The 135,426-nt window shown below is 47.5% G+C and overlaps 7 protein-coding genes and 1 long non-coding RNA gene across 15 annotated transcripts; 4 read left to right on the top strand and 4 right to left on the bottom strand.

Annotated features, from left to right (window-relative positions):
• Nucleotides 1-9,173: 9,173 nt before the first annotated feature.
• LOC127383390 (olfactory receptor 10AC1-like) lies at nt 9,174-10,187 on the bottom strand. The gene has a single exon (XM_051616302.1). The coding sequence runs from the start codon at nt 10,185-10,187 to the stop codon at nt 9,174-9,176; it is 1,014 nt and encodes a 337-aa protein (XP_051472262.1).
• A 10,862-nt stretch (nt 10,188-21,049) lies between these two features.
• LOC127396124 (uncharacterized) lies at nt 21,050-90,505 on the top strand. 3 transcript variants are annotated; one of them, XR_007891919.1, is made up of 2 exons: nt 21,050-21,071; nt 90,180-90,505. It is a non-coding gene; the product is annotated as an uncharacterized LOC127396124 (long non-coding RNA). The 3 variants fall into 3 exon arrangements; XR_007891918.1 differs by lacking the exon at nt 21,050-21,071 and adding an exon at nt 25,697-25,722; XR_007891916.1 differs by lacking the exon at nt 21,050-21,071 and adding an exon at nt 76,050-76,065.
• PEX5 (peroxisomal biogenesis factor 5) lies at nt 63,267-75,303 on the bottom strand. Of its 3 annotated transcripts, XM_051643417.1 has the most exons (16): nt 75,075-75,303; nt 74,381-74,580; nt 73,879-73,914; nt 73,591-73,723; nt 72,797-72,931; nt 71,555-71,660; nt 70,107-70,197; nt 69,654-69,770; nt 69,180-69,272; nt 68,878-68,997; nt 68,210-68,353; nt 65,766-65,836; nt 65,384-65,599; nt 65,086-65,251; nt 64,745-64,902; nt 63,267-64,373 (listed from the first exon to the last, which is right to left on the bottom strand). In XM_051643417.1, the coding sequence occupies exons 2-16, from the start codon at nt 74,528-74,530 to the stop codon at nt 64,172-64,174; spliced, it is 1,938 nt and encodes a 645-aa protein (XP_051499377.1). In that variant the 5' UTR covers nt 74,531-74,580; nt 75,075-75,303; the 3' UTR covers nt 63,267-64,171. The 3 variants fall into 3 exon arrangements, with proteins under 3 accessions (XP_051499377.1, XP_051499393.1, XP_051499385.1); XM_051643433.1 differs by lacking the exon at nt 69,654-69,770 and having other exon boundaries at nt 75,075-75,301; XM_051643425.1 differs by lacking the exon at nt 75,075-75,303 and having other exon boundaries at nt 74,381-74,720.
• LOC127396047 (solute carrier family 25 member 36-like) lies at nt 80,480-90,505 on the top strand. 2 transcript variants are annotated; one of them, XM_051643616.1, is made up of 7 exons: nt 80,480-80,594; nt 86,198-86,374; nt 86,833-86,910; nt 87,226-87,326; nt 87,954-88,020; nt 88,204-88,487; nt 88,593-90,505. In XM_051643616.1, the coding sequence occupies exons 1-7, from the start codon at nt 80,554-80,556 to the stop codon at nt 88,790-88,792; spliced, it is 948 nt and encodes a 315-aa protein (XP_051499576.1). In that variant the 5' UTR covers nt 80,480-80,553; the 3' UTR covers nt 88,793-90,505. The 2 variants fall into 2 exon arrangements, with proteins under 2 accessions (XP_051499576.1, XP_051499567.1); XM_051643607.1 differs by lacking the exon at nt 80,480-80,594 and adding an exon at nt 80,950-81,200.
• On the bottom strand, nt 90,474-106,746 carry CLSTN3 (calsyntenin 3). 2 transcript variants are annotated; one of them, XM_051643241.1, is made up of 18 exons: nt 106,638-106,746; nt 103,115-103,237; nt 102,183-102,378; nt 101,497-101,705; nt 101,044-101,193; nt 100,239-100,424; nt 98,968-99,237; nt 98,584-98,696; nt 98,342-98,504; nt 97,089-97,145; nt 96,165-96,322; nt 95,834-95,982; nt 95,180-95,406; nt 93,940-94,110; nt 93,201-93,346; nt 92,936-93,071; nt 91,261-91,478; nt 90,474-91,178 (listed from the first exon to the last, which is right to left on the bottom strand). In XM_051643241.1, exons 1-18 carry the CDS (start codon nt 106,720-106,722, stop codon nt 91,002-91,004), a joined length of 2,934 nt encoding a protein of 977 aa, XP_051499201.1. In that variant the 5' UTR covers nt 106,723-106,746; the 3' UTR covers nt 90,474-91,001. The 2 variants fall into 2 exon arrangements, with proteins under 2 accessions (XP_051499201.1, XP_051499212.1); XM_051643252.1 differs by lacking the exon at nt 106,638-106,746 and adding an exon at nt 105,891-105,921.
• A 670-nt stretch (nt 106,747-107,416) lies between these two features.
• Nucleotides 107,417-109,200, top strand: RBP5 (retinol binding protein 5). The gene is made up of 4 exons (XM_051643718.1): nt 107,417-107,660; nt 107,924-108,102; nt 108,575-108,676; nt 109,056-109,200. The coding sequence occupies exons 1-4, from the start codon at nt 107,588-107,590 to the stop codon at nt 109,107-109,109; spliced, it is 408 nt and encodes a 135-aa protein (XP_051499678.1). The 5' UTR covers nt 107,417-107,587; the 3' UTR covers nt 109,110-109,200.
• A 5,394-nt stretch (nt 109,201-114,594) lies between these two features.
• On the top strand, nt 114,595-122,596 carry C1R (complement C1r). The gene is made up of 11 exons (XM_051643375.1): nt 114,595-114,729; nt 115,898-116,126; nt 116,365-116,557; nt 116,719-116,862; nt 117,010-117,206; nt 117,688-117,835; nt 117,921-118,042; nt 118,770-118,848; nt 119,238-119,378; nt 120,667-120,741; nt 121,258-122,596. The coding sequence occupies exons 1-11, from the start codon at nt 114,722-114,724 to the stop codon at nt 122,058-122,060; spliced, it is 2,139 nt and encodes a 712-aa protein (XP_051499335.1). The 5' UTR covers nt 114,595-114,721; the 3' UTR covers nt 122,061-122,596.
• A 1,488-nt stretch (nt 122,597-124,084) lies between these two features.
• Nucleotides 124,085-134,947, bottom strand: C1S (complement C1s). 2 transcript variants are annotated; one of them, XM_051643406.1, is made up of 12 exons: nt 134,811-134,947; nt 134,276-134,340; nt 133,865-134,092; nt 132,207-132,384; nt 131,807-131,932; nt 130,911-131,110; nt 129,909-130,062; nt 129,566-129,681; nt 128,251-128,329; nt 127,879-128,016; nt 127,291-127,365; nt 124,085-125,267 (listed from the first exon to the last, which is right to left on the bottom strand). In XM_051643406.1, the coding sequence occupies exons 3-12, from the start codon at nt 133,952-133,954 to the stop codon at nt 124,474-124,476; spliced, it is 1,950 nt and encodes a 649-aa protein (XP_051499366.1). In that variant the 5' UTR covers nt 133,955-134,092; nt 134,276-134,340; nt 134,811-134,947; the 3' UTR covers nt 124,085-124,473. The 2 variants fall into 2 exon arrangements, with proteins under 2 accessions (XP_051499366.1, XP_051499358.1); XM_051643398.1 differs by lacking the exon at nt 133,865-134,092 and adding an exon at nt 133,660-133,864.
• Between the last annotated feature and the right edge of the window lie 479 nt (nt 134,948-135,426).

Here is a 135,426-nt window from a genome sequence, read left to right as displayed (position 1 = left end):
TCGTCTGTTCAATGAAGTTACAAGTGATAGGACAAGAGATAACGTCCTCAAGCTGCTTCATTGGATTGGATGTTAGGAGGAATTTCTTCAGTGAAAGGGTAATCAGGCATTGGAACAGGCTGCCCAAAGTGGAGTCACCATCCCTGGAGGTATTTAAGAGTCATGTAGACCTAGTACTTAGGGATATGGTTTAGTTAAGGACTTGTCAGTGTTAGGTTGACAGCTGGACTGTCAAGACCATTAGTGTCTTTTCCAACCAAGGTAATTCTGTGTGATTCTGATAACCTTCCTAAGGCAAAATGCAGTGTTAGAGCCTTATGTTCAGTTCTTCAGGGCTTCCCCACTCTGCATCTGTAGAATCTCAGAAGTGCCAAAGCTTTGAGTGAAGAACCTAGGGAAGCTCTGTTTCTGTTTCATTAGTGGGCAGATGCTCAGGACACTTGATGTAAGCTACTTGGAATAGGTGGGAACAGATTTCCTAGGGCTTTTTGGAGAAGATGGCCTAAGGAAGAACCTACTTTCTTTTTCTCCCTCTTGTTAGTGTTGGCTGTTGGTGGTCAGAAATCAGGGTGTTCCAGGTGATGGTGTTCAGAAATCACATGTACTGCTTTGTTTGCAGATGGGAGTTCACCTACTGTAGCTCCCAGTTAGAATGTCTACGATGGTAGTCAAACCAAACACAGCCTGATGTTACAGCCAGATCAAGATCTGCCACAAATCTATAAACAAGTGGAAATGTTTAAAAGTAGGAACAATATATGACTGGAATTTCACTGATATGTGTAAAAGCATCGCTTTGCCATGTGTCCTCTGCACTGAAATGCAGATCCAAAGAGAAAAAAAGGGAATTTACACAGATCTACCCTGTACAGTGGAGTACTACACATGAATTATTCATACAACTCTGCTGAGTATTTAAGTTACAAGATCCTTTTTCTTGTGCATCACAAGGTTGGATTTTTTTCTTTGTAAACTGTTGGGCAAAGCTAATTCCCTGAGTGTCTAGTAAATATATATATATATATATGAAATTACTTAAGTTAAAAAAAAAGTATCTTTACAATCATATCCTATGATTTATGCCTCTACGAGCTTTTCACGCTTTCCAGTGAACTTCCTATCTCTGACATGCTTTTTGATGGTAAGAAGATAACTGCATCTTTTAAACTCACTGTCAGCATGTTTTTGCGTTGAATCTTATCCTGTATTTCTAGTTCCTCTGAGTATTTCTGAATCACAGGATATTTTTCTTTCATTTCCCAGTATCCTGTTGCATGTGTTCCTATGATTAGGTATCCAGCCAGAAAACAGCACTACACAACACACCTGGGCTTTACACTTACAGAAATGTCGGCTTGTGGTGAGGGAACTGAGGAGGAATGGTATGTACCAGGTCTTGTGTTGTACTTTTGGGACAGTCAAATGGCACTCCCAAGCCTGAGTTGGGATGTGCTTCTTTTGTACTACAGTTCAGAGAGTTTCTTTCATATGGTTCTTACAGATTGTTTACTGTGTTGGCTGCTCCTCACATTCCACTATTGTACTGTTAAATGTTGTTCTAGATGATGAATGAAAGTGAACCTAAAAACACTCTCTAGAGTTCTTCACTTGATGTGACTTCCCAAACTGTCAAAGCATCCCTACATCTGTCAGCCTTTAGTGTTGACAACTTGCATCTGTGCATCTTGAGCTGGCTTTCAATGAGGGGTTACAGTAACACAGAGATATAGGGCTCCCAGAGATGCCAGTCACATTCTGCAACAAGCCCCACTCCAGTGTAAAGCAGAAAATTGCCCATGTTCTGTGGCCTCTGTTTTGTTCCCGTCATCCACTAGTTCTACAACTCTAAGAAAAATCTGTTACAGCTTTGTAGAACTTCGGGGATGTTCTGTTTCTATGTTTCGTTCCCTTTAGAGAATTTGTGCCCTCTTTGTCTCTTATTCACACCTCCATGACCACAGTTTAGTATTCTGGTATTTTCTTTTTTATCTTGCAAAGTTTTCTGCCTCTACTCCCTCAGTAATTATCTTAGAATATTTCAAACAGCTGACTTCAGACAGCCTTTCTGCAGCAAACAGACTCCTACCATCTAGTGGCTTAAGCTGTTAAATTAGTTTTACACATGGACTTCCTTTCATTCAGAAACTCAGACTTTATTTTAAACAGATATTTTAAACCCCTAAAAAGGAGTTCAAGTGAGCCTTCTTGACCACAAAGTGGTCACTCCTAGGTAAGAATGTGCAGACTTGACTGCACTTGACAGCATCACAGTGAGAGGGACTAAACATGGACTAGTAGTTGAGTGTCCCTGCATAAAACTCCACTTACTTGTTCATCAGCAACACATTCATTTTATGTTTTTTTTTTTAATCTGCTGGTGCCCTGGATGGACACCTAATTAACCCCGGAAGTGTATTTCCACTTGGCTTACATGCAGGCTTTTTGGCTCTTGTCTCTTAAAAAGCCATCCTGCACATGGTCTGCCATGCTCTTGCAAGGCTTGCAAAACCAGAGTAAATGAAATTATTGTACCATCCTGAAAAAGAGGAGGGCCCTTATTTTCCTCAGAAATCACCTGAGAAAATTATCTTGCCTTTATATCCTAGTTCCACTCCCTATGATGGTTCAGCAGATGTGGAGCCCGAGAGGTCCCAGCTGCCTCAAGGTGCTGTGGCAGGAGCAGAGAGCAGCCCACCCCACCCATCAGGACCACCAAGTAGTTTAAGGCTGATGTGATCAGTTTTGTCTGGTGATGGCTGGGATTATGTTTCTTTCCAAGTTAACCCTTTGGGTCCACAGTGAAGCCATGAGAAACTGAGAGACCTATTGCAAAAAGGAAAAAAAAAAAAAAAAAAAAAAAATCTAAGCAAAAGAAGGCTTCATTTATGTTAAAATGCTACATGTTGGATAGACAAGTGGAAAGCAATGCAAACCCAGCCATAATATAATCTGATTACTATTGCCATTCATAAAATTGCCCTGAGTGGCACAAGTCTGAATCACAAGAGGAAGTTACTTTCTAATGGATATTATAGCACATCATACATCCAAAAAGTGCAGTTCTACACTTACCACTCCTCTTGGAGAGCACAGGCTTCTGGGCACATTTGAAGATATTTATTTATCTACGTGGCATTAATTTTTCACGTTTTTATTGCTTATATTACTAACATTGGGGGGGATGGGAGGAAAGAAGGAAAAAAAAAAAGCAGAATTCAGTTTCTTCTTGAGCATTACTAACACAACAGCACATGCACAATAAACATAAAATTTGACCCAGACAAATTTGATTTCTAGTAGAGACACTCATGATTCCTTCAACTAAGTTGTAGAAAAATAGGATTATGACATTTTTAGCCATTGAATCACATCTGAAAATATAGCAGTAGGAGTCTCTGCATGACAAGTATATGTCTCTCTGTAATTTGTAATTTCTTCATATTTTCTAGCTAACCTTTCCCACTCTTTAATTGTGCTCAAGTGTGAAAATATCTCACCAACACTGAAAAAATGTGTTATCGTTAATAACATGCAGTTAGCAGCCATATCACTACTCACTTTGGTAGTGTATTTTAGATTTCTTTTTTCTAGACAGTTCGCTGAATGTGTGAGTTAATAAATATTTTAGTTTCTGGGGGATTTAACAGAAATTTTAAAGGTTTTATATATAGTTTTAAAATCTGCAATTATTTTTATGCTACTCTTCTTGACAAATTAGAGTTGCCTCCACAATCTAAACTCAGTTTGCCCTTATTTCTTGCTGTCGTAGCTTAATCTTGCTGTTGCAGTGTTGCTGTCCTGTGCAGAAATTAAATAGGTGCCACTAATCACTGCATTACTAACCTGTGTTCACTGTGAGTGGTTTCAATGTTGACATCAAGAGAAGATAGCTCGTCTTGCAGGTGGGAAGAATCATAGAATCACAGAATGGTTTGGTTGGAAGGGACCTTAAAGATCATCTAGTTCCAACCCCCCTGCATGGGCAGGGACACCTCCCACTAGACCAGGTTGCTCAGAGCCCCATCCAACCTGGCCTTGAACACTGCCAGGGATGGGGCACCGACAGCGTCTCTGGGCAACCTGTGCCAGTATCTCACCACCCTCACACTGAAGAATTTCATCCTAATGTCTAACCTAAATCTCCCCGCTTCCAGTTTTAATCCATTTCCCCTTGTCCTCTCACTACAAGCCCTTGTAAAAAGCCCCTCCCCAGCTTTCCTGTAGCCCCTTCAGCTACTGGGAGGCTGCTATGAGGTCTCACTGAAGCCTTCTCTTCTCCAGGCTGAACAGCCCCAGCTCTCAGCCTGTCTTCATAGCAGAGGTGCTGAAGCTCTCTGAGAATATTTGTGGCCCTCCTCTGGACTCACTCCAGGAGCTCCATGTCCTTCTTATATTGGGGGCACACTGATTGGGGTAACCTCTTCCCAGCTCACTGTCAACTTTATGCCTAGTTCAGGTTCCCCATTGATTTTTGAAACCTGAACTCTTAATTAAATCCAAACATGAAAAGTGAAATGAATGCTCAGAGCAACTGTAGACCAAACACACAATAAGATTCGACACAGACTTTAGGACACCTGATTTTCAGCAGTGCCTAAGCTAGAGGCCACATGTTGCTGAGCCATCTGGTCTTCCCTCAGCTTTACATGCCTATTTGTAGAACCAGATGTTCTTATATCTTGATGTACCATTTTGTAAGGCCAGACTATATCAAATCTCTGCACTTATGCAGGTACAGCCAAGGGCACACACTGTGTGGCTACTGACCTTCCCTTTCTCGATTTTTCCTGTGCTTGTCTAGAAGATAACTGAGCACAGCAGGATGTTTAGAGCCAAGAGCTTTAGGTTAGGAATACAATGCTGGAATTATTCATAGCTCCTTCAGTCAGCTTTTTGAAGTGGAGATGATGACAGAGCAAAGTGAAACTGACTCTGAAACCAACGAGCTGACATGGAGCTTTACCTCATTCCTCAACTCCACTTTGGTCTCCTGGTTATTTCTTGCCCTGTGTTCCTGGGACTTAGTGCCTGCATAACAGCCCAGCTGGAAAATAAAAAGCTTTTAGAGTCAAGAAATGTATTATTCTGGTGTGGTAGGGCAAAATATTTTAGCATATTTACTCCCTATTAGCTCATTTCTAGGGATGTGGACTTTATTTTTTTTTTTTTTGTATCATATAGGATCCTATCAGATTTTACACGCTGGTAAGAAATTTAATATATTGGTACAAACCAATCTCAGGAAGGACTTGTCTCCCTTCTTCTGTAAATCTTCTATCTATAAATGTCTTAAAGTGAAACTCATAGTGTTGTAGTTTTTATCATGGTAAAGTCAATATAGCTATTGTCTTTGCCATGTTGAATAATAAACATATGCAAAACAGGGGCCTTTTCTCTATAGAGCAAATGACCATCTTTGACAGCTTTTCACCCTCATGATATAAGAGTCTACTTTCCAGGTTTAATCCCTTTACTATTTTTTTTTTCCATTTAGACTCTTAGAAAAGTAAGGAAATATTTTTTTATGCAAGTGCATTTAAGTATTTTAGGATATTGGGTTTTCATGGGAAATATTTTTAGGAAATGTCTTACCTGGACTGCCAGCAAAACATGACAACATGTAAAAAAAAAAAAAAAAAAAAAAAAAGGAAAAAAAGGAAAAGAGCTGAAAGAGTTTTCACTGGCTTCTCTACACTGAGAAGGAGATTTCAGTGGTACCCTACCAGTGTCAGTGGTATTGGCAGGTGGCACTCAATATACCATTCTGAAGTACCTCCTTGAGTGAAGGTACATCTTTGAATGGTGTGTACCATTGAAGGTACTTGAGCACCCTGAATGTTACTCAACATCTCTGACAGCATCCTACAAACCTGCTTCATTTATGAGCACATGAGCAACACTGATGAGTTCTTATAGGCCTTACAGGTTGAGCTCTGGTGCTCAACCACTGATGAGATCTATGTTCTCATCCACTGCCTTGCTCAGGACAGACTTTACAAAATTAATTGCAAGGATGGCTACTCTGTTTTTATGGCTGTGCAAAGCATGAAGACATTATTAGAGGTGGCTTACTGGTTTCATTGGAAGCATCATGACATCTGTGTTTGCCAGATTTCAGACCTCTACAAATTTGGGGATTCTCTTTCCAAGAAAGGACAGGACCATTTGTGGTGGAATGCAGGTCCCCAACCTTATTCATACCCTAGGGTATCTTGAGATCTTACCCAAGCCAGACAGTTATGATGCCCATGGATGCCCTACCCATCTTTGATGGGTATGATTAGTTATGATGCCCTACCCATCTTTGGCAGGAGGTCGAATATGCAGTTGTCTAACCCTGCACTGCCTGACTGGATCCTGCTGTTCCCTGTGAAGCTCTGAAAAAGACTTAACAATTGTCAGGCATGAAGGGTGTTGCTGTCTTACTCCACTTGAGCACTCCTCAGCTCTTAACATGCAGTGTACTGGGTCAACAGGAATGAAACAGCCACTTGTAAAGTGGGGTAAAGGTGAGTGGAAAAGGGACCTCAGGCAGCTCCTGGTAATTGAAAGATACTATTGTTGCTGGTCTAACATAATAAGCTTCCTTGTTTCCACTCTCATCCCTGAGTCCTCTCTACAGCTCTAGCAGTAAATCCCTACACTCAACATAGCTGGGCACAGGAGGGGAGCCACGGGTGCTCTGAATGTGTGTGGGAATAATGGTGGGGATAGGATGGGGGATAGTCTTAGTTGCTGGGTTATCTTCTTCACTATGTTCATCTGCAAAAAACACTGGGTGGAGACATCATCTTTGCAGAAAGCCTTCATTGCTTGTTGTGCTTCCCACATGTATCTCGGAACTAAAGAGCTAGGAGTCTAGCCTGGCTGCTGTTTCCGTCATGTTATCCCTCCTGGAGACATCATCCAACTCCATGCAGTGAGGACAGGTCTGCTGAAGTGCCCTCTCAATCAGCAGTTGTTCAGGAGGAACATCTGCACTTGAGGACACAGCCTTGCCATCCTCTCACAGCTAGCAGTAGATGAGAGTTGTATCTCTGCTATCCCGTGCCTGCAACTGCCAGAAACACATGAGCTCCTCTACCAAGGTTTTGATCAGTATTATAAACCTCAGTGTCTTACTGTCCCTTAGTTTTATTGCCAGGTGTTTGAGCATATCAGTACCTCTATAAACCCCTGCAACAGAATCCTACTAACCTCAGAAGGGACCTCTGGAGTTCTCTACTCCAGCCCGCTGCTTGCAGCAGGATTAACTTCAAAGCTTGATTTGACTTGACAGGATTTGGAATTGATGCTTCAGTTTTGTCCTGTGCTCATTACAGTTATTTAGTATCTTTAAATCCTTTAATAGTATTTTATTCAAAGTATTTATCTAAAGTACTTCTTTATTAGCAAGTAATGTGCTTTTACTGAGCACCCCCCCCCCCCATTCTCCTTTTTGTAAGACCTGGCAGGTAATTAAAATGTTCACTACAACTTTGATCATCTTAAATAATGCAGGTAAACCTTTGCTCACAGCAGTAATTAGTTATTCATTGACATGAAAGCCAATATTCTGTGTTAATGCTTTAGCCTGGCTAGACTGTCAACTTGAAGACAGCTTTTAATGTGAGTTTTTAATTCCACGTTTCTCTTTTGTCAGATGGCTCCAAGTTAATTTCCTTAGTTACAGTGCCAATTTTTTTACATTAGTCAAATCCACCTACCATAATTTTTAATGATTGTAGCCCAGAGAAAGCAAATATCACTCTGCTCTCTCATCCTGCCAAGGGAGAGAGCTGAGGGCATCTGGAGTGCTGAGTTTCTTTTGGATTAGACAGAAAAACAGAAGCAAGCCTTTTAATTTTTTCTCAACAATTTGATATGTAAAATGTGGGTTCTGAATCATAAGGACTTCTCGGAGGGTTTAAAGAGCCATGGGGGAGTAACATCTTCAATAAAATAATGAAGTTGGTTTTTTTTCCCCCTTTTCCCTCTTGTCTGAATCATCCTGTTCCACCTACATGTAGGAAACACATAAACCTACACTGCTTTTCACCTTTCAGACTCTTATGTCTGCTGCAGTCCAGCCCATGCTGTAGATCTCACTGATCTTGCTGAAGAAGTTACAACTACAGCAGTGGTGCTATAAATCTTATCATGATAGATTTTAACACACCTTAGCCATCCTTATTTATATGATAATCTTTCCTGATAAAAGTCACATGATAAGACCAGTATCTTAGCCTTTATGTCGCCATAGGAACAACCTAAAGTATCTCCTTATAAAGGAACAATTGCATAGAAGTCATACTCTTGTTAGATCGACGGCACTTCCATTTTCATTATCTAGAATAATTCAAAGTCAGCAGAGTTTGCACTAATGATCTTTCCACTTGTGATGGGATGCTGGAGTGCAGCCTTCTGCTAAATTTGGAGAAGACCACAACTTAATTTTCACTTCTTTCCAGGCATGGGCTTTCTTCTTCTAACCTTCCAATAACCCTCTTTAGATTTTTTTGTGCTGATAAACATAGCAGTCTAAAATTTTTATTGATTTTGCAGGTTCCAGTTTCTACTTTCAACTTGATAGAAAAATCATTAAACCAATACAGCAGCTTTAAATCATTTTGTTTGGACCTTTGAATTGTGCTGAGATGACCACAAATGTAAGCACGAGTATGTATGTGATCACAGAAGTGAGATCATAAACTGGTCAAAGCTCTTCTTCCTCACAAGTCATTAAAGCATTTCCCTTTAGGCAAACTGTGATGTTAGAGACCTTTGTTGTTTGGGGTTTTTGTTGTGTTTTTTTTTAGCAGAGGTGTCTTCTGGTGGTGGTGTTTCTTTGGCTTTTGGTGGTGTCTTTTGGTTTGTCAGTGGTGAAGCACTGGAACAGGTTATCCAGGGAGGTGGAGGAGGCCTCATCCCTGGAGAAATTCAGGGTCAGGCTTGATGAGGCTCTGGGCAACCTGATCTAGTTAAAAAGGTCCCTGCTCACTACAGGGTGGACTGGACTAAAAGATGACTTTTACGTGAGCCTTCCAACCCCACGCATTCGATGATTCTGTGATTTTGTCATAAATGTATTAATGTATCTTGCATTCTGCCTGGATATTTGCCCTAGTGAAGTCCACAGACAATCTGGTCCTAGCAAGGTTATGAGGCTGTTTTCCAAAAAGCACAGGTTTGTTCTAGTAAAATTTACCACACACACATATCACAGGCCTAATAGTGTCCCAGCTCAGCAGAGCTACTTTCTTCCTCCTCAACATTTTCCTGAGGACCCCTCTGATTTCCTTGTTCCTCAGGCTATAAATGAGGGGATACAGTAATGGCGTAATGTTGGTGTAGACCAGTGACATCATCTTGTCTCGAGCTGGTGAGTAACTGGACTTAGGACGGATGTAGATGAAGGTGGCACATCCATAGTGTAGCAGGGTGATGGTCATTTGTGAAATGCAGGTTGAAAAGGCCTTGTCTTTTCCTACAGAGGAGGTGGTATCGAACAAAGCAGCAGCAATGCACACGTACGAGGTCAGGATCAGGAGGAAGGGGAGCAGCAGGAGGAGCACACAGGCAGCCAGCAAGGCCAGCTCGGGGGTGTAACTCTGTGTACAGGCCAGGTGGAGCACAGCAGGGATGTCGCAGAAGAAGTGGTTGATACGACGCGACTGACAGAAAGGTAGGCGGAAAATGGCCACTGTCAACCCAAGGGAAACAGCAAAGCCTCCCAGGCAGCAGGCCACAGCCAGCCGGAGGCAAAGCTCCTCACTCATCACAACCACGTAGTGAAGGGGCTGACAGATGGCGACATAGCGGTCATACGACATTGCCGCCAGGAGGAAGCATTCGGCCCCGCCGAGTGCCACAAAGAGGTGCATCTGCACAGCACAGCCTGTGAAAGAAATGGTGCTGCCATCCACCAGCATCAGGGTAAGGAGTGCCTTCGGGACAATGACTAAGGTGTAGCAGAGCTCGATGACAGAGAGCTGACAGAGGAAGAGAATCATAGGAGGACGGGAAGGCTCCATGACCACTGCCATGAAGATCATCACATTCCCTGCCAATGTGACCAAATGGATAAGGAGGAAGATAAGGAAGAACAGGGCGCGCAGACAGAGCAGCTCAGGGAAGCCGAGCAGGACAAATTCCATGGTTGCATCAGTGCTGTTATTGTACCTCTCCATGCAGCCTTCGCATGGCATCTACAGAGAGAGAAACAGAAGGGAGACAGCTGAATTTGATCCGATGCCTGGCAGTCAGTTCCATATAGGAAAAAATGTTGCAGTACTGTAGGACGAGTAAGTAAAGCTCACTGTGTCGGGAGGAACTGCATGTAAAACAAAACTAATTTCACTAAGACACATTCAACACACACTCATATCCATGACCAAGGTTCCATACTCCCAACAACCAAGGCTCTTGTGCCCAAATGATCTGCCCAGGATTCTGTGCCATGACATTGATATCAAAGAATATCAGCTTCCTCCCTACTGATCTGGGTGTTCCAAGAAGCTGCAGATGGATGTGTTGGGATCTGGATGTTCAACAACACCTAGGTCTGGAAGACATTCTGCTATTGCTGCTTCCGGTACTTCAACTCCCAGGCTCCATTTGTTCTCTATTCATATAAATACTGCAGTTCTCTGCATCTGTGCCAGAGATGTACCTGGACACCCAAAGAGTGATCTAGAAGTTCTGCTCTATAATCTGACTCCAATTAATGGGAATATGACATGTTCACTGTCTGGTTTCTCCCTTCCCCACAATGGATCTGCCTCAAAGATCATATGGAAATAGGTTTCAAATGGAAGGGCGGTCAATGGTTTGACATGAAGATTCCAAAATTAGAGCTGACATTTTGGCTGCTTTAATCTTTATGCCTGGCTCAGTCCTATGGCATCGGAGTTAACATAATCAAACTTCCAAATTCAAAACCAAAGATATCCATGGCAACATACTCTGTATAACAATATTTTGAAGAAAACACAAAGCTAAGATCTTGGACTTAAGAGAGAATAATACCTTGCTTGTCACAGGAAGAATGGAAATTCCTAGGAAAGTGGAGGAATGCAAAATTCTTTATGTTGTAAAGATCTAGAAAAGGTAAGGATGTAGAGAGCCTATAATAATAAATTATAGTTACTGGTCATGGGTGAACAGTGCTCATTGCTCTTGTGTTTGTTATGTAATGTACTATTTACTACAAGGAGCAATTCCAACTCTTTCTACACTTTACTATAAACCAGGAATGAATGTGGAGATTCCTTGAAGGCTTTGGCTTACATCAAAAAGCCAGCAATATTTAAGTCTGAAGTAAGTCGGAAAATTACATTAGATATTCCAATGCCATCAAGAGAGAACAGAAGGAATGGGAAATTGATGGGAAAATTATTAGCAGAGACGGGGATTTACCTGGAAAGAAGACACCTCAAAAAAGCAGCAAGAAGAAATAATCAATAAAGTTGAGGAGGTGAATCTGATGAACCTACACACCTTTGACACTATTTTTGCCACTGAGTTTGCTAGAACTTGCTTCCCCAAGGTTTTTTTGTGATGCAGTGTCTCAGCAGTATTCAAACTATCTGGGGACTCGGGTGAATAATGAAAACATCAACAATTATATTACCTCAGGTGCAAAAATAGGAATAAATTCTCCGTGTTTCAGAGCAGAAGTCAGTAAAATTGCTAAGTTAGGAGGAAACTTTTCTGTAAGCTCCAAAACAAAAAATGGATAGCCAGCAAAGACCAAAATGGAGCTCTTTAGAGAATGTAGAGGGAGCAGTGATCCTGAAAAAGCAGGTAATTCAACAAGGACTGCTGCTAAACAAAGTGACCAGTGGCTGTAAAGCCATGGCTACCTCCTACACCTACCTTTTGCTGCTGCAGAACCTCCCCAACAGCTATTCTAAACAGGCTGGCTAGAAAGCTTTCTTGACGCTGTATGCAAGTACTAGGTCTTCAAATAAAACTGGAGTGATGGTCTGTTTTCTTGAAATCTTGAGATTCACATGATCTCAAGATTGTGGACTCAGTCACTGGGGACCAAGTACTGAGACTTTAAGGGGATTCTGCTAATCACAAGTGGGGAAGAAACCAGGATTTCCCTTCCTTTCATTTGGAGCTGATCATTTCAGTGACAACGTAGTGTCTCTGGGTTAGGAGATAAGGAAGCAGAGATTTCTTCCTCTTGATGATGTGTGTGGTTCAGTCTGGGCTGAGATTCTGTTTCTTGCCTAGTCTGGGGTCCCTCTGGTCATGAATGTCCATAGAGCCAATGTTTTCCTTCAGCATTTCATAATCATCCTCTCTGCTCTTCTGCAGGACCCAGCTCCTTATATCCAGCAGGAGGTCTTCCCTCTTCCCCACTGCTTCTGCCCTCCTTGCATGAATGACAGGCAGTCCAATTCCTCTCAAGAAAAGGGCGTTTGCAGTTTTTCTGTAAATCAAGCAACAAGATGTAATTGCACCTTCAGAGAAAGGTGGTGTTGTAACACCCTCCTAGAGAGCTTTTCACTCCTTTACTGAAGCAGTTGAAAGGAGCTGATTATTCACTGGGCTGGTTTATACCCAAAATGATAAAAATTTAATTAATGGAATGCATTGCTGCTGCTCTTAAATAAACCCAAATCTTTGGGTCTTTAGGTTAGTTTAAACCAAAGGCAAAGCAAAACAGATTACAAAAACTTCAAACACATCTCTTGAATAGTTGAGTGGAGTTTTCACCAGTTCAGAGAATCCATTATTCCTTACTGACTCAGATGAAGCCACTGTGTACAGATGAATCACAGCAGTGGACAGGACTGAGATTATTCAGGCCCGGTTTTTTTATTACTGTTGTTACATTTATTCTTGGCCACCTACACTGAAATCATTAAAGAGATCTCTATAAGTAGAAAAGAGAGACAAAGTCAAGATTTTTCTCTGCTAAAATGGAACTGCTTTCCATCAACCCAGCTTGTAAACATGGCACCTTAAGATTTTTCCCAGGCCATGGTTTAGAGGAAGTCTACCTTTCAAAATATTCTTCTATAATATTTTATCTATATAGCACAGTCGTTTGGGGACAAAACTACATCAGTACAATAGTTTGGGGACTAATTGTGTTGGTAGCAGCTTTGCAGAAAAGAACCTGGGCTTCCAGTGAACTGGAAGATGAACATGAGCCTGGAAGAGGCAACAAAGACCAACCAAATACTGGGCTGCAACAGCAAGAATGTGGCCAGCAGGTGAAGTGATTGTTCCCCTTTATCTGGCACACATGAAACCACTTCTGGGACACTGTGTCCACTATTGCAGTCCCCCATATGAGAGCTGACCTCAAGTTCAAGGAGAGGCCAAGGGAGGTAAGTTTGTTCAGCCTGGCAAAGAGGAGGCCACAGGGGGATCTAACTGATTACTTTAGCTAGTTATTGGGGGGCTACTAAGACAACAGAGAAAGAGTTCTCTTAGAGGGGCACAGTGAACCAGTCACGTTTGCATCAAAAAGATTCTGATTGGCCATAAAGAAAAATGCTCTTCTTCTCACAGGGTGATTCAACACTGGAACAGGTGTCCTGAGAGGCTGGGAGGTCTTCCTCCTTGGAGATGTCCACATCTTGCCCATACAGGGCCACAAGCATCCTGATGTACCTCTGGAGCTGTGCTAGAAGCAGGGTGTTGGACTAGAGACCTCTATAGGTCCCCTCCCCTCTAATTCTTTCTAAGTCTGTGAGTCTGTTCATCTTTGGTCAAACGTCCAGTATGGAGAGGAGCAGAACTGGGTGTACCTGAGAAACTTAATTGTCACAAACTGAAATACTTGTGGCATTTTGGCTCCTCCAATGCCACCAACCAGGATCCTGTAGTGCCACAATTTTGAAATGAGACAGAACTTAAATGCCAAAGTTGCATTTAAGTGTTTTTACTCTTTTTTAAGCCTGTCACGTAACTTCTTGGAATTAAAGCTATGGTAGTGGAGTCTATCCTCTTTAGTCTCTCAATTTACTTTGAACTTTGAACTTTTAAAACCTTTTTTTATTTCAACTTTTTTTTCCCTACACTTTTTTTTTTTTTTTGTCTAAGATGCTGCTAACAATTCAGGGCACAGAATGTCCTCACGGCATTTACAAAACTCAATTCTGAATCTAGCTGGAATTTCTAGGTGCTGTTGTATAATAACAAATAAAACAACAACCCTGAAGACTCTCTCTGTGCCATGCTGCCTCTGCTGCTGTACCAACAGTACAACTGAGGGTCTGATTATTTTATAATTCCATCTAGCAAACTGGGTGGATTATAAGAGGAAGCAAATCTTTACAGTGGAGAGTATATTTTAATCAAATGCTTTGCAAAGTAAGATTGTTCTCTCTAGCAAATAGGTGAGAATTTCAGAACACAAACTGATAAGCTCATGCATAGTTTATCTTTGTGTTATAAAATAAAATTATGGGGTTTAGGTTTCTTCCTTTAATTTATGTTTATTCTCTTCTGTAACCCCAACCCTAGGAGAAAATCTGCTACCTCAGTAACAATGCAAAAAATAATTACAATGAACTATTTTGATAAGTCTGTTCCACCTTTCTCATCCTTAGATGGTCATTATTCTGTGATTCTATGATTTTCTGCTGCTGGGCTGGAGGTGAACCTGGGTAAGTCAGCACGTATCCAGTAACCAATACCACACAGTCAGCAGAAATATGCACTAATTTTTTTTTTTTTTTTTACCATAGTGCCCAGCCTTACACTGAAATAAGTAAGGCAAAATTATTGTTTCATTTTGTGTGTGTGTAGATAAGCTGTCATTTATTTACGTGCAACTTACCCCTGCCCACAAAGTTTCAACACACGCCTACACGTTACCTCTAAAACACAGCTCACTGGAGAGGGGAGTGTTAGCTGGAGTGAGGTATGAATCCCAGTGCCAGAACACACAGCAATAAGACAAACAACAAGCAAGAGAGGCTGAGAATATGCATGTCAAAGCAACTCCATGCTTCCTCCTCTAGCCCACACGTTTCGGGTTCCCAGAATGTTCATTGCAGCAGCTTGCAGCCAAATTCATCAGAGATGAATAAAAGCTGTATGTTCGCATCAGCGTTTGCATGTCTTGAGCCTGAAGTTTGCTGGAGAGATGAACCTTCTGCCTTGCTGCAGAGTTCAATCCTGCTCTCCTCCCACACACACTCTCTGTGTGCTTTTTTTTTTTTTTTGGTACATGCCTGCAAGGCTTTGGGGCTGACTTGTCTTAGCCCAGATTTGTATAAAGAATTTTTTTGAATCTAGCTACAGTTAATGAATCACATCATATCGGTTTCTATCAGCAATTGCAACATACTTCAGAGGATGTTTGCCCTGGCCTTTTGAAAAAGGACCAGCATTGGGCTTGCCTGTCCACACCTGTGAACTGCCAGTCTTCTCCAAAGAGAGCAAGATAAATAAGAAAGTTGCCCAGGAAGAACTACTGGGAACCTCAGTCTAATCTAGAGCAATCTGGACAAGAATGGAAATGTCTGAGACACATACCAGAAAGCCTGGAGCAGAGGGATGGCCAGTCCCAGTGACAGCCGAGGAAGTGGCACTCTCAGCCCAGAGAGCCCTGAGGCTCTGACATGATTGAGAGACAAAGAATTTTTCATCAGGCAAAAATAATGTTCGAGCAACATGAATAATATCATAGAGTCATAGAACAGTTTGAGTTGGAAGGGACCTTAAACATCATCTAGATCCAGCCCCCCTGCATGGGCAGGGACACCTCCCACTAGACCAGGTTGCTCAGAGCCCCATCCAACCTGCCCTTGAACACAAGTAACTAGCCAGGGATAAAAAAGGATGAAGAGGATAAGAAAGACAGCAGGTCTTCTTTGCATCTCAATACTCTGGGGGTATCATACTGTTGTAGAAAGCAAATATTTTTGCTTTAACAGCTTCATTGATATTCTGCTGCAGGTATGTTCACAATCATAGAATCATAGAATGGTTAAGGCTGGAAAGGACCTTAAACATCATCAGGTTCCAACCTCCCTGCCATGAGCAGGGACACCTGCCACTAGACCAGGCTGCACAAGCCTCATCCAACCTGGCCTTGAACACCTCCAGTAGGGGGCATCAACAACCTCCCTGGGCAACCTCTTCCAGCACCTTACTACCCTCAGGGTGAAGATTTTATTCCTGATGTCTAACATAAATCTCCCCTCTTTCAGTTTAAAACCATCACCCCTTGTCCTATCACTATCTTCTCTGGTGAAAAGCCCCTCCCCAGCTTTCCTGTAGCCCCTTCAGATACTGGAAGGCCACTATAAGGTCCCCCCAGAGCCTTCTCTTCTCCAAGCTCAATAGCCCCAACTCCCTCAGCCTGTCCTCATAGCAGAACTGCTCCAGCCCTTTGATCAGCTTCATGGCCCTTCTCCGTACCCTCTCCAACAGCTCCATGTCATTCCTGTGCTGAGGGCTCCAGAGCTGTACACAGTATTCCAGTAAGACTGATCATGATATAGCCAAGCCATGGACTGGGAACTGCAGCATCTTGAAAGAGACTTTTTAACAGGTACAGGATCTCTATTCTCTAGTCAATAGGAGTCAAGAAGTGTTACCTTCTACAGAGGTAAGACACAGACACAATTCTGCACAGCCTTTAGGAGAAGCAGTATTTCCTTATTGCTGTAATGTTCCCAAAAGGGAACTGAAACTGGCTGAGGTGCTAACAGCAGGATGATGGGCATCAAATTGCCTTGGTGAGAAAAAGCACCACCCTGCTCTTGTTGAGTTGCTGTTGTTTGGCTTGATAAACACTGGCTGGGAGCACACTCTGGGAAAGAAGCTGAACCATAAACCAACAAAAACAGAGTTTTGTAAAAAGGAGTCCACTTGGCAGCTGACTTCTCCTCATGGTTTTTTAAAGGTGGGATGTTTCTTTCACCTCATTGTACTGACTCATGCTCTAACCCAGCCAAAGGCATTGTCTTGCACCTCTGCTAAGAAAATACTTGCATGTATCAGTTAATACTATCATAAACAAGCAAGCTTTTCCTAGTCAGGAAAAAAATGAAGTTACTGAAAGAAACTTGGTTTAGAACTAGAGAAAGGACAAATCTAAAATGGGAAATTGTGAAAGAGAGGATGAAAGGTTTACACTGAAAACAGCAAGTGAAAATGAAAGAGACAAAATTAAAAAATAAGCTACAGGTAGTGGAAAGGATTAACCTGGACTCTGGTAGTTAATGACAAGAAGAAGGTGAAGGTAACATGGAAGGCTGACATTCTGGTGACAGATCTAACTTTTCTTATCAGATTGAGAACTTGCTTCATTATTATTCTGGGAATTCAGCTTTTGTGAGCATCTAGTTGCTCCTGTGAAGTAATCAAAACAGATTACCAAAATCCTTCACAGCCTTTAGGAGCATCACCCTTCAGTAATTCTGAAAAACTTGAGGTGCCCATCAGCCCTTTCCAACTCTTCATCTCACCATGTGATAGCCTGCCACATTAGGTCTCACATTGTGACCACTCTGCCCCATCTACATCAGTCAAGTTCTCAATAAGATAACCCCAGAAGCTTAAAATAGTAGAACTCGATGACACCAACATGGCCTCATATTGCTGTAGGGCAAGAGAAGAAGCATGACAGAGTCACATATCAGTAACTAAAGCCACACAAGAGTGAAAAAATGCCAGTGGAGTAACGAGGACCTTAGAAATACCGGGGTAGGGGAGAGAAAGCTGGACAACTGGGGGACCAAGAAGTGAGACAGTCCATCCCAGCCATGTGAAAGGAGTACATACATGACACCAGGTGATGTGAATGAGGGCTGTGATCCCCTTCACTTCTTCCCTGGAAGCCTTTCCCAGTTGTTCACAATGAGCTGCTGACCAGAGGAGATATATGGAGAGTACAACCCTTAATGTTATTGGAAGTTAGTTCCGGATTCATTTGGACAACTTTGTGGATGTCTCTGTGGATCTAATTAAAAGTTTGGGTTTTTAACTGCCAGCTTATAACCTGTAGCCAGAGGGGCTTCTCTGAAAAGAATGGAGTAGCTTCACATCACATAGACCTCAGTGCTCAGCAGTGCTCAGGGCCTCTTGGGACTGGGATCACAGTATCCTGGGGCCTTGCTGAGAAACACTGGTGCTGACATCAGAAAATTATGTATTAATTGCCCCCTTTTGTTCCCTGTGCACTGGTAAATGAGGCATTGTCCCACCTGAGCTCTTCCTTAGGGTGGCAGTGGCTGAGACACTCCACCTGGGGACATAATTTATTTTTTTTTGCTTAATTTGATCTGATGCAACTGCAGCTCCTGGGAGGGGTGGCAGAAAAGCTGATGAAGTTTTTCACAGGAGACACTGTCCCTAGCTAATGCAGCACACAGTCTCTCCCCAGTGTACCAAAGATGCCCTTCTCCTTCCATCTCGTGTTTGGCCACCTAGGTTAATGTTTTACAGCTGTGTCACTCAGGAACCCAAGGCTCATTTTCAGGGTAGCAAGGCAAGTAACTATTAGAACAACATGTTTTTCCAAAGAAACTTATTGCAAAAAGTAAACTCTGACAACCAGCATCCCAGTCTGAATGAACAGATGAACTGGAGCTTTTCTAGACAGAGCTATGTTTCAAGCAAGTTGGGTGGAGAGGACGAAAGAAAACATCAATCTGTCACTAATTGTGGACAGAACCTGTTTTAGAAAACATATACAGTTGATTGTTGCACTGGATAGCAAGGGCACAGATGTTCAATCAACCAACCATCGTGCTCTTGACTTCAGCATTCTTTAGCATAATTTCTACTTGTTTTCTCACACAACCATCTATGCATTATCTGCTTCTTATTATGCTGTCTCTTATTTCCACAGCAACCCCATATACTTACCTAGCGTAAGAGTAAAAACTAAAACATCTTAGTGAGAATTCAGCAAATTATCCTCAGTACAAAGCCAAGCAGTGCAGCACCAGTGCAGAATAAAGGGTGAGATGATACTAGTGGTACCATCCAGCAGCAAAATTATACTAGTGTAGGTGCCCATGAACACAAGTTTACAGGAGATATTTTCAGATAAGTGGGTGCAAAAGAGACATAATAGCTTTTCTGCATGAGGACCTGTTAGAGATAAGGGGAGAAATATCAGCTTGCAGGCAGCCTTGTCTACAGATGTGTCAGAAATTTAATTTCTTCATTGTGCTCCATGGGTGACCAAAGTCCTTATCTGAAAGGAGACATCACATAGCACAACAAATTCATAAGCTGCATGGAGGAACAGGGGGAGGAAGGGGACAATAATAGTCCTGTTTTCCTTCTGCAAAGCAGGCAAGCTAGATGAGACATCTTCACTGCCTGTTTCCATTTAGTTTTATTTTTGGGACCCCCCTAGCACAACTAAAGAACGGGCAGGTAAAGTGACACTGAAGCTTCACTGCAAACATAGGACAAGAAGTTCAGCCCCATATAACCTTCTGGGAGTCACAGTGAAGATTTGACAATAACAGAGGACTAGAGCTTGGCCAGGCTTTCTGGAACCTTGTGCGGCCCCTTGCATTACAGCACTGACAAACGCCCTTTGGCTGTTAAAGTCCTGAGCTCAGTCCTGTAGGCACAAGAAGCTGTGCTCATGTTTATATACTTGCTGACGAATACAGCAGAGCTTGGCCTTGGACAGGCAATCTAAAGCCTGATATCTCTTGTTCCCCTAATAGTTTCCAAGACTCGTTTTAATGGATTCAGAAATAAAATGCTTGCTAGAGCCCATGACAGCTGAGAAGCATATCTGTGTCTGTTCCTCTATATTCAAACACTTTCTTCCTATTCAGTTTTAGCAACTTTCTTTTATTAGCAAAACCTCATTTTCCATAATTAGGGAATATAAGCTGAAGACCTTCCAACAGCCTGAGCAACAGAGCCAGGGGCTGCTTCGGGAACAGCCACCTCCCCTGGCACCGAGGTCTTCCACAGCTGCATAATCAGAGTCCACTGGCCACAACATCCAAGTCCACTGGCCACAACATCCAAGTCCACTGGCCAGGTTCACCCCTCCTGGTGCCTTCAGGGAATGTTCCACCATGTTCCTCCACAAGTGCAGGGGGACAGCTGCCATCTCGCCATGGGCTGCAGGGAAACTTCTGCTTGGGCACCTTCTTCCCCTTCTTCATCACCAACCACCAGCACAGCTCTGCCTCTCCAGCTCAGCTCTTCCTTTCAACTACTTGCTCTGCTCAGGTCTTATATCAGGTTTGATTTTTTTCTCTTTGTATGTTAATCTCAGAGGTGCATCTCTTGTCCCTCTAATGGCTCCTTGGCTGGGTTTGGAGCAGGGGCAGCTTCTCAGCTTCTTCCTGGAGCCACCCCTGGGGTCCCACTACCAAAAACCCAACCAAACCAAACCAGCACAGATTTACTGCCATTGACCTTTACTGTTGTTTTCTTAGGGCTGTCATAATCCTCGGCTATTCGGAACTGCAAGGTGAGGGGAAGAGAGGGACAGGACAGGAAGGAGGAAAATAAAGATCAGTACATTAAGACCATGTTGGAAAACAGCTTGTTAGAATACATTTTTTGCATGAAGAGTGAAAGAGTTGAAGGAGCAGTGAGGCAGTGAAGCCTAGACCTTTTTTGCAGAAAGCACCATGTAAAGGTGATGGTCAACGAGAAGCCCAACATGAGCCAGCCATGTGCACTTGCAGCCCAGAAAGCCAAACGTGTCCTGGGCTGCATCAAAAGAAGCATGGCCAGCAGGGCCAGGGAGGTGGTTCTACCCCTCTACTCTGCTCAGGTGAGACCCCACCTGGAGCACAGTGTCCAGTTCTGGAGCCCCCAACATAAGAAGGACATGGAGCTCCTGGAGGAGGGCCACAAAGATGATCCGAGGGCTGGAGCAGCTCTGCTGTGAAGACAGGCTGAGAGAGTTGGGGCTGTTCAGCCTGGAGAAGAGAAGGCTCCACAGAGATCTTATAGTGGCCTTCCAGTGCCTGAAGGGGCTACAGGAAAGCTGGGGAGGGACTTTTACAAGGGCTTGTAGTGAGAGGACAAAGGAGAAATGGATTCAAATTGGAAGAGGGGACATTTAGGTTAGACATTAGCAAGAAATTGTTCAGTGTGAGGGTGGTGAGACACTGGCACAGGTTGACCAGGAAAATTGTGGAAAACCCATCCCTGGAAGTGTTCAAAGGCAGGTTGGATGGGGCTCTGAGCAACCTGGTCTAGTGGGAGGTGTCCCTGCCCTTGCAGAGGGCTGGATCTAGATGATCTTTAAGGTCCCTTCCAACCCCAACCATTCTATGATTCTATGGAATGCAATGCCTTCCTTTGAACTGGTGGTCTCATTACACAGCAGTCTTTCTCGGAAAAAAACATGAAATCTACTGTCTTTTGTGGTCAAGGGCAAGAGACTGGAAAGCAGGGACTGTTGGCTACTGCACTGCTAATGGCCTGAGCTGAGCTGTCTGTAACCCCCTTGTGTAATGAAACCAAATTCAGCTTCCATTGTTATCTCCCCTTCCATTTTGCTTCCCACACAGGTGGATGGAGAACCTACTGCAGCTGAGTCCATGCATAACAAACCTCTTGGACTTCTGGGAGGCACTGATAGCAAAGCTTTTTTTATAATTTTTCTTTCAAGTTTTCTTTTTTTCCCCCAGAAGCTCATCAATAACCCTATTTCTCTCATTCACTGCTTTCAGTTCACAGTCATTAGGTCTTGAGAATAACGGAGCAGTCAGTTCAAAAGGGCTGCAGATATGAAAGTTCATCAATGGGATAAAGGAAAGCTGGGGAACAAATTTTTTCTTTCATCAACAGTGCGTTCCTGGAGACTGTTTTCTCTCTCTGCTGAGGATGTGGACAAATGAAGATCATCCTACAACAGCAGAGTCTCAAGAGGTGAATAGTGAACTGGAAAAGATTATCCTAATTGACACTCTAACAGATACAACCATACCCACCAGCTTCACGCACTTGAAGACAACCTTAGTTACAATGAGGATGGGTACCCATGGCTTTGAAGGATTTGAAGTTACAGAAATCTGTTAAACACCAGCCAGAAATGCCAGAGATGACACTCTGCATGTTATTAAAAACTTACTGTATTAAACCTGGGCTTTGATGGATAGTGCAGACTATTGGTGCCTGAAATTTAGCATAGGAATAATGTTGTGTAAGTTAAGTCACAGAGACAGGAGTCATGGCATGTGGTTCTCAACACTTCTGGACACTAAAATCAGAAGATCTAGTCCATTGAAATTTAGTAATGCATATAATTGTATCTACCAAACTTCTTCTTTTTTTTCCCCAAGATGCAAACTAAAGCTTTAACTTTTACCCAAGATGGAGCAACAATATACATACTTTCTCAAATCACTACTTTCCCTATCTAATTTTGGAAGATCTGTGACTATTCCCAGAAGCCCTTTGCTTTCCCAGTGAATAGCCTTCCTACGAATTTTTTAATTCAGGAGGCATTGTTTATATTAGACTTAACACTACCTATTTTTTGTCAGAAGTTGAGGACTGTGGAGCAATGGAAATGCTGCATGGTAGGTAGAACAGAAGATGCAAATTATGGCTCTACTTGTCAGTTAGCTATTCATGTCATGGAAAGTAAAAAGGACAGAAGGCCACCCTGAAAACAAACAGTGAAGTCACTGGCAATAGAGATTTGCAAACGACTTGCAACATCAGGCTCTAGACAAAACAAGAGCAATAAAACTGAAAGGAGACCAAGCCTGAGCACTGCTGCTTATCCCATGGGCTATTTCTTTAAAGCAGAAAACCTGTAGAAAAACAGTATTTTTGAAAACTCTCTTGCAGGGGAAGGAGCATAGTATGAATAGTGTGCTGGCACCCAGGAAGATAAATAGACCAGCGTCTTTTTTCTGCTACACGGGGGAAGGAAAACCCAAAATCTGAAAATTGAGAAGTAGAAATCTTTCCCTGCAGTCAATTGAGTCTGTGAGGCTTGATGTGTTGGCAGCATTAGGCAGGCATTCACAACTCTACCCATAAAAAATCTCCAGTTATGCTGAAATTTCCTGAGATTCACCTCAGTCCAGGGATGTCCGTGAAAGAGTACCTCCCTCGAAAGTGTAAACACAAGGTTTTTCTCTCCAGTGAAACATGAAGTCAAGCTGAGAATTACAACAATAGACCTGGTGAGTAACTCAGCCATCACTGTAGAAAACAAGTAGGGGTTTCTGGATGTCACAGCTTTACTGTGTTGTAATTGGCATTGCGTTTAGATGTCAGACTTGGCTGTCTGTCCTTGGTTTATGTGAGACCTAGCAGTGGGTTGGTGAAGGCAGTGCCTTGTCTGTGGCAGCCTGTGCAGTTGGCCATGTCAGAGTCCTTTGGGTGTGTGTGCATGTCACTGGGTTGCATGCCCAACGTCACTGCTGGCTGAACCTGCAGTCGGGGAAGCAGGAGCCATGCTTCAGCCATCCACCAGGCTTCAAAGAGACCCTGGCTGGTCTCCAGTTGCTAGTTTCCACTGGGACATAGAGCTATTGACTATCATTCTTTGGAAGTGATCATCCAGCCAGTGCCTTATCCATCTGACATTCTGTCCTTCAAACCTATATGTCTGCGATTTAGTGGCAAGAATGTTGTGTTAAAGGCCTTGTAGTAGTCTAGGTAGATGACAGCCATAGCTCTTCCTTTGACCGCTGATGTAGTAACTCCATCATAGAAGGCCACTTGATTAGTCAGGCACAATGAGTCCCTGGTGAAGCCATGATGGCTCTCTCTATTCACCTCCCCATAGTCCATATGTTTTGACATGTCTTCCAAGAGAATTTGCTCCACAACTTTACTGGACAGGCTGGTGAGGCTGACTAGCTGGTACTTCCCACGGTCCTTTTTACCCTTTTTAAAAACAGGAGTGATATTTCCCTTTTCCATTCACTGGGCACTTTGCCTGACTGCCATGACTTCTCAAATATCACAGAGAGTGGCTTGGCAACAACATCAGCCAGTTCCCTCAGGATCCTGGGATGCATCTCATTAAGTTCCATGGGCCTATGTATGTTCAGGTTCCTCAGGTGGTCTTTACCCTGATCTTCTTGTAAAATAGGAGGAACTTAATTCCCCCAGTCTTTCTTGAGTTTCAGTGGCTTGAGAGATGTAGGAAGAGAGAGCTGAGGCAGAAGAATTGTTGACTACCTCAGCCTCCTCCATGTCAGCTGTCATCAGTTCTCCTGCCTTATTTATCAGGGATGGGAGGTTAGGTTTTCTTTCATCTTCCTTTTCTGGCCTACACACTTGTAAAAGCCCTTCTTCTTATTGTTGTCAAATTCAGCTCCAGCTGTGCCTTGGCTTTCCTTATCCCAACACCTTGTGTTTGGAGCATAGTTACATCAGTTAGGAACCTGAAAAAACTCCCTCTAGCCCTGCTGTGCAGTTACACATCACACTGGAAAGGACTTTGGTCTCCCTGAGTGGCTAAGGGATATATTTTTGCTACACTCCTCTTAGCATACCCTGTATCTCTCCTTGGGGGAGAGAAAAAGCTACATCTGCCTAGTGTCTAGTAGTGCAGAGGAGTCCTTAAACAATGCGGTGTTGTGATGTGGCGAATCCTCACACAAAGTCAGTGTTCACACGTGGGCTTCCACTGTCTGCACTAACAATAATTTTAGTACATGTCACCCAACAACGTGCCCTTCTGGTGTTTGCACAAGTCTTGATCCACTCATCACCATAATTGCCCTGACACAAGCTGTGATTTGGGAGGTTTGGACTGGGCATGAAGAAAATATTTTTCACTAGGAGGCAGTGCAGCACTGTGCTGGGTACCAGGTAATGGACTTCACCAATATTTTCAACACTTGGCTAGATAGAGTGACCCGATGTGGTGTTGGGGATGGTCAAGCAGAGTCTCTAAACAATGTTCCACTGATTTGATAACTGGAAATACATGAAAAACTGATAAATAAAAAAGTAATTCTTATTTGTGCTTGCAGCTCCTGCTTCTCACGGAGAGGGTATCTTAATGTGCTTCCTTTTCCAGCTGCTGCTGCCAACTGGGAGCTGTTTCCATCACCAATCCTTTATATTCCTGTCATAGTCATTCACTGTCAGGTGATAACTTTATCCAGTGTTACAGTGAGGTCAGACCAGGTCCCCTTTGCTGAACATCAGTCCTTGTCTTCTTGTTAATCATAATGACAGTGTAATAGAGAAAATTCTGGGCAAGCAGATATTCAGGGTATAGTCACCATGATCGTATGATACTGGCCACTGTAGTCTGCAATTAATAGGCCTTCTAAGGATTATGTCAGCGATACAAGTAAGGATATTCCTGAAATATCTGGTTCACATTTTAACTTCTTTAACAAGTCTATGAGAGAGCAGTAAAAAGGAGATTCTTGTATTAGATCTTTTTCTTTAAAATCCTCTTGCCACTGCCAGGCTGCTGGCCCCAGAGCCAAAGGCCCAAGGCTGTTGTGTGTGGTGGCAACCAGTTCCTCAGGGCACACTGGTCCCACTTTCATTGCCCGCCTTTTTCCAGTCGGGACCCTCACAGCAAAGTCCCACCCTGCTGATCCCATTTTCAAAAGGAAAGCCAGGTATTGTTCCCAACAGAGACTCTGCAAATACAAGAAAGCTGGGCAGGGACTTTTTACTAGGGCTTGTAGCAAGAGGAGAAGGGGTAATGGATTAAAGCTTGAAGAGGGTAGATATATACTAGATGGAATTTAAATATTTTTATTAATTTAAAAAGAAATAATTAATTTAAATGAGGGAATTCTTCAGTGTGAGGGTGGTGAGACACTGGCACAGGTTGCCCAGGGAAGCTGTGGAAGCCCCATCCCTGGCAGTGTTCAAGGGCAAGTTGGATGGGGCTCTGAGCAACCTGATCTAGCGGGAGGTGTCCCTGCACCTGCAGGGGGTTGGAACTAGATGATCCTTAAGGTCCCTTCCAACCCGGACCCTTCTGTGACTATGGTTTTGGTGGAGCTCCTGCAGCTCCCTCCTGTCTCTCTCCGGAGGATGGCAGCTGAGGTCACAGAACCCCCACAGCTGCCACTGCCCGCCCTGGGCCAGACCCCACCGAGTTCCCTGCCATTCCCAGGCAAGTTTTCCAAGGCGAGGGCTCTCACTCGGTGCCTCCTGAGGACCCCGACCTCTTGGGGAGGGAGGGCTGCGCTTTCTGGGGCTGGGAGAGTCACACTCTTTTCCCACTTTTCTCAGGAAAACCTGGGATTTCAAGCACTGGGGAAAGACGGAGGTACCACAGCGCTGGGTCACCTGTTGAAAACAGAATCTGTTTGTTTTGGCAAGCAATGGAAAGTGTGTTAGGTAGGTATGGCTGGCCTGGCTCACAGCAGAGACTCCGCTAATCTGTGAGCTAAGTAACTAACCTTCAGTGCTGAAAAATGGTGAACGTACCTTGTACAAGCCATAGACTATTTTTCTTACAGTTCTCTCTTTCAAGGTGAGATATATCTAGGGTTAAAATGAAACTACTATGTGTATAAATATATGAACATATGCAAGCATATGTATCTATAGGTATATTCATACATGTAGACAGTACCATCGTAGATCATAATAAAAAGCAACAGTATTGTCTTAAAAACAGAAAGGAATGTCACAAAGTAAAAACCAGAAATGGAGACTAAATAGAGACTTGCTAGTATAGTGTACAAATAGATTAGAAGTCAAGTTTTTAAAGCAGAAGGATGGGAAAACAAACACCTTTGCAGATACTTCAATTTGCAGAAACGACCAAATACTGTAAATAGTGCTTTATACTGTTTTGAAATTAAATATTTTAATGCCACACAAATGACAAGCAACAATATTATTGTGCTAAGCATGACCCCAAACATTTCCCTCATTTATTCTGAAGTTAATACTTAATATAATATTCCTTTTTAATATTTGTCCTTTATCAACTGCTTCCACTTTTGTCCATGGAATATAAAAGCAGAGTTTATCCTTCCCCAGCATATTTTCTGTCCTTTTAAACTCCTTAACCACAGATCTTGCTTTTCCTCATTTCCTTATCCTACTGTATTTTCTTCTCTACACAGGTACAAATCATCTCCCGCATCAAGTTATTGGTTCTCCTAAATGCCACAGTTTTACCTCAACAAAAAGAGCTGTTAGCAGTGCACTGAAGGATCTTCTTGAAAGATCTCCTTATCATTAGGATTCAAATTGATGCTGAGACAGATACCTTGAAGCAAAATATTTCTTCTGTGGTCTCACAAGTGACGGTACCTTAGGTGTGCTCTTGAGAACTCAGTCTGTACATGATGGCTGTAATCTGTGACTGTGAAACAAACACACTCTTCCCTGAACACTGTCTTCAGTGGTGCTTCTCCAGCCAGCTGCTGGAAATAGTGACCAACCTACAATGAACATGGAGGCAAAAGAGTTTACTGAAGGTGTGACGAGTGTCATGACTTGAATGCACAGTTTGAGTGATACTGCAGCTCTTGTTTGCGGAAAACAGCATCCCATAAACTCTCCTGGAGCTTATTCTGTAGCATGGGTGCTGCAGGACTTGGACACAGGACTCAGCCCATCCTCTGCCTGGTCACTGTCTTTCAAGGGGCTTTGGCTTCATTCGTTCTGCTCTGGTGTACCTGACCAAATACCAAGCACCAGAAGGATCATCCGATGAATTCATTGAATTCATCATAGAGTCAATGACAGAATGAACAACACAAACATTGGTTTTCTTCACAAGTATTATCTAACTGTCTTTTATCATTAATCACTGGGCACCTGCCTTACAGGAATATGCAACTGTGAGGTGTTCTTCCTCTCTTTTTGTTTTTGAAATGAACCATCAGATGTTCTGGACAATATTACAAAATCAACACTAGAACAATTCCCAGACTCAGCATCCAGCCTTCATTGCTTTATCAGCTGTTTAAAATCTTTCTGGTTCATGTTTTGACAAAATATTTTATGTTATCACATAAAACTTTACTGGAAAATCTGAATTAGCATGAAATTAATTTTCAGCACAAAAGCAGCAAGAAAAAAATGTTTGTTGGTTGGTTGGTTGTTGTTCTATTTTTTTTTAATTCTGCTTGTCTTTCTTTTTGGTTGTTTGTTTTGGTTTTGAAAGATGTGAGACACGATTGGTATCCACTCAGAGGGAGCTCTCTGCACTAGTCCAACTACTGTCAGAAATATGAGGCAGGGAAAGTTAGAGAGACCCAAGAGACCTATGTTACCATGAGGTCGTGCTGGGTCTAAGACTGTCTTCATGAAACTTTGAATACTGTGTGGGACAGAGCAGTGTGTGGTGCTTTGACAGGGAAGCCATGGCTGGACTTGCATTAAAACCTTGGATATAACAGAGGCAGTGACATATGCTAAGTAGCGTTGACCTGTAGCTGCTACAGGGCGTGGGATCTCCTAGACCATATTTAAGAGGTGTGGATCTTGAACAGGTCCCAACCTAAATGAATTATTCTGTTGTTCTTCAGTTACCAGCTCTACAAATGCCTCCTGTCCTGCTAAGACTCGTCTTGCTCTTTGTGTCTGTAGGCTTATAGCACTTCTGAATTTTAAAGCCTGGGGCAGTCATACTTGTAATGGTATGTGGAATATGAGAGCATCTTTTTCATTGAGATTATCAGATCAAGATCTTTCTGGTTCAAAATGAATCGTAGTGGTATAATCTGCTAGCAAACTTCAAACTGGACTAGCCAGCAAATAGAAGGCCCAGGATGCAGGCAGAGATATTAGACAGGCAGAGGGCTCATGCTGAAATTCAAGGGTATCCACAGGTATGAGGAGGCCTGTGAGACAAGAGTGTGAGTGTGTGCATTGGTTGCCTAGCTAGAATCAAGTTGGACGAGCCAGTGAGTAGAAGATGCACATCTCTGAGTCAGAAAGCCAAGATCCAGGCATGATACTGGACAGGCTGAGGGCTTGTGGTGATATTTTAAGGGCCTGTGAATGCACTTGTGGATCTAGAGAGAGAGGGTGTGTATGTTTTCACAAATGGACTTCAATCCCAGTCATCTGGAGAGGAGGAAGGCGATTTGGCTGTCTATACTTGCATTCTTGGTGAGACCTAGTAGTGTTATATATGGCTTGTTGAAGGCACTACCTTGTCTGTGGCAGCCTCTGCAGTTGGCCATGTCAGTGTCCTATGCCTGGACATGTGTGCATGTCACAGGGTTACATGCCCACAACTGGCTAAACCTGCGATGTGGGAAGCGCGAGCCGTGTCCACCAGCCTTCAACAGAGAGAACCCAGCTGGTCTCCAGCAGCCAAGCAGGAGGTGTTACCACTGTACCACTGTGCATCCCTTAGCTATATTCACACTGTACACAGAAAAAGTGAGTTGACCAAAAATGAAACTCTGAAATTTGTGGTTTTTCAGAGAGAAACTAGCTTGTGCAACTTTATTGTTCATTGCTTTTACTTTCTGTCCTTGTTTTGTAATACATTTTCACCTTTTATTTTTGCCTATTTGCTTTCATTATTACTGATCAAGTGCTTATAGGAATTGCTACCACGGGCTTTCTTGGAAGAGCATCTGGTATGTTGAAACCTACACACCAGCAGATATTATCTGAGTTCATTTTTTCTTGCAGTTGTTGTAGGATGTTCTTCTACTTCTGCTGTGTCAAAAGGAATAAAACAGTATCCTGAAAAATTAGTTTCACAAAAAAACACTTAAAAAATAAAAATAGCAACATAAAACCCAAAACGCTAAGCTGAGGAAAGAGAAATTGCAGGGACAAATTAATTTATGAGTGCTAGGATTAAGAAAAGAAGCTCATCAGACCCACTTGTGTCAATGTCATTTTACATACATCCAGATTAGCTGCACCTGTACAGTGCTGTTTAAAATCTTTATGGGAGACCTGGACAGTGGAATTGAGTGCACCCTCAGCAAGTTCCTGGAGTGCATTGCTGACAACTTCCTCCTCCAAATGGTAGAGGAACCAGCAAGAAAAGGTGCTGTGTTGGATCTTGTTCTTACCAACAGACGGGCTAGTTGATGATGTAAGACTTAATAGGAGAGTAGGCTGTAGTGACCATGATATGGTCAAATTCAGGATCCTTAGGGCAGTGAGAAAGGAGTGAAGCAAGCTGACTATCCTAGACTTCAAGAGAGCAGATGTTGGTCTCTTCAGGGATCTCCTAGATAAGGTACTGTGGGACAAAGCCCTGGAGGGGAGCCCAGGAAAGCTGCTTCATGTTCAGGGATCACTTCCTCCATGTCCAGGAGCTGTGTCCCCCAATGAAGAGGAAGACAGGCAGGAGAGCTAGGAGGCCACTATGCATTAGCAAGGAACTTCTGGACACAGTTAATTGTAAAAACAAGGTACACAGAGTGTGGAAGCAGAGCCAGGTATCCTAGGAGAAGTACAGACAAGTTCTCAGAGAAGCAAGGGATTGGGTAAGGAAGGCGAAAGCATACATGGAGTTGGACCTGGTCAGGGATGTTAAGAACAACAAGAAAAGTTTCTACAGATACGTCAGCAATAAGAAGAAGACAAGGGAAATTGTGGACCCACTTCAGTACAAAATTGCAGACCTAGTCATGCAGGACGTAGAGAAGGCTGAGGTACCCAATGACTACTTTGTCTCAGTCCTCACTGACAAAGGCTCTGGTCAAACCACCCAAGTTAGAGAAGGCAAAGGTAAGGACTGTGAAAAGGAAGATCTCCCCACTGTAGGAGAAGAGCAGGTTCGTGACCATCTGAAGGACCTCAAGGTGCATGAGTCCGTGGGACCTGATGGGATTCTTCCCCAGCATCTGAAAGAACAGGTCGACAAAGTTGCAAAGCCTCTGTCCATCATACTTGAAAGGTCTTGGCAGCCTGGAGAAATTCCCACTGACTGGAAAAGGGGAAACATAACTCACATTTTCATGAAGGGAAAAAAGGAAGACCCAGGGAACTACAGGCCAGTCAGTCTCACCTCTGTGCCCAGCAAGATCATGGAGCAGATCCTTCTGAAGGCTCTGTTAAGGCACATGGAAAACAAAGGGGTGATTGGTGACAGCTAGCATGGCTTCACTCAAAGTTACTGAGAGAAATAGGTTAGAGAACGTTCATGCTTTGTTATAAAATTATTATTTTACAAGTTAGAAGCTGTTTTTACAGATACTCTCAAAAGGGGAGGCTGAAACGGCTCCTTTGCTGATTCAAAATGTTCTTCTAAACACATACCTTTTCACATCTTTCAAGTTTTTTCCAATCAAGTTTGGTTAGGAAATGTGAGGTCTTTATCAGTTTTTCCAGAAATAATATCTTTTTTTTTTTTTTTTCCCTTCCATAATTAAGATGTAATTCTGAATTTGGAAATTCAATGGATGCAGTTATCAACAAATAGCTACATCTGTACTGTATCTCCCTTTCTACCATTTCCTTTGGGAGGAAGGCAGTCTCTACAGGAATGAAGAAAGGAAGGGTTTTGTCAGCGTTTGGCAGGTGGTTTCCTCTTTTTTATAGTTGAGGTGTGTCAAAGTTTTGATGTCCTAGGAAAATTAATCTGAACAGTCCTCAAGACATTCAAAAGATACTCCAGCTCAAACAATTCTTTTGTTTAGTGGGTTTTTGTAAGATGAACCATAGATGATCATATCATGGCATAATTTGGGCAAACAGGAAATTATCTTGCCTACTCCTGGAGGAGACTGCAGATCACATGTGGACATGGAGAGTTGCCCTATCAATTGTCTTTAATGGTATTAATTTCATTAAAGAGGAGGTATAGAGGCTATACTGATATGAAGTGGTTTCCTGCAGGAACAAAACCTATGGTGTCACTCTTCTGTGAACACCTGAAGTCAGAACCAACCAGGGAGCAGATGTCTTGCATGAGATGCCTTTGACAGTTCTTGTCATTTCCTGATTCAAAATTGTTGTAAAGCACGGTAGCTTGTAGGTGAAGTGGGTTTGAGCACAAAGACCCCAGCACTGGAATCCATAAGCCTGCCTCTGGAAGTAGTAGGCTACAAACAGTAGCTTTTAGAAAGCAAAGACTTTAGGCAAAGTTTGAAAGTGAAGCCAAATCCTTTGTAAAAGACTTACCATCTGACCCAAAGCTGCAGCCATGGTGACCTCTTCAGTGCTGCTTAACACCTTTATTAGAGACATGGACAGTGGCATTGAGTGCACCCCCAGCAAGTTTGCCAATTACACCAAACTGTGTGGTGAGGACAACATGCTGGGGGAGAGGGATGCCACCCAGAGGGTCCTTGACAGGCTTGAGAGGTGGGCCCATACCAACCTCATGAAGTACAACAAGACCAAGTGTAAGGTCCTGCAAACCAGGATTGCCCTGAGGGCAATCCCAAGCACAGTTACAGGCTGGGTGGAGACTGGATGGAGAGCAGCCCTAGAGGAGAAGGACTTGGGGGTGTTGGTCAATGAGAAGCTCAACATGAGCCAGCAATGTGCACTTGCAGCCCAGAAAGCCAACTGTGTCCTGGGCTGCATCAAAAGAAATATGGCCAGCAGGTCAAGGGAGGTGATTCTGCCCCTCTACTCTGCTCTGGTGAGACCCCACCTGGAGTACTGAGTCCAGTTCTGGAGCCCCCATAACAGGAAGGATATGGAGCTCCTCGAGCAAGTCCAGAGGAGGGCCATGAAAATGATCAGAGGGCTAGAGCACCTCTTCTGTGAAGACAGGCTGAGAGAGTTGGGGCTGTTCAGCCTGGAGAAGACTCCAGAGATACCTCATAGCAGCCTTCCAGTACCTGAAGGGGCTACAGGAAAGCTGGGGAGGCACTTTATAGAAGGGCTTGTACTGAGAGGACAAGGGATAAAACTGGAAGAGGGGAGAGTTAGGTTAGACATTAGGAGGAAATTCTTTAGTGTGAGGGTGGTGAGACACTGGCACGGGTTGCCCAGGGAAGCTGTGGCTGCCCCATCCCTGGAAGTGTTCAAGGCCAGGTTAGATGGGGCTCTGAGCAACCTGGTTTAGAGGGACATGTCCCTGCCCATGCAGGGGGGTTGGATCCACGTGAACTTGAAGGTCTCTTCCAACACAAACCATTCTATGATTCTATTATTCTATGAAGTGGCAATGGTCTTCACTTGCAACAGAGAAACTCTGAAAATAAGGAAAAAAATTTCTCACCCCAAGGATTGTTCAGCCCTGGAGAAGAGGCCAAACAAGGTGGGGAAACTTCACCCTTGGAGCTGTTTAGAAACCACCAGCCTAAATCTTTTGTGAATCATTCTAATAAAGATTAGAAAGCTGAAAGCCTTAGTCACTCAGAAGTAAATGTTATCCTTTGTTCAACTTTAATAAAAAAGTTTCATCATCATTTCAAGTCACGTGTACAATAACCTGGGGATTATGAAGTTCATTTCTCCAATGTCAGTCTTTCCTCCCAGTTCCTTCACAGGCTCTAACTTGTTATCAAATGTAAACAGCAGGGTTCTATCTAAGGGCTATAGTCCATAGCTTCACTTTTTCCTACTATTCAAGAACCCCTTCCTAGACTTTTTCATCTGACATTTTTCATTTTTTTCTGTTCTATCACTTTATCAAAATTGCTCTGCAAGAGCAGATGGAAAGTTTCCAACACATCCATAACCCTCCTTAAAACTTCCCTTTCCTGTGACACCTGTGAGGAGTTTAGAATATTTATTGCTACAGTGCTGACACCAGCCCACTGTTTATGTGCCTCATATTCTCATATTTGTCCCTTGACCTCAAAAGTTTTGTAGGATGGTGCATGGGTAGCTGTGTCTCTGACATGCCCAAGAAGGGTTTATAAAGTTAGACTGGATGGAACCTCTGAGGTTTTCTTCTTCAATCTCCTGCTCATGGCAGGATCAAGATTTTGTTGAAATCCAGGTATGATCTCTAAAAAGTCCACAGTTTCTTCCAGCAATATTTCTAGTGTTTCTTTCTAGCAGGGAAACAGACAACAGACTCCTTCCTTCTGCTTTTTGTCTTTGAAGACTGTTATCAATTCTTCTTATTAATTCTTTCAGACTAAACACTTTTAACTTGGTCAACCATTCCTTTAAAATATGTTCATCTTTTTAAAAAACCTCAACATTTTTGCTGTGGTCTCCTTCAGAGATAGCCATCATATTTAGAAAGCAAAAAAAACAACTGGAATGCAAGTCTGGCATTTTGAAGATGAAAAGGGAAAGAAATTAAGACTAATAATGACCAGGGGATTTTTGCATGTGTTGAAGAGGAAGGTTTTTTTATCAGACAACTATGACAATGCAAGGGGCTGAGGTAATGGGAAGTGTTGGGAAAGTGGCCACAACTGTATCTGTGGGTGAGAAAAAGAGAACAATGGCTGGAGAGCTGATAGGGGCAGCAAACCCCCTGCAGATAGCACAGCTTCAGCTGGGCATTGCAGCCACAGACAAAGCTGCGTGAAGTGTTACTGCAAGAGAGGAAGGGCAAGAAAGTGGCCTCGCAGCTGCCTCTCCAGCAAAAGAGGTTGTAAGACTGTCACAGGTATTTGGGAATTAAGTGTTGCCTCTTACCTGAATCATCTACCATTTTGGACTACTCTTTTCTTCCTTTTATAACAATACAGTTCACTAACCAAGTGTTTCATGCCTGCAAGCACAGGAAATTAGCTACTGGACCACCAGAATACTTTGTTAGCTTTCTCCAGGTTTACAGATAAAGGTCTTGTGCTCATTATAACCCCTTCAAAAATCTTACCTGGACCTTTCTTGGTCGTGGCAGAAGGGTTACGCGTACAAGTGGCATTGAAAGGAAACAAAATATGTAAAAGAGCTAAGGTAGATTACAGGAGACAGATGAAGCTATGCATAACAAGCCTATGAAACAGGTATTTGCAGACTTCTTTTTTATTTGAGTAGGTGTGGCTGCCTCCTGGTTTGATCCAATAGGCATAAACACAATCAATAATTATATAGAATAAATGCAAGCGGCAGAATTCTTTACCTCCCGCCCTTTGGCCTTCCTTCTTCCACTAAATGTTTTCAACACTTGCTTAGACACAGCAAGTGAGAGTAGTTATAGAGCCTTTGCAAGTAAACTTAACCTTTTTGGAGTGAAATGTAGCTAGTTTCTGAAATTGCTGAAGAATAAATCCCTTTAACTGGATTTTGCCTGGTTAATAGTAACTAACTCATTTCGTCATTTGTATCTTCTACTTAAAAGGGGAAATAACCCCAAAGCACCAATTTAAGAGCAGTTTCTACTCCTACTAAAAGCCAAAAGATTAACTGGGCATTTGTATTTTACAGCTACATTAGAAGAAACTTCAGGTCATAGTGTCAGAAACTAGGAAATTACATCAACAAGAATGTTCTCCTATCTTAATTTTTTTCCATTGTACATATCTAACCATTCCATTATCTTGAATTCCTTCCTTACATACTTGGGGCTTTTTTCCACTGTGCTTCACTCCCTTCAGGTGGTGTCCACTCTATGCCTAATATGTAGCTTTAAAGCATTTTTCTTTTTCTTTTTGTCCTGTAATACTACAACCATAAGCCATCCAGCTTTAGCTGTAACAATGCTAAAGCTTTACCATAAATATACTTGGGTCTACACAGCCCTACATCTTGGTATATGGCAGATTTCCTCCGCAGTCACCCATGAGCAGCTTACATTTTTAAATGTTTATTTTGCTGATACTTGGAGCTTTAGACTCGTTTTGCTGATATACACAATTTCTAAGTGTATTACTCTGTTGTTGCAATGGAACTACTGTAGATATGAAAAGAGCAATATGAAACTAAGATAACCTGACCTGACACCAGGGCAAAGTTCACTGTATTGCTAAACTTACATGTCCTAGCATCATAGAATCACAGAATGGTTTGGGCTGGAAGCCACCTTTAAAGATCATCCAGTCCAGCCCCCTTGCCATGGGCAACAGATGAAGTTGCACAAAGTCACACCCAACCTGACCCTGAGCACTTCCAGTGATGGGCCATCCACAGCTTCTCTGGGAACTTGCTTCAGTGACTCACCACCCTCATTGTAAACAAATTTCTTCCATATGTCCAATATTAATCTACCCTTTTTCAGTTTAAAAGACCCTGGCAAAAAGTCCTACTCTGTCCTTCTTATAAGCCCCTTTTATACATTGAAAGGCTTCAATACGGTCTCCCTGGAGCCTTCTCTTGTCCAGGCTGAACAAGCCCAGCTGTCTTAACCTGTCCTCATAGCAGAGGTGCTCCAGCCTTCTGTCTGGCTTTGTGCCCTCCTCTGGACCCTCTCCATTGGGTCCATGTCTTTCCCCTGCTGAGAACTCCAGAGCTGGACACAGGTGGGATCTCACCAGAGTGGAATAGAGGGGGAGGGTCACCTCCCTTGACCTGCTGGCCACACTTCTTTGGATGCAGCCCAAAATGCTGTTGGCTTTCTGGGCTGCGAATGCACATTGCCAGCTCAATGTCCAATTTTTCATCTACCAATACCCCCAAGTCCTTCTCCATAGGGCTGCTCTCAGTCCATTAATTCCCCAATTTTTCATGGAGATTGCCCCAACCCAGGTGCAGAACCTTGCACTTGGTCTTGTTGAACCTCATGAGCTTCAGGTGGACCCACTCCTCAAGGTCCCTCTGAATGGCCTCCTTTCCCTCAAGTGCACCAGCTGCACCATTCAGCTTAGTGCCTTCTGCATCTCAGGATGCACTCAATCCCACTATCTGTGTCATTGATGGAGATCTTAACTAGTATCAGTCCCAGTATGAATCCTTGAGAAGCACTGCTCAGTACTGCTTTCCATTGATCCTAGTAAGGCCTATCATGTACTCACTGTGTTTATGGCAGCAAAAGACACTAAATGTGTCAGGAGCATAGCACTAATGCTGTAAAATAGGTGTTCCATCAAGAGGGAAGATTTCTTTTGCTAAATAACTGCACTTAACCAGTGACTTGTTCAGTTAAGGTTATTCAGCAAGTGGGTGTGTTAACAATTAAATATATCAAAGTACTTCCTGCTCATTATTTCTTTCTGTATTTGTATGTGTTACTTGTGAATTTAGCCAAGATATCTGTTACACGTGCCTCTGTCCTCCGCAGTCATCTAGCTCTCCTAATGCAACAGATCTCACTCTGATGCTTCAACATTCAGCACTTGTCCCCACGTAACAGTCAGTTTCCAACATATTCCTGTCACTTATACCTCCTGAGAGATGGTGCTGTTGATGGTTGCAAGGCTGTGACACCACCTTACATGTCATAGGCATTTCCATGAGCAGATGTACTGCCTACAGGATTCCCAGGTGCAGTTCATCAGCCTCTCATCTGCTTGTTGGTCTCTAATTCTGTTAGTATCTCCTGCCATCGATTTCTGAATGACCACAGGTGGAGAGGGAGCATAAAATAACAAGTAAACACCTGCCTTGTTGTTAGTGGTCATCTCTTCAACGTGCAGGTGGTATATTTGTTTGTTGTGTTTCCATGTGGGGAGGAGCCTGGCTGGTAGGCTGTGGCTTCACTGATGTGAAAAGGGAGTTTGTTCCCAGCCTTTTCAAGGACATTTCACTTAGTTTTACTGCTCCATTGATTCCTCCATCTCATTTAGGCGATCTGGTAGTGCACATAAACAACAGCTCCTTCCATCTTGTGCTGCTGATAAGGGCACTTCATGCTGCATCGTCCTTGAGCCCAAGTATCACTGACGTGGGAAGGGATAAGTAGCAGCTCGAGATGGCCAAGCTGCTTTACTCCCTGCAGGTCATATCACTCTGGGAGGGTGTCTCAGAGCAAAAGACAGTAGGCAGGTTTTGCTGTTTGAGTGCATCTGCCTGTGGGGGCATAGACATCACACAGCTGCCAGGTGTTTAGGGGATTCAAGGTGAGTGTACTGAGCTCTAGGGTTGATGGTGTTTCATTAGATGAACTGCACCCAGGAATATGTGGGAATCAGTAAACAGCAACAGGGCTTTGGAACTGTATGCAAGACAAAAACAAGCTTGCTCCAAGAAGGGGAATTCCTGATAGGAGTAACCTGCTGCAGCTGTGCTCATTTCACTGAGTCACAATCATTTTCCTAGTGATGGCTACGGATCCCTGCAGGAAGGTCTCTCACTGCTGCTTTTATCAGCTTCATCCTTTGCATTTTGTGATGTGTGATTTACAAGGATAGAAATCACATTTAATCTTTGCTGTAATGTTGCTATGATTAAACTGAAGTCAAATAAGGCACAGCCAGGAAACCGGAACAGCACAAGGGGAGGAATATTCTGATAAAGAAAAACAAGAAGAAATTAGAGGAAGAAGCAGCAACTGAATTGCAGGTGGGGTAGCTGTGTTGCTCAGTAAAAAGAAGATGTGGTTTAAGATGCTTATAAATAAAAATAATTAAAAAAAGAAGTTGCTACAGCCCAACTTCCTACAATGGGTTTTCAGGGTTGGATACCTAGAGAGATTAAAAGCTGCTCCAACATCAAGCAGAGGAATGGTTGGATGGATGGAATGAGCAGGACAGAAAGCAACATTGGAAGCTGGCAGGTTTGCTAGTTGGAGATTTCTGCATGTTAAAAACAGCTTGAGTTTCCCAAAGCGAATGTTATTCAGGGGGAAAAAAAAAAAGAATAAAAAAAAAATTAAGAGGTGCAGCAGAATATCTCATCTTCTTGTTTCCTTCTGCTGTTCTGATTGTGGGCTGCCTGGGAGCGGGAGCTACAAGTACAGGTCACCAGTTTGGGTAGGTCATTTCATACAGCTGATCAAATGGAGCTGCACCACAGCCCTTAAGGTGAAACAAAGGGGGCTGCTGTTGATTATATGCCTGGAGTGATATAGCTCAGAGATTGCTAGACCTTTTCCCTTCTCATGGGAACCTTTCACGGCAGGCCTGGGCCTGCAAAACTGAGCAGCAAAAGCAGTTGAATCATGGAAAGAAACTGAGGCAGGCATGTTGAGAGATGGAGCGTCCTGCTACACCTGTCTCACAAGGCTGTCCTTCCAAGCCATGTAGGATGACAGCTGTCACACAGTTTCACGTTGCCAAGTTTATCTAGCTCTGGGCTGAGCCCCTGTTTGCCATGATTTTCTTGTATTTATAGCTAAAAATGAAACCTAGAACAGGCTGTGCTGTCATCTGCTGGGTTTTGTTCCCTTTTTGAAACCAACACTGCAGGCTCTGCTGATTCTTGTGCTCCTCTGCTCAGCAAATGCAATGGTGACAGCTCAAGCTCCATGTGTTTTGGGACACTTCTTACTGCTTGCAGCCCATATCAAGCTTCCTTGCTTTCTTCATCAAATGTCTCCTTTTCTCGGGGCCTCAAAATTCAACACAAAGAACATGGAACATTCTCCCTACTCTAGGCCAAAATACCTTGGAAACACTGAGCACCCTCCAAGTAAAGACAGCTGTGCCCAAGGAAAGGAGAAAGTGTGTTGGGAGGGGGCAAGCAAACACTGGTATGTTTGCATGTGTGCTGTAGCAATGGCATTAGAGGGTTTGTGGTGTGCCAATTAACCTGGCTGAAAACATGTTAAGGCACAAACCTGCAATAAGAGAAGAAGCAAAAAAATGGCCCCTGCATCTCTACAAGAGTCTCCTGGCCCTGCTTTACCAGGCAGACCTGTAGCTGCTCAAATGGCTGTGTATGGGAGAAGGGGGAAAGCTCTAAATTTTATCCAGGCACTTCTTCTCCAATGGACTTTTGAACCAGAGCAGCGAGGTGGCTGGTTGTAGGAAGATCATCAATAAAATATGCAAAGATTTTCAAGGCCTGAGTGTGATACTGGCCACTTCTCAGTCCTGTGCAATGGGGTGTTTCACAAGACTCCCAGGCCAGCTATAAATGTGGGCCAGCGAGCTGCCTCTTGCAGACAGCAGCACCGCACTGGAGGGAGGCCCGTCAGCTCCCCCATCCGAGATCCTGCCATCCAGGTGAGACCCACCCCCTGTAGATGAACCTTCCAGCGGTTCCTTGGGCACTGACCATGCACTGCAGATGAAAAGAGGTTTTGGTCTGGGGATGGGAGCTGCAACACCTGTGTGAGGTCTGTCTGTCTGTGCAGAAACTGAACGCATCCTTCAGGTGGTGAGAAGACAGCTGCAGGAGAAACCTGCCTTGCAAAGGGGGAGAGGGGAGAGAGCCACTGCTCCCAGGTTCCAAGAGGCAGAAGGGAGTGTGCTACAAATTAATCTGGGGCATAGGAGCTTTATGTTGTGTCAACAGAATTAACTTTTATTATCATTATTATCATCATTATCGCTTCTTCATCAGGCTGGAGGTCATTACACGAGCGCTCAATGGATCGACAAATTAAAGCTCAGGCAGCCACAGCCTCCATAACTTACACTATAAATGCGAAAAAATACTTACATGTTTTAAATCACATGGTGAGACTTGCTTTAAAAAATGAGATTGAAGTGAGTTTTCTCTTTTAGTGTTGATTATGTTTCTTTTTGTTTCCCCCACTCCCGCATTTTGCATCTGATGTGAGGCGGCTTCTCACAGGTGTCGCTGATTTCCTGTTTTCCTTTTCTGCAGTCTGACTCAAAGAGCTGATGCTTTGAACTTTGTTGCTTGTACTTTTATGTCGAGTCTCTTGACTTCACCAGCAATTGCTACCAGCAGAAAAAAGGTATTCCAGTGAGTCTGAAAGTTCAGCTCTGGTCTTAAAGAACAGATTCTTTTTCCTGTTTACAGCACAAAAATGCCCTGATTTTAGAATTTAACTTTCTAAAATAATTGTCAAATGGAGAGATGTATTTGGGAAAAATGTTCAGATGGGGTTTCGGTTTAGCTGGTAACAAATAACCAGGCAGGTAAGAAATAACTCACTCACCCTTCCCTCCATGGTAGGATGGGGAGGACAAAATCCAACTAGAAGCTTGTGGAAGGGTTCACTTGAGAATTATTGCCATGGGCGAAACAGACTCAAATTGGGGAAAAAAAGCAATTTCATTAATCACTAATCAGATGCAAAGAGGACACAGACACAGACAGAGCAGGGCTTGTATATGTTACCCCACCCCTCCCTTCTTCCGGGCCCAAATCCCTTTGTTCCCGGTTTCTCTCCCTCCTTCCCCCCAGCGGCACAGGGGGACAGGGGATGGGGTTTAGAGTCACTTCACAGGCTGGTGGTTCCTGCTGCCCCTTCCTCCTCAGGAAGAAGGATTCCTTACAGTCCTTCCCTGCTTTTTCGTGGGTTCCCACATCTGCTCCACCATGGTCCACAGGCTGCAGGTCCACATCTGCTCCACCGTGCTCCTCCACGGGCTGCAGGAGGACAGCTGCCATCTCACCACGGGATGCAGGGGAAACTGCTCAGGCACCTCTTCCCCTCCTTCCTCACCCACCTTGGTACTTGCTCCAGCCTTGCTCTCACCTCCCCTCTCCTCTGCCCTGAGGTCTCACAGCAGCTCCTTTTCCCTTCTGGAACATGTTAATGGCAGAGGTGCCTCCATTGCTGCTGGGGCTGGATTTTGGAGCCAGGGGGGACCTTCCAGCAGCTTCTCACAGGCTCCTCACCCACTGCCAAAATCCCACCACACCAACCCAACACTTGTACATATCTCATTTCAATGTTTTCTTCCCAAATCCCATTTCTGTGACAGGCCCCTAGCTCTTCTGCAGTTGCTGCTATATTTATCCACTGCTAAAAATGTTTCACTTGCCCTTTTTTCCAGTGTTTCCCCCCTCCAGCACTTTGTGTCGGATGTGAGAAGGCACCTGACAAGTATTGCTTATTTTCTGTTTTCCCTTTCTACAGGCTCTGGTCCAGCTCTCCTAGCAGGAAATACATACTACAGAGATGGGAAAAATCATTGTTTATGAGCATGCCAACTTCCAGGGCTACTCCAAAGAATTCACCACTGACATTAGCAATCTAAAAGCTGTAGATTGGAATGATTGTATCTCCTCAGTGAAAGTATTTGGCCAGCCTTGGGTGGCTTATCAGCATGACAACTTTCGAGGCAAGTTAGTGGTATTTGAAGAGGGAGAACATGACTTTGTTGGTAAAGAGTTGAATGATCAGATCACTTCTCTGCAGGTGATCACTGAAGATCTGCACAATCCCCAGATCACTCTCTATGAAGATGCCCACTATCAAGGGAAGTCCAGGGTGATAAGAGAAGCAACCAATCTGGCTAGGGGATGGGACAATGACTCCATATCTTCTCACAAGGTCCAGAGAGGTGTCTGGCTGTTGTGTGAACACAGTGATGGGGGTGGTTTTCGTTACATTGCTCGGGAACACGAACACCTTCCAAATTACAAGGCGATCAGTTTCAATGACAAGCTCTCATTTCTGCGTCCCCTTCTCCCTGGCAAGAGATGTGGCTGTTAGGCTGCAAATCCTGCAATACTGAAGGAAGATGCAGCCCCGCCAAGAGATGTGAGACCTGGGTCTCTGTCTGTGCTTGTAATGCTTTTTTCCCCTGTGCCTCCCACCCCATAATCCCCACAAGTGCGAGAACTATCATATGTGGCCACATGAAAGCGGCTCAAAGATGAGAGATCTGCCAGGGATGGGTAACATCTTGCAGCTGCAGTTGGCATTGCCATGTCCTGTGCTATGCAGTGGAGAAGCCTTGCGTGTGGCTTCTGTTGCTCGGTGCATCAGCAGAGTGGGAGCATATAACCAGCATCACCTGCTTTGTAGTTTGCTTTACAATGCAGTTCTTCACCATGGCCTCTGCCACTCCTGTATCCCATTTTGTGTAGTTGCCATTAAAGAAGCTGCTGAAAGCAACAAAGGATCTATTCTGTGTGTGGTGTGGGGTTTCATACAGACAAAGGCTGCCCCTTCCTGATGCAGTGTCTCTGGATCCAGGGAACGGTTTGTGCAGCCACATGTGAGCATTTTCCATGGATCTCCCGCAAAAGGTTTCCCTCCTTCCGTTCTCACTTGTCTGTGCCGTTGGGTTCAGGCTTGACTCAGCCAGACTTAACAGTCTTGGTGAGCATATCAAGTAGTGCTGTGATCCTGGCCAAACCTGGAGACTTCACTTTATTATGACAAGATTGTTTGTATCTCAAGGCATTGATCCTAACAACCTTGAAAGGTACAAACAGAGGCCAAGTGAGTCTTCAGAACACCAGCTGCTCTTTGGTGTTGAAGAACATGGAGTCCAGCTCAGCCACAACTAGGCCTAAAATGGAGATAAAGTAAGAACCAACAGATAAACAGAGTTTGCTTGGCGAGAACTGGGCCTTTATGGTTTTTTTCTAGTGTTTTGCTTTTATCCTGCAATGAGAGATGCTGGAGGTATGTCTAATGGTTAAATGGCAGCAGCCAATCCACTTTATTCTATAAAAGCCTGGTCCCATCTTTGATCAAGGGGACTTCCCATCCACTTTCCCAGAAGGTTGCTGGACCCAGCGGGGACGCCTGCCAGAGAGACCGATTCTCGAGAATTACCATCCATGCAGGAGCACCCAGCTGTGGTCGGGCAAGGGTGAGAGATATTCACTCTTTCACTGTCTTTTTTAGTAAACTTAATGTTAAGTGATCTTCATTATTAAGTTTAAGAATTTAGAATCCTTTAAAGGTGATAATTAACAGTCTAGGCCTAGGATAGAATTTGATAAGTAAGTTGCCAACATTTTAGTGGTTAACTTTTGTTGTTTGATTTAATTACAAGTAGCAAAATTCACTGCTAATAAACCCTCCCCATTCAAGCTGCATTTCTGTTTGGATCTCCCAGTTTCCCTACACTTTTGCAGTACTTGAGCCTCTCGGCCAAATAATTAAGACCCCAACGTTATGGTTACAGCATAAACGTCTTGTCTGTCACCTGTTCTGGCCAGGACAATTGGTGTAGTGGCAGGATCCTGTGAAGTCCTGCAGGGTCTGTTGAGGACCCTTCAGACACATGGAACAAGTAACGGGCTGAACCGGATTCCTTTTGAGCCACAACCTACAGATTGAACCTAACGACCCTTGGTCAGAAGCTAAGTGGTGTAATTGGGAGAACATTCTAACTAGATTAGTAAGAACAGAGGCTCGTTAAAGGATGCAAAGGGGAACGGTATAATATGGAATGTGCTAGGAATCTGCTTAACAGCTGCATGGCAATGAAAGGAACTAGCTCTCAAAAGAGTGACTAATTTGAAACAAACAGAAATGTTTCAAAATTTGCAACCAAAGTGAGAACTGAGAGCCATCCAAGGAAGGGGTAATGGGTTGGAGGAGAATGTGGAATGAATCATGCTGAAAGCCCCTAACCCAGAAGGTGTTAGACAAGTCCGAAAACGAGTAACAACACCAGGGGACTGGTGGGATTTGGGAAAGCTGAGACTCTGAGGAGGAAGATTTCGAGGAGGATGAGTGGTTCTCCTCACCTATTCTGCCCTGTCTCCGAAGAGCAGGGACATATTCCACTGCTGCTACAGCAAGTGTGGGTAGGGGACGGTTGGCCAGGGCCTCTGCCCCTCTCCCCCTTCCTGCCGCGGGAAGCGTCGCTGCAGCCCCCGCTGCCGGCACCGATCCTGCTGCTTCTCCAGCGCTGGTGGCCGCTACCGCTGCCTCAGCCCCGTGCCAACAGCAGGGGTGGACCAGGAGGAATCTGGACTGAAGATCAGATCTGGAGTTAAAACTGAGGTATCAGAGGGGCCGCAGAGAGGCCAGAGGAGAGCTGCGACTAGGGTTTCTCCTTGGGACCCTCTGCAGGTGTCAGCATTGCAGGATAAATACACGCAGCTCAGTATTCGTGGAGGGTGTGCCTCTCAGAAGAGAACCAGTAATTACAGATAACAATGAAGCCAGTGGGTTTTGGGCTTCTGCAGTCCAGCTCAGTCTTGGCCCTCCTCCTGATAACTGTCCTCATTCTATTACCAGCCGAGCTGGAGGAACAGATCCACAGGACAGGGGAGAACCAACTGTTACACCTGCCAATTCACTTGCTGGTCTAGTAACTGCTGTTCCAAAAGCAGCCTGTGTACAAGCACTGTGCGATCGCGCTGACAGAGACACCCCAGTCACTGCCAGGGTGAACCCTGGTAAAGCCTCTTTTCAGGGGTGCTCCAGCAGACCTAAAAGGTTATTCAGGGAGGTGCCAAGATGGCATTGGAGCAGATGAGTTTGACAATCAGGGGATACAAGCCGGTCAGCCGGGACGGCCGATTCCTACATGGGCAGAAGTTGTACATGATACGGGGACTCATGCAAGACATAGAGACTGGTCAGATTCTAACAAGCAAGCTAAACCACCAGACAAAGCTCTAAAACACAAAGGGCCAAAATCCTTTGGACATCGGGTGCAAACTTGTACTTCTGCTTGTGTGAGACCAAAAGAAATACGAGCTTCCCCGCCCAGCGCAGTGACAGCATGAGCTTGGGAGAAAGGCACTCTCCTTGGAACTGCCCCCAACATTGTTACAGGATCAGCCAGCAGCTCAGGAAGCAGAAACAGGGGCTGCAAGAGAACAGGCAGCAAGAAAAAAAAAGAGAGAAACCAAAAAACATCTGATGGGGTGGGAGAAACCCAGGTTCCCTTGAAGAGAGGAAAAAACAACCTGTAAGCACCAGGCAAACTTTTGGCCTTCTCACTCAGTGTTTTATGACCTGTCAGTGGTCTGATAAAGCAGGGCCTGACATTCGTTTCTGGATTACTAATTGCCTTAAAACCAGGCATGCTGAAAACGGCTATTGCAGGACTTTGCCTTTGGTTTGCTACTCTTCTTACCCCAGACTATATACGGAGTGATAATGTATGCAAAATATTCAAGCAGTTCACAATGGATCTGACGTGACGTCCTTTTGTCATTCAAAAAGGTCCTTTTTCTTTCCAGCTTTCTCAAGTTTGTCACTCTTTGTGATTGTTTTGTTTTGTTGCTGGCTTGTGTATGGTTTCTTTTTGTTATTACTTCTGAAAAGGAAAACCAGCAAACAAACACAAGCAGACTTTTGTTGTCTGCGTAGGCTGATCCTCATCTGAAGGTTCATTCTCTGGATCAGAGCCAGTGGTGTCACAGTATCTGTTATGATTCCACTAATACTCGGTATCACAGAAATCCGAATGCAGCTTTGTGGAATTACCACCCAGCACCCAACCTTGCACAACGCTGGAATAAAACAGGATCTCAGCTCTGTGTGCTTGGTGGGCTCCATGCACACTGGGTGATGAACCCCAGATTTGGGAGCATAGTGACAGCCTTGCCTGGTTTGTCTTGCTGAGTCTGTTGGGGAGGAGGAACTGGAGAAGACTCCAGTGCCCACCCACCTGTTGACTGGGGACTCCCTCAGCACCTCTCCTGTGTTGGGCAGCAGGTGACACCAAGTGCAATGCTTGGATTGAGATATTGTGGAAATTAAGAGTACTTAAGGCAACAGAACCAGTATACATCTTGTACCTCTTAAGGATACATCCTGAAACACTGGGACAGATTTACAGGGGATCCCCGAACAAAAGAAGAAACAAAATTGTAATCAGTGGTGGCCACCGTATCAATAAGAAGATAGTAAAAAAAATTGCCTGAGAAGGAGTTTTCAAAGTTAAAATAATCATGGTGGGAACTGAACTAGGTGTATTAAACACCGTTGATGCAAAAATAGTTGCCAACAAACTACACAGAGTAGCAAATGATTTAAAATTCATGGATCAACCTTGGAGATCTTCTTTATTGGCTTTCGGGACTAACGAATGGTTAACCTCAATTCTCTTGTCAAATGTAGACAGAGCACATGACAATAATCATCCGCACTGGCCACTGCTTTACAAACTGCTCAAAGCAACACCACAATAGCACTGAGCTGTGTCCGAGCTCAGTTATGGTACAATTCACAGTCGCTGCAATAATTAGGGAGGGAGAGAGGGTGAGCTTTTACCTGTGGAAATTAGGAAGGTGATCTGGAATCATGCTACACCCTATGAAAAGAAACTTCAATTGTGGTGGTGACTTGTTAATTTTACCTATGATCCAAATAGCAACAATATCTTGTCTGCTGTACTCGTTATACCTGATGCTATAATGCTCACCACGTATCCCATTGTGGCATTGGGAATTTACAGTGGCAACACCGTGTTGTACCCTCTGAAGTATCGAGCATGGGCCTGGAGAAACAGTTGCACAAATAACTGGAAACAGTTGACACTGATGCTCTCATAGTAAAGGGACAGTATTGGGTTCATTTGCAAAGGCAAATTAAGTGAAGTCTCCAGGTTTGGCCAGGATCACAGCACTATGCTCACCAAGACTGTTAAGTCTGGCTGAGTCAAGCCTGAACCCAACGGCACAGACAAGTGAGAACGGAAGGAGGGAAACCTTTTGCGGGAGATCCATGGAAAATGCTCACATGTGGCTGCACAAACCGTTCCCTGGATCCAGAGACACTGCATCAGGAAGGGGCAGCCTTTGTCTGTATGAAACCCCACACCACACACAGAATAGATCCTTTGTTGCTTTCAGCAGCTTCTTTAATGGCAACTACACAAAATGGGATACAGGAGTGGCAGAGGCCATGGTGAAGAACTGCATTGTAAAGCAAACTACAAAGCAGGTGATGCTGGTTATATGCTCCCACTCTGCTGATGCACCGAGCAACAGAAGCCACATGCAAGGCTTCTCCACTGCATAGCACAGGACATGGCAATGCCAACTGCAGCTGCAAGATGTTACCCATCCCTGGCAGGTCTCTCATCTTTGAGCCGCTTTCATGTGGCCACATATGATAGTTCTTGCACTTGTGGGGATTATGGGGTGGGAGGCACAGGGGAAAAAAGCATTACAAGCACAGACAGAGACCCAGGTCTCACATCTCTTGGCGGGGCTGCATCTTCCTTCAGCATTGCAGGATTTGCAGCCTAACAGCACGTGCCAGGGAGAAGGGGACGCAGAAATGAGAGCTTGTCATTGAAACTGATCGCCTTGTAATTTGGAAGGTGTTCGTGTTCCCGAGCAATGTAACGAAAACCACCCCCATCACTGTGTTCACACAACAGCCAGACACCTCTCTGGACCTTGTGAGAAGATATGGAGTTATTGTCCCATCCCCTAGCCAGATTGGTTGCTTCTCTTATCACCCTGGACTTCCCTTGATAGTGGGCATCTTCATAGAGAGTGATCTGGGGATTGTGCAGATCTTCAGTGATCACCTGCAGAGAAGTGATCCGATCATTCATCTGTTTACCAACAAAGTCATGTTCTCCCTCTTCAAATACCACTAACTTGCCTCGAAAGTTGTCATGCTGATAAGCCACCCAAGGCTGGCCAAATACTTTCACTGAGGAGATACAATCATTCCAATCTACAGCTTTTAGATTGCTAATGTCAGTGGTGAATTCTTTGGAGTAGCCCTGGAAGTTGGCATGCTCATAAACAATGATTTTTCCCATCTCTGTAGTATGTATTTCCTGCTAGGAGAGCTGGACCAGAGCCTGTAGAAAGGGAAAACAGAAAATAAGCAATACTTGTCAGGTGCCTTCTCACATCCGACACAAAGTGCTGGAGGGGGGAAACACTGGAAAAAAGGGCAAGTGAAACATTTTTAGCAGTGGATAAATATAGCAGCAACTGCAGAAGAGCTAGGGGCCTGTCACAGAAATGGGATTTGGGAAGAAAACATTGAAATGAGATATGTACAAGTGTTGGGTTGGTGTGGTGGGATTTTGGCAGTGGGTGAGGAGCCTGTGAGGAGCTGCTGGAAGGTCCCCGCTGGCTCCAAAATCCAGCCCCAGCAGCAATGGAGGCACCTCTGCCATTAACATGTTCCAGAAGGGAAAAGGAGCTGCTGTGAGACCTCAGGGCAGAGGAGAGGGGAGGTGAGAGCAAGGCTGGAGCAGGTACCAAGGTGGGTGAGGAAGGAGGGGAAGAGGTGCCTGAGCAGTTTCCCCTGCATCCCGTGGTGAGATGGCAGCTGTCCTCCTGCAGCCCGTGGAGGAGCACGGTGGAACAGATGTGGACCTGCAGCCTGTGGACCATGGTGGAGCAGATGTGGGAACCCATGAAAAAGCAGGGAAGGACTGTAAGGAATCCTTCTTCCTGAGGAGGAAGGGGCAGCAGGAACCACCACCCTGTGAAGTGACTCTAAACCCCATCCCCTGTCCCCCTGTGCCGCTGGGGGGAAGGAGGGAGAGAAACCGGGAACAAAGGGATTTGGGCCCGGGAAGAAGGGAGGCGTGAGTAGGGTATATAAAGGAAGGGTGAGTGAGTTATTTGTTACCTGCCTGGTTATTTGATACCAGCTAAACCTAAACCCCATCTGAACATTTTTCCCAAATACATCTCTCCATTTGACAATTATTTTAGAAAGTTAAATTCTAAAATCAGGGCATTTTTGTGCTGTAAACAGGAAAAAGAATCTGTTCTTTAAGACCAGAGCTGAACTCTTAGACTCACTGGAATACCTTTTTTCTGCTGGTAGCAATTGCTGGTGAAGTCAAGAGACTCGACATAAAAGTACAAGCAACAAAGTTCAAAGCATCAGCTCTTTGAGTCAGACTGCAGAAAAGGAAAACAGAAAATCAGCGACACCTGTGAGAAGCCGCCTCACATCAGATGCAAAATGCGGGAGTGGGGGAAACAAAAAGGAACATAATCAACACTAAAAGAGAAAACTCACTTCAATCTCATTTTTTAAATCAAGTCTCACCATGTGATTTAAAACATGTAAGCATTTTTTCACATTTATAGTGTAAGTTATGGAGGCTGTGGCTGCCTGAGCTTTAATTTGTCGATCCATTGAGCGCTCGTGTAATGACCTCCAGCCTGATGAAGAAGCGATAATGATGATAATAATGATAATAAAAGTTAATTCTGCTGACACAACATAAAGCTCCTATGCCCCAGATTAATTTGTAGCACACTCCCTTCTGCCTCTTGGAACCTGGGAGCAGTGGCTCTCTCCCCTCTCCCCCTTTGCAAGGCAGGTTTCTCCTGCAGCTGTCTTCTCACCACCTGAAGGATGCGTTCAGTTTCTGCACAGACAGACAGACCTCACACAGGTGTTGCAGCTCCCATCCCCAGACCAAAACCTCTTTTCATCTGCAGTGCATGGTCAGTGCCCAAGGAACCGCTGGAAGGTTCATCTACAGGGGGTGGGTCTCACCTGGATGGCAGGATCTCGGATGGGGGAGCTGACGGGCCTCCCTCCAGTGCGGTGCTGCTGTCTGCAAGAGGCAGCTCGCTGGCCCACATTTATAGCTGGCCTGGGAGTCTTGTGAAACACCCCATTGCACAGGACTGAGAAGTGGCCAGTATCACACTCAGGCCTTGAAAATCTTTGCATATTTTATTGATGATCTTCCTACAACCAGCCACCTGGCTGCTCTGGTTCAAAGTCCATTGAGAAGTGAGTATCTTGATAAAGCTTAGAGCTTTGATTGGTGTTTGCCTTTATTCTTCAGAAGTCAGCTGAATCACAGTAATAAAATCACATCGAAGTAGTTTATGACAGATGGGCTGTAGAAATTTTTTTGCTTCCTGCAGTTTACCTGCTTGCTTACCTTGGAAGCACATTTAATGCACAAAGTTTTTTTTCCAACAGGTTTCTATGTGAGACGTCCAGGTCACAGAGGTGGTATGCAATTAGTTTTGTTTTTTTGTTCGCTTTCCCACTTCTCACTCAAGGTGGGGGTAATAATGGGAACTTTATGAGTTCAGGAGCAATCCATACCCTGCAAATACCTACAACAGTAAAAATAAGGTACTTCCTTGAAAGGCTTATTTTGCTTTAGCCACCTCCAATAACAGAATCACAGAATTACCTTTGTTTGAAAAGACCTTCCAAACCATGACGCTGACAAGTCCTTAACTAAACCATACCCCTAAGTATTATGTCTATACAGCTCTCAAATACCTCCAGGGATGGTGACTCCACCACTTCCCTGGGCAGCCTGTTCCAATGCCTGATAACCCTTTTGATGAAGAAATTATTCCTAACATCCAATCTAAACCTCCCTGGTGCAACTTAAGGCCATTTCCTCTTGTCCTGTCCCTTGTAACTTCATGGAATGGACAAATTCCTGCCTCTTTATAACTCTTTTCAGGTAGTTGCAGAGAGCAATAAGGTCTCCACTCAGCCTCCTTTTTTTCTAGGTTCAACAACCCCAGCTCCCTCAGCCACTCCTCATATGGCATATGCTCCTCACCTTTCACCATCTTTGTTGCTCTTCTTTAGACACACTCCAGCACCTTAATGTCCCTTCTGTAGTGAGGGGCCCAAAACTGAACACAGTCCTTGAGGTGTGGCCTCACCAGTGCCAAGTACAAGATCACCTCCCTGACCACTCTGTTCCTTGTACAGGCCAGGATGCCATTGGCCCTCTTGGCCACCTGGGCACACTGCTGGTTCATGGTCAACTGGCTGTCAACACACCCAAGTCCCTCTCTGCTGGGCAGCTCTCCAGCCACTCCCCCCCCCAGTCAAACAATGGTCTGATGAATGATAGCAAATGGATACGAAGATTAACAAGCTCTGCTGCCAGTGAAAGCAAGTGAGAAATTGTTTAGCTTAACAGAAAGATTTAGGTAGGAAGGGACCTCTGGAGGTGTTGAGTCCAACTCCCACTTCTCATAACGTGAATCTCAAGGTACATAGGGCTGCTCAGTGACTTGCATGACTTCTGACCATTGCCAAGGCTGGAAATTGCCCAGCCTCTCTGGGAGCCCCCCTCAGAGAAAAGTGTTTTCCTCACCGCCGGGCATGAGAAAGTTCCCAACAAAGACTTGAGGAGATTTAGTGGAGCAAGTAAATCAAATACCCACAAGCTTGCAGTGGTAGATCTCAGATAAATCTTGGATGTGGGCAGGCTGGCCAGGCACTGTGTGCAATCCTCTGAGAGTACCAAGGAGGCAGGGGCTATGAGTCAGTTTTTCATATATGAGAACTCCTGAGAAAGAAAACACATAGTTGTGCTTACAGCTACAGAGCAGATGCAACCATTTGGCTGCTCTAGTCTGTCATTAGACATCAAGACCCCAGGAGGCAACATTTGACCTGCAGGGCTTCTTTCAAGTTTACTGTTCTAAGGTGCCCCAGTGTAGGATGCTTCAGGAACCCCTGCAGATGTTACTGGAGAAGACAGGGAGCTGGAAAGAGAGAGAGCTCTCCCCCTGCCAGAACAGGCAGCCTGTGCACTACTAACTCCAGCCAGATCCTCCTGCTGCATTTCTTTCAGTGGTGCTTGTCTTAGCCTGTGGTGTGCCAGATCACTGTACTAATCTAGCACCAAAATATATTGGTTTTTTTCCCACATGGTTCATTCTTTTGCTGGTCTCTGAAGGCTGGACACAGAGCAATGGAAATTTGCACACTGGGGTTTGGAGGAGAGAAGCAGGACCCTGCTTTCTAGCAGCAACTAGATGTGGAATCAGCTTTTCTGTACTGCCAAGTCACACCTTTAAAGCCTGGGTTTGTGTGTGCAGGGAGCTCACTACACAGTCCAGTGCTGCTGGGAAGGCCCCATTCCATTCCTGAACTGTGGTGTCCATCGTATGGTAAGGCAGGGGAGAATGAGCACACCAAAGGGAGGAATGTTTAGAAGAAGAGGGAATTATAACAGCCTAGAACAGGATGGATTTAGGCTGCTACTGAATAACATTCATTCTTAGCTTGTTGGTATATTTTACTCATTATTTAGTTGTATCTCTGGGGGAAAAAAAAAAATAATATATATATATACATATATAACATAACTCAGCACAAACTAAACATTCCCATCTTTCTCAGCACCTGCAGACTCATAAAAGCCCTTTGAACAAATGTATGAGCCACAAAGGCAACACAAAGAGTGAGTGTGAGTGTGTCTCATCTGTGCTACAGAGTGACCCAGGCAACAGTGACCTCTGAAGCCCCCACATGCCCTCTGCAGCCCACCAGAGCTGGCAGTGGAGCTTTTCGTGGCATTGAGGAAATTCAAAAGGCCATATGCAATGGCATGTGTTGAAACAGAAGTTTAGATCTCTGTCCAAACACTCCCAAGCTCACAGAAAGAAGTGAGCTCCTGGTTCTAATCACCATCCTTGCTAGTGCTATTGGTACTGAAAACTAAATGGATTTCAGTGTCACTCATCCTATGCATATGGTGCTTTATGCTCTAGGAAGTAAGTCAATGAAAAAAGCAGAATACCACAGGGTGGGACTAGGGATCTGAGACTGAAAATATTTATGGCTTGGGGTTTTATTGCTTGGTTGTTGGTTTTGGGGTTGTTGGTTGTTTTTCCTTATTGGAAAATTATTTTGCTTAAACTTCCCCCACACCCCTCCTATGGAAATAGCAGTATCTTAAAATCTGGAAAAGAAAGTGTATGACAAAAGTGAAAAGAAATAGAAAAAAACTCTAACAGGAAAAGGATAGAGCTCTCTTTCTCTACTGCCCTCAGCAGACAGAACGTGGAAGAACAAGCAAGATGAGTGGGGAACATGCAGGTTTTTAAAATGTGCAGAAGAGCATTGTACAAAACACACTTGAATAAATGAAGGCCTATTCTGATTTAGAGCAAAAATTATTAAAACATTTTTATATTTTTTTATAAAACTGGTTGCCTTCTTCTTTCTTTCTTTCTTTCTTTCTTTCTTTCTTTCTTTCTTTCTTTCTTTCTTTCTTTCTTTCTTTCTTTCTTTCTTTCTTTCTTTCTTTCTTTCTTTCTTTCTTTCTTTCTTTCTTTCTTTCTTTCTTTCTTTCTTTCTCTTTCCTTCCTTCCTTCCTTCCTTCCTTCCTTCCTTCCTTCCTTCCTTCCTTCCTTCCTTCCTTCCTTCCTTCCTTCCTTCCTTCCTTCCTTCCTTCCTTCCTTCCTTCCTTCCTTCCTTCCTTCCTTCCTTCCTTCCTTCCTTCCTTCCTTCCTTTCTTCCTTCCTTCCTTCTTTCCTTCTTTCCTTCTTTCCTTCTTTTTTTGATGAGGCCTAATAGTGAGCTTATTTTTTGCTCTCCCATCAAGTCATTTCCAAATATATCGAGTCTCTTATGCATCTATCTACCTCTGTTTCCTCTGTGGTTGGCTTCATCATTGTTCCACTGCCAGAGTCTATCTTCCAATAAATCGCAGGGTGATAGAGCAATTTCAGTTAAAGCTGTGGATGTCACTTATGCACCCACTTGTGCTGGAAGAATTAAAATGGTAGAAAAATCAAATTAAGAACAAACTTCTCCCCCTCCAGATCCTCTCATACTTCCACCCTTCTCCATCACAGTGGATACCTTAGTTTGTATCTCAGTAATTACTCCTCTCTTTTTATTCCTTACTTTAAAACTATGGAGTTAAAAAAGAAAAAAAAATCTCATATGAACTGTATCTCCTCAGTTCCTGATCAGTATTTTCTCTGGTAGTTGTGGACTCAAGGCAGCAGGACACTGGTTTCTTCGTTTTGGAGGGGTTTTTGTGGTTGGGAGGGTGGTTTTTTGGTTTTTACTCTCTCAACAGTTGTTAGAGCTACTCAAGTAATTCTTCACAAAGAGGGAATCTGTTTCTCACTTTTGGCTTTAAGACTTCTGTTTCTCAAACAAAACAGACCCTAAAAATGCAACATAGGAAAATGCAAACAGTCCACAGAGCCCCAAGCTGTGCACAGCCCACCCACCAATAAATGAATTTACTGCCAAACCCTTGAGGGAAAAAAAAAAGATGCCTCCTTTTTTGGCTAGCATGTGCCTCACACAAACTCCCCTATTTTTTCTTTCTCTCTTTGTTTGCCACAGTTTGCTACACCCTCCAATTGCCTGTGCTCAGTAAAGTGGACTGAACAATGCTACTTTTTCAGCAAAGACTAAGAGGGGGACAACAGGTTCCTATTGGATGAGTGCTGCACTCACAGCACTGGGAGTGAGTCCCACAGAACATGTGCTGGAAAGAGAGGCATGGCAAATACAGACTGACAAAGTCTTAAAAGTCCCACTTTACAAGACACAGCAGCCAGAAAGGACTTACTTCGAACTAGAATTTCCCTTCCAAAGTCTCCCCGGATAAAGGAAAGGGCAATGGACTGCCACATCTGGAATACTGCATCCAATTCTGAGCTCCCCAGTTAGTGAAGCATAAGGAACTACGGGAGAGTCCAACACGGGGGCACAAAGATATTTAGAGGAATGGAGCATCTGCCTGATGAAGAGAGGCTGAGAGAGCTGGGTCTGTTTAGCCTGGAAGAAAAGAGGCTGAGGGGGAATCTTATAAATGCTTATAAAAATCCAAAGGGTGGGTGTCAGGAGAATGGGTCCAGTCTCTTTTCAGCAGTGTCCAATGACAGGACAAGGGCACAAGCTGGAGCATAGGAGGGTCAAGATAAACAAAAGGAAAACTCCAGTACTGTGGGGCTCACAGAGCACTGAACAGGCTGCTCAGAGAGGCTGTGGAGTCTCCTTCTCTGAAGACACTCAAAAGGTGACAAGTTGTTGGCCCAGGGTACCAAACATGCAGCTCATTTTCTCCATAGTACCTTCTACCTTCAAATCCCATTGTTGCCACAGTGTGGCTGTGATGTCTCCACTCCCCCCAACCCTCCATGCAATTTATCTTCGAGCTTCGAGCACACCAAGTTCCTCTGATGTTGTCAAGCTCTAGAGTGACCTAAGGAATTGCCATGGTACAAATTCATTGCATATTAGCTGCATTCCACCCTGCTTCAATGTAGGGTTGGAATGCAAGAATTCAATTTAAGGAATTCACCTTCCATTAAAATGTGAGTATAAGTTAAATTTCTAAGTCATCTCCAGCAATTGTTCCACATAATCCTCCCTGTGACTAGAGTCACTCAAGCTTCACAATATTTGGGAAAAATAGCGAATGTCACATGAGGATTATTAAATACATGAGGATTATCAAATACATGTGCCTCTTCTGGGAATACTAAAGGAGCTAAGCCTCTACACATTTTCTAAAGTTGAACATACAAGCTGATTGTCAAAACGAAACAGTACTTTGAACATTAGCAAAACAACAACAAGATGTAACACCTTGTTGAAGAGTCCCATGGCAATTGGTGACTATCAAAAAAGAGTGTCCCACCACTGCTGTTCTCCATCTCTCTTCATTCTTTCCAACACTCAACGTATGTCCTTTGCATCATGATGCACAGCAATTAAAGACTTTTGTTCACTTTCTTGCACTTCCTTCGGGAACTGCTTCAGGTCCTCCTGTTATAGGAGGTTTCTCACCAGGGTGAGATTCATCCAAACAGCAGTAGGCAGCAAATCTTGAGACAACATATAGTTGGATTGTAGCAATTGGTGAGTTACAACAGGAGCTGAATAACTGAAGTCACATACTCTAATGTTAGTAAGGTTTCAAACATAAAAAAAATATTAGAATGATTATTTGTACCTCATCATGGACAGTGAGATGGATCAAGAACTGGCTAAGCAACAGAGCCCAGAGAGTCATGATCAACAGTGCAGAGTCCAGCTGGAGACCTGTAACTAGTGGAGTTCCCCAGGGATCAGTGCTGAGTCCAGTCCCGTTCAACATCATCCCTAATGACCCGGATGATGGGACAGAGTGTCTCCTCAGCAAGTTTGCTGATGATGTGAAGCTGGGAAGATTGGCTGATTCACCTGAAGGCTGTGCAGCCATTCAGTGAGATTTGGACAGGCTAGAGAGCTGGGCACAGAGGGACTTGTTGAGGTTCAACAAGAGTTAAGTGTAGAGTCCTGCACCTGGGGAGAAGTACCACCACACACCAGTACAGATCAGGAGCAGACCTGCTAGAAAGCAGCTCCGTAGAGAAGGACCTTGGCCACAACATCCAAGCCCACTGGCCAAGTTCCCCCCTCCTGGCACCTTCAGGGAATGTTCCACCATGTTCCTCCACAAGTGCAGGGGGACAGCTGCCATCTCGCCATGGGCTGCAGGGAAACTTCTGCTTGGGCACCTTCTTCCCCTTCTTCCTCACCAACCACCAGCACAGCTCTGCCTCTCCAGCTCAGCTCTTCTCCCCCCTCTGCTGCTCTGCTCAGGTGTTACCTCAGTTCTTTCTTATGTTAATGGCAGAGGTGCATCTCTTGTCCCTCTAATGGCTCCTTGGCTGGGTTTGGAACAGGGGCAGCTTCTCAGCTTCTTACCCCAGCCACCCCTGGGGCCCTTCCCCTGCTACCAAAAACCCTACCAAACCAAAGCAGCAGAGCAGTGCAAGATGCAGTGGAGTTACCAGACTGAGGCACATAAATGAAAGCGAGGGTGTCCACCCTGTGGATTGGGCTTGTCAATGTGTGAGCTGAACTTGGTTTATGTTGGCAAGTATTGCTCCCAAAAGAAGGATAAACAATTCTCCTGTGGTTAACCTGGGCTTCAGGAGACTTCAGGAGTGTTGGTATCATTCCTGGGGTGTTCCTGGAATGGAAAACCAAAACAAGTCTTGGCAGGATTTTGCCAGACAAGTTACCATTCAGTGGCTTAACTTGTTTAACTGCTTGGACTACTACTTGAAGGTAGATTTAGGTTAGACATTAGGAAGAAATTCTTTAGTGTGAGGGTGGTGAGACACTGGCACAGGCTGCCCAGGGAAGTTGTGGCTGCCCCCTCCCTGGAAGTGTTCAAGGGCAGGTTGGATGGGGCTCTGAGCAGCCTGGTCTGGTGGGAGGTGTCCCTGCCCATGCAGGGGGGTTGGATCTAGATCATCTTTAAGGTCCCTTCCAACCCAAACCATTCTGTGATTCTATGACTAGAGACAAAAGGTTTTTTTTTCCCCAGTCAGAATATCTCTGTTTTATTTCTTTAAAAGCAGTTGGACTGAACAACACTGGTCACTTGGGTGTGTCACAGCCAGTTTGGAATAGACTGCAACAGGCATCGTGCTCTGCAAAATCCCGTCTTGCTGGAATAGGAACAAGGACTGCTGCTGCTGCTACTTCCCCCCCGTTCCAGGAGAAGCTCCTCCAATATCACCGATGTATTGGCATAGTTTCACATCTAATGGGAGAGTGACTGTTTGCAAGAGTTCGGCATGTGCAGCATGAGCAATCGTGGGAAAATGTTTCTATCCCTGTGGGAGTCTGTTAAAGTTATAGCAAGTATTAAAGGCAAGTATATCTTTTTTCCTGTAAGGGGACCCTAAAGAGCAGATCCTTTGCACCCAGCACTGTCCCTGGGTGTGCAGCTGCTTCCAAAGGAACTGTTAAGCTTGCAGTGTTCGGTACAGCAGCTGTTAGTAAGACTGCATTAGCATGTAAATGCTGATAATCAGTTGCTAAGTGTCACCTCCAGACCAGTTTCTGGGCTGGCCAAATAGGTCAGTTGCATGGGGGGTGGGTCCTGGAGATGACACGTCGTTTTTGCACCTCTTTTATTCCTTCAGAAATTCCACTTCGTGCCGAGGCAGAGATCGGACACTGTGGGACATCAGTAAATCCGGGATCAAGGAGCGCAGGAGCTGCACCGGAGTGAAAGCACCTGGAGGTCTTCTCGTTTCTGTCTGGATGAGGGTGGTTTGAAGCGAAGGACCACACGCTGCCCTCTGGTGGGCGCCAGGTGCGGCCCTTCATCACAGCTTCAAGTATTTCCACCGCGAAACGAGTAGGCTACATCCGCCTCTCGCCCAGGAGCCACGAATTACCCAACTAACACTTGCTCCATTTACTTCAGTGACTTTAACTCCTTCCTGTCCAGGTCATACTCCCATCTTCTCCTGGTTTGATACAGACAGGGTTACCCCGTATGTTTCCATCCCATTCTCCAGAGGATGCTACCAGTTTCTTCTTTTATACCATGTCAGAGGGATGGGGGAACATGCACAAGCAGCATTATAACTTTTTCTTGCAACTGCTGTTTCTTCTCTTTTTCTTCCTGTAACTGTTTTTGCAGCTATTCAATTTTCACAGGATCAATTCAGCTGCCTTTCTGCCTTCTATTTCCCTTTTAAGGTCCAGCTTCCTTTTATTTTTATTCTTCCTATACTCATAAGCAGTTTCTGGCCAGGTGCCCACCATTTCACAAATTACACCCTTATATTTTCTATCCTTAGTTTAACTCCTGGCAGCCCTTAGCAGTTTTTCTACTGCTTTCCAATCACACCAAACTGTGTGATGAGGTCGACACACTGGAGGGAAGAGATGCCACCCAGAGGGACCTTGACAGGTGAGAAGTGAACTCATGCAAACTGCATGAAGTTCAACAAGGCTAAGTGCAAGGTTTTGCACCTGGGTCAGGGCAATCCCAAGCACAAATACGGGCTGAGTGGAGAATGGATTGAAAACAGCCCACAGGAAAAGGACTTGGAGGTGACAAAGGGACAAGAAGCCCAACATGAGCTGGCAATGTGTGCTTGCAGCCCAGAAAGCCAACTGTGTCCTGGGCTGTACCAAAAATACTGTGGACAGCAGGCCAAGGGAGGTGAACCTCCCACTTTACTTGGTTTTCATGAGACCCCACCTGGAGCACTGAGTCCAGTTCTGGAAACCCAACACAAGAATGACATGGAGCTCCTGGAGCAAGTCCAGAGGAGGGCCACAAAGATGATCAGAGGGCTGGAGCAGCTCTGCTGTGAAGACAGGCTGAGAGAGTTGGGGTTGTTCACCCTAGAGAGGAGAAGGCTCTAGAGAGACCTCATCGCAGCCTTCCAGTGCCTGGAGGGGCTACAGGAAAGCTGGGGAGGGGCTTTTTACAAGGCTTGTAGTGAGAGGACAAGGGGGAATGGATTAAAACTGGAAGAGGAGAGATTTAGGTTAGACATTAGGAGGAAATTCTTTAGTGTGGGCGTGGTGAGACACTGGAAGAGGTTGCCCAGGGAAGTTGTTTAAATCCCATTCCTGGCAGTGTTCAAGGGCAGGTTGGATGGGGCTATGAGCAACCTGGTCTAGTGGTAGGTGTCCCTGGCCATGCAGGAGGGTGGGAACAAGATGATCTTTAAGGTCCCTTCCAACTCAAACTATTCTGTGATTGATTATCATGGACTCATTGTTCTGAAAAACTGGGGTGTGGATTGGTACCATGCTTCTGTAGGTTATGAGTGACATCGCTTGCCATTCTACTGACTATGCCAGGTAGAAAGCTGGGACCCCAAAGAAGTGATCAGAGGGCTCTAGCTCAAGAAACCCAAGGATCGTAAGGGCCAGCAGCTCAAGATGAAGAAACTGCAGTGGTAAAGCAGAATATACAATGGCAGCACACCCTCCTTCTTGACAAGATGGGAAGCTAATGAGAAGCTAGAGGTACAAGGATCTCAAAGCACAAAGTTTCACTCGCTGTAAGAGTCAATCACAAGATCAGTATTGTCTCAACATTGTCATCAGTGACTAGACCCCAAGAACTAACATCTCAACACGAGTTGGCAGTGACTGCTGCAGATGCAGAAACCATGGAGAACGGACTGAGGTACGGACAGTGCTGGTACCTGGTACAGGTCTATTCTACTGGAGCAGCAAAGGGAAAAAGTGCTGTCGAGGAAGATGGATCACGCTTGCTGTGACAACACCAAGGAAGCCTCAGTTGAACTTTCCTCATTATAATGTTATTATAATACAAAAACACACCTCCTGGTAGGAAGCTACCTGCCTCCAAAGCTGGCCACGCCTGACACTTCTCTCTGGGCATGCGTGGAAGCCTCACTCCAGACAGATGGAGATTGGCACATTTCCACGGGACAGAGGTGGACTGCTCCAAGGAGGAGCAAGGTGTGCTACCCAGGATAAAAGATGGTTCCTTAGTAACCGAACTTCGAAGATCTTCCCCACCAAGAGATCATGATGATCAAAGAACGCCTGCTGGATTCGGGACCATAGGGACACCTTTGGACCCGTGGTAGTAGCCATTATCCTCTTCCCCCCCCTCTTTACCTCATCTTTCCTATTTTTCTTCCTTTCTATCACGCGCCGCTTTGCGGGCATGACCAATAAAGTAATTGTGTGCTGATAAATTAACTCCCTGGGCCTGTTGCCATTTCATTTTTGTACTTCGGGATCACAGCTGAAACCAACCATCACATGTCCACTGAGGAGTGGACCATGACAGGTACCTCTCAGCTGGGTGTTGACTAAGGCCAGGACCAAGAGATTCTAAGATTTCTTGGGGCCTTCAGCAGGAAATAAATAAAACGTCGAAGAAAGAAATCCAGCAGAAGCATAGGAAGGAGCACAGATGGAAGAACATGTACTGAATCACCCCCTTTGACCACACTGCCAGTGCCCTCTGAAAGACCTAGTTTGGGTCCTGTCATGCCCGTGGATTTGGTAAAGAACAAAGAAGGGCCTGCTGGGGTCCCTCACATGCTTGTAGTGGCAATAGGATGTGCCACTGTTCTGTACCTTGTGGAAAGTACAAGAGGAGAAAGTACAAAAATTGCAGAGCATTATCATTTATAAGGCTCTCAGCTCCCCAACACAGAATTCAAGTTGGGCCTACAGTGAGCAGGGGGTTGGATTAAAGGCCTCCAGACATCCCCAATGCCTTACCTTTCCATCTGTCTAAAATGCTCAGTACCTGCTACCCACCCTCACTGTACAACGAGGCCTGGCAACAGATTTGGATGTGGTTGCACATGCAAACTGGAATCAAGATACTTACCCCCAGAGCAAGCCTGGTTTGGAGGTGGTCAGAGACAGGGTTGCAGAGAGCAGGCAAAAGGTGTGAACTAAAACCAGAATGCAGATGCGATCAGCCAGATGATGTTCCCTGCACCAATACTCCATTTCCAAAGACAATAGGACAAGGTCTGGAGAGAGGCAGCTTATTCTTGACTCAGCCCTGGGAGACTCAATAGGGACTAGTGTGTAGATGTGTCCTGGTTTGAGCCAGGATGAAGCCAATTTTTCTTCTACTGATTTTTTTTTTTTTTCAGTAATCACTCTTTTAACTAGCAGCAAGTTTTCCAGCTAGTGGACTGATAATGCTGGAATGTTTATGTTATTGCTGAGACACCAGGGTCACTTTGCTCTGCTTGTTGAAACTGCAGCCTCAGATGCAAAGGGAGCTGAAGAGCTGTATCTGTGAGGAGTGGACTAGGCAGACAGCAAACTGATCCAAGTATTCCATTCCATATATCCACGTAAGCTCGGTGTAAGGTCAGGGATCACAGAAGTCAAGCCCCTTCCTGCTTCTTCTTCCCTTCTCCTCCATCCATAGCCAGTGCCCAAGGAGAACTCCATCTGTCCATCACCACTGATCCCCAGGCCTGTGCATTCCTGAACCTCCTCACTCTCCCTCAGCTCATGTCTGCTCTACTGGTCTCTCCAGCAGCTCCGGGACATTTGGGAACTGCTCCCAGCTCAGGAGATGCCCTGGGAGTTGCTGGGGCTGGGGGGAGGCAACAGGGCTTTGCACATTCCTGAACACATTTGTATATAAATGTACATATTTCTTTTACCATTAGTATTTAATTAAAGCTGTCTGGTTTAGTTTTCAAGCCAGCAAGTCTTTCTCCTTAATTCTCTCTCTCCTTTCCCCACCTGGGTGGGAGGGGATGGAGAGCGTTATTGTTGCTGGTTTAATTGCTGATCCTGAGTCAAACCGTGACAAGGTGAAGATCTGGGCCCAGCACAGATGCTGTGAGATGATTTAAGGTGGGAGGGAAGGAAGAAAGTGGTAACAGTTTACAGGGAATGAGAACAAACAGTGACAGCTCACTGTAGTTGCAGGACAGGAGGGCATATGTGATAGGGAAGGACACCAACACAAATGACAAGAGAAACTGAGACAACTAGGAAGCCAAGGGGAGAAGAAGCATTAATAGAACTTGAGGATGATAAAAAGGGAAGGCCAAGAAGTGATATGTGGTGCAGCAAAGAGGCAAAGAAAATCAGTTGAGGAACAGCAGAGAACCGGAGAAGGGAGAACACCTGGAGAGCAGAGGCACTCATGTTCTCTTTCACCAAGCAGAGAAGAATCTGACCAGACTGAGATCAGTAAAAACCAAAAGGCATTGTCTCTGCCCAGGAGCACTGTGTGCATGAGCAGAATACAGCAACATTTCCCTTCCTTTTAGATAGCACAAGCACCAAATTGTTGTGCACGCATTACAGCAATTTCAGAACAGTGTGTGTAGGTTTCAGTGCCAAAGAGCTGGATGGGAGACACCAGGGAAGCTACAGCTCAGAATACAGCAAGAACTACTGGCTGGCAGTTTCTGCTCCCGATTGTTACAGTAGCAAGACAAAAACTAAGCCTGTGAGGTAGAGGTATAAAGAAGCAGGTACATGGTGGAAGAGGAAGGGTAAGTGCTCCCTGGCTAAGCCCCCAGTTTTGACTACTGTAGCAGTCAGGTTCCTCAGAGAGGTGAGAAAATGTAACACAACTTCACTCATTGCAGGTGGCAAGAGAAATGAAATAAATCCTTCTCTGACCCCTACACCTTAACAAGGAAAAAGGGAGCTTTTTCACACAGGAAAGCCCTTCTGTTGGCTCACAGAACTGAATCCTGAGGCTACAGCAAAATCAGGTCCCTTAAGCTTTATTTGCATATGAGCTATCAATAGAACAAAGCCTGGGTCAAAAGGGGAGACAGAAACTGAGAGACTCTGATCTTTCTTGAAAACGAGTGGGTTTATACCCCAGAGTTCAACCAACTTGCAAGCAGCTCCAACAGAGACACAGAGAAAGTTGTCATTTTGGCAATATTAATTCTCCCCTCTTTAATATACAAAATACTTTACAATTAAAAAACATTTTCCTCAATAGAATATACAGATATTTATAATTAACAAGATTCAGTTACACACAAGATGTGGAACTTCTGCACAAAGGAAAACAATGATAGATGATCAAGTGAAAATTAAGACTTGAACCTTTCCCCACCATATTCTGGGAGGGGAGGTTAACTTTTAGACTTTCATTCCTATGACATTCTCTCAAGTCTGACAGATTCTGGGATCTCCTCTTACCTTGACAGGCTAAGGGCCCCCACCTGCATCTCTAGCAAAAATACTCTGCTCTTAAAAGTTTCATTAAGAGACTCTGATAAACTAGAATCTGGCTGTACCATGAAGTTACCAGTACCCAGAAAAGGGAACTGTTGCCCTGTTTTCCCCAGCAACCCATATATACACACATGCAAGCACAGACACAGGGGAAGCATGCTCAAAATCCAGGATTTTTCCCCCTTGCATCAAGTGGCAATCCCACCCCACCAAAACCACCTGCAATTGAGACATGTCCAGCAGGTAGTTTCTGCAGAACAGCTATCCTAAGGTCTCACAGCCAAGCTGGACATTACTGCAAATACAGTCTGGCAAGAGGGCTGGATGTTGCCATCTTCCCCCACTTTGATCACCTCCCTACCAGCAGTGTCAGTCAGTAATGGAGATAACATGAACCATTCAGAGATGTTCAGGCCACAAAGGACAGGCAGGGGAAGTCACACGCTTTAAAGGGAGGTCCTTGAAAAAACAGTTGCCAATGATCTGCCCTACCAGAGCAAAGATATGTGTGAACCCTAGTGAACACTTCCTCTCTAAGGAAGGTCACTGCTGGGCTAGGCCAACACTGCACTCACAGGGGAAGTCATCCCAGAGTCACTGCTGAAGGCCAAATGCCTGAAGCAGTGTGGGAAGGTCCCGGGCATCAGCTGCCCTATACAGGTCACTCTGCCCCAGCATGGAAAGGGCCATACGGAGGGTGCTCCAGATGTTGTCAGACATTGCACCTTGCTGCCCCCGTGGGCCTCGGCTCTTCTGCTGCATATGCAAAGCCTCCAAGAAGTGCTCCACAGCCTCACTGTCAAGATGAGAACATACACATGCTTACTGGAGAAAACTCTACATCTAATGATGTAATGCCCCTCCTCAATTTGCTTCTAAACTACTTCTTTCCCTCAAAAGTTTCTCCTTTTCACTAGATCCTGCCCAGCTCCAGAACCACCACAGATTCCCCCTTCTCCCCCTTAACAGAAGCTGCAGTCAGACGGCCCCTACATCAACACCCACACTTTTTTCTCAGGGTAGAGCCAACACACTCGCTCTGTTCTCCTGTGCCAAGGGAAGGCTGCAAGCAGCAATGCACAGCTGTAGTGACCTCTTGCAGCCTCTCCCCAAAAAAACACACTCACTCTCAGGGGTCACAGCAGAACTACCCGAGCCCATGCTCACCGGTGGGCCCCTAAGTTGATGCAACTGATGCCCAAGTTGTAGCGCGAGCGGATGTATCCTGGCTGGATCTCCAGTGCCCGACGATAGGCGGCCACAGCTTCCTCACTCCGGTTCCCATTTGCCAGGGTGGCACCAAGCTTGTTCCACAGAAGATGGTCCTGGATAAGGGGGCAGAAAGGGCTGAGATAAACTGGATCTTTTTCAACTCCAAGCCACCCGTCCGTTTCCCATGTGTCTTACTCCTTCAAAAACCTGCCTCTCGTACAAGCAGCACCTCCACCCAAACCTTCACCCATAAATCAACCAGGTTCCTCCAGCATCCACAATCTGCCCTTCCTTACATTGGGGCGCACACTGAGAGCGGAAGTGAAGCAGTCCACAGCCTTCTCGTACTCGCCACTGAGGTTGAAAAGGACCCCCAGGCCACACTGAACATCAGGATCCACAGACGAGGGGTTGCTGCGCACAGCTGCCAAGAACAGCTCTTTCACCTCAGTGAACAAGGAGCTGGAAAAGCACAGAACAAGCATATTGGTGTGCTGTGGAGAGAGCTGGCTTTGGGTTGCTCCTGCCTGGACCAGCTTCAACCTTTCCAAGAAGGCCTGCAGCTGAAGGTTGAAATTTGTAACCTTAACTCACTCAGACAGCAGGGAACCCAGGACACGCTTGGAAGGCCCCAGGTCTGTCCCAGCAACACTCTCGCCAGGTTCCTTCTCCAGCAGGTGGGCATAGTCTGGTTTGTGGTGTAGCCAGTCCCGGAGTGTCTCACAGGCTTGCTTCTGCAAGGACTCGTTGGTGAAGCTGACTGCTAAAGCCATAAGTGCTGTGAGGTTCCCAGGCTGCAGCTCCAAGCACCTGCAGGGCAAAGGAAAAGTGAGAACAGTATTAAATCAGCGTGGGAGACACACAGGTACAGGAGGTAACACAATGAAAACCGAGCACACCATGTGAGCCACAGGGTCCTTGTGGCACTATGAACTAGACAAGGAGACACGCTCAAACGCTTTTCTGCAACACTCACTGTCTGAGGGCACTGATTGCCAAAAGCTCCTGTTCATTCTCTGCTTGGGTAGTTCCCAGATACTGCCAGGCCTGGAAAAAGATAAAGATGCACAAAGTCAGACTTCTTCAAATCCAGATAAAAAGGACCGGCTCAAACCACAGGTGCAGAGATAAAATCCACCATATTATCCCACACACTTTAAGAGTGAGACCAAATATATGCACGTATACACATTGGCCGCAGATACAAACTTATCTCAGAAGACATATAGACTTCAGGGCACGTAAGTCATCAAGGCCAGTAAAACTGGCATTCCTGTAGTCATGAATAGGAGAAGTGAAAGTCTACCTGGAGATCAAGCATAAAGCAACTGTTGGTAGTTTTACACTTACGTCACAGAATCTCCACTTTTAACTTCTACCTGTGGTCAAACTGCACAGGAGAAGGGAAAAGCAGATCTCTTATTTCCTATGAGCAAAACAGCACAGCAGCAGTGCTAACAATGAGGAGAGCCACAAGGTGGACAGCTGTATATTCTTGTACAGTGGTCCATAGCCTTAAACTAGAGGAGGGTACATTTAGACTGGTTATCAGGAAGAAGTTTTTCCTATGAGGGTGGTGAAGCACTGGAACAGGTTACCCAGAGAGATGGTAGAGCCTCCATTCCTGGAAACATTCAAGGTCAGGCTTGACTGGGCTCTGAGCAACCTGATCTAGTTAAAGAGATACTGCTCACTGCAGAGGGGGGTGGACTTGATGACCCTTAAGGGCCCCTCTCAACTACACACATTCTATGATTCTGTGACTCACTAGCAAGTGATAACCTTCAGAAGCTGACCATCAGACCTGGAATTAGAAGCACTGTTACTTTACTAAATCCTCAATTATCATGACACCAGTACATGAAAACCACATTGATCTCCAAGCTGCTGACACAGGGAATACTTAATTAAGGCACTAAATCCAAAGTACCTGTTCACTTTATGTTGATAACCACACCCCATGCTCAAAAACAGGCTGGATAGTCAGCATGAAGTACCTGCTTTTTGACCACAAGTCACAAAATGCAGTATCCACTGCCTTAAGCAAGGTGACTTTCATTATTAAAGATCCAGACACACTGCATAAGCCACCACAAGAGGCAGTCTACTGTCTCAAGTCTCTAATGCCTCACCATACAGCCCAGTGCAACTCAGTAAAAGCCGACGAGTGATAACTGCAGAGTGCTCTGCAGGCAGAAGAGCTGAGACTCAAAGTAAAGTTGTGATTTGCACCAAAGCAACCATGACATTTCCTTCAGAGCAGCTGTTTAAGTCTTACTTGATTACTGTACCGTGGCTCAAGTCTTAACTTCTCCTGTACTTTCTGCAGAGTCAGAATTCAGAATGTTTCCAATACAGCCAGCCAGAACTGGCTCAAGATTTCTTCCCTTAAGGCTTCAGCCACTACTGTCATGCTCAGACTACAGCCCAGTTTATGAGAGGAGTGCTGATTCTAGAAGAATTAGCAACACCTTCTGACAACTTTAAAGCTCAAGTAGGTCTCCAAAACCTCTGCTTACTTTTCACATACTTCCAGTACCCTAGGAAGGGTATGTCTGTATTCCTGGAAGCCAAGAGCCCCTGTTCTGAGATCACTCATCTAAACCACATGGTTAACAAATCAGGTAACGCCAATCACATACAATTAGCAGGGTTTCAATCAGACACACTGAGAAGTCAGCAACCCTGGGTCTTCAACTCAGGCACTCCAGAAACAGGCAGCATGGGTGTATTTGCATTCTTTCCTCCTGAAACTATCCACATTCTCTACCCCTGAAGAAAAGCACACTGCCTATCCCATTTCTCAATCCATCCTGCAGGAGCTGAAGTGCTTTATGGAAATAAGTATTCACTGAATTAGGAGATGGAAACTTGTATAAAAACCATCCACTGGCTCACAACTTCAAATTAAAACTGTGAGGACACTCAAGCCATGTCCCTCAACCCTTTTGGATAATATCTTCTCCTGGCATCTAGATGGAAGACCTAACCAGGAACCCTAGTCTAACAAGCTGCACAGAACTAGTCTTTAATACAGATACCGGAGACAGTTAGCATCTGCTGTAAGCAATGACAATAAAGGCTTACATAGAAGCAACTTATGAGATGAGAACTCCTTGTCTTGGCTCCATGCACAGTCCTATGTGCTCCAAAGATTTCACACAGCTCTGGGCCAGAGCCTGTGTATTTTGTAAGCGACCTTTGCCATAAACCACCCTGCCCACAGCCCTCCTGAGGATTCACATAGACCAGCGACATATCCAGAGTCACAGGAAAATGAGATGTTTTCATACACCCTGCACAGCTCCTAACACACCGGTGTTATGAGTGAGTTTTGTACATACACCAGGACACCGGACAAGGGAAGGAACCAAGTAGCAGGACACCTGGCCAAAGCCTGTTACGTCTGCTCTCACTCACCTCCATATGATCTGGCTTCTGTTGCACTGCAGCCTCAAAGAGCAAGACAGCATTGGGGAGGTCACCTTCCTTCAAGCGCTTCCGTCCCTCTTCAAATGCATCTGGGTGATCTCTCATGGGATTGTCCTCCTCAAACTGGTAACCCTAGCAGGGAAGGCAGAGAGGGGCTAATGCTAAGAGATGGGCTTAGGGAGAAAAAAACCTCTTTACAGCACAGCACACTCTAGTCTTGCTGCATCAGAAACACAAACTGCAGACCAGGCAGCATGTTGCCTTCTCTGCCAGTTTGCAGCACATCAGGGAACAATGGCTATTCTTCCTGCCTGTTCCGTGCTGAAAAATTCCCCCAGACCAGACCTGCAACAGACACTAAACATCTGGTATGTCCCCTATTAGCTTGGGCAGAGGCAACAACACTTGCTCTGATTGCAAAGAATCCCAGAATTAATTGGAAGATCACATTTGTAGATAAGCAGAAGTGAAAACAGTATTTGTTTACTGTCTAGCTGATCTGGGATGAGGGTACAAGCGGCAGCAAAAGATCAGTGTGAGAAGGAATCCAGCAGCATTTGGGGTGTGTGGAACCTACCTGTGATGCAGACATACTGCCAGACTGCTTAAGGCAGGCCATTGCAGTGCTAGGGCTAAGGGACCCTGTTCTCTGTTACCTTGTCATATGATGAGGAGCTGAGGTCTTCATAATCAGAAAGCCAAGGGTGGGCCTCTGCATCTCTCCTGGCCATCTCCTCCCATTCTGCCTGGAGTTTGTCCCAGAAGTCCACATCTGACTAAAGGGAGAACAGAAAGTGACTACAGTACCTCAACCTTAAACTGAGCTCTACAGACACCCCAGAGAACACCCTCTTAAACATCTCTAGCTCTCATCACAGCACACAAAGAAAAGAGAGGTAACCCTGCCATGAGTGGCTCCGAGTTGGTACCCCAGCCCTCCTCCTCCATGAGACTTTACCTCCACAGCAGTCTTTGCCTGTTCAAATTCCTTATCAAGAGCTGACGCGCTCCCAGATGGTGCAAATTGATCCACCCAGCCATCAGACGCCCCCTGGGAGTTTGGAAACAGAAACACACTTTCATTTTAGAATTTGGCAACCTTGGGGCACATCCCAAAACAGCAGGAGGGTCTGTGATGACCCTCTCTCCCCATCAGCAAGAACTGATGGCCTGTCAAGTGGAGAAGAGTTCTTTTGGACACCCCTTTCCTCCCAGGTGCTATGGCAAATGAGAAAACTCACACTGTCCAAATACCTTGGCAGATCCTGGCTAGACTGTGTTAAGATCCCAACAGCCCCTCCCTGGCCTCCCAACACCTAGTCATTAGTAGAGCATGGCTGAGAGCTGGGCTTGCCACTCTCCCTCACTCCCAGACTGCGCACTGTGACAACAAGCTCTCCTCCTTCAGGGCACACAGGGCTGGGGCTCCTACCTGCTGCTGTATAAACTCAGCTGCCCATTGCTCTGCCTGATCTTGGTCTCTGTGGGTCACCTGATTAGCTTCGATCGATACCCTCCCTTCTCCGATTTGGCGGACAAACTTTAGGAACTGTGGCAGAGAAATGAAACACGAGTGGAGCCGAGCAGGGGCTTTGCCAACAAGCCCCTCTGCCCATGCTCCCCTCCTTCACTAAGACGACTTCTCTCTGCAAAGTGAGCAGAAAATGCCCAAAAAGGTGGGCAGGAAAGGACTCCACCAGAGTCATGCAGTAGAGATGTCTAATACCTAGAGTCGATCGTAGGGTTCAACTTCTAGGAATCAGGGAAGAAATGGAAACTCAAGACAGCAGGAGGCTTTATTCCTTTACTGTCTTCCCCCTTCTCGGTTCTCCACATCCCTTATTCACACTAGATACCTGTCAACACCCGTCAGGGAATTTCTTACCTCAGAATTCTGGAGTTTTGGATCATCCACTTTAGAGAGGAAATCACTAACAGTTTTCTTAAGATCATCTTCAGGCTGATATTCCTCATACCTGTGTTCCAGTGCAGTAAAAGGGAAAGAGATAGTCTGATACCAAGGCAACAGTGAACACTTTCATGGGATCATAGAATGGTCTGGGTTGGAAGGGACCTTAAAAGTCATCTAGATCCAACCCCCTGCATGGAGAGGGACACCTCCCACTAGACCAGGTTGCTCTGAGTCCCATCCAACCTGCCCTTGAACCCTTAAAGGGAGGGACCAGACAACGGTATTGAGGGATACAAACCCTCCTGAAAGACCCTCAGGTCCTCCTAAGTGACTCAGTACCTTTATCCATCTGTAAAAATACAAAATTACTGCTAGTTTACATACTACATTAATTACTACTAGGTACATTAACTGTGCAAGTGACTGGTACAAACAGTAGCAGAATTAAACAATCACAGTGACAGCACAGTTCTGCAGAACAGACAAAATTCCTTGGCAAGCTCAGATGCAGGTTTCAGCACTACCAAAAACAAGGTCCTATACCTAGAAACAAAGTAGGTGATGCTCATGGAAGAGGAATGGTGTCTCAGAAGAGCATTAACTCTGCAGAGGACCAAGGGCTTATAGCAAGCACTCAGAATGTTGTCTGGCTTACAGCAGGATAGACCAGTCTCAGGTGTTACCACTACGTTCGGTCTTGGTGAAGTCTTTGGAACTGGCAGCAATAACTCAGGAATGTCCAGATATACAGAAAGTTAACAAAAAATGCAAGAGCCAGGAGGAAGGAGAATACAAATTTGCAAAATCTCTTTTAGGGAAAGATCTAAGAAGCCCAAATCGCTTGGTTTTGTTTTGCTGCTTTAATTCAAAAACTTGACTGTAGTCAAGAGGCACCTATACAGAGAATATCTGTAGTAGTAGACTGTTCTCTACCACACAAAAACACATGAAAATAAAGTCTGAAATGCTGAATCTAGAAATACGCAAAGGAAAGGCTGGATGTGGTTTGTCAGACAGGGAGAATAAAGTGATGAAAGTTTACAACTATCGGAGTCTGGTACTTGAGATCTCTAAATCTAAAAAAGCACCTGTTGGGGGGAAAAAAGGTCTGCTTGATTAGGAGTTCCTGAACTCACTCCTGTAATCTCCCTTAAGGAGCTTTGCATTAGGCATGAAATTAAGCTAGCATACATGATCATAATATCTTCGTGGAACCAGAAAACAGAAAAAGCTAGGATCTCTTAAAAGCTTCAGTCTCCAAGCATTATTTCCTCCATTCTCCGAAACCAAAGGACTGAGAACATCAGTCTGGGCTGAATGACACAAAAGCATTCAGACTATAGCAGATTCCTTTCACCTATCCAAATTTCACTCACTCAAGTGCACAGCAGCAACAACTAGTCTAGCTAAGACAGACTCACCATTTATCTGCCAAAGACTGGTCTTCCGATTCCCCAAGCCACAGTTTCTCCTCTGACTGCTCTAGGTATTCTTCTGCCCACTTGGCAGGAGACACAGACAGTGGATCTGCACAGGACATGGGGAAGGATGGGGAGAAGAGCAAGATAAGCAGATGATCACTCGTTAACTTTGCCCTCTCCTCTTTACACACATACTAACATACAGAGAAAGCCTCTTCAAAGAAAGGTTGTTCATGCATGTTTCTTCTATCTTAGTTTATTTTGATCTAAAAATCAAGCATTAGGAGCAGACTGTGTATTAATAGAGATGCCACTGTGGTGCCAAAATCCTTACCATTTTCTACTTTAATTTCACAACTTATTTGTCTGCTCCATGTGAGATACTATGTAGGTCAAGCAAATTAGCAATGCATCACAAGTCTCTGTCAAAAGCACAGCCTACAAAGCACTAGGTTTTCATCAGAACTTTCTCAAATACCTGTGTAAAAGTTTATTTATATTCCCAGGAGTATAAAGAACTAAGGTCAAAGAATGGGTCTACCTGTCTCTGTTTAGTGGCAAATCCTAGAGAATAGCATTTATTTAAACCTTACTCATAATTTCCAAGTTAGGTCATGGATGGTAACAGGCCCCTATTCCAGCTCCAGCTCTATACACAATGCAGGATGGCTTTTCAAATAAACTACTGGCTCACTTGAACTGGAAAGCTTAACCTTTGGGCCAGAAACATTCACTCTGCACACTTCCAACATGCAAAGTCCTTCCATGAAGCTGACAAAAAGTATTTGGACAAAGCACATTAACAATTATTTACCTTTGTTCCAAAGGCAAAGCTAGCCTTAAGAGAAGGAATTACAGAATATATAACCAAGAAGCAGTACCAGACCATTGCCAGAATTTATGTTAGGTGAATCATAGTAATTTTAATAAATTTTTATAAAAGCAGTTAGAATAGCCTGCTTAATTTCTCTCCAAGTACCCTAAGCTAAAACAAAAAACAAACACGAAAAAAACAAACACACAGAAGACCCCTTCTACCAAAACTGTTCATGACACATTGTGAACAATCTGTCTAAGCCATCACAAAGGAGCTTTTTTTTTACTCCCCATTAAAGCTGCTATGGCACACGCTGACTACTGGGCTCAAAGTATTACTCCAGATTCACATTCCTTAACTCTCCACTATACACAGGCATCTGACCCAGCAACACCTTGACAGTAATTCCAAATTGAATCCTTCACCTGTCACTTCTGCAATGAACTCCTGTGACCAGTCAGCCTCGTTGTAATCTGAAGAGACATCACCAGCACTATCTGCTGCAGCCAAGAATTCCTGGGTCCAGTTTTCAGACAGTGCCAGGGCTGCCACACCTGGAGCTGCAAAAAGAAAAAGCAGAAGTGAGGACTGGAGGACTCAAAAGCATCATTTAAGTGTCTCAGGCTAGCCTTCATCATCTCTCATACTTCTTTGTCATAACAAAATCAGAGAAAGATTCCACTTGGAAGGAATCTCTGGGGGTTGACAGTGTTAACACTGAAGATAGAGATTAGGTTACTTGGGGCATTCATCAGGTAACTTTTGAACCTGTCCACAGCTGACAATTTCCCAGCCTCCCTGGGCACCTGTTCCAGCACTGAACTGGGAAGAAATACTTCCTTACATCTAGTCCCCATTCCACAAGTTCTACCCATCGCCCCTTCTTTTGCTCTATATTGCCACAAAGATCCTGGCCATGGCTGCTGAAGACAGCAAGTAGACACTCCACCCCCAATGCCCCTTAGACTCCTCTTCCCCAGGCTGAAAAAACCCAGTTCCCTCAACCTTGCCTCTTACACCATGTATTCCACTCCCTGAACACCTTACTGATCCCCACTGGACCTGTTCCAGTATGTCAGTGTACTGGGAAGCCTGAATCTAGAAACAATTCTCCAGACACAATCTCACAAGTGCTGAATAGACAGGCACGACCCTGCTAGGAGCTTAAACGTAACACAAAGACATTTTCCAGCTCTCCACCTACTCCTGCTCCCCTCACCTCGCTGAGGGGCCTGTCGGAAGCTTGACTGTTCAATCTCTTGCATCTCAGCCAAAAGGTCATCCATCTTAAAGGTCTGGGGTGCACGGGACAGTAACGCAGCATTTTGCTCTTGCAGGAACTCTCCAACCAGCTGCCAACGACAGAGATCAAATACAAACAGAGCACAGAAGACAAACAGGTGGAGCATAAGAGAAAGAAACAGACACGTAAGAATCAGGTAAGGGGAAAAACAGCAAATGGTGTTGATGAGAAAAGCAGTAAGGAGAATAATCAATCCACCCTCACCTCATCTTCAGTGGCTCCTCCCAATGGTTTGGATACCTAGAGGGAACAGTGGGCAATTATACCAACAGCTTTGTCCCCTACCTCTCTCTGCACACACACACACACCACGACCCAGTTAGTTAACATCTTCCTCGAGATTAGGCTGTCAGCATCTTCTTGCATTAGTTGCCTGCTTATGTGGAAGTTAAAGGAGTAGGAATAGCTTGACTGACACTAAACCCCATCCTCCCACCACGTTCTGTGCTAGGGCCTGTGACAGCAAGGCATACAGCTCACCACAGCCACCAACACCCTCCGAGTGCCCATAAACACAGCTTCCACAAACAAGTCCTTGCCCCGCCTGGCTGCTGGACAAATCGGGTGACACCCTGGTCCCTTGGCCCAGAAAAAAAAGCAACTCGACACCTACCTGCACCCGCAGTCCCACCGCACCACTGCCCCCGACCCCAGCACACCCGTGCTGACTGGCAGGCCCCAGCCCAGCAAGCACAGCAATACTCACGGCTGCAGCCCCCGGAGCCCCGGGGGGCCAGGACAGCGGGCCCTGAAGTCCTTCCTGTCGCAAAGCTTTGTCCTGGGTGAAGTGGCCGGCCAGCTTCATGAGCGGGTTGGAGCCCCCGCACTCCGGTTCCACCAGCTCCCTCATGGCCATGGCGCCTGGCAGGCAGGGAGCCTCCGTCTCCAACCCCACCAGACCCGCACCTGCCCGCGGGGCGGCACGGACACCGGGTGAACGCCAGAAGGAACCCCCGGCTCCCGGGGGCGCCCCGGGCCTGGCTCCGGACCCCCTCCCGCAGCCCTCCCCGCGCTGCGGGCCCGCAGAGGCGCCGAGCCGGGGTCAGACACGACGGGGCCGGGCGCAGGGCACGGCGCCAGCTGCCCCACCGCCGCCCAGCGCGGCCCAGCGCAGCCCGGGCGGGCACGGCTGCCGCGCCCGGGAACAAGCACCGCGCGGAAGACGAGACCCCTCCCGGGCCGGCAGCGGGGCCGCCCGGGCCCCCCCCCGCCCCGCCTCAGCCCCCGCGGCCCGGGGGAGGACACCCGCTCGCCCGCAGGGCCAGGCCGCGGCCTCGCCCCGCAGCCCCAGCAGCCCCGCGCCCGCCTCCCCGCCCGCCCAAGCGGCGGAACCCCCGGCGCTGCAGCCCCAGCCCCAGCCCCAGCCCCAGCCCGCCGGGGCTGCCCCGCTCGGGCCGTACCTGCGGCTGCCGGGCCTCTCGGGCCTGGCGGGACGGGCGCAGCGCTGACGGGGCCAGGCCGGGCAGCCCGCACCGCGCCGCGCCGCCTTAAAGGCGCAGGAGCCCCGCGCCGCCCCGCACAGCCCGCCCCGCAGCGGGGCACCGGGCAGCTCCAGCCCTTGCGGGCAGCTCGGGGGCTGCAGGGCCGCCAGCGCAGCCCTGCCCTGCCCTAGCATCTCTCCTCCCGCATCTCTCTCCTCCCGCATCTCTCCTCCCGCATCTCTCCCTCCTCCCGCATCTCTCCTCCCGCAGCTGCGGGGCCGGTTCCCCAGCCCGGCCCTCCCGCGCGGGCCCAGCTCCGGTGACACGGAGGACAAGCACACCAGCACGGGCTTTGCCAGCCCCCCCTGCCCGCCGCTGGAGCCAAGCGGGGTGTGTATGGGATGCACCCATAGAAATACACACATAAGGCTGTGATTGAAACCGTGTCACAGGGCCAGTACATGCATTGCATTTATTAGCAGCTCTGCCGCAGGGCCAGTGTCAGGTTGGACACTCACCTCGGCTGAACTGGAGACACGGGTAAGGGATTTTTGCCCTGCCAGTGACTGCAGCCCACACCGCAGCAGAGCCCGGGGCTCCAGCCTGAGGGGAGAGTCCTTGCACAGGCAGGTGGAGAACGGGAGGTTCTTGTAGTGTTTGGGAAAAGCACGTGTTCAGATTTATTATTTGCTTTGGGATAGCTGGTGGCAGCAGGTAAGAATCGCCTGCATTTGGCCGGAAAGTATGTGATGGCTTCAGAGAAGCTGTAGGAATGTCGGCTTCTTTACAGTTTTCATCCTTCTACATGTGCAATTCTAAAGGAAAAGCAAAGCACCTGGAAAATCATTCTCTTTAAAAGAATGAGAAAGGCACAAAGAGATGTTTGCATTCTGTGACAGTATGGTCCTAGAAATAAATTAGTTTCAGAACCAGATCCTATCCTGTTGTCTTTGCTGAGACACTGGCACAGGTAGCCCAGAGAAGCTGTGGCTGCCCCCTCCCTGGCAGTGTTCAAGGGCAGGTTGGATGGGACTCTGAGCAACCTGGTGTGGTGGGAGGTGTCCCTGCCCATGCAGGGGGGTTGGATCTAGATGATCTTTAAGGTGCCTTCCAAAACAGACCATTCTATGTTTCTTATCAAAACAAAAATGCTTCTCTGCAGGATCCTCTCCAAACTTCCCAGAAGCAGTCCACATGTCCACAAACTGCTGTTTCAGACACTATTATTTGTCAGTAAGTCTTCTAGACTGCTCTCCTTACAGCATTGAAAAGCATATGACACCTCCAGCCAGTTCTGTGCTAGCAAATAGTATGACTCAACAGGAGCGCATCTTCAAAGTGATAGAGCTGGGCTGGAAGTCCAGCATCCACACCAAACAGGTTTGGGGTGCTTTACTTTGGTCTGTGTCTTCCTTGGTCCCACGAACTGCACAGCAATCAGTCGCTGAACTGCAGGAGGTGTGCTCCTTTGCATGGCACATCTACTAGCTTAACCCCACCTGAAAATAACCTGGTTTGCACACTGAGACTGTTCTGCACTAGAAAGCAAAGCCCAGCAAGTGGAATTACTAGAAAATTCACTTTGGAAGCACATTTCAGACATGCATTCAGGCACTGATGTGGGAGCACCTTACATCTCAGGCAGCTGCATGAAGATGGTGACACTTGACATTTTCATGTAACTGGGACAATACATTCCACTCTTCCAGATGTCTCTACCTTGTGGTAGTTCTCTCTTCTTGCCTGTAGATTGTAATCATCCTAGGACCATGAGTACACTAACCTGGCCCTTCCAGAACGAAGCCCAAACAAGACTCACCTGCTGTTACCAAAAGCCAATCCTGTATATACTCCATCTGATCAAGGGTTAGCAAGAGCACTTGAAGAAAAGAGACAGATGGGGGAGGCTTTTGGGCACAATCCTGAATTACTTTCAAGAAGAACAGATGGACCAGTGCTCCTCCTAAGAAAAACAAGAGACTGCACAAGGTGTCGGCATTGAGATAAGGCATGGGCAGAAATCTAAAAGCCATCAGGGCCTGGACATTAACAAGTGAAGATGAAGCGGTTTTGATTTATAAACTTTTGTAACAGGGTCTTGGGCTACGCCCATGACACACAGCCTATGGTATCAGTCCAGCCTGTCTTGCTGGTTGAGTGCAGGGACTATGAAAGACTGACCTGTTAAAATGTCCCCACAGCCTCCCTTCCTCAGTGGTGAGCAGCAAGAACAGGCTCCATTGGGAACCCACATGGGGTTATTGCTGCAGCCTGCAGGGACAACAAACACAGAAAAAAAATTATCCTCTTTTCTCTTCCCTCTTTGCCAATGGCATGGTAGCGTTTGCACCAATCTGAAGACAGCCTGGAAGAGGCCTTCCAAAATCATCTTCCATGGCTCAGACAACGTTTGCCATTGCCTAAGTGTGAGACATGGGTGTTCCTTCACTTGGAGGTACAGAAAGGGGCCTTTCAGAATGAGACTTTCTAGGTTTTAGACCCAGAGCAATGGAGACAGAAGGAAAAGCTGGGTAGCCCCATTCATGCCTTACAGTCCCAAAAGACTGTGATGTAACCAAAGGAATCAGAAGCGGCCATGGTGGCATGGCATCCAGGATGACCACAGCTATAGCTGTTGGTGGATAAGTATCCTGCTGAAGCCACAAACATTTCTGTTTGCAGGTAGAAAGCAAAGGGTCTGAGCTCAAGTCACAAGGAAAAGGAAGAAAGACAATGGGCCCTTGTATGTGAAGTGTACATATTTAGGCAGCAAGAACTGAAATATCAGGGGGCCTCATTAACTCCTGGAGAGGTGAGAAAAGTAAATTGTACAATTCCTGAAAAGGCTATTTTGGGCCCTGCATCCCTCAGCTAGCCTGAGTTTGATGGCCAGCACTCTGCCTGGGCCTTCAAAAATGGAGGTCTCTGCCTGGCTATTCCCCATCCTAACTCAGTGAAATTAATTCTTTCTTTCAGTAGGTCCAGTTTCCCATGTCTCCTAGCTGGTTTGCAAGACTGTCAGATGAAACAGAATTTAAATCCTTCCTGAAGTAAAAATATATGACATCTATTGTTACTTCCTTATCCACAAGGCTTTTTGGTCTACCCTGAAAGATTGGTTTGACTTGATTTCTTTTTCTGACAAATGGAAAATGTGAGTTGTCCGCTTAATGTTTATTTGTTCCAGGATCACAGGGGGAGGCAATAAAGCTGACTAGCCAGTAATTGATCAGATCCCTTTTATTTTTGAATAGCCAATATGTTTGACCTTTTCCAGCCTTTTGAACATTCTCTACAGATTTCAAAGATAACTGCCAGTGGGCCTGATGTTGCTTCAGCCAGTTCTGCAACCATTTCAGGATTAATTTCATCAAGCCTAACTGGTTTGAAAGCACTGACTTTGCCTAAGCACTTAGAAATCCCAAATGACTTTTCACCCACTTTCCACTGTTGCTATTTAAATGTTCATCCTAGTCACCATCACAGTGCGTACACGTGAAAAATACTTAGAACTTCTCGGTATCGTTGGCCAATTTTCCACTTCACTGACCAGAAGGTCAGTCTTTTTACTGGTCTTCCCTTTATTTTCCATGTTGTGCCAGGCACTACTGATGGGCTGAGAGTTCTTCTTCACCATACATAAGGAAATTATTAATTTCCTCTTTGAAGTGACTTTGTATGCACTTGAAGTCAGTTGCCATGCCTCCCTCAATTCCTTCTTCTCTAACACTACACACTATTTTTTTCAAGGAGAGTTGCTCCTCTCTTGGGGTTCACTCTCCCACATTTGCCTGATTGTAGCAGTGTGGTACCCAAACTGGAGTCTCGGTCTTGTGTCACGCAGTGCTGTGGGGACTGAATTCAGAGTACTACAGAATACATCTGACAGCTTACTTCATCTGACCTACAGGCTATTCTTCTAACCCTACAAGCCGAGATGATGTGCCTTTTTGACAACAGCTTCATGTTGACGTACATCCTGCTTTTTTCCAAGATGATACTCCATGCCCTCTGACACCATTTCAAACTTTGCACTAGCAAAAGCAACAAAGAACACTTTGGCCCTGAGTATTCCTCATGTTTAACGTACTGATTCTTGTGACTTCAAAATCATGCATCTAATTTGTTCTGATTTATTTATTTTTTGGTCTGAAACACATTGGCTCACTTTCCCATAAAACCAACCATCTGAGGAAGCATCTGTGCTCCCACTGAGCTGGGCTGAGTCACGGACAACCAGACTTTGCTCCTGGACCCATCACTTGTCTGACGTCAGGGAAGCGTTTTGCCATCTTTGCCTTGTTTCCCTCACTTGCAAAACAAAGAAACGAAGAGGGTTCTTCGGTTGGGGGGGTTTTCCCCCTTGGCGTTTGGTTTTGTGGGGTTTTTTTTTGTTTGGTTGGGGTTGGCTTGGTTTTTGTTGGTTGGCTGGGTTTTGTCTGGTGGTGGGGGTTTTGGTTTGATTTTGTTTCTTAGTTGTTAGAAATGAAATGCAGTGTTGCTTTTGCATCCTAGTGTTAGAAGCATAGTGTTTGTTGGGTTTGGTGTTGTTTTCACATCCTAGTGTTAGAAGCACATTGTTGGGTTTTGTTTTTTTTTATATACCCTAGTGTTAGGAATAGAATAGTTTGTTTAAGAGAAGCGAGATATCTGGGCATTCCAATGACACCTGGGGTGGTTTACAGTCCGAGAAACTGAGGGACTTAATTGGGCTCCATCTGGGGGATCCGAACATGGAGCAGGATTTATGGCCGAGATCAGACCCAATAAAGCCACTTCTGTCTTGCTCCTCGGGGCAGGATGGCACCAGTAGGGATAGATCATTTTGGTGATTGGGAGGACAGCCAAGGGGGCAAGAAAGGTCAGAATTATACCTTAAAAGGGAAAAAGTAAACTGCTAGAATGGAATGTGTGAACAGGGGCGGGAAACTTCTAGGATAATTAGAAGTGTCGGATCGTCTGTGAACCCTGGGCTACCCAGGCAGTGGGGAAACGGGGGAGGGAACTTTGCGTCGGGAATAGGGAATAAACACCGTTATTCACCTTACTACGGGTGTGCCTGCTTGCTTAGGTCACCCATTCTTGCCAGAGCGTAAATAAAAGGATCCGTGTGGGCCTGTCCCTTGGCGCCACGAACGTCTCTCACGCAGCGAAGGAGCCGCGAGCGGCTGGGCGGCAGCTGCTGGCTGCGTTTGCACCCTAAAACCTGCCGGGAGGGAAGCGAGAGCCCACCGTCCCGGGGGGAGCGCAGGCCCCGCAGGGGCGAGGCCCGGGCCCAGCGCAGGGCACAGGCGGCAGGGCAGCTCCCTGCCCCGGGCCGGCACCGCCTGAGCTGCCCTCCGAGCCCGGCCCGCTCCTCCCCCCGCTGCTGCCGCCCCCGCCCGGGCGCCTCCTCCGGCGCGGCCGGCAGCCAAGGCGCGGGGCAGAGCGGGCGGCGGGGCCGAGCGGGCGGGCCGCGATGCCGCAGCACAGCGCGCTGCTCCACCTGCTCGCGGGAGGGTGAGTAGCCCTGCGCGGGGAGGCCGCGGCCCGGGACACGCTGCCGGGGAGGCCCGAGACCGGCCTGGGGGCGGGGGGGGAGGGCGCGACCCGGGAGCCCTCACCCCGCGGAGCCCCCGGCCCGGCCCCTCCCGTTGGCCGGCTCGCCGCGGAGGAGCGCGGCCCGGCCGTCCCTGCCGGCGGGCGGGCCTCGGCTGGCGGCCGCCCGAGGCTGGGAGGGAGGAGAGAGGCCCTGCCCGTGCCCCGCCGCCCCTCAGCGCCGGGGCGAACGCGTGGTCTGCGCGGCCGGGGCAGGAGGGGAGCTTGTCCCCGGGACACCGGGGCAGGAGGGGAGCTTGTCCCCGGGGCAGGAGGGGGAGCCTGTCCCCGGGACACCGGGGCCTCCGCCGGAGCCTGCCGGGCGCGGGGGAGAGGAGGCGGGCTGCGGGCGCCGCCAGGCCTCTCAGCGGAGCGAACGGGGGAAGCATCCGTGTCTTCGGGAGGGCAGCCAGCCTTCCGTGACCGCGTGGCTGGCGTTCCTGCCTGCCTTCCCTGGCTTTAAATGGTGCGGCCCCTCCTGGTGGGGCAGGTGTTGGTGGAGCCTGGATCCCGGCGGCGTCTGAACGGGTAGCGTGTGCTTCTCGCTCAGCCTTTCGCCCTGCCTCTCCTTCAGAAACGTTCCTCATTTACGCTTCTGAACAGTTCGCTGTATGATGTCCTAAAGCGGGAGTTACTGGGGTCCTCCGGGCTTGCTGGGTAACTGCAGAACTCCCTTGCCTGGGCAGCCACCTAATCCCTTTCCAAATTCCTCCATCCTGCTGGACTTCCTACGAGAGTGAGGTCTGCGGTGTTGCCCATGCAACAAAGCACATAATTTAATTGCTCTTAATTAGTAAATTTACAGCTTTCTGCAGCTAATGGAGTTGTTGTGCTATGTCAATATTTGCTTACATGTATTTTCCCTTTCTGTTTCTAGTGGTATCTTGTGTGTGTTATTCCCTTAATTTAGCTGTTGAACAATATAGTCACTGCATCTTAGCCTTCCTCAATGTATTTTTTAATACTCTTTAGCTTTCTTCTTAAGCTTTTCTTCATCCTCATTTTCCACTTTGGTTCCTGAAAAACTAGGAGAGTTTGGAATCACTTTGTCAATCTGCATCCTGTCCTTGCCCATTAAGCAACAATCCTTGAATTGCAATTAGTTAGAACCCAAGAGTCTAGTAAAAAATGAGTAAGAAGTTCAGGTTATTGCTGCAGTTATAGTTAATATTGCTGTTTTACCTAATGAAACAGATCTCGCTGACGAAGGAGCATTTTTCACCTATAGTATGAGAACTGGGTACCGTCAAATTAAATTTCTGATAGGTTTGTTCAACACTAATCCCAGAACACAGCTCTTAACACAGCGTGCAGTTAAGCTGTGGGACTCCTGGCCCACAGGATGTTAGAAGGTAGAAGCTTTTTATGTGCCCAGAAGGCATTTTAAAAAGATTAGGGAAAAAGAATGTGTTGAAGACTGTTAAATGCAATGCAACATTCCTGGCTGAGCAAATCCCTGAGCTGAAAATTCCGGAGAATGGGGAGAGTGTTCTGGAGATGAGTAGTTCTCCTGCTCTTTTGCAGATGATCTTTATTTGCCTGTATCCCAGGCAGAACCCTCTTTTACTGCAGATTTGTCTGACCTAGCAGTGCTATTTTAAAATTAAGATCTTTAAGCCATCTCGATTTTTGGCTACCCAAGGAAGGGCTATAATGTCCATTCCCAGTAAACTCTGTCACTTCTGTGCATATTCTCATAACCTTTTCAAACAACTGAAAGTATGTTAACAGTGTTTTTTGTATTTCTTTCAGTGAATCCTCTTTTTCTAACACCTCAGACTTTATGCTTTTCCTTTTAAAATGTGAAAACAAGATCTAGAGGCAGGTACAGCTTTCTGAGATAGAATTACCTGCCTCATTCAGGTAGCTTGTCTTGCCACTGCTCTGCTCTGGACAGGGTGCATGTTGTAATGGTTGTCAACTGCTTTGCAACCATTTTTCAGGAATTGTCTGTCATTCTCTTTTGGCATGAATCTCAAATCGTCTAACCTTAGCAGCATGAATTACTATAAATACCTTTATTTATTTATTTATTTATTTATTTTTAGATTTGGTAGACATTCGAACTTTTCCAGGGTAATACATTTCCCCAGTCCCCTAACATTTCTTTTAAATCTGTACATATGAAGTCTCAATCAGCTATCTTTAATATCCATGGCCATGAGAGGTTTTTTGTGCCTGCTCATTTTAAAACATTTGTTCTGACTAGATTTAGTTCAATTTTGCCTTCATTAGTATGGGACTGAAAAATAGTTCATCTCTTTGCAACGTGAGTACGTAATTTTCCATTTCTCCTGAAAGAAGAATTTTGGAGACCCATGCCTTTCATGCATGGTGAGCAGCTGTATCATCATGTAGTGCATAATGAGACATCATAGCTGGGATTTATTCTGTTTTTTCACAATTAATACACCTTATTTTCTTAGCATTCTTTTGTCAGTGTTCTTTGCTTTCTGAAAAATCCTCCTCAGTCTCGCCGTTGGGCTATGGTGGCTCTGAGGTGCCCCTTCACCTCAGCCTCTCTTAGTGCTCATTAAATGACCACCATGCTAAAGGGTAACAATTTCTTGTAACTCTTACTATTGCTTTAAAAATTCTTCTCTATTGTCTATACATATCAGCAGCTAGAGTAACTTGAATTCAGGAAATGTTCATATGTGCTGGAGGTGTGGGTTCAAGTTAATATCCTGACCATGCTTAGATAGGAACCTCATGAAAAAATGAGGTATTATTAAAACATTACATGAAGTTGTGCCTCCATATTCGCTGCTAGAGAGAAACATCTTCAGGATACCAAGCAATTGCTTCTCTAAATGTTGTCCTCTTGGGGCGTTTGCTCAGCTTTTAGGTACAAAGTTGAAACGGATCTATTCAGACTTCTCAGACATCTTGATCTGTCACTGTTGTACTCAGTCTTCTCCTGGACTGGAGACTGCACTTCTGGTCAAGAAAGCAATAGGTGTGTAAGTCTGGAGCCTGTATCAGGCAAGTCAGTAGAAACTACAGTAAAGAACAAGACTGTTGTACCCCTGAGTGAATATGGTCTACATGGGAAGAATCAAGACGGCTCTTACAAAAGGAGGCCCTGCCACCTGCTACTGCTGGGTTGCTACATAGGCTGTCTTGGTGTCTGTGCTTGATCAGCTTGTTCATCCAGAGAACCTGAGCCAGGACGTTTTCTGCTTTGCTTTGTGTTGTCTTCTGAGCCCAAGTTATGTTCTTTGGCCATGTTCCACCTGACCCCAGACTCCCACCATTCCCACATATCTCCTGAGGAAACCTGCTGCTGATTGCCTGCTCTGCGAGTCGTTGCCACTGCGTAGATCTGCAAAGGGCATGACAAAGCACCATGAGTGTAATGGAGTAGCATAACTAGTTGCTGGCATCATTAGCTGCATAACCTTCTAGCTGTCAGATCTTGAGCTCTTGGATTTCATTGCAATAGGTATCCAGGCCTCTTTTTCTCTTTTCCCTTTTTTCTCCCCTCCTCCTCTAGCATGCAGGCAGTACTAAATGAATCATAGAATCATAGCCTCATAGAATCCTAGGGGTTGGAAGGGACCTCAAAAGATCATCTAGTCCAACCCCCCTGCCAGAGCAGGGTCACCCAGAGTACATCACACAGGAACGTGTCCAGGCGGGTTTTGAATGTCTCCAGTGAAGGAGACTCCACAGCCTTTCTGGGCAGCCTGTTCCAGGGCTCTGTCACTCTCACAGTAAAAAAATTTTTTCTGATATTCACCTTGAACCTCCTATGCTCCAGTTTGCATCCATGACTCCTTGTCCTATCACTGGTCATCACTGAAAAAAGCTTAACTCCATCCTCCTGATACTCGCCCTTTACGTATTTGTAAACATGGATGAGGTCACCCCTCAGTCTCCTCTTCTCCAAGCTAAAGAGACCCAGCTCTCTCAGCCTTTCCTCATAAGGGAGATGTTCCACTCCCTTAATCATCTTTGTGGCTCTGCGCTGGACTCTTTCAAGCACTTCCCTGTCCTTCCTGAACTGAGGGGCCCAGAACTGGACACAATACTCCAGATGCGGCCTCACCAATGCAGAATAGAGGGGGAGGAGAACCTGCCTTGACCGACTAACCACACCTTTTCTAATGCACCCCAGGATGCCATTGGCCTTCTTAGCCACAAGGGCACACTGCTGGCTCATGGTCATCCTCCTGTCTACCAGGACCCCCAGGTCCCTTTCACCTACACTGCTTTCAAGCAGGTCAGCCCCCAACCTGTACTGGTACATGGCATTTTTCTTCCCCAAATGCAAAACTCTACACTTGCCTTTGTTGAACTTCATCAGGTTTTTCCCTGCCCAAGTCTCCAGCCTGTCTAGGTATCTCTGAATGGCAGCACAGCCTTCTGGTGTGTCAGCCAGTCCTCCCAGCTTGGTGTCATCAGCAAACTTGCTGAGGGTACATTCTGAACCCTCATCCAGGTTGTTGATGAAGATGTTGAACAACACTGGTCCCAGTACTGACCCCTGAGGGACTCCACTAGTCACAGGCCTCCAACTAGATTCTGCCCCAAATGAAGCCCTCGAAGCAAAGGCTGTGAGAGCCATGTAGGTGTCCACTGAGCTGTATAGATTTTTCTAAAATCTTCAGAACTCTATAGCCATTTGCTGTCCTGTACCATCATACCTAATTCTGTTCCTAGTCTCCATCTCTTGTGAAACAAAGTGAGTTTGGCTGTGGCAGATAGGAATATTTGTTTGTCAAAGCCTCTTGCATGGTTGTTCCCTGCAAATTCATCTCAAAACACTGCTTCAGGTGCTAAGCATCCTGTAGAGGACCAAAGTTGTTAGTCAGAGGATCTGAAGGGGCAGATGCTTAGAACCGAATGTATTGCTTATGACTTTTCCCTGGGTGGCAGAAAGGGAAGATGGGGATACGTGTCCTTTCAGCGTTGCTAAAGTGTGACTGAACTGATTGATGGTGGTGGTTCACGAGTTCCAAAAATATCTTCCATATGCTGAAGGTCAGAGTCTTCTGCCATTAAGCAGGTCAGGCTGGGAGTGAGTCTGGCTGTTGGAAGAAAATACTGATCGTGCCTACAAGGCCTGGCAGATGTGGGGTCAAACTGGTTATGGGTTGAAGACAGGCAGGCTGAGCAATGGGGGAGTTCTGTGCTGCTGCTCTCTGAGCCAGCACTGCTGTGAGGCACGGTGCCTGGTGATCTCAGCAGAAGGTGTTGCAGCAAGATTGGGCAACAGAAATGTTTGCTCTGGGAAGTTCTGAGTGTACAGATCAGCAGCTTTGAGCCAAGGGACTGCTAAGTCCCTATGGACTTGGGACTGTCTCAAATACAGAGTGAGGTTTCAGAGTGAGGCTGCCAGGAGATGTCCCAAGCTAAGCCGTTACTACGTTAATCAATGTCAGAGCAGGAGGTCATGTGTGACGCAGGCTGGGGGTCCTAACCTACTCTCCTGGAGGGGAGAGTTTGTGGGCAAGCAGGGTCAGAATTAATTGCCCTGGTCCTGCACAGTGGTCATTCTTACATGTGCTGTTATGCCGTAGATGTGCTGGCACAGCTGGAGCCATCCTGACCTGTCCCCTGGAAGTGGTGAAGACACGTCTACAGTCATCCCAGCTGACACTGCGGCCTCTGTGCCTCTCGGAGATACAGCTTCCAGGGATGGGTGTGAGGCTGATGAACCCCACTCCACCATCTCCTGGAGTGCTCAAGTTGCTGAGGTGAGTAGGATAAGGCACGGTGTGTGTTAGCACCAGGGGGAAGAAGGTTTGGCCATCAGGTGAGGGAGTGGGGGTAGAAAGAGAGAGAGGTGGAAGTATAATTTGAGCTGAAGCTCTGGAAGCCGCAGATGCAGTAGGAAGTTTCATCAGCAGACAGGTACATCTACTTCTCCCAGTACATCTGTGCTCTGAACTTGGAGTCTGCAAGGCAGCTTTTGGGACTGTGAGAAACATTTCAGCTAGTGGATTGATCAGACTCAGTGATGGCGTCAGCAAGAACAGCAAGAAATGACTGAAGGAGAGAGAAGTGGCTGGAGGGAAAATAAGAGTAGAGCAGAAAAAGGATAACACAGGAGGTGAGGAGAGAATGCTACAAGGAGTCCTGAAGAACAAAGAAGGAACAGGAGAGCTCCCGGCTTAGTTATCCTGCTGATGTCTCTATGTGTTTCTTTCTGTAGGGCCATCCTTGAGAAAGAAGGCGTGCGATCCCTGTTCCGAGGTCTGGGTCCAAACCTTGTTGGGGTTGCTCCTTCCCGGTGAGTACAGCTCCCTGAGGATAGCTCATCCTCTACACTTCTCAAACGATTTCCACGACATCTCCTTGTTCTGAAAGCAGTCTGAACCTTGTGCTCATTATGCTACAGGACCCCTTCACACAGACATTTTCTGGACCTTCTGCTCAGAGTTGTAAGATAAAATGATTGCTGCAGGCGTATTATAAGTGGTATCTGATGTCACATTAGACGAAACGTGTGCTGGTAGGAAGAAAAGTTGTGTGGAGACCCCAAAGCAGTGCTGTCTCTGTTCCTCATAGGTGAGATATAACCTTCTCTGTATTTTTTTCCAACCAGGGCTATATATTTTGCTGCTTATTCTGGTGTTAAGGAGAGGCTCAACACTGTTCTTGTACCAGAGTCCAAGAAAGTACACATGCTGTCAGCAGCCTGTGCAGGTGAGCCTCTTCTAGCTCAAATCCGAGCCAAGGAGTCCTTCTGTCTGTAACTGTAAATGGGTTTCATTCCTTCCCCATTGCTGCTCCCATCAGTCCTGCTCACTCTTCTCCCTCCACACCTGGAGCAGTGATTTCCTTGAGTAACCAAAAAGTTTGCTCACTCTTGGCTCTTCTTAGGCTCCTCTCTTCAAGTCATGGATCTAGTCTGTACCCCTTCAGCTGCTATGAGGAAAAGAGCTCCATTCAGCTGTGAGAGGGAGAAGGCAGTAATTTAGACCACTCACAGAATCATTTATCTTGATATATCCCAGTTCTCTAACAAAATCTTCCATTCTTGCAAGTTTAGCCCATTATTTCCTTCCTCTTTGTAACCCCAGGGCCCGTAGTAGGATTATGTTGGTGGCAGAGGAAGTAATTACCACCAGACAAAGACTGGAATGGGGGAGGAGGAGAATCAAATAGTCTGACCTGAATGTCTCTTCTCCAGCTGCAGCTCAAGGTCATTCTCAAATTGCAGATGCCTGCAGCTTGCCAAGCAGAATTCACAGAGCTAATAGATCAGCACCTCCCCGCAGACCATCAGTGTGATCCTAGTGTTCATGGCTGTCTTGCTTTTCTGTTCTCCAGGCATTACCTCTGCCACGGTCACCAACCCTGTCTGGTTAGTGAAAACTAGGATGCAACTGGAAGCCAGGTAAGGCAGGCTAGCAGAGCAGAGATGCCCCATCTCAAATCATGGCTGGTTTGTGGGTTGGGTTGGCTAGGGGTCTGACTTGCCATCAGAATCAAGGCGTGCAAGTGTCACGCAGTTGTGTTCACAGCAGCACTTGAGGTCAGTGGGGCAGGATGCCATTCTAACCAGCCCTTACCTTTACAGGGGGAAGGGGGAGATGGCCAGCAATGCTCTCCAGTGTGCCATGCGTGTGTACCACACTGAAGGCCTTCGTGGATTTTACCGGGGTATCACTGCCTCCTATGCTGGAGTGTCAGAGACCATCATACACTTTGTCATCTATGAAGCGCTGAAACAGCAGCTGAGGAGCAGCCATCATTCCCTTTCCCCACCACTCACACTTTCGCCAAACAACCACGATTTCTTTGGACTGATGGGAGCTGCTGCTGTCTCCAAAACATGTGCCTCGTGTATTGCATATCCTCACGGTGAGTGGGTGCACTCTCCTTCCTTGCTCCTGTTCCGTTCCAAGGAACGAGATGCCAAGCCTATAGGTCAACCTGCTAATGACACTTCCCTCTCTGTCTCTCCAGAGGTCATTCGGACACGGTTGCGAGAAGAAGGGACACGATACCGTTCCTTTGTACAGACTCTGCAGCTTGTGATCCATGAGGAGGGACCCTTGGCTTTATACCGAGGCCTCCTGGCTCACTTGATCCGCCAGATCCCAAATGCAGCTATCATGATGGCTACCTATGAACTCATCGTGCATTTGGCCTCTTCCACCTTGTAAGCAAACTGCCGTGCCTGGCTGAGGCTGCTGTAGACATAGAGAGACCTCATAGCCCTGAGACTTGGTCTTTCTCCATGCTCCAAGGGTTGTGCTTTCCAGCACTTACCAGAAGTGGGTCAGGCATAGCATTCTCAGGACGTAAGGTTTTTTGCTCCAGTGTGCACAGTGTGGCCTTTCTTCTTTTTGGAGACTTAAATTGGTGTTTCAAGATGTCAGGGCACTGGTTTGACAGTGCCTGCTGTAAACTCCCTGTATGAAACAAGGGTGTGGAACTTAGTGGGAAGGAGACAAAGGAAAAGGCATAAGAGTATCTTAGCCTCAGCACATTCACTTCTTTTGGACCCAGTAACAACCATGTATACAAGGGTACACTTGGATATGAAGATGGGCTAGAGCTGAGACATCAGAGAGAACTACAGCCAGGAGAGATACTGCACTGAGATCTTTCATGCCTTCAGAGAGCTCTTCCACCCTCAACTACTGTGCTACCTTCCTGCCCCTAAGGAGGACTTCTTCAGCCTTGGCTGCCAGCAGATGTCCTGTTACAGAATCTTCCTTTAGGTCCTTAACATGTTGCAGTGATTGCCCCCAAGAGTGTCAGGCAGCTGACAGCCTCTTTTTGTCTTGCAGGGTCTGAGTAATCAGACCAAGTAGATGAAGGGAAGAAGCACAACCTGCTATGGAGTACTGCCCTAACAACTCATGCTACTGGGCTCTTAGCCATGCTTTGCCAGTATCTGTTGACACCTCCTTCCCTCAGAAGTGCTGGGGCTGTTCTATACAGGCTGGAACCCTGTTGTGAAAAATACTTGTTTATGCTGGTTAAAAAAAAAAAAAAAGTGGATCAGGTGAAAAGATGGATGAGGCTGAGGATGTACCTGTTTCTATTAATTATACACTAAGTGTATGGAAAGAGCTTTATTTTTTTTCCTCTAATCAATAATTCAGTTTGCTGCATGTGTTATATTTGTCTGTGGCGGGCTGGGATGCCTTCTGTTCCTCTGTGGGTTCTTCAGCTGTGTTCTGAGGAAGGCTACATTGTTTACACAGAGTATTTTGACACTCAGAAACTGACAGGGGGATAGGGTCAGGGAGGCTGTATTTTTCTTGTTCTACCACATACACTAAAAAAGTGTAACCTTTTCCCATGATAAGAGAGTTGGGCTGAGAGTTGAGGTTGTTCAGCCTGGAGAAGAGAAGGCTCTGGGGAGACCTCATAGCAGCCTTCCAGTACCTGAAGGGGCTACAGGAAAGCTGGGGAGGGGCTTTTTACAGGGGCTGGTAGTGAGAGGACAAGGGGCAGTGGATTAAAACTGGCAGAGGGGAGATTTAGGTTGGACATCAGGAGGAAACTCTTTAGTGTGAGGGTGGTGAGACACTGGCATAGGTTGCCCAGGGAAGCTGTGGCTGCCCACTCCCTGGAAGCGTTCAAGGGCAGGTTGGATGGGGCTCTGAGCAACCTGGTCCGGTGGGAGGTGTCCCTGCCTGCACAGGGAGGTTGGAACTAGGTGATCTTTAAGGTGCCTTCCTACTCAAACCATTCTGTGATGCTTCTGTGATTCTATGATAAGGCAGTAATTTCAGTGAATACACACTCTGGGCAATCTCCAGTTTCACATTAGAGACTATACTGAGTGTTTCTTTTCCTGCTTGTAGTGACAAACTGCAGAAGTCCTGAACATTTTATTTGAAATACATTTATTTTAAAATCCACTTTGATTCTTCATCCTTGTTACCTTCATTCATTTAGTTTAGGAGTATCAACAATTTTACAAAGCGACACAAGCTGCAGTGTTGGTTGGTTGTGGTTGGTTTTTTTTTTACATGAAACGAGAATAAACCTCAAACAACAACATTGAAAAAATATACAATATATATATATATAATATCTGGGGGGGTGGCTGTGAGAGACCCCACACAAGCCCTGTGGCTGGCTCCTTCTTCTGAATTTCTGTTCTTTCCAGGCCTCTCATTCTTCACCACAGTTGGAACTGTGCCGGTGTCACGTGCAAGTGCCCTAAAGCACGTTTCTAGTGAGCCAGCTGGGGGGTCAGTAATGTGGGGAATGTCCACAAGGAGAATGGCAGAAGACCAAGGAACATGAGAGACAGAAATGACAAATGAGGGAGGAGCGCATGTGTACACGGGGAAGGAAGGAGGAAGTTAAAAGTAAGACTTCTCTTCCTCCCAGCCAGATGTTTCAAAGCTCCTAGTAGCGGTGAGAGCCGTTGCTGTTGCCCATGATGTGCCGGTCATCTATGTCATTGCTGTCCGGGGAGTCGGGTGTCTCCGAGTCGCTGCTCTCATCATCATCATCGTCCTCCATGCCTTCCCTAGCCCTGCCCTCGCTGCACTCTGCTGCCTTCTCCTGGCAGCTCTGGTAGGACTGAGAAGGTGAGACACGGGGTAAGGGGAAGGACCTGACACCCCAGCTGCCCACCCAGCTGCTGTGGCTACTCCTCACTCACCTCCATGGGGTTGACAATGATGGTGAGGGCTGAGTCATCCCAGAACATGTCGCTCTCCTTTCCTCCAGTGCTCGAGTGTCCCCCTTCAGCAGCCCCAGGGACCACTTGCCCCACTCCCCGCCGGTGCAGGGAGTGGATACGCAGGATGCCAAGGGTCACCATGAGTGCCAGGAAGCCCACGCACACCACAATGATGACAGTGGCAGCACTGGGGACCACTTCGGAGAAAAAATGAGAAGGCTTGGTTAGAGTCTGTCGCAGAAATGTGCATCTCCAACCTGACCTGCAGGGATGGGTTGCTGGGCAGGGGTTGGGGTTTTGGTCTAGGCCAGAACACGCCCTGACTTTTCTGCTCCCCTGCACACAGCCAGATCTGCCTTCAGCTCCTCTGTCATAGCTTGAGGCCTGCATGGTTTTCCAGGATGCCTAGTTCCAGGCGTCCTTTGATGTTGGCCTTGCTTGTAGGCTCTGCACTTGTTTGTTTACAGACGTCACCAGAATATGCTGCACAGCAGCTGTTTTTCTCTCCCTTCTAGGGGGGGAGAACTATGTACTGGGGAGAGCCTCTAAGGCACAGGATGATTTGCAGAGATGTGATTTCTGTGCAAGCGGGAGAGAAAGAAGGAAGCTAAAAGAAATCTTTGCGCATGTGGCAGAGGTGAGGGCCATGATGGCCTTTTAGTAAGTGCCATGGTCAAACCCTACCTTCACAGGAACAACATGCAATTCAACTGAGACCCCTAGCCCAACTCCCACCCCTTTGTTCTAGGCCTGTAGGCTGACCCTTGACTCCCCAGATAACCCCTTTCCCTGCAAGATCTATCCAGTCTCTCTGTGGGTTTGCTCTGGATGGTTCTGTGCATCAGGGTCACCTTTTCTGCTGTGATTGGGCAGAGCTGGAGAAGGGTCCAGCAAATTTGTTTATGTTCTCCCAGCATGTACATAGGCTCAGTGCAGGCTGCAGAACTGGCCCAGCTTGGGATCAGCTGCTGCAGGAACCTGCAGCAAAAGCTAGTCCCAAAGGTGCTCTCCATCTTCCCTGTAACAGGGCCAAAACCAAGGCAGGGTCCTCAGGAACAGTCTTAGAGCTTTCCCAGTCTGGGAAGAGCCAAATGGACTGTAGTCATGCTTGTGGCACAGGGCTGCCAGCACAAACCAACAAATCTGAACTCTAGCTTTCTGGCTTCTCTCTCTGTTTTGGGGCCAAGAATCCTCCTGTTGTCTGTGTGGTGCTGTCTTCTATATTTTTCTGCCTTGCTGATCACCTAGCCCCATCTCTTTTTCTACAGCAGCAGAAGTCTTGGTTCCCTTGTTTCTCTTCTGCTGTTGAAGCTTCTTTCTGAAAATATATTACCTGAGACCACATAGCATCTTCGCAAGGTATGAAATCATGAAATCATACCAGCTTAGAGTTGTTATTTTCAAGACCTCCTCAGGTCTAGATTTCAGACTGCTTCTACATCAAGAAAACAACATACCAACAGAGGAGGGTTATAACAAGCTCTAAAACACAGTTTGATGCAGCCTGCAGTCCATCTGCTGATGAAGACTGGGACAGGACAGTATAATGGGTATAGGGAGCCTGAAAGGAATCCTCTGCTACAGGTTCTACCAGGATTTTAGAAAATCAGCATCCTGACCTAAAGGAATAAAAACAAAAGATAGGGTTACATACTTGGGTTGTGCTGGGTGCTTGCCAAGCTGTGCCCAGACAGCTCTGGGGGTAAATGGTGGCCTCGGTGCATGAACTGCTGGGAATTCAGAATATGGTTAGGATGAGCAGCTCGGTTCATGTTGTGGAGGACATTCACCTGCAGAAAAAACAGTGACAGAGACTCAGCCCTGTGTTTATGGTGCATTCTACATTGTATGTGTTCCCACCCACCACGTTCTCTCCATGCATGCAAAAGCACCTCTATGTGCATGTATTGATCTGGTACCTCAACACTAAACTCATTGCTGGAGTAGCGTCCATTCATCTCAGTGCAGGAAAGGTGGAATTTCCTTTCATAAAGAGCAGCACCATGGTTGATGTGGTATGAGACCTGGTGTAGTATCTCCTCATAAACTGCAATGCTCTCCACACCTGAGATAAGAAGAGAAAACTGGTGTGGGGTGATGAAGCTCCTGCTCCAGGGTCATCTGGCATCATAATGCTGTAGCAACTATTGGAGCTGCAGAGAAAGCCAAGGCAATGCTGGGTTAATTAATTTTGGGAAGGGAGCTGAGCTGGAGCTGGCTGCAAAGGACCTGATTAAATCCCTGCTTGTGTTGCTAAAACAGGTGTAAGGGGAAAAAAGAATCAAGAGCGACAGCCCTGTTAAATTCTGGAGAGTACAATAGTGTTGTATCAGCCCACAGCCTGTGAGATGTGCTGTCCCCATGTCATGTCACCCAAAATGCTGCTGGCACCTGGGAACACCAAACCCCAAGGAGTAAGGAGGAGTGATACAAGTCTGGGTGACAGCTCAGACACCGTGCCCTCACACTGGGTGCTGGAGAAGGAACCACCTCCCCAAGGAAATGGCCTGGGACTTCCAGAAGCAGAGATTTCAACAGATGGTTACATCTCATGAAATACACCAACACATCTCTAATGTCGGCACTTACCCTTCTCCCAGGGATGCCTGACAGGCAGTGGAAGAGATGTAGACAGCTGTGGCCAAGGAGAGGACATACCTGAGATGGTCAGGTAGGCAGAGGTGTTGACAAGCTCCAGGCCCCTCTGCTGCAGCAGTGCCCCATCCAGGAGCAGATACTCCCTCTCTGGGTCCAAGTCGTCTCCTACCAATGAGATCTCGCAGCCATCCAGGTTGTGCACAATCTCATCTGACATCTGTGTGTCTGTCACTGAGATGCAGGCAGAAAGAAGACAGGGCCAGAAAGCCAGCCAGCCACCAGTGAAAGCAGGAGTTACTCAGAATGTACCCACTTACTTAAAAGTGCTCACGTAACATGTAATGACTTCTCTTTCTCTGACCTTGAGTAAAATTACTGTCAGTCTAATTACTTGTTGAAGGAGTTCCCTTCTGGCTCTAATGATGTTATTTATGCATATAACAAAGTCACTTTATTTTGGAACAACACAGTATTACCAGACTGTTTCATGATAACATATCTTGGCTGTAAGGACTCTGTTGACAATGTGCAAATTAGGAACAGCTCTACCACACATTCGCAGGCCCTGAGTGCTTTTGAAAGCTTTCCCCTGTCTCACGACTGCTGGTTACCATGGCTGACATCTCACCTTTAAGATGGCAACCACCTTCAGTGACTGCTTTCAGCAGGGCTAAGACCACCCTGCTCTAAGTCAAGCAACTCATCATTGTATGAGGAAAGGCAAAGCTGCCAACCAGAAAACTATGAGCAAAACATCCCATTACCAAAAGAGATATGGAAGAAGTGAAAGGACACGTGGAGCATAGAGTGCAGAGAAGCAATCTGGTGATGGAGAGAAACTGAGGGACAAGGTATTAGAGGGTGTGAGGAAACTGACTGGGGAATTCACAGGAATAAGCAATGCACAAAGAGAGGGGAGGGAGAAATAAGGAAAGCAGGAGACAGAAGCAGGAGGAGATTGAGTAAGTGCATGAGTGGAGAGCGTAACAGGCACGACATCCATTCATTGCTGTATTCAATAAAGGGAAATGTAGGTAAAATGTAAAAGGGATTAACAATGAGTAGCCTGGGAAAGAAGGAGGAGTGAGGCAAAGGAATGGAGTGGATAATTTTTTACAGGGAGTACAAGGAGGAGCAGAAAGGGATAAGAACCGATTAGCCTACATATTGAGAGACTGTGCCTTGCTTCTATATTTGGAAACTCTCTCCTGTTTGGGGTGTAATGAGGGGCTGTGCTTGCCCTGCAGGACAGCAACACTTGTCTTTCCAGTTTGTCTCTTATACCTCACCCTCTACTCACCAGTATCATGCCAATTCTCATCCTTCTTGGCCTCCACCTGGTGAGAAATAGAACAGGTGATCTGGAGGTTGGGGAACAGGGGAACCCCATCAGGAGCCTCAAAGTCTGATGCAGGATGAACAAAGTGGGCATTGCCACTCAACAGGATTTGGGGGGCATCAGGCTGTAGCACCACAACATAACCCTCCACATCAGGAATGGAGACGCAGGACTCTTCACTGAAACACCTACAGGAGAAACAGAAAGCATCAGTTGGCCCAAGCTTCCACCACCACCATCATAAAAGAACACCTTCTGTCCATTACTGCCAGTGAGGGGAATATCCTTTTTGTGGTAGCCCTGCTAAAGCTTCCCTATAGCCTGCTGTGCAAGACAGAGAGGTGCTGTAGGAATGACATCACTGGGTTTCTGGTGACTTAGCCACATCCACACATCACAGAGAAAATGAAAATCAGCTCACATGCCTGGAACACTATGAGGGAAGGCAGAAGTTCTTCTACCTGCATAGACCCGGTATTACAGCATCCATTTGGGTACTGGATACTTTAGCATTTCTTTTCCACTTTGAAACCATTAATTATAAGAAAAACACAAGGTGAGGGAGTGTAATTTGAGTCAGAAGAGAGGAAATGCTCTGCTGCTTTGCCCACTCACTTGACAGCAGTGGTGAGCCTGAGCGGCCGGACACCGGGGGTAGCGAAGCGCAGTGAATTCATGTAAGCGACATGCTGGATTGCATGGTTGAAGGTTTCCACATCATCACCCTCCAAGGTAAGCAGGGACTGAGAGGGGTTCACATGAACCTGCAAGTGGAAGGGAAGAAAATACTCAGGGTTCTTTGAGCAAACGCCAAGAATCCAGGCTAAGAGACACAAAAGGAGAAAGGTAGGAAGTTGTCTGAGGTGGGGGAGCAGGCAAAGTCCTGGGGAGCAAGGCTGGGGAGGAGAGTGGAGGATACCCATGCAAGCTGGGCAAATGGGCATACCTTCATCCCTTTGCCCAGACTGTCGAAGTCACTGTAATCAAGCCCCTCACGGCAGGCATACAGGCATTCAATAACCTCCCGGCTCTCCAAGCTGCCAGGGCGCACAGTGAAGCCAGCCAAGTAACCATGGAAGTAGTGGTGGATCAACAGAGGATCTCCTGAAGGAAACATGGGAGGTGGAGGGTGTGAGAGACACGGCAAGGAAGAGAGCAAGACAACACAATCAACAGTGTGAGTGGTGTATGGAGGTTAGAGGAGGTAGAGACAGACAGACAGGTGTGTGGGACATGGGAAAGCCAAGACAACAAAAGCAACAATGAGGGTCATACAGATGTTAAGGGAGGCAGAGTCAGACAGAGGGGTTCACGGGACATTGAAAAGGAAAGACAACAAAAAGACGGGGGATGCTGATGGAAGAGCATGACAATATCTTAATTCCAGATGGGGGGAAGTGAGAGAAACAGAGAAGTAGAAAGACTACTGTAGTGAATGATGGGTAGCATAGAGAAGTTTCTGCCAAACTGCTGAATGCCAGGTGGAAACAATTTCTTCTCCCCTTGTCACTCTGATTCCTGTGAGGGCTTTTTAAAAAAACTATACTATAGATAGTTAGGGATGAGGTGACATCTCATGATGTCTCTAATGGCTATTGTGTTCTTCAGAGACGAACTGGAATGACCAGACACAAGGATTCTTTCTCCATAGGAAAAGCATACTCCATTCTCAAAGCAGGCCATAGTCCTCTTACCAGCCTTTTCATGCTCCACAGATATCAAGGATCAATCTACCAAATAAGGGGTTACCTCCCAAGATGGTGGGAGGTGGCAGGACAGGACTGGGGAGCTGTATGAGGAAGGCTCCATGCAAGAAGTAAGTCATGCATGGTCAAGAGGGGAGGAGAACCATCTTCTTTCTTTTCCCTACCTTGTACAGTATCAGTGGAGTTCTCATTTCCTCTGATTTTCTCTTTGTTTTTCTCCTCTGCAAAAGGAGAACATTCAGACAAGAAATAAGGCATTGGAAGAGGATACTTAGGGGGTCAGGCAAGTATCTATGCAAGTGCCTGTGTCAGCCAGTCCTAAGGAACAGCTCTGGAGTCATGTGCCAAGTAGTGCACCCTTCAGCCCTAGAGACAGCACATCACAGAGGAAAGAGGAGTCCCTCTCACTAAGGGGATGGTAAGATTTTACCATAAGTTACTGATACAAGGGAGAAATTATAGGGTTGTGTTTTGGTTTGTTTTTTTTTCTCCTTCCTAATGATACCTATTCTTGGAATTAACAGATTCCCAGTTATGGAACATGGTCGTGTTTGGAACAAATCATGTTCTCAGCATCCCTTTGAAACTCAGATGGTTCCAGCAGGATATCCCAAGCTGATTAATATTTGTTGCAAAAAAGCAGAGAGCTGTGGCCTGGAAGAAGCAGTACTACAGTAAAGATTTGGTCTTGCTAGAAATTTCTGATACAGTGAAGGCAAGCAGCAGGCAAATTCCTTTAGTTCTGTCCTGCTTCAGTCTTGCAGGAGAACTGAAAGACCTGGGAAATGCAGCCTTACATCTCCACATCTGGTAGTAGTTTAACTATGTTCCTAATCTGATCTTTGTCCTCCAGCCCAATTCCTCTGCAGAACAATTTGGGTTGACTTCATAGAGACCCTCAAGACACAGAAATCCCTGTCAATTCAACCAACAACACAAAGAATGCTGCCTGCTCTCTGGTGAAAAGCTTTGATAGAAAGGCTAGTGCCTAAATGAGGTACAGAGTTTGAACTCCTCTCTGCCTGAAAGCTAGTTATCCCTCCCATATTCTACTGCTGCTGTCCATGAAGCTGTCAATGGCACTTGTCCCTGAGCTATTATTACCATGGCCTACTGGTTTGTACTGGTCTGTAGGGAAGGAAGGATCCACACTGGCTTTACTGCCAAGTAGGCAAGATGGCTGCAATGTGGTTTGCATCATTTAGTTCTGGGTGGTGTTTCTTTCTTTCTCATATGGGAAGAGCATAGAATCATAGAATGGTTTGGGTTGGAAGGGACCTCAAAGACCATCTAGATCCAACCCCCCTGCATGGGCAGGGACACCTCCCACCAGACCAGGTTGCTCAGAGCCCCATCCAACCTGCCCTTGAACACTTCCAAGGATGGAGCTTCCACTGTGCAGCGAGGGGGCACTCACCAGTCCAGCAGGCTCCAATCATGAGCAGGGGTTCCTGCCGAGGTGGGTGAATAAGGCCATTGTCATGGATGAGGGCAGGGTCATAGGAGACACCATCCACGTAGAGTGTGACAGTGGGGAACTCCAGGTTGAGGGCATAATGGTGCCACTCATCATCGCAGACCTATGGCAGACAGCAGAGGAAGGGATCAGCCAAGGGCAGAAGGGAAAAGGTCAGCGGGAAGAGACAAACGCTTCCTCACCTGCTCCAGCTTCCAGAGGAACTTCACAGGCCTTGCACTTTCCAGCAACGGCCAGTAGAGGAAAGCGATCCGACAGCCGTGCACAGCCAGCGAGTAATGCGAGTAGCCATCCTCTGCCGGGACACACAAGGAGTCAGGGGTCACGCCTCGGAGCAGCCTCGCTAGCAGAGCCCCGGAGCACCACGGCCACCCAGCACAGCAGGCTGGACTCCCCCAGAAAGCATCACACCTGGAGAAGCTGCCTGCCTAAGGAGGGACCCCTGCCCCAGGAGGGACCCAGGGTCCCGCCCTGGAACACAGACACTTCTGCCTGCAGGGACAACCCCTTCTAACAAGCTAGAGGCAGTGAGCACAAGTGTCAGCACCCCGGGCACGGTGTCTCACCGCTGCGGACTGTGCTGCAGATCACCGTCTCCTCCTCCCGCCGGCCTTTGGTGGGCACCACAGAGTGCTTCATCCAGACAGACAGGGTGAAGTGGTCGCTCAGCCCTTCTCGGGCATTCGGCCCGTTCAGCACAGGCACCTGGGCAGCTTGGCTGCCATTGAACCAGTAAATGAGGCTGCTGTCCTGGCTGTAGTGCACCGAGAGCTGCGCCGTCCAGTTGGCCGTGGGACTGGGCACTGGCAGCAGGTCAATCTCTCCCGAGGCAGCACCTGCCGAGAAGAGGAGTCAGGAATGTCAGCGCAGGAAGCAGAGGAACCTGGGAACTGGGGCACAGGTGAAAAAGGTATCAGAGGGCTTGTAACATCCCAGAGCACAGGGAGAGGAGGAGCGGCCTCTAGGCTGTCCTCCCCCTCTACTCTGCCCTGGTGAGGCCCCACCTGGAGCACTGTGTGCAGCTCTGGGCTCCCTAGTTCAGGAAGGACAAGGAACTACTGTAGAGAGTCCAGCACAGGGCCACTAAGATGATTAAGGGACTGGAGCTCCTACCCTATGAGGAAAGGCTGAGAGAGCTGGGTCTGTTTAGCTTAGAGAAAAGGAGGCTGAGGGGGGATCTCATCAATGCTTGTAATTATCTAAAGGGCAGGTGTCAGGAGGATGGGTCCATTCTTCTCAGTGGTGTCCAGTGAGAGAACAAGGGGTAACAGTCACAAACTGGTAAACAGGAGGTTTAACATAAATATGAGAAACTACTTCATTACTCTGAGGGTGACGGAGCCCTGGAACAGGCTGCCCAGGGAAGTTGTGGAGTCTCCATCCCTGGAGACATAAAAAACCTGCCTGGACATGTTCCTGTGTGATGTGTTCTATGGGATCCTGCTCTAACAGGGAGGTTGGACTAGATGATCTCCAGAGATCCCTTCCAACCCCTGTCATTCTGTGATTCTATTTGGAGGAGGATGGTGACTTTTCCATTTGTGCTAAGGGAAGTGCCACAGACCCTGCATAACAGGGAAATGCACAGAAGCCTCTGACTTCCCAGCAAGGAACACACAGGAAGCCCCCTGTAAATACAGGCAGGGTGCCCACTGCCCCTCAAGGCAGCACACAAGTGAGGTGTCCCTCCAGCCCCAATGACCACAGCAGATGTGACCAATGTGTCCCTCAGCATCTCTGCTGCGTGAGGCACAGTGCTGCCTCTGGGAACCTGTCCAGGGGAAAGGGGAGGGTGCTGTGCCAGAGCTGCCCTTAGCCCAGGAAAAAGGCAATTCACCGCAGAGTTTGCGTAGGGACTTCTCGGAGTAGTTATCTCGGTCACAGCCCTTGGCCACGTGGTTTGTCTGCAGCTCCACCGTGGCCTGAATATTCCACAGGGGCTCATCACAGGTCTCCAGGTGAATGTTGGGGAAGAGCGCGAGGCTGCCTGCACCCGGGGTGTACTCAATCCTCTTGTTCCAGCCTAAGGAAGGAGAATGAGATGGGTTAGGTCCTGCCAAGGATGGAATATTTGGCACAGACACAAGCAGCATCTACGGACTAGCCCAGAAGAAGAGAGTTTTGGTCCTTTCCACAATGAAAAGACAACTTGGTGCAGCTGGTATAACTGCAAGGGAAGATTTCCTAGAAGCAAAGAGTCCAAATTCTCATCTTCTACAGCTAGTACAAACGTAGCATCACTCCTTGGATTGTCAGCCCCTCTTATAAGGCAGAGCTGTGTTATTTCCCTGTAATTCTATTGACTACAGGGAACCTGTAGGCACACAGCAACTCTTGACAAGCCAAAGATCCTCAAGATGACCAGTCCCCAAAACAATCCACAGTATATGCACCTTGCCAAATACATCGTAGTTCACGGTCATCTTATTTTAAAATATCAGAATTGCCTCCCAGTGACTTTGTTACAGACTCAGATGTCTGCTCCATCCCCTTTGATGAGGCGGACAGGCTGGTGCCAGAACTGAGCCATGGATACGTGCATACAAATTTGTATGTGTATGTGCAAACACTTCCAGTGTGTAGGACTGAGTAGTCGTTCAGCAAAAGAAAAGGGAAGACATAACTGTTTGGAGGTTTCATACCCTGCCAGCTGGGCTTGCAGGTGGGTTTCACCTGGATTTCCACTTCAGCATCATCAGAAGCACGCTTCTTTCCACAGTCATAGGCTGTCACTGTGAATTTGTAGAGACGATCTCCACTGTACTGCAGCTTCTCTGTGTTCTCAATGTTCCCTGGTTAGCAAAGAGACCAGGGGAAAGGAAAGACAGGTTCCTCAAAGATGTTCCTCTAGAAACCACTCCTATTTTTGATCAGCCACAAGAACAAGGAAAAAGGGGCTGAGTCCCCTGCGCAGTGCTACCCTGTGACAAGCAGCAAGCATGCCACAAAATGGCTGCTGCACCTCTGCACCAGGAGAGGTAGGTCAGCAGTGCTAGGAAATTCACACAGCACAGCTTTGCCAGCAAATGGGGCTGGGAGAGAGGGAGCAAAGCAAGAAAGGGGGTGACGTGCTCATGGTAGGTGCAGATTCTTACCATCGTTGTCAATCAGAAAGGGAACATTGGGAGTCAGAATCTCATAGTAGCAGATCTGGCTGTACTGTGGAGAGCAGTCTCCATCAATGGCCTCCACGCGCAAGATGCGGTCGTACAGCTTTCCTTCAGTCACTGCCACACGATACAACTTTTCCACAAAGACAGGAGCAAACTCATTCACGTCATTTACTCGAACGTGCACCGTGGCCCTGATGCAGAGAGACATCAATAGCAACTGATCGACTGGTTAGGAGCTACGCACCACCTGAATTTCGCTGGAAACCCACCGAAGTGCATCAGTCTGATCTGCAAGTGTCAAAAGCAAGGACGAGGAAAGAGGCCTTGGTTTCAACACAGCAATGCTGGCACACAGGAGTTTGGACACTGGTTTCCCACCCCAAAGGAGGAGCAAAAGGAACAACACTGTAATTCAGACCTCTGGCTATATGCAGCAACATAAACCACCCTTAGGTACAACTGTCAAGCAGCTCTCATTGCTAGTGTATTCATTCATGTCACTCAGACAGTGAACGTTTCTCTTTGGGTCTTATTAAGATGGTGAGCTACAGTATCAAGGCTGGAGAAAAATAATTCTGGCTAAAGGAAGCATTTCAGCAGCCATTTTCATTTGTGTTTCTGTGACAGCTTGCATTTTGTATCATGCAGCAATGCCTGCATGGACTTACTTGTGTGATTTCTTGGTGTTTGCTCCATCAGGTCCCTCTCCGCAGTCATAAGCTTGGATGGTGAACGTGTGCTCCTTATGTGCTTCACAATCCACTGGCTCCTTGGCCCGTATCAGCCCCTCACCTGTAGCTTTGTCCAGGATCACAGCTTCAAAAGGTACGCCTGCCCCATGGATCCTGAAGCCACAAATTTCACCTGGTACCCACAAAGGTGGAGGAGAAGGGGAGAAAGAAAAGGACTGAAGAGAGCACAATATGCCCCCTTGCTTCTCTATCCTGTATTTTATTCCTTTCTTATGCTCGCCACTCTCCCTCATTATCACCTGCCATTTCGAGAAATTTTTGGTGCCATAGCAGCTGCTCCTGCCATCTCTTACAACCACTAATGGTGTAGATTGCCCTCTTCTGGAGGTCACTGCTACGGCAAGGAGCCTTGACCAGCACCACGAAAGAGGAGAGGTTACAAGGCTCAAACCAGACTTGGTGCTGCACAGCCACAGGACTGAGGGAGCACCTTGCTTCTCCTCTGCACCCCTCAGGAAGGCAAAACAGGCCACAGACTGAAGACAGCCAAAGTGTGAAGATCCACGATGTGTCATCCACCCCCACCAGGGTGCCCTACCAGCTTCCTCCAGAGTGCTCACACAGAGCTCTGCATGTGATCTTTGCAAAGAGCAGAATTGCGTCAAAAAGTAGCTGGCTCCACCCTCAGCTGCTCTCCCTCAGGGAAACAGCTCACAGCATCCTAAATCAAGCTGTGCTCTATTCGCCTCCAGACTTCACTGGGGACCTCCTCCAGAACAAGGTTTGGGGGTGCTCGTTTCCTGGAGAGAGCTAGAATCCAGCACAGGGATGGATGAAAGTCACCTTGCCTCTGCCCCTTTGGAGGTCTTTCCTGCCTCCCACCCTTACCAAAGGCACTGCCCACCTACCTGCGTAGCGCAGCGGAGCATCCTTGTCCAGCGCGAACAGCGGGGGGTTGAGCAGGACTGTGTTGTCATTCTCCATCACAATGCCCTGATACTCAGCTTCAATCCAGGGTTTGTGCTTGTTTGCTGAGGTGGGTTTGGGGTTAGAAAGGGATGGAGCACAAGAATGAATTAGCCGCCAATAACAGATTCAGTAGGAAAACAGCAGAATATCAGTCAGTGGCCGGTAACAACCATCCCTCCCCACCTTCTTCTCTGGAAATAAAGAAGTCTAAAACAGGCTGGGAGGAAGAAGTTATCTTTCTTTAGTTCTACTCTACATGGCTCTCGCCAGAAGAATGTTTTCAGCCTAGGTGAACCTTATGATGTTCAACAAGGGCAAGTGCAGGGACCTGCACCTGGGCTGAGGTAACCCAAGATACAAATACAGGCTGAGGGAGGTGACACTTGAGAGCAGCCCTGTGGAAAAGGACCTGGGGCTACTAGTGGATCAAAAGCTGGACATGAGCCACTGATGTGCAGTTGCAGCCCAGAAGGCCAACTGCATCCTGGGCTGCATCAAAAGTGTGGCCAGCAGATGGAGAGAGGTGATTCTGCCCTGGTGAGACCTCACCTAGAATACTGCATCCAGCTCCGGTGCCCTCAGCACAAGAAAGAGGTGGAGCTGTTGGAACGTGTCCAGAGAAGGGCCACGAGAATGATCCAAGGGCTGGAGCACCTCTCTTATGAGGACAGGCTGAGGGAGCTGGAGTTGTTCAGTCTGAAGAAGAGAAGGCTCCAGGGGGACCTCATAGCAGCCTTCCAGTACCTGAAGGGGCTACAGGAAAGTTGGGGAGGGGCTTTTTACAGGGGCTTGCAGTGAGAGGACAAGGGGTAATGGTTTTAAACTGAAAGAAGAGAGATTTAGATTAGAGATCAGGCATCAGTACTTCAGTGTAAGGGTGGTGAGACACTGGAACAGGCTGCCCAGAGATGTTGTGGGGGCTCCATCCCTGGAGGTGTTCAAGGCAGGGTGGATGGGGCTCGGAGCAACCTGGTCTACTGGGAGGTGTCCCTGCCCATGGCAGAGGGGTTGGAACTTAATGATCCTTGAGATCCCTTCCAACTCCAAACATTCTGTGGTTCTGTTTTCCTTCAGGCCTTATCACTACTGTCTGGTTATGGAGAGGTACCTGGGTGCCCAAGAAAGCTGAAGTGGTTTAAAAAATGAAATAAAGAGTCCAAAGTAGCCTGATTCTGGAGACAGATTCCAAATGCTGAATCTTTTAGCTCACTGAAGCCATAACTAAAGGATCCAGGATACATCTTCCCTTGGGGTGTTCCCAGGGGACAAGTTTTGCATGCAGCCATTATCACGTATGCCTCACATCCTCTGGACCAGGGCCCAGGATCTACACACACGTACCCAGGTACACTTTGAGTCAGTCAGCCCACATGTATAATAACCTACTCTGAGAGTCCCTTGCTTCTTCCTTCCCCACTCCATGGCGAGCACCATGTTCCCTTGGCCCCTCCTTGCTAATCCCGTTGCCTGGAGCCTAGCCAGGCTTGGCATGGAGGCAGCAGCCAGCGGGAGGCTCTGAAAAATGTCACAGGCCCAGAAATAGCAAATTAATCTTTATCACACAGGCTCCGGGGCAGGGAAAGGGAGAAATAAAGGGGAGGGGTGGGAGGTGGGGAGGGGAGAGAGAAGAAAATCATTACAAATTAAAAAACCCTCCCCCATGCCCACTCCCTGCCAAATGGGCCTCAGAGATTATATTGCATGGCCTAGTTACAACCCCCATTCCCAGATAATCCCCCACTCGCCCAACCTCTGGAGAGCAAGATTTATTACAACTGAGCCATACTTTGAGCACAGCATGGCTGGGAGCTGGTGGGTAGTAGGATACAGAGCCTTCTCCCTCAAGGGCACTACTTCCAATATGTGAATTCACCCTCTGCAGGACAGTAGGCTCTGAAATCGATGTGACATGATGTATTGACTCAAAAAGTACAGTATCCCTTTACAACCAAGGTCTCCTGCAAATTGGGGCCAGGGGATGCTGCTGGAGACAGGTGGTGGGCCAGCAAAGGGGCTGACAGGTCAGGGTGAGGATGCACCAGCAGGGCAGAGTGTGCAGACCTGGCCTGGCACAGCAGCCAAGAACACAGGTTGGCATTCCTCCCTCCCCGTATTGATTCAGATTATAGAGCATTGCGTAGGAAACCCAGAAAAACAGCCACCCTGCTCAGTATGCAGGTGGAATCCTCCCTGTGTGCAAGTGCCCACGTTCCACCCCACCCCTCCGCTGCCCCCACCGGATTCCACTGACAGCTCTAGCCCATGTACCACAGCACTGAGGTGGGAATCCATAGCTACAAATGCCGAAAGTGCCCTGTTGCTGGGGTAACAAGCTGGTGGGAGAGAGAGAAATCCTTTGCTGCATCCACCTGCAACTTGGGAATCACCGATCTCATTTCTTGGGAAATGAGTTCCTGGAGATTAGAAAAACATATTGGGGGCATTTTTTAGGATACAGACCCCTTCAAGAAGCTCCTGTAAACCTAAAATAATTTGCCATGGTAGGGGGGGAGGGGGTAGATGTTTCAGAGTGTAAATTCACAAAGAAGAGAGAAAATCCAGAGTGTAAGCAGCCTTGCCTCATCACTGAACCCCCTGGCACTGGAGCAGCACAAATAAATGCCCCTGCCCGCGTCAGCACACACAGAGCTCTGCCTTGCACCCACCCTGTAGCCCGACCTCTCCCAAAGCCCAGGAAGAACCTGAAGGTGTCACCTTCCCTGATGACCATGCTTCCACATTCTCCCAGCCTGTCAGGTTATGGACACGCTGGCTCCCCTCAGATGAATTTCTCATGCTCTTCTGCACAGCCACAGATCTAGAAGCCTACGTCTCCCCCCATCGCCCTACGTGTGCACAGAACATCTGCACTCAGAACGTTACAGCTGTAGCACTGGGGGTTTTAACACACTTAGCACATACAACACTGTTCCGTATGAGCAACCTGCACAGTTAACATGTCACTGGGCAATCATTCCTACTGACAGATTGTAGATGGATTGACTAGGCTTGGAAAATGGAAATAGACGATGTGCTTCGGAGACCCCTGGGGTCTGCAGAGAAGCAACACATTCCGCCTCAGCTCGCCAAGGGAAGGACAGCTCAAGCCACACGGCGACGACCGAGACAAAAGCCAGGCAAGTGGGTAGGAAGGGGGAAAACGCGGGGGGATTGCCGGAAGGACAGAGAAGAATGGAGGTGGGGGAAGACAGAGGGGATGGGATGCGGGCGCCCGAACGGGCAGGGCGCGCCGGGCACCGCGCAGATCCCGCCGGCACCACCGTGCCGGGCGAAGGCGCCGGGCAGCGCGGACCCGCGGGGGCGGCGGGACGCGCCGCGGACAACGTGCCCCCCAGACCCGCCGCGGCGGGGGGGCAGCCGGAGGGTCCCGGCGGGGCGGAGCGCCCCTCGGCCGCTGCCCCGCACCGCTGCCGGCGCCCGCGGCGCCCCGCGGCCGCTCACCTTTGCTGCAGGCGCCGCCGGGCAGCACGGCGCAGAGGCAGAAGAGCGGGAGCAGGACGGCGGCGCGGGGCCGAGGGTCGCCCATGGCGGAGCCGGCGAGTTCCAGCCCGCCCGGGACTCCTGGCGAGCGGCGGGCGCGGCCCCGCTCGGCCCACGCCCTCGCTGCCGCGGCGGCGCGCACGGACCGGCCCCGCCGCCAGCCCCGCGCCGCTCCCGCCCCGCACTGCAGCATGACGTCACGGCGGGGCCGGGGGCCGCAGCCAGGGGCGGTGCGGGGCGGTGCGGGGGAGCCGCTGCGTTTCCTTCTAGCTGCAGCCCCGGCAGGGCGCGCAGAGGGGCGAGGGCTGGGGGGGCCAAGCCGCGGGGGCTGCAGAGCTGCGCCCCGTCCTGGCAGCTGCTAGGGGTGCGGGGGGAGCAGGCCCGGGACGCGGGTGTGAAAGTCGTGGCGGGGTGCCGGGGCGAGGGGCTGCAGACCGCGTCCGGAGCCCCGCGGCCATTCGCGCTGGGGCGGCGGGGCGGAGATGCCCGCCTGCCGCCGGACCTCGGCGGGCCGGGGCGCTGCTCTGGGGAGGCTCATCCCCACTGGCGTCACGGTGTGCTAAAGAGCCGGCGACGGAGGATGGAGGGGCGGCTTAGCCGCTGGTTGGCAGCCTGGGGTTTAACAGAAGCAGCCCCCGAGGAGGGCGGGAAATGAGGAGAGGGGCTGCCGCGCTGCCGTCCTCCCCAGCCGGGGCGGAGATGCCGGGAGCAGGGGCTGTCCCGGCCTTTTCCGCGCCCCCCGGCGCGGAGACTCTTACTGCAGCAGGGAGCCCCGCAGCCGGGCTGCCCCGCAGACCTCGCCGCACCGCGGGGGAGACACAGGCGCGCCCGGCGAGCTCTCTTGGTCCCAGCACCTTGCCTGTCCCGCTCCGTGCACTCTGTCCTCCTCGCCGCCCACCCTCTGCCCCGGGATGCCTCCCAACCTCACTGGCTATTACCGCTTCGTCTCCCAGGAGAACATGGACAATTACCTGCGCGCTTTAGGTAACTCCGCCTTCCTCATCCCTCCCCTTTTGCTCCCTTGTGTCTCCAAAAATGTCAGAAATCGGAGAGAAAGGAATTTGGGGACCCTCGGGCCCTTCTGTCTGCGACCACCACTTTTGCGCTGTGGTGGGAGGGGGAAGAACATAGGAAGGCTGAGGCTCCCTGGCTAAAATTGGAGGAGCACTGTAGAGATGCTGCTGGAGTGGGAGGGGGGCAGGGGGGACAGGTCCATCCACACATCTCCCCTCCTTCTCATCCTCCAGATATCAATGTGGTCCTGCGAAAACTGGTTTGCCTCTTGAAGCCTGATAAAGAGATAGTCCACACGGGAGATCACATGGTCATCCGCACAATCACCTCCCTGCGCGACTATGTTATGGATTTTGACCTGGGAGTCCAGTTTGAGGAAGATCTGGGACCCGTGGATGGGCGCAAGTGCCAGGTGAGAAGCCCAAGCAATGCAGTTTGGCAATGGACTGGGGGTGCACTAGAAGTTGAGGAACTTGCTCAGCTTTTGATTCATGAACCAGATGAGAGCCCAGCTGGTGTGCTGGTGTGCCCCTGCAGGTGCAGGAATAAGTGGTTCCATGAGGAAATCACTCACAGCAAAGAGGGTGGGCACCCAACAGTTAGAAACCCAGTACTGTGGGACCCAGAGGGTACTGTCCTCTGGAGCAAAGTCCTGAAAAGACAGAACAACAGCCCACTTGGCAGGACTCTGTTGCTCTTGGAATCCACAGGGTCATTCACCTCACACCAAGAACATCATTCCCAGGGAGCCACCAAAGAGACATCAGATCAGTGACTGCGTCAAAGAATGCATCTGATGGGAGCAGTCAGTGCCATTGCTGGAAACTTGTATTGCCAGGACCCACTTATCTTGGGACTGTCTCTTCTCCCTTTTTTTTTTTCAGACCACTGTCTCCTGGGAGGGCGATCAGCTGGTGTGTGAGCAGCTAGGGGAGAAGAGGAACCGAGGCTGGAGACACTGGCTGGAGGGAGACCAGCTGCATCTGGTGAGGAGGGGTCCAGCCCCAGTCACAGTGAGCAGGGGGATGTGTGGTGTGTGGGCAGCGGGCTCTGAGCCAGCTGTGCATCTTCCTTACAGCTCCTCTCAGACTTCAGCCCCGGCTCCTCAGGGGCAGCCACCACTTCACACAAACATCCGCCTCCTGGGTTTAAAAGTTAACACAGCTCGGCAAAGGCCGTGTCCCTTTTCTGCCCTGCAGCCTGACCCGCTGCGGCTTTGGGAGTGTCGGGAAGGACGTGCAGCAGCATGTGGCCTGCGAGACCAGCCAGCACTGGGGGGGCCGGCAGGGCTTCGGTGGAGGTGGCTGGGCGGGGAAAGAAATAGGAGATCCAGCCTAAACAACTCTTTCGCCCCTCTATCCCCAGCGCATGACCGCTGAAGATGAGGTCTGTGTCCAGGTTTTCCAGAAAGTGAAGTGAGCACGCCCGCAGAGGGATGCCCGGACGGGGCCCTCGCTCCCGAGTGCAAACTGCCTGGAAGTGAAAAAGAAACAAGACCCGAGCCAGCCGAGCTCCGCCCGTAGCAGCGTCTTTTCTTCTGCCTCGCCTCTCGCCCAGCAGCGGCCGGGGCTGCGGGCTGGGATGGGATGGGACGGGATGGATGGGACGGGGCGGGCCGGGACCTCCCGCGGCGGCGGTCACGGCGGGGCCGGGCCTGCGGGGAGCGGGAGGCGGGAGAGGAGGCGGGCAGGGCGGTGGGACGGCACGGAGGCTTCTTTCAGAATAAGAGCGTGGCGGGGGCTGCCCATGCTCGGCCCGCCCCCCTGCAGCTCCCCCGCCCCGACTCTCCTTGGGAAAGCAGGAGCTGATGCGTGAATGGGCAAGGGGGTGTGAGGCTGTCCCTTCTTCAGGAGCCACCAACAGCCGTCTTCTCCTGTCCCCTGGGGACGCCACAGTCTTCTCAGGATCCCGGGATCCTCGAGCAGGAAGGGTGGAAAAGAGACCTTGTCCTTCTGAGTCAAGGGTTTTCATAGTGGTGTAAAATCTAAGGGCTGGGACAACTAGCCCCGTGTTCATGGTGCTCCTGAGAAGGTTTTGAGGATGAGGAAGGCTCAGGCTCTCCTCCTGGTGCAAGAAACCGTGGCCACTGCCACCTGTAGCCCTAGCACTCCTCCTGGCACTCCTGGCAGTGTTATCCCCATAGCCATCATATCTCCCCTAGTCCACAGGTCCTCTCTGTCATCGGAGACCAAGGTACAGAACCAAAGGAGGGGAGGTCCCCTGAAAAACCAGACTGGTGCCAAAGACAGGTGTCCTTTAATGAAGACACCTGCTGGGATGTGCAAGAGCCCGCAGGCAGCCATTTCTGAAGGACGCTTGTGGTTGCCCCCCAGCAAAAGGCTGAAGGGCAGGGTATGGAGAAAGGTGTAAGTGCTGGCATTGCAGAAAACCAAGAGGCAGGCACCTTTTGAAAATCCAGGCCCTTTTCAAGCTCAGAAAAAGCAAATTTTTCCTCCAGCAGTAGAAGCATTTTCCAAAGAACTTCTTTGCATGGAACTGCAAAGATAAGTGCCATGAGAAAAGCAGTACTTCAGAACATGTGATAAGCAGGGGGTCAGGGAGCTGTAGCTGTACCTGTAATGTTAACTTCTGTCTCTTCAACATTGTCTCTGAGGACATTCCAGACTGTAGCACCCTGTCCATATCCACAGTGCAAGAGTACCCCTGGGTGGGACACAATCAAACTCAACAAGCAATCACAGCCATGTCATCCAGCACATCGTTTATCTGCCCTGTGCAGACCCCTAGAACCTGTAATTCCTTCTGTTATAGAAGCCTCTACATTGTCTTCGTTGATACATGACGTTTCAAAAGGCAGAGCCACATGATGACCTTGCACAACCATCCTATATCACTGAGACACAAGCCCTCGGGAGGTGAGGATGCAAGCTCAAGGCAAGGGATAAGGTGTGTGATATTGGGACGACACTTTGATCTTGCCCCTTCCTGAGTGGCTGCAGAGCTACATTCCTCCTGGCATATTACACTTGGCTCTGCTTCTTGATTTAGAAGGCGTATAAACAGGCTACCAAGATGATGATGATGCTCACCATCTCCTATCAGGGCGAAGACCCACTCTTAGAGTCCTAAGCCTTCTTTTGGTGTAGGTCATCTCCATACCAGCCAGAACTTCAGGAGTAGCATGGTTTGACTGGAAAAAAAAAAAAGTGCTAAATCACTGGATAGCACAGGCCTGGCTGTGTTAAGACCAAGCCCTAAGGCTAGTGGCAAAGTGTCTCCAAAAGGCTGCAATGGGTAGTCAAACCAAGGAGTTGAAGGTAGAGTCCCTGAGACAGAAAGGCTCAGGGTTCATAGGTGGGCCTGGGTCTGTGGCCCTGGTGTACTGTGTGCTAGGGGGTGTAGCTGAAGGAGGCCCAACAGAGGAGGAGAAAAGATGGAGGAGAAAGACTACAACTTCTCCTCAGAAGAAGGTCTGCAAATCACAGGATGACCTTACAGTTTCTGAGGCTGTAGAGCAGGTTTCTTTCCAATGACCTCCTGCAACACAGTGTATTCAAACCAGAAGTCTCTCTGCATGAGAGGCTGTTGGCATCTTTGACTGTGCTGAAGATCTACAGTTCTTTACTTTGCTCTGGTATTGCCTGCATTTATCGTCCAGTCCTCTTGTAACCCAGATGAGTCAAGCACGCAGCAAACAGGTGCTAGTTTTGGCATTCTGTGGTCCTACATGTATCCTGTGGCTCTACATTTATTTTGCTCTTAAGCAAAGAAAAGCACAGACATCCTCCCGAGGAAAAAAAAATGGTACCAGATATTTCCTGAGTCCTCTCTAATATAAGGAAGAGGATTGCACAGCACACCTGAAGAGTGGGGCTGGCTTTCCAAGGAGGGACCTGGACAGGATGGATCAATGGGCCGAGGTAAATGGCATGAAATTCAACAAGACCAAGTGGAGGGTCTTACACTTTGGCCACAACAACCCCAGCAGCACCACAGGCTGGAGGAAGAGAGGCTGGAGAGCTGCCCAGCAGAGGGACCTGGGAGTGCTGGTTGACAGCCGGATGAACATGAGCCAGCAGGGTGCCCAGGTGGCCTGGAAGGCCAGTGGCATCCTGGCTTGTATCAGGAATAGTGTGGCCAGCAGGAGCAGGGATGTGATTCTGTCCCTGTGCTCAGCACTGGTGAGGCCTCACCTTGAGCACTGTGAGCAGTTCTGGGCCCCTCACTGCAAGAAGGACATTGAGGTGCTGGAGCAGGTCCAGAGGAGAGCAACAAGGCTGGTGAGGGGACTAGAGGGAAAGTCTTATAGGGATAGGCTGAGGGTGCTGGGGTTGTTTAGTCTGGAGAAGAGGAGACTCAGGGGGGACCTTCTCACTCTCTACAACTACCTGAAGGAAGGATGTAGTCAGGTGGGGCTGGGCTCTTCTCCCAGGCAACTAGTGGCAGGATGAGAGGGTGAAGCTGCTCCAGGAGAGGTTTAGGTTGGATATTAGGAAGCACTTCCTCACAGGGTGATCAGACATTGGAACGGACTTCCCAGGGCAGTGGTGGAGGCACCATCCCTGGATGTGTTCAGGGACAGGCTGGATGTGGCACTTAGTGCCGTGGTCTGGAGATGTGGTGGTGTTTGTCATAGGCTGGACTTGATGGTCTCAGAGGTCTCTTCCAGCCTTGGTGACTCTATGACATTTGGGGGGTAGGGTGAGAGCAAGCTCCGAGAGCTGCTGGGTTGCAGACCCCCCCTAGGAAGGGCCTGCAGGGTTGGGCGAGCTGTCCCGCGCCCCGAAGCCGCGAGGCCCCCGGGGCAGCCCGGGCTGTGCGGCGGGGCCGCGGCTGGGCAACAGAGGGCAGCAGGCAGCAGCGGGCAGCAGAGGGCAGCAGAGGGCAGCAGGCAGCAGCGGGCAGCAGAGGGCAGCAGAGGGCAGCAGGCAGCAGCAGGCAGCAGCAGGCAGCAGAGGGCAGCAGAGGGCAGCAGAGGGCAGCAGGCAGCAGAGGGCAGCAGAGGGCAGCAGCGGGCAGCAGAGGGCAGCAGAGGGCAGCAGGCAGCAGAGGGCAGCAGAGGGCAGCAGAGGGCAGCAGGCAGCAGAGGGCAGCAGAGGGCAGCAGCGGGCAGCAGAGGGCAGCAGAGGGCAGCAGGCAGCAGAGGGCAGCAGAGGGCAGCAGAGGGCAGCAGGCAGCGGGCAGCAGCAGGCAGCAGAGGGCAGCAGGCAGCAGAGGGCAGCAGAGGGCAGCAGCGGGCAGCAGAGGGCAGCAGAGGGCAGCAGGCAGCAGAGGGCAGCAGAGGGCAGCAGAGGGCAGCAGGCAGCAGAGGGCAGCAGAGGGCAGCAGCGGGCAGCAGAGGGCAGCAGAGGGCAGCAGGCAGCAGAGGGCAGCAGAGGGCAGCAGAGGGCAGCAGGCAGCGGGCAGCAGCAGGCAGCAGAGGGCAGCAGAGGGCAGCAGGCAGCAGAGGGCAGCAGCGGGCAGCAGAGGGCAGCAGAGGGCAGCAGAGGGCAGCAGGCAGCAGAGGGCAGCAGAGGGCAGCAGGCAGCAGAGGGCAGCAGAGGGCAGCAGGGGGCAGCAGGCAGCGGACAGCAGCAGGCAGCAGAGGGCAGCAGGCAGCAGAGGGCAGCAGGGGGCAGCAGGCAGCAGAGGGCAGCAGAGGGCAGCAAAGGGCAGCAGGCAGCGGGCAGCAGCAGGCAGCAGAGGGCAGCAGAGGGCAGCAGGCAGCAGCAGGCAGCAGAGGGCAGCAGAGGGCAGCAAAGGGCAGCAGGCAGCGGGCAGCAGCAGGCAGCAGAGGGCAGCAGAGGGCAGCAGGCAGCAGAGGGCAGCAGAGGGCAGCAGAGGGCAGCAGGCAGCAGCAGGCAGCAGAGGGCAGCAGAGGGCAGCAGGCAGCGGGCAGCAGCAGGCAGCAGAGGGCAGCAGAGGGCAGCAGAGGGCAGCAGGCAGCAGCAGGCAGCAGAGGGCAGCAGAGGGCAGCAGGCAGCAGAGGGCAGCAGAGGGCAGCAGGCAGCAGCAGGCAGCAGAGGGCAGCAGAGGGCAGCAGAGGGCAGCAGGCAGCAGCAGGCAGCAGAGGGCAGCAGAGGGCAGCAGGCAGCAGCAGGCAGCAGAGGGCAGCAGGCAGCAGCAGGCAGCAGAGGGCAGCAGAGGGCAGCAGGCAGCGGAGGGCAGCAGAGGGCAGCAGGCAGCAGCAGGCAGCAGAGGGCAGCAGAGGGCAGCAGGGGGCAGCAGGCAGCGGAGGGCAGCAGAGGGCAGCAGGCAGCAGAGGGCAGCAGAGGGCAGCAGGCAGCAGCAGGCAGCAGAGGGCAGCAGAGGGCAGCAGGGGGCAGCAGGCAGCGGACAGCAGCAGGCAGCAGAGGGCAGCAGGCAGCAGAGGGCAGCAGAGGGCAGCAGAGGGCAGCAGGCAGTGGGCAGCAGCAGGCAGCAGAGGGCAGCAGAGGGCAGCAGGCGGCAGCAGGCAGCAGAGGGCAGCAGAGGGCAGCAGAGGGCAGCAGGCAGCGGGTAGCAGCAGGCAGCAGAGGGCAGCAGAGGGCAGCAGGCAGCAGCAGGCAGCAGAGGGCAGCAGAGGGCAGCAGAGGGCAGCAGGCAGCAGAGAGCAGCAGAGGGCAGCAGGCAGCGGGCAGCAGAGGGCAGCAGAGGGCAGCAGAGGGCAGCAGGCAGCAGAGGGCAGCAGAGGGCAGCAGGCAGCAGCAGGCAGCAGCAGGCAGCAGAGGGCAGCAGAGGGCAGCAGAGGGCAGCAGGCAGCAGAGGGCAGCAGAGGGCAGCAGAGGGCAGCAGGCAGCGGGCAGCAGCAGGCAGCAGAGGGCAGCAGAGGGCAGCAGGCAGCAGCAGGCAGCAGAGGGCAGCAGAGGGCAGCAGGCAGCAGCAGGCAGCAGAGGGCAGCAGAGGGCAGCAGAGGGCAGCAGGCAGCAGAGGGCAGCAGAGGGCAGCAGGCAGCAGCAGGCAGCAGAGGGCAGCAGAGGGCAGCAAGCAGCGGGCAGCGGGGCCGGGCGGCTTTCCCGGGCTCTCGCTGCCCTCCCCCGCCTCCCCGCACCTCCCCGAGCGGCCGCGGGGCTTCCCGGAGCTGCGGCCGGGGCGGCGGGGAAGGCGGGCGCATGGAGATGTGAGTGGAGAGCTGGGGAGGGTCCGGGCCGAGGGGCTGGGGGTGTTGGTGCGGGGGGAGAGCTCGCTGCTCGGCACGGCTGCCCGGAGACGGGGGGGGAGACAGGGAAGTCGGTGTCTTCTCCCGAGGAACGAGCGACGGGACAAGAGGAAATGGCCTCGAGTTGTGCCAGGGGAGGTTTAGGTTGGATCTGAGAGGAAAAAAAACCCTTCTCTGAAAGGGCTGTCGGGCTCTGGGACAGGCTGCCCAGAGAAGCAGTTGAGTCACCATCCCTGAGGTGTTTAAAAGATAGGTAGAAGTGGTGCTGAGGCACATGGCTTAGCGGGGACTTGGCAGTGAGCTGGGGTCATGGTTGGACTTGAGATCACCTTAAAGGTCCCTTCCAACCAAAACGATTCTATGCCGGGAGAGAAGCAGAGGGTCAGACCCCTCCAGGAAGAAGATCTTCAAAGGGCTAAGCTCAGGCAGGCTCACTGCCCTCCGTGAAAGCTTTGCTAGCACGTAAGATTGAGCGAGAAGGGTTACTCGCTGGCTGCTGTTCTGATGAGACCTGGGCAGAGAGCTTGTGCTGGAAGAGCACTCATAATCCCGTTCCCCAGTGGGGAAGAGGAGTGATCTGCAGGATGAGGAAAAAAGAAGAAAGAGTTCCAACTTTTGGAGGAGAGAGACTGAGGCATGACTGGGTAGAGGGCTGCCCGGGAGGCACTGCAGGATTGCTCCTCAGCACTCTCAGCTTGAGATCTTCACATCCTCACCAGATGAGATAGGCAGTAAATAGCAATAGCTGGGGAGCTAGCAAGAAGCAGAAACAAGCTGCTGGCCCACAGCCAAAGGGAATGAAACTTCCTTTAGTTCTAAGGGACTCAGCCTCATGACTGCTGGGAGCAAGCAGATGTTGCTCAATGAATTCACCCATGTTCCTTCAAACATCTTCCTGGGTTGATGCATCTGTCTTGTCTGTATCACGATGCCTTGCTGGAACCTGGGTAGTGCTGGTGTCTTAATTTCAGCTGTCCTTCTCCCTGAGTGATCAAGCCAGACACGACCTGCAACTAGGCCCCTGGTGTTTGGATTCCATGGGACAGTGCGCAAGTAATTTGTGAAAACTCCTCTGATTTTGGATGACCTAATTTTGTGCAATGTCATCGTTTATTTGTCATGTTCACAGGCATGTTCCATTTGTCCTGTGGGCCTTCCTCTTTTTTGGAGTGGTCAGTTCCAGTCCAGTCCCAAGCAAGCTTTTTGGGGAGATCAGATCCCCTGGTTATCCCAAGCCATATCCCAACAATAACATCAGCACCTGGGATATCCGTGTCCCAAAAGGCTATGTGGTGAAGCTGACCTTCAGATATTTTGACCTAGAGCCATCTGAGTCCTGCTTCTATGACTATGTTAAGGTAGGTGCATAGATACCTGGGGCAAGGTGGGGGGGGGAAGAGATGGGAATGTAGTGGCCAGCACCTGTGATGGCTGTTGATTCACCAAGCTGTCATGCTTCCCACAAAGGAAAGAGAAGGGAGTTAAAGATGGAAATAGGTGGAGCAGTTCCTGGCAACTTGGGACTGGGTAGTAGTGGATACATGGAGCAGCCTAAGTCTTACCAAGCTACAAGGTTTTTCCCATTAACCTTGACAGATCAAAGCAGACAAGAAGAACTTGGGCCGATACTGTGGCCAGCTTGGGTCGACCACAGGCAATCACCCAGGAAGGAAAAAATTTGTGTCTAAGGGGAACAGGATGCACCTGGCATTTCACTCTGATTTCTCCAACGATGACAATGGCACAGTGATTCCCTACAGGGGCTTCCTGGCCTATTACCAAGCTGTGGGTGAGTAGCAATACCCTCATCATGCAGAAAGAAGCCTGTATGTCTCCACCAATTCTCCTCCTTGTCTGAAAGCAAGGATATGGATCTTTATGAACTTTCACTGTACAGCAGAGAGGTTTAACACTTTCCTCCCCTTGTCCCTGCATCTCCCGTGTCTTCAGATCTTGACGAATGTGACCCTAACAATGCTGCTGAGGAAGATGAAAGGCCTCAGTGCCAGCACTTCTGCCACAACTATGTGGGGGGCTACTTCTGTTCTTGCCGGACTGGCTACCAGCTTCAGAGTGACCACCACTCCTGCAAAGGTAAACTAACATTTTGAAGAATCACAGGGCTCCAGGGAAGGAGTCCTTCAGCCAGGAAGGGCAGGAAAAGTGACTTAGGGAAGAGTTGAGAGGGCTGCAGAAGATTCAGCTCCTCAGTGTGACCTGTACTTTCTTCCTCTACACCAGTGGAGTGCAGCAGTGAGTTGTACACAGAGGCCTCTGGGTACCTGAGCAGCCCTGAGTACCCCCAGCCCTATCCGGAAGAGCTCCGGTGTAACTACAGCATCCGTCTGCCAAAGGGCCTGTCTATCACCCTCAACTTCTTGGAACCCTTTGAGATTGATGACCACCAGCAAGTCCACTGTCCTTATGACCAGCTCAAGGTACTGGAGATTAGCAAACTCTCTTTTCAACCTTGCTGCCAGACCTGGACAGGAATTGTGGGATGATAAACATGGGATGGGTACGAGGTGAATGCCCTGGCGTGAAGCACTGACCTCTTCCCTTCTCCCTCCCTCAGTGTGCTTCGTTACCATTGTCCTGAGGTCACAGGCTCTGGGTCACAGGTCCCTGTGAGTGGAGCCAAAAATATCATCCTCCTTCCAGTTCCATCTCCCTTTGTTTTAATTTCAGGATTGGAAAGGGTTGTTAGCTCTGCTAGCCAAGATAAGGAAGAAGCAGAGCTTGTGGTGGGTAGGCCCTTTGTTGTCATCTGTCAGTGCAGACACCAGCAAAGAGAGGTCAGCCAGCCACCCTGTCCACCATCACAGGCACAGTGGCAAGCTTGGTCCGGACTGAAACAGGGATACTGGGGCAGAGAGGCATGTGTGTTTCTGTCTCTGTGATCCATGTTTCCCTCATCAGATCCAAGCACGAGGGAGAGTGATTGGTGAATTCTGTGGCAAGAAGTCACCTGACAGCATTGAAACCAACAGCAATGAGGTGGACATACTCTTCCTCACTGATGAGTCAGGGTTCAGCCGTGGCTGGAAGATCCACTACACCTCAGAGAGTAAGACATTTCTCCTCCAGAGGCTACTACAGCCTATCTACACCATTTGTTAATGCCAACTTACTTTGATCCATTCTCTTAACAGAAATAAAGTGCCCACAGCCTGTCCCACGGGACCAGTTTACCATCATCAGAGACCTGCAGCCTGTGTATCAATTTCAGGACTATTTTGTTGCCAGCTGCAAGACCGGGTATAACCTGATGGAGGTGAGATCCCTTGTCTGCTCCCTTCAGCCATATTTTGGCTTCTCTTCAGTTCGTATGTCTTTCACTTTCTTTGGACATTTCACTCCTGGCAATCTCTTGCAGTTTCTGTTTCTTCCTGGCCTCAGTTGGCTTTGTTCCAGCGTTTTCTCCTTTCCTAGCTCCCGTCCTTATGCAGTTACTGTTTCACAAAGCCCTGGTAGGAAACGAGAGACAAAGATCCCAGGAAGTATTGGTAAACAAGAATATCTCTTTGGAAGGATATGTAATCAGACTTGAAGCAGAAGGTGCTACCTGCCTCCCTTGCCATCCTATTGGCAGGACTGGGTAGTGCCCCAGACTTGTCACAGTTTTAGGATTGGTGGCTGCTGACATCTTGGCCTGCTATGGAGAATTTGTAGCCTGTGGCAAACAGAGGGTAGAGGGAATCATAGAATCACAGAACGGTTTGGGGTGGAAGAGACCTTAAAGATCATCTAGATCCAACCCCCCCTGCATGGGCAGGGACACCTCCCACTAGGCCAGGTTGCTCAGAGCCCCATCCCACCTGCTCTTGAACACCTCCAGGGAGGGAAGGCAGCAAACAGAGAGGACAGCAACTGGAACAGACTGCAGAGGGGGAACTATTGAACAGCAGTGAGAAGATGGGAAGACAGAATAACATCTGAACATGGGGAAGGGAATGCAAGGTTCTGTACAACCAACAATGCTGTTTTTCTCTCCCACACAGGGCAACCAGAAGTTGCTGTCCTTCACGGCTGTCTGCCAGGCTGATGGGACGTGGCATCAATCCATGCCCCGCTGTGAGAGTGAGTGATCTGAGAGCAGGGATTATGCCTTCTGCTCTGGCTTTCCCTCTCCAAGAACATGGGGTCTCTGACCATAGACTCATGCTGGTTGGAAAGATCTGTGGAAATCCACTGTTGACTTTCATTACATTTGTCTGCTTGCAAAACCTTAAATGTTTTTCTCCCTTACAAAAATGCATGAAATATCACTAACAAGTTGCTATAATGTTGTAACATCTAAAAGCAAAAGATGCCTGTTTGGGATCCATTTTGGAGCAACCTCTCTCTGCCTGCTGTTCCAATCCATCCTTCACATCATGGCTGCAATCCAAGTCAACCTGAAACCTGCAAGGAGTAAGGCTGTCTTTTGAGTCAATTCTTTTTTTTTTTCTTTTTTTTCTTTTTTATAGTTGTGAACTGTGGGAACCCTGCAGACCTGACCAATGGGGCATTCAGCTATGTTAATAAACCTGCAAACAACACCTACCAGTCAGTGATCACATACCGCTGCAATGAGCCCTATTATCACATTGTCACTGGAGCAGGTGGTGGTGAGTCCTAATTCCACACAGACGTTGAAACCTGTGCCTGGAAAGCCCTCTCAGATTCCCACTTAGCATGGACTCTGCTCCCCAGGCTCAGGGCTCAAGGTTTCCTCCTGCTGAAGGCTTCCCAGTCTTGCCTTGGCTCTGCAGCATAGCTTCTGATGCTCGTTACCTCAGCATGTTCCCACTCTGCTTCATTCCTGGAGACCATCACATCCCTCCTCCATGCTCTCCTTAACTTGTTTGGAAGGTCGTCTTCTCTCATCTGTAGTCATGATTTATTCTTCTCTAGTGGATTTCATTCTTTCACTGAAATGTGAGGCATAGTGTCTGGGAATCACCAACATTCTGAAACCTCATCACACCTGTCCAAGTTGCTACAAAAAACCATCACACTCCTCTCCTCTCTAATGCTTTATACCTCTTTGAAATATTGTCCAGCAGCAGAGATATCTGAGGGCTAAATAACATACCTGCAGAAAAATCTGGTTTTATGCAGCAGGTCAAAAGAATAAAGGCAACATTCAGAACCACTCACGTCTTCTCTGGATGTGAGACCTGACTTGATGACACAGGAGCTTAGGTTACAATAACAGTGTAAAAAAGTTAATTGTCTCCTTGCCTTGGCTGTTCATTTAGACTCTACGCACACACACACACACAAACCAAACAACCCAAAAACCATGTAGAAAAGAAGTAGACTTTAAATCTGAATCAGTTCCTGGATATGGTTGCCAGCATGGACATACAGTTTTGCTCAATGTCATCAGAAAATAATTCAGGAGCAAGTAAATATCAGCACCAGCCAAATTCTTATGGGGAGTGACTGTGATTTAGTCAATTTTGGAAAGAGAACAGCAAACAGTTTCTTGCAAGCATTTAGCACAGTGTAATATAAATGGTATAAAAACTGTTTTTAGTCACCAGCACAGACTTTCTCAGAAAGCAAGAATCTTGGAGGTAGTAGAGCTTGTGTTGAGAGGTGACATGCAAGTTGGTTGACCTGCAGTATAGCTTCAGAAATAGATACTGAGCATGTACAGGAACTGACTCATCTTTTTGCTTTTTCTGGAACAAAACACCTTATCTTACTCTCTGCAACTGCAGAGACTAGCAACTTGATTCTAAAATTCCATCCTATCCTATCCTATCCTATCCTATCCTATCCTATCCTATCCTATCCTATCCTATCCTATCCTATCCTATCCTATCCTTAGTCTAGTCCATTCCATTTCATTCTTCCCACCCTATACCTGCAGGCCTGGGTCTCATTCATTCCCGTCTCATCTTCCAGACAGATTCACCTGCTCTCCTGAGGGAACTTGGGTGGATGGAGATGGCCAGGTGAGGATTCCTGCCTGCTTGCCAGGTCAGTAAAAAACTCTGAGTTTGTCTGATGTTTACCAATTCCTGCTTACAGTCAGTACAAGGCTGTGACAACGTACAGGGAGGGGAGTGAGGATAATGGTGTCAGGGAGGGAGGACAGAGGAATCTATCCAGGAAGGCAAAAATAATCACAGAATCACAGAATGGGTTGGGTTGGAAGGGACCTTAAAGATCATCTAGATCCAACCCCCCTGCATGGACAGGGACACCTCCCACTAGACCAGGTTGCTTAGAGCCCCATCCAACCTGGCCTTGAACACTTCCAGGGATGGGGCAGCCACAACTTCCCTGGGCAACCTGTGCCAGTGTCTCACCACCCTCACACTAAAGAATTTCCTCCTGATGTCTAACCTAAATCTCCCCTCTCCCAGTTTAAAGCCATTCCACCTTGTCCGCTCACTACATGCCCTAGTAAAACATCTCGAACAGTGATGGTGTAGGAAGGAGAGAGACAGGCCAGGGCAACAGAGGGTGGAATGATCTTGCTTTTCTCTGCAGTGTGTGGGAAGCCAGTCAATCCTGTTACCGCAGTCGAGCGGATCCTGGGCGGCAAGTCAGCAGGGAGAGGGAATTTCCCTTGGCAGGCTCTGACTGGCATCCAAGGACGAGGGGGTGGTGCACTCCTGGGCGACCGTTGGATCCTCACTGCCGCCCACACCATCATCCCCAAAGGGGCAGGAAGGAATGAGGTGAGTCTGGACCAGGTAGCAGAGGATGCTAATATTTTCCTCGGCCACACCAACGTAGAAGAGCTCTACAAGATAGGTAACCACCCTGTACGAAGGATCTTCATCCATCCAGATTACAACCCTGAAGATGAGTATAACTTCAACGGGGACATAGCTCTGCTGGAACTGAAATACCCAGTAACCCTGGGCCCTACAGTTCTGCCCATCTGTCTCCCAGATACTGCCAACACCACGTTCTATGAGGATGGGCATGTAGGCTATGTGAGTGGCTTTGGTGTGGAGAAGAACTTTGTTTCCAATGACTTGAAGTATGTGAGCCTGCCGGCGGTCGCTCGAGAGAAGTGTCAGAGTTGGCTGGATAGTAAGAGGCGAGATATACCTGTAGTTTTCTCTGAGAACATGTTCTGTGCCGGCTTCCTCACAATCAAACAGGATACCTGCCAGGGGGACAGTGGGAGCATCTTCACAGTGTTAGACACACAGAGTGGTCGTTGGGTGGCTACTGGTATTGTTTCTTGGGGTATCGGCTGTGCCCAAGGCTATGGCTTCTACACGAAGGTCCTCAACTATTTGGACTGGATCAAGGGGATAGTAAGGGAGGATAGGCTCTAACTGTTGTTGTTCTGCTACCTGGAGCATCAAAGAAGAATAAAATAATAACAAGAATAAGAATCAAACAAGAATAAAAAAAAAAAACAAAACATACCAATTTCCAAACACAGTAAAGCTTTTGATGACATCCCAAAGGCTTTTCAAACACTTAAACCATGTAACTTTCATCATGAGCACTTCTGAAAGCCACCGTATTGTTTGAAGAATTCTTGGTGGTACTATCAAGACTTAGAAAAGCTGCTGCACCATTGGCAGCTTGTGGGATGCCTTTGTGGATGTTCTGGTTCTTCCAAATCTCATTAGTGGATGAAGCCTGAACAGTGTCAGGAAATCTCATGACAGCAAACATCTTACTGTTTGAAGTCCTGAGGATGTCATCAGAATACTTTAGCCTACTTTTGTACTTCATAGTGTCAGATGTTTGCAGGGCAGCAGACTTCCTTGAAGGATGTGGTGCTTTGTGCTGAGTGTGCACATGCCACACATGTGGCATCAGTAAGATTCTGTTACTATTAAAATCATGGCTGGAGAAACCATGTGTGGTTTTCCGTCTTTGTTTTTAACAATTACTAAATATTCCCCATCACTGGAAGCAACTTACAGACTTTATATAGGGCTGTTTTACCTACCAACGCAGTTTTCCCAGTTCAGTGTGGCAGTTGCTCACTTGACAGAAAAGTACCGTTAGATTACCCAGTCTGATACCCCAGGTGGCTTCAAGGGGGGCAAGAAAAAAGTTGTCTTTGTGATGCCACATTCAAAAGACAGGGAAGGCAACAACCAGTCTCATGGAGAAGAGAGCCAAGGAACCTTTACTTACTAGAATTTAAGGATGGATTTTTTTTCATACCATATGCAATAAAGTTCTGACTGCAGGTCAGGGGAGACCTCATCATGGCCTTCGAGTACCTGAATGGGGCCTGCAGGAAAGCTGGGGAGGGAGTTTTTACAAGGGCTTGTAGTGAAAGAATGAAGGGTAATGGATTAAAACTGGAAAGCTAGATGATCTCTAGGGGTTTCTTCCAACTTCCACAACCACCACACAAGCCTGAAAAACCCACCATGCCCACTAGAATATGCCCTGAAGTGCCACATCTACACGTTTTTTCAACACCTGCAAGGATGGTGACTCCACTACCTCCCTGGGCAGCCTGTTCCAGTGCCTGACTACTTTTTCAGTGAATAAATTCTTCCTAATGTCTAGTCAAAACCTCCTCTGGTGCAGCTTCAGGCCATTTCCTCTCATCCTATCATTACTCACTTGAGAGAGGAGGCCAACACCAACCTCACTGCAACCTCCTTTCAAGCAGTTGTAGAGAGCAATGAGGTCTCCCCTCAGGCTCTTCTTCAAACTAAACAGCCCCAGTTCCCTCAGCCTCTCCTCAAAGGACTTGTTCTCTAGACCCTTCACCAGCTTGGTTGCCCTTCTCTGGATAGGCACCAGCACCTCAATGTCCTTCTTGTAGTGAGAGGCCCAGAACTGAACATAAGCAGTTAGAACTTCCTCTCAACTTCCTCTTCATGCTGATCAAACCCATCTTCCTCCACCTTCATATGCTATCTGCACCCGTTCCCTGACCATCTTAGTGGATCTGTGAGTGACACAGGACTTTCAGGAGCAGAAGACAACCCAATGCATGTCAGGGAATCTTCTGCCACAACACCACCTAACCTAAATCATGCAGCCTTTATTTCTTACCTAACACAATAAAGTTTGAAAACTAAAGCCCTGAGGATAGGTGAATGAAAGGATTTTGGAGATGTCTCTTCTGCTCAGATTGATTCACAAGTCTGAAGCCCTCATGGTTAGTAATGTTTGGTCAATGAGATGAAACCATCTCAGAAGAACCTCATACAACTCTTAGATAGAGAGGAGAGGCAGCACAAGTTACAGCTTGACAAAAGCTGGCAGTGTAGTGGGTGAAAAAGTGATTAGACACTTGATTTAGGGAGTTTAAAGGAGAACTAGGTCTAGACTGAAAAGAAGAAAGGCAGTAAACCCACAAAAGCACAGTGCACAAAAGGCAATTTGGACATTCTTTTATGCTGTTAGATATTCTGCACAATACAGGAAATACATCAGAAATCAGGCTCTGAACCTACACTAGAACAAACAATTATTCTCATCTGCATTGAAATCTCCCTGTCAGGTAGGGTATGGCTCCATTTTCTCCAAGTGGGAAAAAATGGGAAAGAAAAAAATGAGAGGAAGCAGAAGGAGCCTCTTTATTCAAAATAGCATCATTCCTTTATGCTTCTGGGAGTGGGAGAAGAAATGCCCTTCCCAGCCTCTCCACTCAGCACAGACACAATGAGTAGGCCCATGCTACATACACAGAGTGAACAGGATCCCAGCCAGCCCGAACATGAACCAGCACATTCAGAAAGCTGACTGTACTGAAAAGACCAAGAGCTAATCCTGCCAAAGTTCTGCATCCTCGTGCTTGCTCATGGTCTCTTTAATCCAGTCCAAATAACGCACTACCTTGGTGTAAAGACCAAAGGTACCACATCTTGGTCCCCACGAGATCAGCCCAGCCACATAGTACCGTCTGTCATCCTGAGGATCTTGGATAGCATAGGCTCCACCACTGTCCCCCTTGCAGCTGTCCTTCCCCCCACCAGCACAGATCATGTTGTCAGTGAACCGGTAAGCACTGGAGTCAGCAGAGCCCTCTGGCTGCACAGATCGGCACTTCTCCATGTCCACCACGGGAATCTGGGCCTTCCAAAGATAAACAGGCAGTCTTCCTCTCTCTTTCTGGCCCCAGCCAGCAATGTAGCCCAGAATCCCTTCTTGCGGCTCATACTCAGGTGATTTACTAGGCAGGCAGAGGGGTGAGATGTTTGGGCCCATCTTCACAGGATCCCTCAGCTTCACTAGTGCAATATCATTATCGAAATCAGTCCTGGTTTCTATGGGCTGCTTCTTCCAACCAGGATGGATGAATGAAGCCTCTGGGATCAGCTGCTTGCCCTCCCTGAACAGGGACTCTCTACCAACATTGATGACCCCAGCATACATGTGGGGCTTGTCATATCCCTCCAGCACGTGAGCTGCAGTCATCACCCATCTTTCAGAGATGAGTACACCACCTCCTCTTGGGTATTCAAAATACACTTGCCAGGGAAAGTTGCCTTTTTCTGCAAGAGTGCCTCCAAAAATCTTGGCCTTCTCTTGGACAGGATTACTAGGCACCCCACAGACTGGAAAGAAAAGAAAAAAAGAGGAACCAGATGGGTGAGGTAGCAGTTACAAACCGGGATTTCTTTGGTAGTACTATAGTGCCCACAGCTCCCCCCTTCCTGTGTGTGTTAAATAGTTTTTTATTCAGAGTAACCAACATTTATATTCTATGTCATAAAGTTTGCAACTAGTATTTACAGAAAAATTCGAGAAAATTAAAACAAAACTGCTGTCAACATTCAATTTAGGCTGAAAAGTTTCATTCAAATTCTTGTCCTGGAAAGCAGAAGATTCACAGCTATTTTCAGCCTGCCAGGGTTGGGTGTGTCAAAGCTCATCATTTAATTGCATTCTAGTTAGCAATTTTCCTTTACTGAACTACATCCTGTAGGTGAAGAGATTGTCTTTGAAAAAAATATTTGCTTAAATTCTTAAATACATGACACACTTCTTTAAATGTCTGTGTGTGTGAACCCCAGATGGTTAAGAGTTCAGATTTGTCACTGATGTTTTACCAGTTTTCCCCTCCATTCTTTTTCTGTGTTGGCAGTGGGTTAATGGAGAGCTCATCTGTGGGTGCTGTGGGTGCTATGGGTGCAGAGGTGCTCCAAGATCTTTGCCTAAATTATTCTATGAGGTTTAGCAGAATGTGAGCACTAAGGGCATAAATAAGGCTGATCATTCAGACATAGCTAGGAACATGACTTCTTATTACATTGTCTTGTTTACTTTGAACCCTTAGTCATATAGTTAGAGACTGAGGAACTATAGCCAGTAGGTAGCTTCTGATTTAAATGAATCAGTTTGTTAAATGATTTAATGTAATCATAGAAAGATTTCAGCTAGAAGGTACCTCTTGATGTCTCTAGTTAATCCCTGACTGCCCTTCCCCCTGCTCTCTTAACTGCAAAGCCAGGTTGCTCAGAGGCCTTGCCAGATGACTTCTGATCATCTCCAAGGGTGGTGATTATCTAGCTTCTCCAGGCAACAAGAGGAGCATTTTTCCTTAAATGCAGTCAGAATTTCCTTTGTTGCCACTTGTGCCCATTGCCTGTCATTGTCTTTTATTGCTATGTCCCACTCAGAAGAGTCTGTCTTTTATTCTTTGTAAGCTCTTCTTGAGTAGTAAATTATCTGAGCTTTATCTTACCATTTGCCTTTTGCACTGTGCACTTGAATAGTCCAAGTCACTGGCTGAGCTGGCCCTGAAGAGGGCTGAACCATCTTCAGCTGGATCTTGTACTTTGCCAATGAACATTTGGGGGGGCTGGAGTTGTTAACAGGCATCGTATATACAACCAGGTCAAGGCATGCTGCCACCTCTGAAAGGGTAAGCTGACCAGTGTGCAGAAGTTAAGACCCAGCCATAACCACTAGCAGTCAGGAGCAGGAGTAGTCCAGTACCCAGGCACTTCCCTCCTCAGTGCCTCCCAAGTACATCAAGAGAGGATGAGAAGCTCCTCGAGGGGGATATTGCTTGAACTTTCAGACACAGTAAGTGCAGCTGAATACTGAAGGACACCTTAAACCTTAAGGGTTTAGGCTATGCCCTCAAGTGAGAAGAGTGAAAGCCCTTTCCCTATAGTGCTACACCTGTAGTGCTGGACACTACTCTCAGAAGGGGTTTGAAAAGAAGCTACAGCTCTCATTGTAGCTTGAGAGAGACCAAAGAAATACAGGCCCAGCATCCTTGGACATCTGTTTGAGCTGTGAGTCTTTTTGCTACCTGCAATGCAGACAGAGATCTAAAGCACTGAACAACTCAAGAACGTGCACACTTTAAAGTGGGAAAACTGGTGCAGAAACAGACATTGATACACAAAGAGGTTCTGTTACACCAAATGTCTTATTATGTTGCCCACTTATGTTTCCAGTTTCTTTCTGCTGCCTCATCTGACCTTTCTTTGGGCCCCACAGATGTCAGAAGCACCCTGTCCAACGTGATTCAAACAACATAGAAAAGATCAACTATACTTTCAGGCTTAACAGTTTGAAAACAGAGAGGTGAAGGCAGTGGTGCATATGCACAATTTTTGGTAGTACCTGGGACACATTTTGGTAGCTTTGTTCCCATCTCTTCGTTGACCCATTCTCCACTGGCTGAGCACTGATACACGGCTTGGAAAACACACAAAAAAAGAAGAGTGCCACAAGGATATAATCAAGATGAACAGAGGGTTAAGTAGCATCACTGTATATGCTGATGTGCATATTGCATATTGATGTCTCATTTCTAAAGCAAGCACAGCTTGGCAGACATTGCTGAGATCTCCCTAGTAGTAACCTCACTAGGGTGCTTTTGCCCCGATCTTGGAGTGACCTCATTAATAGATTTCTGGAGTCCTTCTCCACCAGAAATGTGTGCCAACTGTGACAAAAATCTCCATGGTTCACACACCAGGCAAATGGAGAGGGGACTTGCTGATACTTTTAAGGTCAGCACCCCAAGCAGACGTTATTACAGTGTATTAAACACAAAGGCAACACATTACTGCTGCCTCCAGCCTCACACCACTGAGAACTTTTTCCCAGTCTTGCCCTGATGGGATATAATCTTGTGACTATTGCTCATTACCTTTTTTTAGGCCTTTGATCAAAGAAATATGTTGATGTAGCAGAGGCAATGCTTACCATCCCCTTTGGTTTCTAGGGTATAGTAAGGTGCATCACATTGATAGTGGAAAGCAGCTTTGTACAGAGGCTTATGAGGTTCTGAGATGTATATGGCTTGGGCATTGTCAACAGGAATGGGATCACCACAGTTTACAGCTGCAGAGAAGAAACAAAAACTATCAAATATAACCAAAGAGACATCCTCACCCAACAATATGTTTGTTCTGTATGATCCAGAACCACTCAGCCCCTCTGGTCCCTGTACAGTCCCTTCCTCTGTCCCTTCAGCATGCTCACATCCCAGTCCTTCTAATCTGGAGATACAGTGGATCTAGAGCCCAAGGACCCCACTCCAGTGTGCTTCCCACAATACATAGATGGGTCACTTACGAACACAGCTGAAATGGGAGTTGCTCCATTCACCATTGTGCTGACAGCTGGAGTGAAAAGTCAGGATGCTGTCTCGTTGCTGGGAAAAACACATTATTCAGGTAAGTCCCTGGCCACGAAATATATCTGTCACAGGCATGCCAGTGTAGGGTCCTGAAAAGGTGCAGTGGCTGGAAGTTTCCACTTAATAAAGTGTGATGGTTTGGTTTGGTGGGTTTTTTGGTAGTGGGGGAAGGGCCCCAGGGGTGGCTCTGGGAAGAAGCTGAGAAGCTTCACCTGCTCCAAACCCAGCCAAGGAGCCATTAGAGGGACAAGAGATGCGCCTCTGCCACTAACATACGAAAGAAATGATACAACACCTGAGCAGAGACATGGGTTAAGAAAGAAACAGCTGAGCTGGAGAGGGAGAGCTGTGCTGGTGGTTGGTGAGGAAGAAGAGGAAGAAGGTGCCCAAGCAGAAGTTTCCCTGCAGCCCATGGCGAGATGGCAGCTGTCCCCCTGCACTCGTGGAGGAACATGGTGGAACATTCCCTGAAGGCACCAGGAGGGGGGAACTTGGCCACTGGACTTGGATGTTGTGGCCAGAGGATTTGCTGCCAGAGGACTCTGATTGCCCAGCTGTGGAAGACCCCGGGGCCAGGGGAGGTGGCTGTTCCCAAAGCAGCCCCTGACTCTGTGGGAAGCCCAGGCTGGAGCAGCTCCGGACCTCGTGGGAAGGACTCATGAAGGAGAGGTTGGTGGAGGACTCTCTGCCATGGGAGGGACCCCGTGGGGAAGCAGGGCAGGACTGTGAGGAATCCTTCTTCCTGAGGAGGAAGGAGCAGCAGGAACCACCAGCCTGTGAAGTGACTCTAAACCCCATCCCCTGTCCCCCTGTGCTGCTGGGGGGAAGGAGGGAGAGAAACCGGGAACAAAGGGATCTGGGCCCGGGAAGAAAGGAGGGGTGGGGTAACATCTGCAAGCCCTGCTCTGTGTCTGTGTCCTGCGTGTGTGTGATTAGTGTGAGATTAAATTGTTATTTTTCCCCAAGTTGAGTCTGCTTTGCCTGGGCCCTTAATCAGTGAAGATCCCTCCTTGCCCTTTGTCTTGACCCAGGAGCTTTGTCCTCCTCCTCCCAGAGTGGGGGTGTGTGTGGGAGGGGAGCTGAGTGAGCAGCCAGGGGGCTGGTTCTCCGTTGTCGTGTTGGGCCTAAACCAAAAAATACAGCTGTAATGAAAACTTTGAGTTGCCAGAGGTGCTCAGGACACCTGATGGGAAATGGCATCAGGAAGCTGCTGAGAGCCAGAGAGGATAGATGGCTTTTTATGTAACTTACCCTCACGATTTCGTAGCCTTCGACACAGGTCACCTTCACAATGTCCTGGAAGATATACCTGTCTTTCTTTGGGTCAAGAATGGAGTTGGGGATGACACTTGGAGGACAGCTTATAGCTTTGAAAACATAGGCAAAAACCAGTGATTACCTGGTTCAATATTTATTTTCCATCCAGTTCCCAACTTCTCTCTCCCCAGTGATTATTATGCCTAGTAAACAGGCATCCTCTATTTACTTAATACTGTCAACATGTTTACATCCTATTTGATCATTAATCTGACCTGGGACAAGGTCTCTTCCTAATTCAGCAGCAGAGGGAATGGTTTCCCTAGTGTTTACTCACGATCCCCATAGTAGCGTATTTTCCAGCCTTTATGGTGTTCTGCATGGTCTGTCTGGAAGATTATGTCAAGAATGTTGCTCCTTGTTTTGATCTCAGGAGGACCTGGGAATTTGCTGCCACAATAGGGACCAAAACGCTGCTCTCCAGAAACAATCTGGGAAAATAACACACAAGAAGAAATGAAAAATACCAAATACAGTCGGAGAAAGATATTCCCAAGAATTTAAAATGGCAACATAGCGGAAAAGAAAGTTCAGCAGTCCAGGGGTATTCTGTGTATCATAGAGTGGTTTGGGTTGGAAGGGACCTTAAAGATCATCTAGTTCCAACCCCCCTGCATGGGCAGGGACACCTCCCACCAGACCAGGTTGCTCAGAGCCCCATCCAACCTGCCCTTGAACACTGCCAGGGACTCGGCATCCACAGCTTCCATCGGCAACTTGTGCCAGTGTCTCACCACCCTCACACTAAAGAGTTTCTTCCTAATACCTAATCTTAACTCTCCCCTTTTCCAGTTTAAAACTATCACCCCTTATCCTCTCACTACAAGCATTTGTAAAAAGTCCCTTTCCTGTAAACTCCCTTCAGGTACTGGAAGGCTGCTATGAGGTCTCCCTGGAGCCTTCTCTTCTCCAGGCTGAACAACCCCAACTCTCTCAGCCTGTCTTCATAGGAGAGGTGCTCCAGCCCTTGGATCATCTTCGTGGCCCTTCTCTGGACTTTCTTCAACAGCTCCATTTCCTTCTTATGTTGAGGGCTCCAGACCTGGACACAGCACTCCAGGTGGGAGCTCCTGAGAGTAGAGGAGCAGAATCCCCTCCCTGGCCCTGCTGGCCACTCTTCTTTTGATGCAGCCCAGGACACGTTTGGCTTTCTGGGCTGCAAGCGCACATTGCTGGCTCATGTTGGGCTTCTCATCACCCAACACCCCCAAGTCTCCACCTATGAGGAGACCGAGAAGAGATCCAGAGCACCCTGACCCCCACCAAGCCCCACACCTACTGTTAAGCTGTCGTGGCAGCTCCCTGCTGAGTCGGCTGGTTCCACGTCAAAGTCCCCGCTGCGTATGGTCAATGCCACAAAGTAGCCTGGGCTAAGAGCCACTCGGTACTCACACTGGGAGTTCTCTGGGTACTGGTTGGGATAGTTGGGGCTGGAAATCTCCCCTGATGGCTCAGTGAAGACATTTCCACTGCAATTCACTAGGATTAGGGAAGGAACACAGGCAGGGTTCAGAAACGAAATGGTCCAAAGCTGACAAGCTTTCCCTCTTCCACTACATCGCCAGTCTCCCCGGTCACTTGCATTAACCATGGCACAACATTGCATCTTTTCAAGAAACTGAAGCTAGGGCCACTCTCTATCCAATTTGCCAGGGACTTCAACTTCTAATGGCCTAAGCCACCTTGCACTCTTGCCCATCCTTTGGGCAACTTCCAGATGTCCTAAGTACTATGGGACAGCTTCAGCACATCTTTAATTATGCTTAGTCTCATTTAATTTATCTTAGTGTCTTCAAATTATAAATTACACCCTTTGCAACATGCACCAATTGTGACTTCCCATGTTTTTTTATTCTAGCCAAGCAGCCCCTTGGCCATTTTTGTGTCTTCACTGAACTGTCCTATTTTGTCAGAGATTAAAAGACTCACAGATAGCAGTATGCTAAGGAAGGTCTCCATCACTGCCTTTAGAGAATGTCATTTAATAATATCTTAATTTTCTTCACACAAAAAACAAGAATGTAAAGAATACGTTACTAGAAATTACCAAAATCATGGTCTACTTCAGGTCAGATTTGCACTGGAATGTTTTTTCTCCAAAATATACCTGTCACAGCTGGTTAAGAAGGTTGACAGAGATACCTCAGCTGACCACAGCTCATGTAGATCTCTTACCTCCACATGTTTTGTTATCCTCATAGAGAAAATAAGTTGGTGGGCATGAACAGAAGTAACCTCCAATGTAATTATTACAGTAATGACTGCAAGGTTCCTCCACAAAATCCGTGCACTCATCCACATCTGCAAGTGGGAAAAGATTAGTAAGCCAAGATTGGCTAATGGGCCAAGTGAAAGGGCCCTAAGGGCAAGAGGAAGATGAGAAAGGGAAGCAAATACTGGTGAACAACAAGGAAAAGGTATCTCTAAGACAGACTGGCCATACTGGAAAGCAGTCCTGTCTGCTGGTATCTCTTAAATAAAGCATTCTTGTAAGGAAAACCCTTCTGTCAGTTTTCCACCACATCCCTCCAGCCTGGACAGCACAGAGATTCAGAGGAGACTATTTTAAACTTACCCACTGCAACATAGTAGGCTGCAAATCCAGTGAAGTGCTCCTCATTGGAAAAGTCTGATTGGAAGCTCACAGTGAGGGTGTTATAAGGGACATGAAATTCCTCCACAATCGAGGAGCCAGGGGCACGAGGTTCCTTCCGCCCACAAAGCACACCTTCAACATGGCCATCCAACAGGACCTGCAGAAGAATGCAGAGAGATCTTATCTCATTACTGGAATATGTCTAGCTTCCAGCACTTGAATCCTTCAGCTAATGGGTGAAGGCTCCAACCAAAGGCTCCTCAGTAGCATGCATTTCTCAGGATGTTCAGGTAGGTGTCCCAGGGCACAGCTGTGTCACACAGCCAGCAGGAGAGACCGAGGCTGCTGTGTAATCCACCCAGCTGGCCAAGGGTGGAAGACAGTCAGCGAAAGGTGCAACTGAACAGAACCCCAAGACAATTAGTTTCATGACATTTGTAAGATTCTTGAGTGCTTTTCCTACTGCCTTCCCAGATGTGAAATACTCATCTTCATTTCTCAGATACAAATTAATCCAGAAAGTTCTCTGTTAACATCCTTTCCTCAGGCCTTCTTGTACCAAAAAGAAAAAAAAAATTAACAATGTGGTTCAAAATGGCAAAACCAATCAGTGATGATCTGCAGGTCAGTCTAACAAGTTAATCAGTTTGTTGCAAAAGGGCACATATTACTACAGCTCCTAGCAGAGTACATATATCTACTGTCCCACCTTGGTCCTTTTCCAAGGTGTCCTTCTGGTGCTGCACCTGAGCTTATAGCCCCTTTTCACACATAGCTATTGCAGGATAGGATCATCTTGTTTCTGCCTGCCTGTGTGGAAATGTTTGATCTTTTGTGCCTTGTGGGACATCATGGAGCAGAGCTAGTGAGTCTTTAAGTTTTAAGAAAGCTGTGGTACAGAGAACATAGAAAACTGCAGTGCAATGGACCACAGCACTTTATCTAGGTGCCCATTATCCATACACAAATCTCTTGGTTGTTTTAAACCCTCATCATTTCCAATCAATTCATGATTGCATTAAATTGTTCATGTCCACTCATGGATTAATTCTGAATTATTTCAGGGACAGAAAATCAATGCCTTAAGAAAACGATCCTTTTGTGCCTACTAGCTAAAAATATGTTTGGTAATAGGGAGTCAGTGATGGCTAAGTAGGCTTTTCCTAGGAATATAGGAGAAACATGGGGAAGGGGACATTGATGGGACATTCACTTGGTGGGCAATGCTTATGTGGTTATGATGCAACTCAAATCAATTTAGTAGCTGCAGATACACTCAGTCATTCAGGCTTCTTGGACCTCAGAAGAGAAAGGATGTGTCTATCTCCTTTTCCATCCCTGAGCTTTGTCTTCAAAACTTTGTGCACAGCTTTGCTGTTCTGTGTGCTAACCTGCTTCTTGTCTTTTCCTCCCTGGAGGATGGGGACAGTACCTTGACAGAGTCATATTCGCAGTTTTGCGATGGTTCGAGATCCATGTGTGTGAAATAAAGGTGAATGCCATAGCCGGGTGGGACCTGGATATCCCAAGACTCTTGCATGTCATTGGGATACACCTGAGGATAATTAGGTGACAAAATCTCACCATACATGGAGGTTGCATCAGCCCAGACAGGGAGACAGAAGAAGAGAAGGTACCTGAGGAAAGAGGAATGGAGATGATGTTGCAGTAGTCCTCTCTGTGCAGGTAGGCACACAGTCCCTCGTGAAGAGGCATGGACACAGCATGGCTCCTGGCTTTGGAGCTGCAATGGCCAATGCTGCTGTGGCTATGTGAGGCCAGTCCTTCTCCTGTAGCCTTTCACACCAGAGTACAACCTCAGCTGCGCTCCCCGCTCCTCTCCAGCTCTACAGGAGCTGAGAATGCTGCAGGAGTTGAACAGAAGGCTCTTAGCTGCTATTCCCTACTTGGCTGCCTTGTTCTGGAGGCTACTTGGACTACAGGTGCATTCAGATTTGAGAATCAGTACATACTACAGGAAAAACACCTGATTTATAAAATGAAATTATTAATAAACTTAAGTTCCTCTTGGAGATTAAATAACTTACCACATCTGGGAAAAGCAGATCTTCCTTTCTGAAAGCTTTCAGGAATTGGACTTTGGAGTTACAACCTGGGACAAAAAACCAGTATGATTGATTAATGCTGCCTGTGCTTCTGCATGTCTGCTGGGCAGGTCAAAGACCCTAAAACTCCAGCTTGCAGTAGATATGCCAATGTTTTGCCTCAAGAGCAAGTTTCTATCCCTGTTCCTTCCTGCATACAGCAACCTCATGCATCAAGAAGGGATGCTAGACTCCATACTAACAAAATGGCAAGATGACCTGTATCTTGGTACTCGCCAGTGCTCACACTCTCCCCTTCTGACCATCAGTGTCTCCAAACACCACGCTGCTGCTGCTGCACAGCAAATCAAGACAGCAAGCACCTCCACCCGAGGGCACCCAATCCATTCTCCCCAGCACCTCAAAAATATCCTGAGACCTTGGGGCTGGGGAGCAGCTTGTCCTGACTGTTCCAGCTGTCAGACAACGATGCTCATGAATGTTTTCCCTTCCCATTACTAATGCTTGCAATATTTACCTTCTCTCCCTAGCTCGTGTCTGGTTTTCTTCTCTCTTCCCTTCTGTTTTCTCTCTTCCTCTTTTTCTTTTTTCTCCCTCTTCACACCCTCCTCCAAACTGACCAAAGGCTGAGGTCGGAGGAAACGAGCTCTAATTCGCAATATCGCAGCACCCTCTGCCTGTGGGATGCGGCTTTCCAGACTCCCCGCCGAGCTGATACGATCGGCAGGGAGAGGGGGAGGAATTTCCAGAATAAATTGCACAATCCTGTTGGCCCAGGCTGCGCGGGGAATGGCACAGATCTGGTCTGTATTAAGCACTTTCGGGAAATCAGATGACTTTTGAGAAAAGGGAGGAGAACAGAGTTTTCGTCTACCTTCTCTCTCCCCCTCTCCCCCCTCCCCTTTAAAAGTTAGGGAAAAAATCCAAAGGGTGTAGAAAAGGGAGAGTCTACACAAGAACTGGTCCAGTGCTTTTGCATGGAAAAAAAACCTGTTTGATCATCCTGTCCAGAAACCGCTATGCTGGAGTCCACTTTGTTACTGCAACATGGTGGCCACAGGGCTGCTGGCACTGCTCCTCATCTGATGCTACAGACCCTTTTTTAGGGGGGGGGGGGGAAAGAAAAGAGCATG

Source organism: Apus apus, chromosome 1 (assembly GCF_020740795.1).
Source record: "Apus apus isolate bApuApu2 chromosome 1, bApuApu2.pri.cur, whole genome shotgun sequence".
Lineage (NCBI taxonomy): Eukaryota > Metazoa > Chordata > Aves > Apodiformes > Apodidae > Apus > Apus apus.
The sequence above is the reverse complement of the archived record's forward strand: the minus strand, read 5'-3'. Positions and strand labels throughout refer to the sequence as shown.

Bases quoted from the DNA above. Each gene is read 5' to 3' on its own strand.
- LOC127383390 (XM_051616302.1), bottom strand. From the start codon at position 10,187: ATGCCATGCGAAGGCTGCATGGAGAGGTACAATAACAGCACTGATGCA.
- PEX5 (XM_051643417.1), bottom strand. From the start codon at position 74,530: ATGGCCATGAGGGAGCTGGTGGAACCGGAGTGCGGGGGCTCCAACCCG. The intron at 70,198-71,554 runs GTGAGTCTGTCT...ACTGGAACACAG, and splicing joins CAGTCTTTGGCAGATAAATG to GTATGAGGAATATCAGCCTG. The intron at 65,837-68,209 runs GTGAGTGAGAGC...ATCTTTTTCCAG, and splicing joins AGAAGCCAGATCATATGGAG to GCCTGGCAGTATCTGGGAAC.
- LOC127396047 (XM_051643607.1), top strand. From the start codon at position 81,136: ATGGTGCGGCCCCTCCTGGTGGGGCAGGTGTTGGTGGAGCCTGGATCC. The intron at 87,327-87,953 runs GTGAGCCTCTTC...TCTGTTCTCCAG, and splicing joins GCTGTCAGCAGCCTGTGCAG to GCATTACCTCTGCCACGGTC. The intron at 88,021-88,203 runs GTAAGGCAGGCT...TTACCTTTACAG, and splicing joins AGGATGCAACTGGAAGCCAG to GGGGAAGGGGGAGATGGCCA.
- CLSTN3 (XM_051643241.1), bottom strand. From the start codon at position 106,722: ATGGGCGACCCTCGGCCCCGCGCCGCCGTCCTGCTCCCGCTCTTCTGC. The intron at 101,194-101,496 runs GTAAGAATCTGC...TTTGCTAACCAG, and splicing joins CTTTCTGATTGACAACGATG to GGAACATTGAGAACACAGAG. The intron at 96,323-97,088 runs GTAGGGAAAAGA...TGTTTCCTTCAG, and splicing joins CTCCACTGATACTGTACAAG to GAGATCCTCTGTTGATCCAC.
- RBP5 (XM_051643718.1), top strand. From the start codon at position 107,588: ATGCCTCCCAACCTCACTGGCTATTACCGCTTCGTCTCCCAGGAGAAC. The intron at 107,661-107,923 runs GTAACTCCGCCT...CTCATCCTCCAG, and splicing joins CAATTACCTGCGCGCTTTAG to ATATCAATGTGGTCCTGCGA. The intron at 108,677-109,055 runs GTGAGGAGGGGT...CTCTATCCCCAG, and splicing joins AGGGAGACCAGCTGCATCTG to CGCATGACCGCTGAAGATGA.
- C1R (XM_051643375.1), top strand. The intron at 117,207-117,687 runs GTACTGGAGATT...TTCCCTCATCAG, and splicing joins GTCCTTATGACCAGCTCAAG to ATCCAAGCACGAGGGAGAGT. The intron at 119,379-120,666 runs GTGAGTCCTAAT...CTCATCTTCCAG, and splicing joins TGTCACTGGAGCAGGTGGTG to ACAGATTCACCTGCTCTCCT.
- C1S (XM_051643398.1), bottom strand. The intron at 128,330-129,565 runs GTAAGTTACATA...TGTTTTTCCCAG, and splicing joins AAGGCTACGAAATCGTGAGG to CAACGAGACAGCATCCTGAC. The intron at 125,268-127,290 runs GTACTACCAAAA...TTTTCTTTCCAG, and splicing joins GCTACCAAAATGTGTCCCAG to TCTGTGGGGTGCCTAGTAAT.